Genomic DNA, 144,179 nt, shown 5'->3' with positions numbered 1-144,179 from the left:
TTTTTAAAAGTTGAAAAAGACACAAAGAAATTAAAAGAGATTCTGTTTTCATAAATTGAAAGCATCAACATGGTTAAAATGGTCATATTACTCAAAGCAAAAAAAAAAAAAAAGACAACAGATTTAATGCAATATCCATCAAAATCCCAATGGGATTTAAAAATAATAATAAAACAAAAAGCATCAGGATTTTATGGAATCACAAAAGACCTCAAAAAGTCAAGGCAATCCTGAGGGGTATGGGGACAACTAAAGGTATCATATGACCTGACTTCAAATTATACTACCAAGCAACAATAATCAAAACAGTGTGTTATTGGCAGAAATATGAAACCAATGAAACTGAGCTAAGAACTCAGAAATAAAGCCACACATATATATAGGCAAATAATTTTTAACAAAGGAGTGAAAAAATATACAACAAAGGCAAGAAAGCCCCTTCAATAAATGGTGCTGGGAAAATTGGAAAGTCACATGCAAAAAAAAAATGAAATTAGACTTCTGTCTATCGTCATACACTAGAATTACCTCAAATTTAATCAAAGATCTAAATATAAGACCTGAAACAGTAAACTGCATAGAAGAAAACATAGATACTAAACTCAAGAACTTTGGTTTTAGAGAGTATTTTGTAAATTTGACCTCAAAGGCAAGCAATATAAAAGCAAAAATTAGTGAATGGGACTATATCAAACTAAAAAGCTTCTCCACAGCAAACGAAGTCATCGACAAGACAAAGGAGCGCTAACCGAATGAGAGAAAATGTTTGCAAAACAATGCATTTGATAAAAAATAATATCCAAAATATATTTGAAATGCCATACAACTTAAAAGCAACAACAAAGAAACCATCCAATTAAAAAATGGGTAGAGGACCTGAATAAGACACTTCTCCCAGGAAGACACACAAATAGCCAACAGACATATACAAAGATGTTCAACTTCACTAGTTATTAGGGAAATGCAAATCAAATCCATGATGAGATACCACCTCACACCTGTTAGAATGGCTAACATTAAAAGGACAAGTAATAAAAAGGGTTGGAGGGGTTGTGGGAAAAAGGAACCCTCATACATTGCTGGTGTCTGCAATTGGTACAGCAACTATGGAAAACAGTATGGAGGTTCCTCAAAAAGCTAAGAATTAAATTATCATATGATCCAGCAATTGCTCTTCTGGGTATTTACCAAAAAAAAAAAAAAACCTGAAAACATTTATCCACAAAGATATATGCACCCTTATGTTTATAGCATTATTTGTGGTGACCAGGACATGGAAGCAACCAAAGTATCCTATGATAAATAATTGGATAAAAAAGGGGTGGTACGTGTATACAATGAAATATTATTCAGCCATAAGGAAAGATGGGATTCACTGCTAAGTCACATAGTAGGAGAGATAGAAAAGGACAAAGAGCAGTGACTAAAAAATTAATCTACAACAGTAATTATGATTCAGACATTCACTGGTAGTGTAGAGTAGATAAAAAAGAGTTATATATTACTAAAAGGGATGTACAAGTATGTTCTTAACAGCACTTTTTATTATATCCCAAAAAAGGAAATAACATAAATATTTACCAATAGTAGAACAAGCAAATAAACTGAAGTGTAATCATATATTTTAATTTTATAGCAAAATTAAATTTTTCACAACAATTAACATCATGAGTAAATCTCTGAACCATAATTTGCGCGAAAAAGCCAAACAAAACAATATATACTTTACAATTCCATTTTTTAATTTTAAAAACTGACAAAGTCAATTTACAATGACATGGTTGGACCTAGAAGTTACTATGCTGAGTGAAATAAGTCAGACAGAGAAAGATAACCACATAATTTCACTTGTATGCAGAAATTAAAGATCTAAAGAAACAAAAAAAACTAAAGAAAAACAGACTCACAAATATGTAGAACAAACTGGTGATTGCCAGAGGGGAAGGGAATAGAGGGGTTGGATGTGCCCCTTGTTGAGCAGCTCCAAGACCCACATTAGTGGCAGCTGGCCTCAGTTTCTCGTGTGGCCTCTTGAGGCAACTATAAGCACAATATCTATAGTTTGGTTCCTGAATCTTAACAGGTGGCCCTGGAAGGACACAGGCAGGGGTTGTGCCCTTGCCCTGCAGCTGAACTTCTCTAGTAATTGTGCCACAGGACACCTATTACACAAAGCCATACTAATAAGATTGGGAGACTTAGGAGCTTTGATTAGTACATAGAAACAGAAACAGAAAGGCAGCCAAAAAGGAGACAAAAAAAATGTTTCATATCAAAGAACAGAACAGAGTTCCAGTCAAGCAAATCTACTAGATACAGAGTACAAAACACTGTTATAAAGAGATAAAACACATACACACACACACACACACACACACACACACACACACACACACACAAATGGAAATGAAAATTATAAAAGGGAACCAGTTAGAAATAAAGGATACATTATTTGAGATGAAGAGGGAATAAACAGTGGATGAAGAAGAGGATCAAATCACCGATATAGAGGATGAGAAAGTTGCAGATGTCCAATCAGGTGGTAAGAAAAAAGAAGGCAACAATATGATAATAATTTAAGAAGTCTAATGGACAAAATTAAATGTAACAACATCCATGTCAAAAGGGTACCTAAAAAAGAAAGGGAGAACAAAAAGTTGAAAATCTATTTGAAGAAATAATAATGTAAAACTTTCCTAACCTGGTGAAGGAAATAAACATACAACCCCAGGAAGCTCAGAGAGTTCCCAAAAAGAGGAACCCAAAGAAGCCCACACCCAGACACATCATAATTAAAATGCCAATGGTTAAATACAGAGAGAGAATCTTAAAAGCAGCAAGAGAAAAACAATTACCTTCAAGGGAGCACCCGTAAGACTGGCAGCTGATTTCTCAAAGGAAACTTTGCAGGACAGAAGGATTCAGCACAAAATATTCAAAGTGATGAAACCCCAGGATCTATAACCAAGATTAGTTTATCCAGCAAAGCTGTCATTTAGAGTCAAAGGACAGATAAAGAGCTTATCAGACAAAAACAAACAAACAAAAACATAATTTATCAACACCAAACCAGTAATATAAAAAATGTTAAAGGAACTTCTTTAAGAGGAAGAAAAAACATATTTCAAAACCATGAATAAAGAATTGTAATGACTGCATATTTATCAACAAGTACTTCAAATGAAAAATAATTAAGTGCTCCAACCATAAGACAGGGTGGCCAAATGGATAAGAAAACAAGACCTACATATGCTGCTTACAAGAGATTCACTTCAGATTAAAAGACACACAGAGACCAAAAGAAAGGAGATAAAATAAGATAGTGCCTTGTTGGACCAGAGGGTATTAAGCTGAATGAAGATAGATAGTAGCATAAGGAAAATAGTCAACAATGTTGTAATAAATATGTAAGTGGGAAGAGGGGTACTAGATTTAGTGGGGCACTTACTTTGTGAGTTACATAGATATCTAATCACTATGCTGTATAATTGAAACTAATATATCATTGTATGCCAACTATAATTTTTAACATTTTTCATTAAATTGTATAATGTAAATATGAGCAACTAATTGACTATTATATTTCAAAAGGCTGTAAAAAAATGTTTTCCTGATGTCATTAAGTCAGTCTTTTAGGTATTTTAATAATATTTTATTTTTTTGCAAAAAAAAAAAGAAATCACATTCTTCACATATTTTATATCTGTGAACAACATGACTCTTAATTTTTTATATTGTAGCTTAAATTAGCTAGTATAAACTTTGTTGCTTAACTTTGAGGCTATTTTTTTTTCCTGGAACTTGATTTATTTTTTATTAAATTTATTGGGGTGACTAACTTAATATATATATTTAGCTTTATGGTATACATTTCTATGTAACAATTCTTCCCACATATATTCCTTTAATGTAAAATTACTTTATCATTGCTCTAATTTTTTACTTAATACGTCTAATATTTACTTAATACATTTACACTTACCTTAATAGTACGTGATTTAAGTAACTTCAAATCCATTCTGGAATGCAAAGGTCTTATAATTTAAGATTCTTTGGGTTGCAAATAAAATTCAACTCAAACTGGCATTAGCAAAAAATAAATCTATTGGCTCATCAAGCTGAAAAGACCAGTGGTGCAGTAGTTTCAGGCATAAGTAGTCGCAGAGTTCAGTCATTCTCAGCCATCTGAATTCACTGCTTCTTTCAGTCTTGGTTCCATTTTTAGCCTAACTCGGCAGTTTTTGACACAGAAAAAGAGAGATGTGAAAACAAAGGTTGGGAGACAGATTTTTGTTGCTCTTGATTGTCCAGACATAGATCACAAGCGCATCATGAACCAAATGCTGTAGCTAGAAAGCATCCAATTTCCTGACTGACAGTATATATCACCTGTTCCCCCCATGAAACATTAAGATGAAGCAATTGAATTACAGTGAGAGCAAAATAAACAAAAATAAAATTGAGGCATTATTAGCATAAGTAATGTCAGTGACCATTTGTCTATCTTTGAAGAAATGTCTATTCAGGTTTTTTACCCATTTTTAAATCAAGTTGGGTTTTGTTTTGTTTTTTACAATTAATTTGTATGAGCTCCTAATGTATTTTGGATATTAGCCCATCATGAAAACATTACTTTCCAAAGAAATCTACTTTTTTTATAGACTGTCTTTTCATTTTTTTTATTGTTTCTTGTTTTGTGGAAGCTTATTAGTTTGATATAATCCCACTTCATGATTTTTGTTTTTCTTATTTGAGTTTTCTGTGTCATATCCAAAGAATCATCACCAAAACCACTGTCAGGAAGATTTTCCCTATGTTATCTTTGAAGAGTTTTATAGTTTCATGTATTATGTATAAGTTTTTAATTCATTTTAAGACAATGTTTATGTATGGTGTAACATAAAGATACGATTTTATTTTTTTGTGGATATCCAGTTTCTACCAACACCATTTATTAAGGAGACTCTTATTTCCCTATTTTGAAGATGTACAAATATCCAACATGTAAATGAAAAAGTGCTCAACTTCACAGATTATCATAGAAATGCAAATTAAAATCAAAATTAGATATTACCATAACCTGTTAGAATGACTGTTATCAAAAAGACAAAAGATAAGTGTTGGCAAGGACCTAAAGAAGAGGGACTTGTGGTACACAGCTGGTGGTAATATGAATTGGTAGAACCATTATGGAAAACAGCATGGAGTGTCCTCAAAAAGTTAAAACTAGAGCTACCATATGATCTAGCAAACCCACTTCTGGGTTTCCAATGATACCTGCACTCCAATGTTCATTGAAGCATTATTCACAATAATCAAGGTAGTAAAACAATTGAAAGGTCTATGTCAAAGGATATTAGATAAAGAAAATGTGGTATGTACATACAACGAAATATTTTTCAGCCTTTACAAAAGGAAATTCTACCACTTGCAACAATATGGATGAAACTGGAAAACATTCTATTAAGTGTAATAAGCCATACAAAGAAAGACAAATACTGTCTGATCTCCTTATGTGCGGAACCTAAAATAGTCAAACTCATAGAAGCAGAGAGCAGAATAGTAGTTGCCAGGGTCTGTTGGGAGATGGAAATGGGAAGATGTTAGTCAAAGAATACAAAATTTTAGTCATGCAGGGTAAGTTCTAAAGATCTGCTCTCCAGAATAGTATCTACAATTAACAATACTGAATTGCATACTTAAAATTTGTTAAGAGAATAGATCTTGTGTGTTCTTACCACATAATAATAATAATAATAATAGTAATAATAATAATGATAATAATGATAGTGGTAAGAGGAAAATTTAGGAGGTGGCAAATATATCTATGGCCTTAGTTGTGGTGATGATCTCACAGGTGTATACTTATCTTCAAATTCATCAAGTTGTACACATTAAATATGTAGTTTTTTACATGTAAACCATGCATTAATAAAGTAGTTTTTAAAAAGTAGTAGAAGTGAATGATGAACATGAATAACAAAAAAGTTCAGTATTTAGATTCAAATATATTAAATTTAACTCTACTTCTTCATGGGCATTATTTTTTGTTCTCAATTATTTCTTTTTTGGTAATTTTAATTAAATTTATTATGATGAAATTGGTTAATGAAATTAGGTAGGTTTTGAGTGTACAACTTTATAATACATAATCTGTATATTGCATTGTATGTTCACCACTCAAAATCAAATTTACTTCTGTCACATTATATTTGACCCTTTACCCTTATTTTTCCACCTCCTCCATCCCTCTGGTAACTGCTACACTGCTATTCCTGTCCATGAGTCTCTATCTGTTTGTCTTGTTCATTTGTTGCTTTAGGATTTATATCCTACATATAAGTGAAATCATATGGTTCTCATTTTTTTTCTGACTGACTTATTGTGTGAAACATAATTATCTCAAGATCTGTCCATGTTTTCATAAATGGCAGTATTTCATCTGTTGTATATATGCGCCACCTCTTCTTTATCTAATCATCTATCAAAGGACAGTGGTTTTTTTCATGTCTTGGCCACCGTAAATGATGCTGGAATGAACATCAAGTTGCATGTACTTTACAAATAAATGTTTTCGATTTTGGGGGGTAGATATTCAGAAGACAGCTTGCTGGGTCATCTAGTTATGTTATTCTTAATTTTTTGAGGAACCTCCATACTGTTTTCCATAGTGACTGCACCAATTTACATTCCCACCAGCAGTGTATGAGGGTTCCTTTTTCCCTACAATGTCTTCAACATTTGTTATTACTTGTCTTTTGATGATAGCCATTCTAACAGATGTTTGTGGTATCTCACTGGGGTTTTGATTTGCATTTCCCTAATAGCTAGTGAAGTTGAGCATCTTTTCATATGTCTATTGGCCATTCGTATGTCTTCTTGGGTCAATTATTTCTTGTTCGCTCTTTTGTTCTTAATATTATTATTTCTTTATCTATCACATACTTGTTGAGCTCTCACTATGCACCAAGTCCTTGTTAAGGGTCTTCAACATTCATTGACGTATGGCTGGAAAGATGTTGAAATCTCATTCATTTCTAGCTTTGTTACAAGGAAAGTGGAAAACAGAAATTTTGAAGATTAGAAAATAAGTAATGATATTTTTGTTCAAACTAAAATGTTTTTGTGTCATTGTGACCACTTATCCATGCAACATTCAGTAGATATTTATTTAGTGTCTCCTATATACAAAAATATACTATATTATTTTCTGGATGACGGGATAGAGATGTGGAAAAATAAACTCAGGGGTTAAGATAGTAAAATGAGTCTCCTTTCAGCTTATTCTGATCAGGCCCTTCGCATTGCTCAAAAAAACAAACAAACACATTGTTCAAAAAAACAAACAAACACATTTCTCAAAAAGCACATTGTTCAATCTGCCCTCTGAGCCTTGCAGAAAACTACTTCCCTAATTATAAGGACAAAAGAATATTTTTAAATAAACAAAAAAATTTATAATGTACTTATCTTTCTGAATTATCTGCACATATTTTCCTTTTTCCCCTCGGTACCATGTTAAATTGAGAAATCAATTTAAAATTAGTCAAATTTTCTAAAATTGATGCATCTGAGAGTGGCTTAGATCCTTGTGCTCCTCAAGTCCTAATGCCTGGGCCTAATTTTGGGCAATTTGGTATTTGGTGGCATACCTCAATTTTCCACAGGTGGCTCAATTGTTAATTAAGCCCAGTGCAATATCTCCATGGCAATGACTCTGGCATCAGGAGACCCATAGAAGAACCTCCTGCTGCCAATAAATACAATGAAAATACCAATTGCACTATTAGATGTAACCTGTGATTTTTAGTCAATTGGAACAAAATGGCAGGAGAGAACTCGTTACATTTGTTGAAGATATAAGTCCCCAGACCATCATCACATCTCTATCCCTGAATAGAAATCAGTAACCCCTGTCTCATTTTGACTTCCCCCCTTATTCCATTTCAACTTGGATTCTGTCTCCTGTAGCTTCTGTGCCTCTGGTGCCTCTTAGGAAGACAAAGAGGCAAATGGAAGCCCACCTATGAATAACAGACATTCATCTTGGACTCAGCACTTACAACATTGAGAAACTAGACAATGAACATGGAATAAGAGTAAACATCAATTCCCCAGTGGAACTTGTGTTTTCGCATCTCAGGTAAGAGACAGAAGAGTGATGATCCAATGCTGGTGCAGTGCCAGTGAAAAAAAAAACAGAGACAGCCACAATTAAGAATAGGGGTTCCAAATAATGTTAATTATGATTATTTAAGATTTAAGTAAATTTTTGTAAAACTAGGCATATAAATTTTATACACAGTCTAAATTAACTGACATATTTCTCTTCTTAAATTTATATAGTCTGTCTTGGTTCTGATTTAATTCAAAGGGGCACTCAACAATATTTTAATCACAAACTCTTTTGTTTTATTTTAGTAAAAACATTGAGCATGAAATGTACCCTTTTAGTAAACATTTAAATACACAGTACTGATTGCTAACTCTAGGTACAATGTTGTATAGTAGATCTTTAAAACATATTCGTCTAGAATAACTGAAACTCTATACCTATTGAGCAGCTGCTCCCCATTTCCCCTTTCCCCTAGACCTTGGCAACTACCATTCTACTTTCTGTTTCTATGATTTTGACTTTTTAAATATTTTATATAAATGGGACTTGTCCTTCTGTAACTGCCTTAGTTCACTTAGCATAATGTTTTCCAGGTTCATTGGTGTCATTGCAAAAGGCAGAATTTCTTTTTTTTTCTTTAAAACCACATAAATATATTTTACTATATGCAGAAACCTAAAAAATCTTAAACCATTTTTTTTAGAAATGATTGCATTAGGTGGAAGCCATACAAAGTTACAATACCTAAAACAGTTTTGAGAATTTGTGAGTGCTGGCAAGTAATCATAGTTGACAGATATAAAGACACAGAAACCCTATTCTTTGGGGACACAAAATCAGAGACATAAATGCCAGCACAAGCTCATAGAGAACAGGTAGACTCAGGAAAGGTACACATGAGTAACTGTTTTATACAAAGAGAAAGTTTTTATCTATATTATAAACTTTTTCAGAAAGCAACGTAGTACTGTGGGGATTATATTCATCTGAAAGACAGATGACCTCTCTTCTGTTGTTAACATATCCAATCGGTTGTTTTCTAGTCTTGAAATCTTCATAGTATTCTTTGAAGCTCAATTTCTTCATCTGTCAAATAAACTACTGGGCTAGTTCTTTAAGATCCCCTACAGATACAATATTTATGACTTTGGCTTTCTAGAGACCTTCTTGGGTAAGAGACAAAGACTAATGCAACATACTTTTCCCAGTTCTGAAGGGAAATGACCTTTATTCTATTAAATCCTTTATGAAACTAGCGGAGTACACCAGGCAGAATCAAAGCAATATTTTCAAAACTGCCTGCCTCTTTTTGATTATAAATTACAATTAGAGAACTAATATTTATATAACACTTAACCATAGAAAAAAATATTTCCTCGTTTTGGAGAAACCTTGAAAGTTAGGTTAGCCGATATCATAATGAACCCCATTACAAAGATGGAGAAATTGACTCAAACATGTCAAAGTACTGGAGCTAATATATCAAGTTGGAACTTGAGTTATAACAAAATTGTAACAGAATCCTTTTTTTAAAAATAGCTTCATGTGGGAGAAGGGTGACAGAATACTTCTTTCCCTTTCTAACTAACACACTCATGCAGACACACACCATACTGCGCACACCACTTCCACACCAATTAGACAATATATGGCCTAGTGCAAATTCGACCAGCTGTGTGAACTACACAGGAGTCCTTAAACTCTTTGATTCTCAAATGTCTCATTTTTATAATGGAGATATTAAAAGTAATAAGTCATTAGAAGAAACAAATTTTATATACATATGTATAATTATATATATAATATATTATGTCACCTTATCTAGAATATAGGGAATATGTAATAAACATCAAGTCGTATTTCTAAAAAATGTCTCTAAATATTTTTTATAAACCAATACCAAAATCATGTCTTATTTTTCTTACTGGAAATGTTAAAATCAATACCAATAGACTGAATTAGTGTCCTCAACATGAAGTGTATGATTAAAAAAAGAGAAAAAAAATTAGTGTCTCTTGTTTCACAGACTTGTGTAAATATTTGTTTCCTTCATAAATAGCATGTCTTTGTGTCTTTATATCGGAAAACAGCAGGTAATTTTCTAAAGAGCCAATCAACATTAGGGAAAGACGAATCATCATGATTATAATGTTTACATAAGTAATGCCACTAAAATTTAGTCCACATTTTTATAAAAATGCTAACAGATGATATTCAACAACTATGCTCTTCAGAGCTTTCCATAAAATTAGTTTTTCCTCAGGATCTTCAGGACATTTAACTTGTAATGTTTATGATAACCCATCTTATAATATACCAGTTCGATTCTCTCTTCTCTAAGAAAAGAACAATAATTCTATTCATATTTACACCTACACTTCTTAGGGCATAGTTGAAATAATAAAATCATAAAATATAAGAATTATGAAATAATCTATTTCAATATTTAAGAGCATAATAATTAGTTAAGGTTGACACCTAAATATGTAGATAAAACATGTTCTATAAAATATACATCATCGATAATTATAAAACATCCATGAGAAACTTATGTGATGTAATGAGATATGACTAAGATTAACTATAATTTTATCTTCTAATCTTATCATATAACCCCCCACCAAAAAAATAGAAAACCTTCTATAATTTCTTTCTACCAGGTTAGATAATTTGCATGGATGATTCTTACTACAGAGCAACTAGATACAAAAAACTTGTATGGTACTTCAAGATCAGTAACCCTTGCCTCACTTCCTGTGCAAAATATAACTCTACGGAAAACCAAGGTAATTTTAGTCAGGTTTGGAAAGCCTCAGGTGAAAGATAATCCTTCTTAAAATTTCCTTCCCTAGGAAAGCACAGAAAAGGCAATTTCAATAACTTTCTATGAATTAAATATTCATTACATCTCTGATGAAAAAATTTCTGATCCCAATCCCAAAAGAATAAATAATAAAGTAATAAATGTATTTATTGAGCATCCTTCTGTAATCCTAGGTATTCTTGATCTTGAGCAATCATGCCGAGGATGAAATAATACTGAGGATTCCCTAACTCTGTGAGTCTGAGGAAAGCTGTGATGACATGAATGAGATAGATACCAATATGTCGAGTTAACTTTTATATTTATATGACCATTATATTGAGAAACTATTAGGTACTTAATTTGGTTCTAGATGCTGAGGAGAATTCAAGTGAAAATACATATCCCCTCAAGGATACACAATCCAGTGGAAAAGAGATATAAGAAAAAAATAATACAATATTTCAAAATTAAGTAAATGACATCAATTTGGCAACCAATGTCTTATGTGAATCCTGAATAAGAAACAACACCTTTTCTGAGATACTGAGGAAGCTTCAAAAAAAAGTGGATTAGGCTGAGATTTCAGAATAATGATAAAATGTTTATAAATGAAAAGTATATAACAAACTAATATGAGCAAAGAATGATACAACATATTTGCATAAATGCATCCCATTTAAGTCTATAGATGATGACAAATACATAATTTGATTCCCAAAATAACACTTTGAAAACAATAAATAGTTTGAAGTTTACACTACAGCCATGAGTAAAAATTTTGAGGAGGAGAGCAATATAATACAATTTATATTTCAGAAAATTAGTCTACCATTAGGGAAAGTATAGATTGAAGAGATGAGAGAGTGATGATGGGAAAGATAACCATAATATGATTTTAGTAGGTGGTTTAAAAATGTGATAAAAACAGACAAGAGTCTTAAAGAAAGACTGTGATTCTCTCTAGAGGAGAAAGGACTCTGACCGAAATAGGCATTTGTAGGATGTATGATTGTATTCCATCTTGAAGAATTTTCTTTTCCAGATTTGGGTAAAGAATAAAGATACAGTCAGCATAATGAAAGTATAAAAATGTAGAAGGAATGTATAAGGAGAGTATAAGAATCCCAGGAAGTAAGGCAAACAGAATTGCAAAATGTAGGTCTAGGTTATAAAAAGATTAAAACTAAGGGGATGAGTTTATGCATAAAAAAGAATAATGAAAACTATATATAAAGTTACATATGAATGTAGCATATTCAAATGGTTTAGTTTGCAGCTACAGGAAAGTAGAAGAGTGAGAAGTCAAGAAAGCCAAATGGACAAGAGTTAAAGGATAAACTGAGACCGAGAGGCTGAGCATTGTAATACCAACCTCATCCTGGAAATGAATATGAAGGGATAGTAGAATATAAGAAATATCAAGAACACTTTACCTATGGTGTTAGAATTACTGTAGAAACCCAAAGTTATATATACACTTTTGCCTGATTTTAGATACTTCTTTATGTCTTAAAAAAAAATGAAGGGAGGAGGAATGAGTTTAGAACTCAAAATCAGAAAACATGATCTATAATGATCGATTTCCTGTGATTCTAATAATTTTCAGGGATTTGTCTTGGCACCATTTCTTCTTCCCTCTCAGGTTGTTTCCTGATGATGTACCGTCCATGGAGTGGGTCAATGAGACCTTGGTGAGAGAGTTTGTCTTCCTCAGCTTCTCATCTCTTGCTGGTCTGCAGCGGCTACTCTTTGTTGTCTTCCTGCTCCTTTACCTCTTCACTCTGGGCACAAATGCTGTTATCATTTCTACCATTGTGCTAGATAGAGCCCTTCACACTCCCATGTACTTCTTGCTTGCCATCCTCTCCTGCTCTGAGATTTGTTATACTTTTGTCATTGTACCCAAGATGCTACTTGACCTGCTGGCCCAGAAGAAAACTATCTCCTTCTTGGGCTGTGCCATCCAGATGTTTACCTTCCTCTTTCTTGGTTGTTCTCACTCCTTCCTGCTGGCAGCTATGGGTTATGATCGTTATGTGGCCATCTGTAACCCACTACGCTACACAGTGCTCATGGGACATGGAACGTGTGTGGGACTTGTGGCTGCTGCCTGTGCCTGTGGCTTTACTGTTGCACAGATTATCACACCTCTGGTATTTCATCTGCCCTTCCACTCATCCAACCAGCTCCATCACTTCTTCTGTGACATCTCACCTGTCCTCCAAGTGGCATCTCACCATGCCCACTTTAATCAGATTGTCATCTTCATGCTCTGTGCATTAGTCCTGGTTATACCCCTGTTATTGATTTTGATATCCTATATTCACATCATCTTTTCCATTCTTCAATTTCCTTCCACACTGAGTAGAAACAAAGCTTTCTCTACCTGTGCTTCTCACCTCATTGTTGTCACTGTCCATTACGGTTGTGCCTCCTTTATCTACTTAAGGCCTAAGTCCAACTACTCCTCAAGCCAGGATTCTCTTATATCAATATCTTACACTATCCTAACTCCACTATTCAATCCAATGATTTACAGCTTGAGAAATAAAGAATTCAAATCAGCTCTTCATAGAGTTATTAGAAGAAAGCTTTCCTGCCACAGCATTAATCTAAATCCTGCTTTTTCCAAGAAGTAAAGCACAAGCTCTATATTTCTCATTTTCTGGATGTTTATTAAATCTGTCATTTAATATATTGAGATCATAATTTTTAAATGAGATACCTGTAAAGTTCCTGTTACAATGTTTTGTGAATAATATATATCGAATTAATGTTCAAGTAAAAAAATATATAAAAAATTTTTCTATCCCTGTATTTCTAATGTATCAATAGAGCTGCTTTTTTCTTCATTTTTGTGCACTAGCACAAATCTAAATTTAGTCAGAATTCTTTCAAGGTTTTCACAAGGGCACAGGTTAAAAAGAAGACCTAAAAGTCACACGGTGGCCAAGAAAGGTATGCTAAGCTTAAACCCATTTTATTAAATATTCAACAAATGTAAAACATTGTGTAAAAAGCAAGGACTTTCTATTCCCCATGCAGGTCAAGAGTCTGCATGTGCATTTTAGGCCGGAACTTGAGTTAGATGTTCAGTTATTTTTCTTCCCCAAAGGAGTGAGAGTAAACAGGGAGCTTCATGAAGAGGGCTGACAACTTGCTTTATTTTTTTCCCAAGGGCCAATTCTCAGTAAAGATCTTCTGACTGAATCATTTTGTTTCTAAGTTTTTTGCTTTTCTTCCACCAGACTCAACATCAATGACCTATACGTTCCAGGGCTTGAAGGAAGAGGGAAGAAACTAGGATGTTGCAGGCCCTGTTTTATAGTGGGATGCTGTGCTTATCTTCTCAGACTGAGGGTGAGGTTTGAAGATCACAGAGACTAAAGCAATATTAATTTTTTGGTGCACCAATTCTCTTCTCCTTGGGCCCATTGCTCGGCCCAGGCTTCCAGCCTATTAAGTTGTCTCAGGAAAACAAAACAAAAAAAAATGATGAAATATGAATCAATTTAATGTGCTAATTGTTCAAGCTGTTTAAAAATATTGCTTTCCTGTACTTTAGAAAAACCCTAGGAAGTACATATTTTGATCTATATTTCATAATTGAAAAACTGAAAGTTAGAAAATTAAAATGTCTTGCCTACTAGTGAGTATAATTGATACTAAGCCCACATCAGCTTCTTCCCTTATTAATGCTTCTACAATGCTTTCACATGACTCCTTGTGAAGACTATGACTTTTAATTAATAGGAGGCAGAATGCATAAATATTCATCTTTAATAGTAGAAGACTAAACCATGTGACATCTGTGGAAAAGATATACTCAGGTGTAAGAGAAATAGCCTTCATATTATACCATGTAGTTAATCCTTCTCCTAACATAAAATGGTGTTGAGAGAGAGGGGAAAAGATAACCTACCACCTTTTGATTTGTTCTTTTCCAAGACTTGTTCTTTGGAGTCAGATACCAGAACATTGACAAGTGGATAGGATGGTGTGTGTTCAAAGGTCATGTATATTAGAATGACTCCCTTTTCTGTCATTTTATCCTTGCTATTGTTTATAGGACCATATAATTAATTTGACCTTGGGCCTACCATCAGGGGTTAGACTAAACATCTTCTTCCCCTTCTTCTTTTTTTCGCACCCACACCCATACACCCATGGTAAATTTTAGCTCCACTCTTTAGTCATATGAAACTTTTAGGGAAGTGGTGACATCTTTAGATTTTGGGTTGGCTTTAGTGAGAAAGCAAAACCTGTTCGTATTTCAAACTAGATTATGTACTCCAGATGAGCTTACAGAGGAATCTTCACTACTGTTTCAGGCACAAATTCAGCCAATGATAATACATTGGTATTTTTATTTCCCATACAGCTTTGTCTCCTATATATATAATTCTGCAGCCTCACATTAGGGAAAGCAAACAGAGGGCTGTCAGTACTGAGATTTACTTCACAGGATTAGGAGAAAAAAAATACAATATTGAGAAATCTGCTACTTTCTCCTCAAAAGGAAACAAGTAATGTGGGGCAAGCATATCCATAAAAAGGCCTCGAAAAGCCTCAGAGTCCCTAGCATGGATGACAGAAGATATTTCTCTCCCAAAGACAGTCAATAAAGACTAGAAAAGTTGACTACTTCAAATGTGAAGACAGAAATTCAAGAGACAAGAAACATGAAAAATCAAGAAACAGGACACCACCAAAATAACACAATAATTTTCCAGTAATCAATCCAAAAGGAATGGTGGTCTGCTATTTCCTCAATTAGAAAAAAAATCAAGTTAGTTAATACAAATAAAACAAACAAACAAAGCAATAGAGACAGCAGAAATGTGGTTACCACAGGGAAGAATGTTGGGACATGGAAGAAAGACAAAGGTATGATTAAAGTAGGAAACTCAAATTTACATGGTGAGCACACAATGGTGTACACAGATTTTGTATTATAAAGGTGTACAAATAAAATTTAAATAACTTTATTAACCAATGCTACCCCAATAAATTTAATCTTTAAAGACAAACTTAAAGAAAAAGAAAACACATATTCTTGGAAACATGGCAGAGTGAGAGATGTCCTCAGATCTCTCCCCTTGAAAAACCAGTAAGCTGAATATCTAAAACTCAACAAAAAACACCTAAACTGCACACCAGCATATCTGTGCATGTAATCTGCGCATAAGAGCTACCACAGGGCAGAACCCCGGGTGTCGGGCGGTGGACTGAGAGAAATAAAGAAGCCTCCTCTCGCAGTGGCAGAGCTTCTAGCAGGAGGGGGAGGAGAGAAGAGGCAACTTCCTTGCTCAGCCTGCCCGGAAGTGCCCAAACTTCTAGCAGCCGGAAACAGAGCCCAGTTATGAGGGTAGAAAGCAGAGATGCAGGATGGGACCACAAAAAACAACAGTTGACTTTTACCAGTCCCAGTTGCAAAACCAAGGTTGAACCACAGCCCCCAACTCCCAACCAAGAGGGCCTGTTGCCCCACATCCTCTGATATTAAACACCACAGAGCCACAGGGGATTCAGAGCAAACACTACTGAAACTGTTGTTAACACTGACAAGGACTAAAACTGAGAGTAGCAAATGTGATTAAATACCTACAAAACAATAAAAAAGACATTTAGGCTTTTAGAAATCAGGGATCCAAGAGGCTTAGATACCACCTACTGGAAACCAAAAGAAAAACACCTTTTTTGCAGTAGGCTAAAGAGAAAAATTTGTATAATCAATCTTATTTCTGAAAAAAAAAAACAGAATGAACTTCCATTGTGGAGAAATAGTCCATTAAAAACCATGAACAACCAAGGTGACAAGGCATCGCAAAATGAAAGAGAAAATCTTCAGAAAATAAGTGTACAGACGTAGAAATTCGTAATTTAAATGATAAAGAATTCAGGATGATACTTTAGAAAAAAATCAATAAAATCCAAAACAACTCAAATCAACAATTTCAGAAATTGAAAAAACAACTAGATAAGCAAAGCAAGGAGATTGAAACCCTCAAAGGGAACCAAATAGACCTTCTGAAGATGAAGAACACACTTCAAGAATTAAAAAATGAAATAGCAAGTTTGAGAAAGGAAGTACCAAATGGAGGCAAGGATCAGTGATATCAAAGACAGAAATCTAGAAATTAATCCAAAGGATAAAGAGAGAAACTAAAGAATGAAAAATAATGAAAGAGACATACAAGAACTAGCTGATACCATCAGGAGAGGAAATATAAGAATAATGGGCATTACTGAAGGTGAGGAAAAGGAGCAGGGACTAGAAAGCATTTTTAGACAAATAGTGGATGAGAATTTCTCAAATCTAAGGAAATATGGTTAATCACTTATGTCTAGTATAAAGGTCCAAAGACAAAATAATGAAATTACATCTACAATAATTTGTTAATGAATAAACAATATAAAACATATAATTTGTGACATCAAAAACATAAAACGTGCATGAGGAGTAAAACTTTGTATGTCACCAGTTATCAGTGTAAAAAATAATGTTTTAATTATAAGATGCCTTATATAAGCCTCATGGTGACCACAGAAAAAATATCTATAGTAAATACACAAAAGACAAAGAGAAGGGAATCAAAACATATAACTATAGAAAATCTGTTTACAAAGGAAGACAGCAAGAGAGGGAAAAAGGAGGAAAGAACTACAAAAATCAGAAAACAATTAACAAAAAGGAAATAGTAAGTTCTTACCTAATGATAATTATTTTAAATGTAAATGAATTGAGATATCCAAAGAAAAGGCATAAAATAGCTGAATGGATAAGAAAATAAATGACCACTATATATTGCCTACAAGAAAGTCACTTCAGCTTTGAGAACATAGTTTCAAAGTGAAGGAACGGAAAAAGATATTCTATGAAAATAGAAACAGAAATGGGAATAAAAGACAAAAATATGCATTTATATAATGATAAAGGGGTCAATTCATCAAGAAGATATAACAATTCTAAATATACATGCACCCGACATTGGAACACCTAAATATATTAAGCAAATTCTATCAGATATGAAAGGAGAATTAGACAAAAATGCAATAGTAGTAAGGAATTTCAATGTCCCACTTTCATCAATGGATACATTATCCAGACAGAAAATCAGTAATAAAAACTTGAACTTGAACTATACTTTAAAACAACTTAAATTAACAAACATAAACAGAATAATTGACTCAACAGAAGCAAAATATACATTTTTCTCAAGCATACATGGTACATTCTCTAGGATAGATCATATTTTATGTCATAAAATGAGTTTTAAAATTCTAAGAAGATTGAAATTATACTAAGTATCTTTTCCAACCATTATAATATAAAAACAGAGATTAAAAACCATGAGGAAAACTAGAAAATTCACGATTATGTGGAACTTAAGCAACACACTCCTGAACAATCCAAACTATGGTCTTGCCAAATTCTTAGAACTGAAAGAAAGATTTGATTATTAACAAGGTAACTGATGAAATAGATGGGAAAACTTCTAAGAATAGTCCTTGAATGCAAACATAATAATATTCCACATAAAATTTTATGTGGAATATTTCCCATAATAATATACACATAAAAACTTTATTAGGATCTTAAAATAATGTTAATAATCCAGGAGATAAGGCAACCTACTTGGAGATTACAGTCATACTCCTTCTCTGCCAGCCCACTATGTACCAAATGGGATGATAAACAAAGCAACTATGTTGACAGTGGTGTAATCTACTTATGCACTCATCAAGATTTGCTTTGCCTCAAAAAGTTTATCTGGCTCTCACTCACTGATGAATACCAACAATACTTACTAACAGTGAATTTTGATTTTATTCTTTTTGTCACAACTGTGCCTTATATTTGCTGGAATGACCTTTCAAAAACTCAGGATAATACCAGTTTTGAGAAAATATCTTGAAACAAAGGACTTATAACATCTTATAGAAGAAACATAAGATCTGAAACATTAATTAGAATATGGTGAGTTTGTAGAAACCTTGGGAGTGAGATAGAAACCGATTCTCGAAATTCTCCAATTTCACTTAAAATATTTTCTTCCCAGTCTTTTCTCTACTGGCCTATAGAATCGGGAGCCCAAGTTTCTTTAATAATGGACTCATTAAATCAATGAAAACAATTGGTAATTTCAGGCTTCCCAAGATATTAAACAAATAAGGAAATATAGGAATTATAGTGTTGCTTGGAGTGACTTACCTAACAACCTTAGGAGAATAAGTTGCAGTTATATTATGGAGATAAAAAGAAGGGAGGAAATGTTGAGAATCATTTTCATCTTTTATTGTACTATTTATTTTGGCAATAAAAGAAGACACCTACAATCCCATGAAGGCATTTTCTCCAAGGACTCTGACTTCTCAGGAACAGAGATTTAATCAAATGGCAATAAAATTCTAGGATAAATGAAGTAAGGAAACATGACAAGGTAAATGTGTAGATCAACCATAAATAGATAGCAATTATATCACTATAACAAAATGGGAGAAGTGAGGATCATAGCCCCAGTGTAGTTTCACTTAAAAAAAAAATTTAGTTTATTTTGTGTGCCATGTCCTTGTATTAAAAAGTGTAATGGTGGTTCTTAAATTGAACACTTAGTTCGACAACTGTGTAATATTGCAATACTAGGTAGAAGTATGATAAAACTAAAGGAGGAATGAATATGACTGAGCGGTTGTTGCCACAACTTATTTGTTATTTGGGACAGTCTCTTAAGAGTAGTAAATATAATTTTTTTTACTTCATGTTGTTTGATTCAATAGTCAATATCTATCCCTATTATACTATTATACTTAACCTGCATACAGCTAGATTACCAGCCTCCTAACTGGCCCCTCTTTATTATCACAGATAATAACTCTCTGAATTCAAGTCTGCTACCACTTTCATCCTCCATCTCTCCAATACAGTACATGGTTTCCTGGACTTCCTAGAACATTCCAGGCATGCTCCAGTTTTTGAAGCTTTGCAATCAGTACTGTTTCTGTCTATCATACTCTTTTCTTAGATATGTGTGCAACTATTAACTTTCTCACCTTTTTCATGTATTTGCTCAAATCTCTCCTTAATGAGGCCTCCCTGAATATCCCATATAAAATCAGCACCCCCTATATCTCTACTTTCTTTTCTTGCTCCACTTTTCTTGCATAACAGATATTACTTTCTAGAATATTATATGATTTATTAATTATCCTGTTTTTGTTCAGTTTTCTTTCCCAGCAATAGAATATAAACGCCATTAAGGCAGATTTTTTTGTTTTTGTGCACTGATGTATCCTCTAACTAGAAACGTGCCTAACATTCAGAAGAGCTTGGTATATAGTACTTCTTAAATTAAGGACGAATATTTTTGGAATTAAATAAAAGAAGAGATAGCTCTGTGTGCAAAAACACATGTGTACATACTTAAAAACCTAGCAGTGGATTTCTAATATACAATTATTATTTTGATTTGTTCACCATCCCTCCTTCAGAGAACTATCATTCTCTTACTCCACATAAGCCAATTAGTGAAATAAATTATAGGGAGTTATCCTCCTGACCACAGGTTTGGGGTTGTAACTTCGAAGAGATAAGCATTTTTTCTCACCTAAGATTTAAAATCTTGAGTAGAGACAGAAGGGGCTGACAACTGTACAATGACAATTTCCTTAAAAAAATGATTAAGATCCTTCGGCTGACATTTTTGACGTGCTCTATTTACACAGCTTGCTTATTGAGCTGGGTTTTCTTGTATATAAACTGCCCACAAGCCTCCTCAAAACTATTACTTTTGCTTAATTAAATTAATCATTTTTGGTGTTAAGAATGGTTAGGAGTCTGAAATTTTACACTATTTGCAAGCTAAGAAGTTAGTCCACTACAATTTTATGGATGTTGGCGAAAGACTCCTAGGTCAAAGACACAAAAACAGTTTATTACTTAGAGTAATTGTGATAGGCAGAGTACCAAAGCTTATGCTGAGCCTCAATTCTGACAAGAAAATATGAAGAAGCCAGGTGACACCTGGACATACAGTAGTGTGTGTTATAGGAGAACAACCCAGAGCAAGTGACCAGGACAGGCTTAATGTTTCAGCTTGACTAAATTTCAGGGAGGCTTCTTCCTGACTCTAGATCCCTGACATCCCTTTTCTTAGAGCATTTACTTTAGAAAATTTGTATTGTAAATTATTTCTCTGTACCTTTGATATGCAAATTTTTTAAAAGTTCTTTCATTAGTTTTATAACCCAGGAATATCTTTCTTAAGGACCTGGGAACCATCGTTTGAAATGTAATCATCAAGGAAGATATTATTCTTATATTTCAGTTTCTGTTGGAGGGTAGGAGCCTAACTTTGGTAGGTTTGAAGGGTGCCCCTCCTGCCATAAAGTTATGAGAAGTTTATTTTTTCCTTTTGATAAAGTCAATTAGCAAACACAGATGGCCTAAAGTCCTCCTGTACTTTTCCACTAGTTCACACCATCCTTTAAGAATCATTTCTCTTCATAACTGCAGTATTTCTAAGTTCAGACTGAGTAGTGGTCTCTCTCTATTACAATACCCTTGAATGAAGTCTTCCTTGCCTGTTTAACATTGTTTGGCCCATTTTTGCTTTGACATAAAGAAACTGAATTTTTATATGGGCAATAAGCCCACTTATCTCCAGAGAACAAGAATATCTTTCTCTTCTGAGGCTGTTTATTAAGGAAAATATATTCTGGAACAAAAGCAACACGTGTTTCTGCTCCCAACATGAGCAGGAAAGTGAGACACATATAGAATTGTCTCTCACCAGTTAGTTCTATACCTTGAATCTAAGAAAATCTAACGTACTTTTTGGCATGTTTTTCTAATGTTATGGAAATAAATCCCTTTTATTGTCTATAGAAACACAGATTTGTCTAAGGAAAAACCTTTACATAAAGTACTTTTCCCTTGAAGACAAAAAATTTTAGGCTTTTCTCCAAAGCAATTGCACTTAAGAGGATAATTTTAGATTCAAAAAGACCAATTCTTTGGATTCAAAGTCAACGAAATGACCAAAAAATGTTTCTCACATATAACGCCTTCTAACAAGAATAATTTGGCACCTACTGTAGACAAAAGTGACTTCATAGAACTTGAGATTAGATAGGAGATTATGAAACCCCAGTGCATTCCAAGACCAAGAACCCATTTGAGAAGGCAGGCTTGTACCAGGTGACTGACTCTCCAACATAGGCCTAGCTACAAACCCAGAAGCAGCTCTATATCCCTGAGACCTCAGTTACAGTCACATGTAGCATTGGGTCTGTCACCAGCACCATATACCAAGGGACCCAGAGTCATTACACTTACCTGTGTATTGTGTAAAAGACAAACAGATTCTGTTCTGGCTGTGGATTCTAAAGTGGCCCATTAACCTGCTCCAACCACTCTCAGACCTGTTCATAGAGCTCCTGGAGGAAAGTCCACCAAACTTCGTCAGACTGTAGATTCTGAAAGGGCCCAATAACTGCACTCCAGTAAATCCCAGTCACAGTCCAAGAACATCCTCATTGGCACAGTGAACCTGCAGAAGACACTCCCATTTGAAAGAGCCATATGTGCAGTTCCAGCTTCCTCACAACCTCAACTTCCAGCAGTCCTAAGCATTCAGAGTCCCAGTAGAAGACATCCTGTCTGCAGGCTGAAGATTGTGAAAGAACCCTATAATTGACTCCTGATCCCTTCCATCTACATTCCAGGAACAGGCCTACTGGCACAAGAAACAGACAGGAGAAATTTCTGTCTGCACATCCAGAGATCCTGAGAGAGCCCTATTATATATGGCTGCAATCCCCTGATAGCCACAGTCCACCAGAAAACATGCCTTCCCAGGGACCAGAAGGAAATACTCCTATCTGCATTCCAAAAGATCCTAAAAGAGCCCTAAATTCAGCTCCAGTACCTCCCAGCCACAGTCCATGAGCAGTGCTGCTAGCCCGAGGAACCTGTGTGAGAAACTCCTGTATGTACTCTCAGAGATATTGAAAAGGAGCAGCCCTATACTCAGTTCCAGCTCTTTCCCAGGCTTTCTATGAGCAGTTTTGTCTGCACAGGGATCAGGTGGGATTGTAAACTGGTATAGCCTTTATTAAAAACAGTGCCGATATGCTCAAAAAATTAACAAAAGAACTACCGTATAATCTAGCAATTCCACTTCTGTGTATCTGAAGGAAATAAAATCACTGTCTCAAAGGCATAGCTGTACCCCCATGTTCATTGCAGCATTATTCACTATAGTCAGTACACGAAAACAACCTATGTGTTCATCAACTGAAGAATGGATAAAGAAAATTTGATACACACACACACACACACACACACACACACACACACACACATTGGAGTATCATTCAGCCATTAAAAAAATCTGCCATTTGTGACAACATGGATGTACCTTGAGGGCCTTATGCTAAGTAAAAGAAGTCAGGTAGAGAATGATAAGTACTGTATGACCTCACTTATATGTAGGATCTTAAGAAAAGCCAAATTCATAGAAACAAACAGTAAAATGGTGGTTGTCAGGGGCTGGGTGGTAGGATAAATGGGGAGATACTGATCAAAGGGTACAAACTTCCAGTTATAAACTAAGTAAGTTCTTTAGAGCTCATATTCATCATGGTGACTATAGTTAACAATATTGTATTGTATATTTCAAAGTTGCTAAGAGAGCGGATCTTAAATGTTTTATAACAAAAAAAAATTATAATTATGTGAGGTGATAGATGTGTTAACTAACCTTATTGTAGTAACCTTTTTGCAATATATATATGTGAATCAAATTATCACATTGTGCACCTTAAACTTACATATGTTATATATCAATTATACCTCTATAAAGCTGAGGAAAGAAAAAGTCACCACTCTTCCCAAACATCAAGTGAATGAAATAATTTATATACTGGAATTATTTTTTACATTCAAATTAATGATTAAAATTTTATTTATTTTATTAAATTTATTAGGGTGACATTGGTTAATAAAATTATATAGGTTTCATATGTACAATTCTATGATACATCATATGCATATTGCATTGTGTGTTCACCACCCAAAGTCAAATCTCCTTCCATACCATATATTTAACCACTTTACTCTTATCTATCTCATCTCCTCTCCCTTTTCCTTCTGGTAACCAATAAACTGTTGTCTATGTCTGAGTTTTCTCTTTCTCTTTTTATTCTATGATATTGAAACATAATAGACAATTCCTTATATTTACATTGTACAATTCAATGAGTTTTTTTCCATTATAATTTGCATACAATAATATACTAGTTTCATTTGAATAGCAGAGTGATCAGTGATCCACATAACTGGCAAAGTGTTCACCCAACTAAATCTAGTACCCTCCTTCCCCCTTACATATTACAACATTAACCATCTTCTCCATGCTACACGCTACATCTCCATGTCAATTCTGCAACTATTCCTTTGTACTTCTTAATCCCTGTGCCTTTTTTTTTGTCCCCCTAATCACCCTCCCATCTAATACCCCTCTAAGTATTTTTGTATCTCTGAGTTCATTTCTGCTTTTCTTGTTGTTGTTGATTTTGTTCTTTGGATTCCACATGTACATGAAATCATGCAATATTTGTCTTTCTCTATCCAACACATTTCATTCAGGACAATACCTTCTAAGTTCATGAAGGCAGTCTTTTTCCATCCTCTTCCTTTTAGTCTGTGTATATCTTTTGATATGAAGTGAGTGTCTTGTATTTGAGATACTTGTTGATAGGAATGTAATTATTACCATTCTTTATTCATGTTTTTGATACATTTTTTTTAAAGAAGTCCCTCTGAAATTTTCTGTAATACTGGCTTGGTGTTGATAAATTCCTTTAGCTTATTTGTGTCTGGGAAGCTTTTTTATCTTTCCTTCAACTCTTAATGATAGCTTTGCTGGATGAAGTATTCTTGGTTGTAGATTCTGGGTTTTTATTATGTCAAATATTTTGTGCCACCTCTTCTGTCCTGCATAGTTTCTTTTGAGAAATCAGCTGCCAGTCTTAGGGATGCTCCCTTGCAGATAACTAACTGCTTTTCTCTTGCTGCTTTTAAGATTCTCTCTTTATATTTAATCTTTGGCATTTTAATTTGGTGTGTCTTGGTGTGGGCCTCTTTGGGTTCCTGGTTTTTTGGACTCTCTGAGCTTCCCGAGTATTATGTTTATTTCCTTCATCAGGTTAGAGAAGTTATCCATCATTATTTCTTCAAATAGCTCTTCAACCTATTGGGTTTTTTTTCCAGTACCACTATAACATGGATATGTTTACATTGAATAGTGTCCCATAGGTTCCTCGAATTATTATTATATCTTGGCTTCTTTTTTTCTTGCCGTTCTGATTGGATGTCCTTGGCTTTTCCATCCTCTATATAGGTCATTTGATCCTCTTTATTCACTCTGTTTATTTCATTTAATATACATCTCATCTCAGATAACGTGCCCATTTGTTATTGGTTCCCTTTTAAAATTTCCATTTTCATTTTTATGGTTTTTTTTTATCTCTTTGTTAAGTTCTCACTGAATTCATCTACACTTTCCCTAAGTTCATTGAACACCTTTATAACCAGTGTTTGGAACTCTGTATCCGTAGAAGGCTTGAATCCATTATTTCTGCATTTCTGTTCTATTCTATCATATAGTTTCTGCTTCTTTGTCTTTCCATTTTGGCTGCCTTTCTGTGTCTGTTTCTATGTATTATGCACATGTCTTAAGTATCCCAGTATTATTAGTGTGGTTTTGTGTGGTTGGTGTCCAGTGGCACAGTCCTGAGAAGGGTTCAGCTGCAGGCCAAGTTTGGCCCCAGCCTGTGCCCCTCCAGGGTCACCTGGTAAGATTCAGCTTACAGTTGCCTCAAAAATCCACAACAGAATCCAAGGCCATCTGCCACCAGTGTGAGTCTAGGCGCTGCTTAGTCTTAGTGAGGGGCACCTCACTAAGCAAGAACACACCTGGATGTGCCTTGAGTGGAACCACAAGTTGTGGGAGGCAGAGTTTCAGGTAACCCTCTGGGAAGAGCGACCTCTGTTATATAGTTTGATGACATCTCTGCTATGGTAGCACTGAGTCTGCACACTGGGAGGCAGGAGGGCTCAACGGGGAACAATAGATACCACCACACTTCTATACAGAGCAAGTCTTGCCTCAACCTTCACTCCAACAACTCAGTGTCCTCCTGTAAGACCCTGGTGCCCTCTGAGCAGCTGAACCAGCTCGTATGCTCAGATTGAGCAGGTCCATCATGGAGAAAGTCTGCTCATGAACATGGCCCCTTTAAGAGGCGTCTACAGCTTCTGGTTGCTGCCACTATGGCCTCTGTCTCCATTAGCAACTCGGGAACAGGCAGCGTTGCATCCTTGCCTCATCCTGCCTTCTGCCATTGCAAGGTGATTTCTTAGTTTTTTCCCAAGTTGTATGGTTTCTTCATCTAGATCTCAGGTGATTTTCCTTACTATTTGCTCCTTGTTTCCATTACAACTTTGATTTGGTTATCAGAGGGATGAACATAATTTCTATCATCTACACCATTTTCTTTGCCCATCCTGTGTCTATGAGTTTTTGTTTGTCTTGTTTGTTGCTTTCAGTTTTATATACCACATATAAGCGAAATCATTTAGTTCTCAACATTTTCTGTTTGACTTATTTTTCTTTCTCTATCAAGCTTATTGGGGTGACACTGGTTAACAAGATTATGTAAGTTCCAAGTATACTGTTTTATAATATATCATCTGTATATTGTATTGTATGCTGTGTGCTCAGCACCCATAGCTTATTCTGCTTTCGTCACCATATAATTGACCCCCTTTTTATATCTAAACACTTTATTGGGAAGATCAAATAAGACAATTTGGTAAAGTTAATGTATAAACTGAAAAATGTATATTTATATTACTAGTAAAGTTTTTTATTCAATTTATAGGGAAGAGGTTGGTTAATAAAATTATATATGTTTCAAGTATACAATTCAATAATACACCATAGTATAATTTTGATTTGAATTTCCCTAATAGCTAGTGAAATTGAGCTTCTTTTCATATGTCTGGAGGCCATTTGTATGTCTTCTTGGGAGAAGTGTCTGTTCAGGTCCTCTGTCTATTTTTAAATTGGATTGTTTGTTTTTTCATTGTTGAGTTATATGAGTTCTTTCTGTATTTTGGTTAGCTCCTTATTGAAGGAATTATTTGTGAATATTTTTTCCCATTTAATTGGTTGCCTCTTTATCTTATTGATGGTTTCTTTTGCTGTGCAGAAGCTTTTTTAGTTTAATATATTTATTTTTAGTTTAATATATTCATTTATTTTTGCATTTACTCTCCTTGCCTTTAAAGTCAAACTATTAAATCCTCTGTAAATACAAGATTCATGAGTTTAATACCAAAATTTTCTTTTATACAATTTATTGTTTCAGGTCTTTTATTCAGATACTTGATTTATGTTGAGTAAATTTTGGTGTATAGTGACAGACAGCAGTCTAGTTTTATTTCTGTATGTGGCATTCCAAATTTTCTAGCACCATTTATTGAAGAGACTGTCTTTTCTTCACTGTGTGTTTTTGGCTCCTTTGTCAAAAATTATTTCTGGGCTATCAACTCTATTCCATTGGTCCGAATGTCTGTTTTTCTGCCAATACCATGCTGTTTTGATTATTGTCACTTTGTAGTGTAATTTAATGTCAGGCAAAGTCAAACCTTGGGCCTTGTTCTTTTTTTCTCAAGATTGCTTTGGATATTTGAAGTTTTTTGTGTTTCCATACATATTTGATGATTTTTTTTGTTGTTCTACTTCTTTAAAAAATGCATTGAGCTTTTGATTGGAATTGCATTAAATATGTATATTGCTTTGGGTAAAAAGATCATTTTTAACTATGTTGATTCTTCCGATGCATGAACACAGAATATCTTTCCATTTTTTGTCTTCTTCAATAACTTTTAATGATGTCTTGTAGTTTTCAGTATATAAGTCCTTCACGTGTGTTGTTAGGCTTATTAATAATATTTTATTCTTCTTATTGCAAATGAAAGAGGAATTGCTTTTTTATTTCTTTTTCTAAAAAAATTAATGTTAGTTTGCAGGAACACTATGAATTTTTCAATATTGATTTTGTGTCCTGAAATTTTACTCTACCGGTTTATCGTTTGTAATAGTTTTTTTTAAATATAATTCGTTTTCAATTATAGGTGACACACAGTATTATATTAACTTCAGGTGCATAGTGAATACACATATATATAACTTATGAAACAATAACTGAAAAAAATCCAGTACTCATCAGACACCATACATATTTATTACAATACTACTGACTATATTCCCTATACTATACTCTACATCCCCATGACTATTTTGTAACTCCCAATTTGTAATTCTTAGTCTTCTCCCCTTTCACCCATGCTCCACCCTGCAGTCTGAAAATGATCAAAACACTCTCTTGTTTATGTTGTTTGTTTATCATATTTTCTAGATTCCAGATATACCATTTGCCTTTCTCTTTCTGACCTACTCCACTCAGCACGATACCCTCTAGGTCCATCCCTGTTGTTACAGATGACAAGATTTTATTCTTTTTTATGGCTGAGTAATATTCCATTACACACACACACACACACACACACACACACACACACACCCCTCACCTCTTCTTTATCCATTCCTCCATTGATGGACATCCAAGATGCCTCCATATCTTGGCTACTATAAATAATGCTACAAAGAATATATGAATTCACATGTTCTTTCAAAGTAGTGTTTTGAGGTTCTTGAGATACACACCCAGAAGTGGAATAACTGGGTCTTTATTTTGTCTCCTGTTATAGCATTTGTTTTAAAGTCTATTTTGTTTAGTATAATTATTACGACCTCAGATTTTTGTTTGTTTCTTTTTTTCCATTTTCATGAAAAATCTTTTTTATCTCCTTAGTTTCAATCTGTCTGTGTCTTTCAATCTGAAGTGAGTCTATTGTAGACAGCTAAAAGTCTTCTTTTTTTAATATTTATTTATTTATTTATTATTTATTTATTTTTATGGTGACATTGATTAACAATATCCACTATCTTTCAGCTGTACACTTTAACAGTAAAGACTATATATATTTACACTGTTTACCTCCCATAGTTATATTTCTTTCTGTCACCACACATTTGACCCCATTTTCCCCATCTATCTTCTCCCTCCCACCTCCCCCTTACCCACTGATGACCACTAGTCTGTTGTCCATGTCCACGTGTCTCTGTTTATTTGTCTTGTTCATTTGTTGCTTTTAGGTTTATATCCCACATATAAAGGATATCATGTGATTTTCAACTTTTTCTGTCTGGCTTTTTTCACTTAGCATGATTATCTCGAGGTCCATCCAGATTGTCACAAAAGGCAGTATTTCATCTCTTCTTATAGACAAGTAATATTCCATTGTATATATGCACCACAGCTTCTTTATCCATTCATCTATAGTAGGACACTTTGGTTGGTTCCATGTTCTAGCCACTGCGAATAATGCTGCTGCGAATATCGGTGTGCAAATATCTTTCCAGGTATGGTTTCTCAAGTCTTTGGGATAAATACCCAGCAGAGGGATTGCTGGATCATATATGGTAGATCAATTCTTAGTTTTTTTGAGGAGACTCCATACTGTTTTCCATGGTGGCTGTACAAATTTATAGTCCCATCAGCAGTATATGAGGGTTCCTCTTTCTCCAAAACCTTTCCCATATTTCTATTACTTGTCCTGTTGATTATAGCTATATTAACAGGTGTGAGATGGTATCTCATCATGGTTTTAATTTGCATTTCCTTAATAGCTAGTGATGTTGACCATCTTTTCAAATATTTGTTGGCTATTTGTATGTCCTCTAGAGAGAAGTGTCCAGATCCTCTGCCCATTTTTTGATGGGATCATTTATTTTTCATTGTTATTGTTATTGAGTTGTATGGGTTCTTTGTGTATTTTGAATATTAGGCTCTTATCGGAAGTATTCCTTGCAAATATATTTTCCCATTCAGATGGTGTCTCTTTACCTTGTTAACGATTTCCTTTGCTGAGCATAAGCTTTTTAGTTTAGTGTAGTCCCATTCGTTTATTATAGCTTTTACTTCCTTTATTTTTGAGGTCAAATTCATAAAATCATTTTTAAGTCCAAGGCCATAGAGTATAGTTCCTATGTTTTCTTCTATACACTTTATTGTTTCAGCTCTTATATTTAGATACTTCATCTATTTTGAGTTAATTTTGGTGTGTAGTGATAGACAACTGTACTTTCATATTTTTGCAGGTGGCTTTCCAGTTTTCTCAACACCATTTATTAAAGAGGCTTTCCTTTCTTCACTGCTAGTTTTTGGCTTTTATGTTGAAAATTATTTGCCATATGAATATGGGTTTACTTTTTGATTCTCAATTATGTTCCACTGGTCCATGTGCCTGTTTTGCTGCCAATACCATGCCATTTTGATTACTGTTCTTTTGGTGTATCATTTGAAGTGAGGCAGAGTGATGCCTCCAGCCTCTTTTTTTTCTCTCAGGATGGCTTTGGCAATTTGGGGTCTTTTGTGCTTCTATACAAGTCTGATGATTTTTTGTTCTATTTCTTTAAAAAATGCCGATGAGACTTTGATGGGGATTGCATTAAATCTATATATGCTTTAGATACTATGGTCATTTTCATTATGTTGATTCTTCCAATCCAAGAACACAGAAAATCTTTCCATTTCTTTTTATCTTCAATTTCTTTTGATGGGGTCTTATAGTTTTCATTATATAGGTTCTTCACATATTTCATTAAATTTATTACTAGGTATTTTATTCTTTTTGTTACAATTGCAAAAGGAATTATTTTTTTCACCTTTTTTTTTGATGCTTCATTATTGGAGTATAGTAAAGCTATAAATTTTTGAATGTTGATTCTGTATCCAGAGGCTTTACTGTATTTGCTTATTTTTTCTAGTAGTGCTCTTCAGGATTTTCTATATAGAGAATTATGTCATCCACAAATAGTGACAGTTTGACTTCTTCATTTCCTATTTGGATGCCTTTTATATCTTTCTCTTGCCTTATTGCACTTGCTAGAATCTCCAATGTTATATTGAGTAACAGTGGTCTTGTTTCTGATCTTGGTTTTTAGTTTTTCACCATTAAGTATAATGTTGATTGAGGGTTTGTCATATATGGTCTTTATTATGTCAAGGTACTTTGCTTCTATACTGATTTTGTTAAAGTTTTGAGCATAAATAGGTGCTATATCTTGTCGAAGGCTTTGTCTGCATCTATTGATATGATCACATGATTTTTATTTTTTAATTTGTTTATGTGGTGTATCACATTAGTAATTTCTATATGTTGAACTATTCCTGTTCCTCTGGGATGAAGCCCACTTGATCATGGTGTGTAATCTTTTTAATATGTTGCCATATTCGGTTTTCTAATATCTGATTTAAGATTTTTGTATTTGTGTTTATGAGAGATATCAGTCTGTAATTTTCTTTTCTGTGTATGTATTATCTTTACCATGTTGGTATCAGAGTAATATTGGCCTCATAAAATAAGTTGGGAAGTATTGCCTCCTCTTTGATTTTTTGGAAAAGTTTGAAAAGAATAGGTATTAAATCTTCTTTGAATGGTTAGTAGAATTCACTGGTGAAGCCTTCTGGTTCTAGACTTTTACTTTTTGGTAGGTTTTTGATGATCGTTTAAATTTCTATACTGCTGATAAGTCTATTTAGATTTTCCTATTCTTCTTGATTTAGTCTAGATAGGTTGTATTTTTCTAAATACTGGTCCATTTCTTTTATGTTATTAAATTTGTTGTTATATACTTTTTTCATAGTATTCTTGTATGATCTTTTGTATTCTGTAGTGTCTGCAATAATTTTCCCCATTCCATCCCTAATTGTGTTATTTGATTCCTTTCTCTCTTTTTTCTTTAGTGAGTCTAGCCAGGGGTTTTCCAATTTTATTAACTTTCTCAAAGAACCAGATCTTTGTTGGATTTATTTTTTCTATTGTGTGTATGTGTTTAATTTCATTTATTTTTTATCTAATTTTGATTACCTTTCCTTCTGCTAACTTTAGTCTTCACTTGTTATTATTTTTCTAGTTTTTTTTTAAGTTGAAGTGTTAGGTTATTTATTTGTGCTTGTTCCTGTTTTCTGAGATAGCCATGTAGTGATATGAACTTTCTTCTTCTGACCGCTTTTGCCATGTTTTAAAAGTACTGATATGTTGCACTATCATTATCATTCGTTTCTATGTATCTCTTGATCTCTCTTTTGATTTCTTCTTTGACACAGTTATTCTTCAGTAGCATGTTGTTTAATCTCCATGTATTTGTAGTTCTTCCTGATTTTTTTTTCTGCAGTTCATTCCTAGTTTCAAAGCATTATAATCAGAGAATATGGTTAGTATGATTTCAACCTTCTTATATTTCTTGAGGCTATTTCTCTCCTCCCAGTATTGGTCAGCCCTTGAGAATGTACCATGTATTCTAGAGAAGAATGTATAAGCAGCTGTTTGGGGATGAAATGCTCTTTTCATGTCTATTATGTCCAGTTGGTCTAAGGTGTTATTTAAGAATATTATTTCCTTATGGATTTTCAGTTTGGATGTTCTGACCATATGACAGTGGGGTATTAAGGTCCCCTACTACAGTAGTGTTTTGGTATGTTTCTCTCTTTCATTTTTTTAATAATTGGTTTACATATTTCAGGGTTGCCTGATTGGGAACATAGATATTAATAAGTGTTATGTCTTCTTGGTGCATGATTCCCTTTGTCATTATGAAATGTCCTTCAGTATCTTCCTATAGTGCACGACTTGTAGTAGAGAATTCCCTTAATTTTTGTATGTCTAGAAAGATCTTTATTTCTTCTTCATATCTAAAGGAGAGCTTAGCTGGATAATTATTCTAGACTTGTAGTTCCTGTCACTTAATAGTTTGAATATTTGATTCTACTCCTTTCTGGCTTGTAAGGTTAATGCTGAGAAGCCTGATGAAAATCTAATGGATTTTCCTTTATAGATTGCCATCTTCTTTTCCCTGGCTGCCCTGCAAATTTTGTGTTGGTCCTTGACTTTTGATAAATTTAATATAATGTGTCTTAGTGAAGGCCTTTTTGGTTTGAGATAATTGGGTGTTCTGTTGACTTCCTGAATTCCAAGCCTCAGCTCATTCCTTAGATTTAGGAAGTTCTTGTTAACTATTAGTCTGAAAATGCTTTCTAATCCCTGCTTCTTTTCCTTCCCTTCAAGAATTTCCATTATTCTTATATTTCCTTTCTTGGTAGTATCAGCTAGTTCTTGTATTATTTTCATTATTTTCCATTCTTCATTATTTTTCATTCTTCAGTTTCTCTCTTCTTCCTTCCGATTTTTTTCTAGATTTCTGTCTTGGATATCACTGATCCTTTCCTCCATTTGGTCAATTCTATTTCCCAGGCTTGTTATTTCATTTTTCATCTCTTGCAGTGTGTTTTTTATCTCTGGTTCTTTTTGGTTCTTTTTGAGGGTTTCGATATCCCTGTGAAAGAACTCAGCCTGCTTATCTATTTGTTTTTTCAATTCCTGAAATTGACTCATTATTATGACTCATTTCAGATCTCACTGAATTTTTTTAAGAATACCCTCCTGAATTCTTTGTCATTTAAGTCATATATTTCTATGTCTATAAGTTTATTTCCTGGACATTTTTCTCTTTCTTTCTGAGATGCTTTGTCCCCTTTGCTGTTCATAATGTTTAATGGACTATTTCTCTGCCTGGGCATTAATGGAAATGTATTCTGCTTTTTTTTCCAGAAAGATTTATTATATAAAAGCTTCTCTTTAGCCTTTTGCAAAGAAGGTACTTTTCTTTTGGTTTCAAGTAGGTGTCATCTAAACCTCTCGGATTCCTGCTTTATACAAAACCTTAATAATGTCTTTTTTCCTTATAGATGTTTATTCATGCTTGCTACCCTCAGTTTCAGTCCCTGTCAGTGTTAGCGACAGTTTCAGCAGCATTTTCTTAGATTCTTTTGGTTCTCCACATTGTTCTGTCTCGGAGGATATGGAGGAAGGGGCCCCCTGAGTTGGGGATTTGGGCTGTGGCTCAGCCTCAATTTTGCAGCCTTGGCTGGTAAAAATTAACTATTGTTTCTGTCCTGTCCTCTCTTCTCTGCTTTCTACCTCAATGACTGGGCCCGACCACCAACCACATGGAGCTCACGGCTCTCTCAGGTAGGGCTGTTTAGGAAACCTACTGCACCTCCTTCCCTCCCTCTCCTCCTACAAGGAGCTCCAGCTATGAAAGTCAGCTTTTTTATTTCTCCCAGTCTATCATTCAGCACCCAGGATTCTGACATGTGGTAGCTCTTATGTGCATATCATGTGCTCAGATGTGTTGGTGTGCAGCCTGAATGTTTTTGTTGTTGTTGTTTTCGTTGTTGTTGTTGTTGTTGTTGTTGAGTTTTAGATGTTCAGCTCATTGTTGTTTCAAAGGGTGAGATCTGGGGATGTCTCTCACTCTGCCATGTTTCTCCAAAGTCTCCCAGAATCTTAAATCCTGGGCTACAGATAACCTCTCAGCTGTAGGGACATATCTGCAAATGATAGATGATAGAATGCATGTGGATTTCCTAGAATCAAGCATCTTGTTTGCTTATCCATTCTCCAACCCCATCTTTTGATTGGAGCATTTAATCCATTGACATTAAAAGTAATTTTTGCTAAGAAACTCTGCCTTTCCCAACTTGTAGCCCTACCCTAGCCACATCTAGTAGTGTCCTTAGCATGCCCTGTGTCCTTTGCCAAGTAACTTCAAGCCCTGCACCAGTGGCATCTGGCTTCAGTTTCTGGCATGCCCTCTTGAAGCAACTATAAGCAAAACATCCGTGGATTTCTCACAAAATCTTACCAAGTGGCCCTGGAGGGGCACAGACTGGAGCTAAACTTAGCCTGCAGTTGGACCCCTCTCTGGACTGTGCCACAGGATACCTATTACACAAAGCCACTCTAATAAAACAGGGAGACTTAGGAGCTTGGCTTATTAAATAGATACAGATACAGAAAGACAGCCAAAATGGAGGATCAAAAGAAGTATGTCCTATGAAAGAACAGAACAAAGCCCCAGGAAAAAATAGAGTCAAGCAATCTTTCAGATACAGAGTGCAAAACACTGGTTATAAGGATACTCAATGAACTTTGGGAAAGAGTAGATAAACTTACTGAGAACTTTAACAAAGAGGTTTAAAAAAATTAAAATGGAAATGAAAATTATAAAAAGGAGCCAGTCAGAAATGAAGAATACATTATCTGAGATGAAGAGTATATTAGAGGGAATCAACAGAGTGGATGAAGCTAATCATTGATATAGATGATGAGGATGCAGAGGACATACAATCAAAATAGCAACAAGAAAAAAAATCCAAAAACATGAAGATAATTTAAGGAGCCTATGGGACAAAATTGAATGTAACATTTGCATTAGAAGGGTACCAGAAGGAGAAGAGAGAGAAAAATAATTTGAAAACCTATTTGAAGAAATAATGTTGGAAAACTTCCCTAACTTGGTGAAAGAAATAGACATAAAACCCCAGGAATCTCAGAGCCCCAAAAATGATGAACACAAAGACACCCACATAAAGACACACAATTCAAATACCAAAAGTTAATATAAAGAGATAATCTTAAAAGCAGCAAGAAGAAAGTAGTTAGTTACCTACAAGGGAGCACCCCTAAGATTGGTAGCTGATTTCTCAAAAGAAACATTACAGAACAGAAGGACTCAGCACAAAATATTCAAAATGATGAAACCCCAGGATCTACAACCAAATTTATCCAGCATAGCTATCATTTAGACTCAAAGCACAGACAAATAGCTTCCCAGATGAGAAAAAAAGCTAAAGGAGTTCATCACTAAAAGATCATGATTATAGAAAATGTTGGAGAAACTTCTTTAAGAAGAAAAAAAATCATGTATCAAAACATGAATAAAGAATGGCAATAACTATGTATGTATTAAAAAGTACCTCAAATTTAAAAAATTAAGCACTCTAACCAGAAAATAGGGTGGCTGAATGAAGAAGAAAATAAAACCCTTATTTATAATTCCTACAAAAGACTCACTTAGATTAAGAGACACACACAGACTAAAATAAAGGGATTAAAAAAAAGATTTTTCATGATGAACCTAAAGGGTATTATGCTGAATGAAGTAAGTCAGATAAAGAAAGACAAATGCTGCATGATTTTACATACATGTGGTATCTAAAGAACAAAACGAACAACAACAAAAACAAACAAACTCATAGATACAGAGAATATTTTGTGAGCTACTAGTTGGGAGGGTGTTGGAGGGTCAGTAAAAAAAGGGCAAAGGGATAAGCAGTACAAATAGATAGTTACAAAATAGTTATGGTTTATTCTATATAAGGTATAGAATAAAGAAAATAGTCGATAATATTGTAATAAACATGTAAGAGGAAAGAAGAGTGCTAGATTTGGTGGCGTGACCACTACCTGAGTTATATAGAACTCTAATCACTACACTGCACAACTGAAACACGTTATCGTATGTCAACTATGTCAACTATAATTGAAAAAAAAAAAACCCATTGAATTGTACACTATAAAGATGAGCAACTGTCTATTAAGTTTCAATAAAGCTGTAAAAAAATAAAGTAATTGTTGCCAGATATTTAGTTATTGCCATTTTATTATTCATATATATATATACATATATATATGTATATATATATATTTTTTTTTTCTTTTTTCTTCTTCTTAAATGAGTCCCTCCAACATTTCCTGCAATACTGGTTTGGTGATGATGAACTTTCTTAGCTTTTTCTTATCTGGGAAGTTCTTTATTTGTTCTTTAATTCTAATGATAGCCTTGCTGGATAGAGTAATGTTGGTTGTAAGTCCTTGCTTTTCATCACTTTGAATATTTCCTTCCAATCCTGTCCAGCCTGCAAAGTTTCTGTTGAGAAACCAACTGACGGTCTTACAGGAGCTCCCCTATAGGTAACTAACTGCTTTTCTCTTTTTTCTTTTTACTCTTTTAAGAGTCTCTCTTTGTCTTTAACCTTTGGCATTTTAATTGTGACATGTCTTGGTGCAAATCTCTTTATATTTATTTTGTTTGGGATTCTCTGCGCTTTCCGGGCTATTATGTCTACTTCCTTCACCAAGTTAGGGAAGTTTTCAGTCATTATTTCTTGAAATATGTTTTCTATTCCTACACTTGATGATGGCCTAGAGACCTCTTAAACTACTTGTTTTGGGGTGGGGGAGGATTATTTTGTTGTTGTTGTTGCTCTTTTGATTGGGGGTTTTCTATTATCTTATCTTCTAAATCACTGATTCAATCCTCTGCTTCATCTAATCTACTGTCAATTTCTCCTAAGGTATTTTTCATTTCAGTTATTGTATTCTTTGTTTCTGACTGGTTCTTTTCCATGTTTCATATCTCCACTTTTATATTTTCTCTTAAAGTTCTCACTGAATTCATCTACTCTTCTCCTAAGATCATTGAGCATTCTTATAACAAGTGTTTTGAACTTTGCACCTGGTACATTGCTTGTCTGTTTGTTTAGTCTATTTCTGGAGCTCTGTTGTGTTCTTTCATTTGAGACATGATTCTTTGTCTTCTCATTGTGGCTGCATACTTATGTTTGTTTCTATGTATTAGGTAGGACTGCTATGTCTCCTGGTCTTAGCAGAGTGGACTCACTGTGGCTTCTAGTGGTACGGTCTTCTCTGATCACCTGAAATGGCAATTTGACTTCTTCATTCTCAATTTACATACTTTTATTTCTTTATCTCACCAGATTTGCTCTAGCCTAGACTTCCAATATTATATTGAATAAGAATGGAGAGAGTGGGCATCTTGTCCTATTCCTGATTTTAAAGGAAAAATTCAGTTTTTTCACTATTAAGTATGATATTAACTGAGGGTTTGTTGTATATAGCCTTTATTATGTTGAGGTACTTATCTTCTATACCCATTTTATTAAGTGTTTTAATCATAAAAGGATGCTGTATCTTATCAAATGCTTTTTCTTCATCTATTAGTATGATCATGGAATTTTTTATCTTTTAGTTTGTTTATGTGGTGTATCACATTAATTGATTCACAAGGATGTTGAAACATCCTTGTGCCCTTGGAATGAACACCACTTGATCATGATGTATAATCTTTTTAATAAATAATTGTATTTAATATGCTAGTATTTTGTTTAAGATTTTTGCATCTGTATTCATTAGAGATATTGGTCTGTAGTTTTCTGTTTCTTGTGTTATCTTTACCAGATTTTGGTATTAGGGTAATGTTGACCTTATAAGATGAGCTAGAAATTATTTTCTCTTCTTCAATTTTTTGAAAGAGTTTGAGAAGAACAAGTGTGAAATTGTCTTTTATGTTTGCTAGAATTCATTGGTGAAGCCGGCTGGTCCTAAACTTTTACTTTTCGATTTCCTACTGTTTATTAGTCTATTTAGATTTTCCAGTTCTCCATGATTCAGTCTAGGAAATATATAAAAGCCTTAGAGACTTCATGAAAAAACTATTAAAACAATAAACAAATACAGTAAAGTTTCTGAATATATCATCAATGTAAAAAAAAAAACTCTTTTGTTCCTATACACTAACACTAAAATTTTAGAAAAAAATGAAAAAAAATATTTTTGCAATTGCAATTAAAAAAGTAAAATACCTAGGAATAAATTTAATGAAATATGTGAAGAATCTATACCTTGAAAACTAAGAGACATTATTAAAATAAATTAAAGGTACAAAAAGATGAAAAGATATTCCATCTTCATGGATTGGAACAATAAACAACGTTAAATGGTCATATTCCCCAAGGAATTATACAGATTTGATGCAATCGCTATCAAAATCCTACTGACATTTTTCAAAGATGTAGAGAAAAAAAAATCATCACAATTGTATAGAAACACAAAAGTCCCCTAAACCAAAGTAAACTTGAAGTAAAAAAAAAAAAAAAGCAAGGACGAAGGTATCACACTGCCTGACTTCAAATTATACTACTAAGTGACAAGAACCAAAACAACATGGCATTAGTGGAAAAACAGACACAAGGACTAATGGAACACAATTGAAAGCCCAGAAATAAACCCACATATACATAGGAAAATATTTTTGACAAAGGAGCCAAACACATACAACAGAGAAAAGAAAGCCTCTTCAATAAATGAAGCTGGGAAAATTGGAATGTGACATACAAAACAAAATGAAACGACTGCTATCTGTCACCATACACCAAAATGAATTCAAATGAATCAAAGACCTAGATATAAGACCTGAAACAGTAAAATTCATAGAAGGAAACAGGTACTTAACTCATTGACCTTGGTTTTAGAGAGGATTTAATGTATTTGACTTCAAAGTCAAGGGAAGTGAAAGCAAAAATAAGATTATGGGACTTTATCAAACTAAAAAGCTTCTACACAGCAAAAGAAACCATCAACAAAACAAATAGATAACCAACTTAATGGGAAAATATATTTGCAAAATATTCCCAAAGTAAGCAGAAGAAAGGAAATAATCAAAATTAAAGCAGAATTAAATGAAATGGAGAATGAAAAGACAATAAAAAAATTAATGCAACAAAGACCTGGTTCTTTAAAAAGATCAATAAAGTTGACATATCCCTGGCTAGATGAACTAAAAAAGAGAGAGAAAAGACGCAAACAAAATCAGAAATGAAAGAGAAGTTATAACAGATACTTCAGAAATACTGTGTCATACAAGAATATTATGAAAGATTATATGCCACCAAATTCAATAACCTAGAATAAATGGAACAGTTCTTAGAAATATACAACCTTCCTGGACTGAATCACAAAGACCTGAAAAATCTAAATAAACTGATCAACAGTAAGGAAATTGAAACAATGATCAAAAACCTCCCCAAAAAGTAAAATTCCAGATCCAGATGGCTTTGCTAGTGAATTCTACCATATCTCCTAACTGTCCTTCTCACTCTTCCAAAAAATAGAAGAAGGACGGTCGGAGGAGGAGGAGGAGGAGGAGGAGGAGGAGGAGAAGGAGAAGGAGAAAGAAAAGAAAAAGAAAAAAAGAAAAAGAAAAAGAAAAAGAAGAAATACTTTCTTATTCATTTTATGAGGTCAACATTACCCTGATATCAAAACCTAGTAAGGATAACACACACAAAAAAGCAAAAATACAGACCAATATTTCTGATAAATACAGATGCAAAAATCTTAAACAATTACCAGCAAATCAAATACAATACATTAAAAAGATTCTACATTACAATCAAGTTGGATTTATCCCAGGGGTAAAGGAATGGTTTAACATACATAAATTGATCAATATAATACACCAATTAAATAAAGGATGAAAATCATATGAGCATATCAATAGGTGCAGAAAAAAACATTTGACAAGATACACCTATTTATGATTAAAACACACATTAATTTTAAATTTGGATAAATAAAAATCATGATTTTAGTATAAGTTGTGCCACAAATACTGTATGGGACATGCTTAAACTAAAAATTATTTGTTGTTTTTCTGGAATTCAAAAATTAGGCATCCTATATTCATATTTACTAAAACTTACAACTCTAGACCACTGTTCTTCTATTCAAGCAAGAAATGGTAGAAAACTCTAATTCCCGTAGCCCATGAACTGGGAAGCTGGATTTCATGTAATTAGTTGTCATCTAAATTCAGATAGTCAAGCAATCAAATAGCCTATGAGTTCTAGCACTAATGAGGACAATGTCATTTATTTTCATTATGGTGTGAGTTATAGGTCTCAATTATAGAATCAATTAAGCACTCTATGATTACCCCTACGATATTAAATTCTAACATGATTGTATCCATATATTCTGATACAGAGTTGAGTAAAGCACGAATAAATAATTTCTGATTTTTTTTTGCAGATTTGGATCTTTGAATCTTCCCCTTTTCAGTCATTTTTCTCTCAATTTGTCCCAATGTATGCTACTATCTTGCTATAGCAATTCCTCTTATTGTTTAAGCTTATAATGCCCCATTCTTAGTAAGGGATGCACTCCTCTGCTTCTTTTTGTCTGATAGTCACTTTACTCCTAATTATGTTTTTTTTGTTGTTGTTTGTTGTTTTTGTCATTTTGTATTTGGTGAGCTGCCCCCTTTCAGTATTTACTGTAGTGCAGGCCTCGTAGTGAGTGGAGAGTTCCCTCACTTTTCATATGTGTGAAAAGATCTTAATTTCTCCTTTATATCTAAAGGAGAGCTTAGCTGGATACATTATTCTAGGCTGGTATTTCCTTTCACTTAATAGTTTAAACATTTGGTTGCACTCTTTTCTGGCTTGTAAGGTTTGTGCTGAGAAGTCCAAAGATAATCTAATGGGTTTTCCTTTATAAGCTACTGTTTTCTTCTCCCTGGCTGCCCTGATAATTCTGTCTTTGTCATTAATTTTTGATAATTTTAATACGATGTGTCTTGATGAAGGTCTTTTTGGGTTGAGGTCTTTGGGTGTTCTGTTGACTTCTTGAATTCCAAGCTCTACCTCATTCCTTAGATTTGGGAAATTCTTGTCCACTATTTGTCTGAAAATGCTTTCTAGTCCCTGCTCCTTTCTGTCACTTTTGTTAATACCCTTTATTCTTATGTTTTCTCTCCTGATGACATCAGCTAGTTCTTATATGTCTCTTTCATTTCTCTGATTTCTCCATCCTTCTGGTTTATTTTCTAAACTTTTGTCTTCAATATCATTGATCCTTTCCTCCATCTGGTTGACTCTATTCCCCAAGCTTGCTATTTCATTTTTCATCTTTTGTAGTGTTTTTTGTTTGTTTGTTTGTTTTGTTTTTGTTTTCTTTGTTTTTGTTTTGTTTTTTTGTTGTTGTTTTTTGTTTGTTTGTTTGTTTTTATCTCTGGAAGATCTGTTCTTGTTGAGGATTTCTTTCCTTGCTCTGCTCATCTACGTATCTTTTCAATTCCTGAAAAATTATTGATATGACTCATTTTGGAACTCACTGGGTTTTTTTCAGAAGTACCATCCTAAATTCTCTGTCATTTAAGTCGCACATTTCTATGTCTGTAAGCTTATTTTCTGGAGATTTTTCTCTTTCTTTCTGAGATGTCTTGTCACCTTTGTTGTTCATAATGTTTAATGAACTATTTCTCCACCTGGGTATTAAGGGAAATGTGTTCTGCTGTTTTTCCAGAAAGAAGATTTATTATATAAAGGTCTCTCTTTAGCCTGCTGCAAAGAAGGCACTTTTCTTTCGGTTTCCAGTAGGTGGCGTCTAAGGCTCTTGGATCCCTGCTTTATATAAAGCCTTAATATTGCCTTTTCATTTTTTTGTAGATATTTAATCACGCTTGCTACCCTCAGTCTCAGTCCCTGTCATTGTTAGCAACAGTGGCTCAGATTCCTCTGGTGTTCTGCAATGTTCTGTCTCAGGATATGGGAGGAGCAGCCCTCTCGGTTGGGGTTTGGGGGCTCTGATTCAGCCTCGGTTTTGTAACCACAGCTGGTAAAAATTAATGGTCATTTCTCTGCCGTCCCGCTTCTCTGCTTTCTCCCCTGATGACTGGGCCCTGCTGCCAGTCACATGGAGCTCCTCTTTTATCTTATCCTTGTAATCCCTCTGTATCTTGTGGCAAAATATTCAGCACCAAGCCACAAGCAATTGATTTATCTGAGCTTAAACCAATATCTTTTCACTAAAGGTAAATGCATGGCTTCTTCACCACCACATAAGTACCACATGTTCATAGATCTTATATATCTACTCTCCGAAAAGTGAGGGATTTTTTTGTTTTTGTTTTTGGTGTGGGGGGGGGCTTTTTTTGTTTGTTTGTTTGTTTTGGTGATAAAAGTATTCCAGGTGGCCTTAATTTTAAAAATATAAGTAATTAAAAATTCAGAAAGTTAAATTTTCTAAATCAAAACAAAACAAAGTGAAGAACAAATAAAGAGACTTGCTATTCAGTCCATATTCACCTTGAAAAAGAAAGTAGAAAATCCCCCTCCAAAACTGCAAGTTAAGTAATCTTCAACAATGACATCAAAGTAGACACATCCCATATCTAGGCTCATATTCTGGCATAGGTCATTTTATACAATAGTTTCAGGCAAAATTAGATACACAAGAAAATTAAGAGATGTCACTATTATATTTTTAGCTTCTAGTTGATAGACAACTTCCCATGAACTAAACATTTATTTGGAAGAAATTTCCATGTAATTGAGTGGTTAATCCAGCCATTAAAATTCTATTCCTTGGATGACAGGATCTATTTGTGGAGATGATGGTCATTTCTGAACTGTGAATACAACTTCTTTTTTGAAAAAAACTTTTTCTCATGTTTTCGACAAATGTAGACATTTACAATAACATTAATTACTGTAACCAGTTCTCTTTTGACACTTTGCATTTCCTTAAGTTCTAACTAAAATATTGCAAACAGCTTTATCTTTTTTCCATTTACTCCTGACACATTTATTCTTATCAGCCTATTTATTAAATTTTGTCACTTTTCTAGTAAAACTGTTTTTACTTTCCCTAAAAATAAGGGCCATCATCTTTATCATAAGTAATGCTTAAATTGAAGTACTTGGAAAATTACTTTTAACACATCCTAAAATTCATTTTCTTCTTTTTATGTCTTTAAAGCAAAATCGTCTTTAACTATTATTGTTCTTATTAATACTTTAAGGTCTGCTATCTTAGAGTTCCTCAAGACAAAATTATCTTCAGTAGTGCTGTTCCCATAGAGATTGTCTTGATACACAGTTTACAGTGGCTCCAACTACAGGATCAGAGCCTCCTCTTAATTTCCTCAAAGTGACCGCTAAGACTATGTCATAGCTGTTGACATGATTTCAGTCCAGTTTCAAGAAAGAGTGATGGTAAAGTTCAGAAATAGTAATTCTTCTGTCTTAACACAGACTGTTTTTTTTTCAGTAATGCATTGTTAACTTCTAATTTAGTTTAGGTTGTGTACCCAAGATTTATCTTCCCTTGTTGCTTTAGTTTACTCCTATCCCAATTTACACAGTAAATACCGCACATGTCTCTTTACTGACCCCTTAGATCCATCCTCTATATTGCAGATCTAGTTATCTTTCTAAAATAAAAACATTGTAACTCATCCCCATGAAAAACTGCTCTGTGTGTCAAAAACATAAAACAAAATATCCTCAAAACAAGAAAAGAGTGAACTGTGCCATCAGCATATTTGTTTACAGCTTGAAGGGAAAATTCCCTGATAATGTTTAAAATCAGAATTTCTGTTATTTTAGGTCTTCATTTGACAAAGTTTTAAGCTTTTATGTTAGTTATTGTGGAGTGAAACATGTTAGTTCAATTTTAGACAAAGTCTAAAATTGCTTCATTTATTTATTTTTGTCTTCTGACCTAATGTTTGCATACCTTGCATCTCAGATCATCCTCCTACAGACTTTCTGAGTTAAAAAAAGTACTTGTCCATGATGCTTTTATAAAAATGAAATAAAAGTATAATTACTCATACTTCATGAATATTCTGTTCTGTTTACCAACTACCTCTCTTCCAATTCTATATCATCCCCAAAACATGTGCTGTTCTTTAATTTTTCATCAACTTGCTGATTTATATTAATCAATTTTGACACATGCTTAACATATATTTTTCTAATAATATTTTACACATGGCCTTTATTTCCTGTGAGGTCACATCCAAATAATGCAACATGACATACAAAGGCCTCTATGTTCTACTCTTATATGAGGCCATGTCCCCATCCTCACATTCTATGTCTGTGCTTCTCAATCTATCCGAGGTGAAAGACTAATTTTCCTCCAAAATTTATTACATACCAATAATTTTGAAAAATACAATGAAATGAATTATTTCAAGAAACAAAATAAAAAGGAACCACACGAGACCTTTTTTTTTTGTTGTTAAACTATTAGATTTAAATACATAAAATTGCTGTTTAACTGTTTTAAAAGTTTTTAAATATTTACTTTCAATTTTTATACATCTCATCACAGACAAATGTAACAAATGTTTCCTAAGTTTTGTCCTGTTCTTTGGCCCACACGTTGAATGGATAGCTCTATGCTTTAGGTATCTTCAAATGCTGAGAATCCCCACAACATTCAAAACTGAAATATTATCTATCTCTGTTCCTTACTTTCTCAATTTGGATTTCCACCATGAGTGAGCCTGATGTACTTACCATCTTTCAACTCTTATTTTAAATGGAATATCTGAAGCCTTTTTTGTAATCCAACAGGAAGAACAGGCCACTTCTTCTTTATGTCTTCAACCTAACCCACAAGACAAAGTACTTGTGTCTAACTAGCAATCACAGCATTGTATTCCAATTATTTGTTCATCTGACTCTCTCCACTATTGTATAGTAGTCCTCAGACTTCTTGTTATTACCCTCAAATAAGTGTCTGTAGTATAAATACATCTCAATTCTAGACCTAAACCATGATCTGTTAGATCTTTACATTCTGAATCTTAAATCGAACATTCAGAATCAAATTGTTTGTCCTTCAAATCTGTCCCTTTTATAGTCTTATCTATCTTAGTTAATTATAATTATGAATGGAATTTCAGCATCTCCAGACAAAAAACTGGACTCAATTCTGATTTCTTGTTTTTCTAACACAACAGATTAAAATTTATTATCGAGTTCTATTAGTCTTATTTCTAAAACACACACAGTTTCAAGTCTCATTTACCACTTCCACCTCAAGTGCTATGGTTTACTACTATATTCATCTTCTCGAATTATTACAATAAGCTTGAAATTAGTCCTACTACTTCCACCTATGATCTCATCACCAAGTCTAGTGTCATAGAAGCATAATAAACAGTGGGGGAAAGAATTGACTTGGGACCAGAGAAGCTGGCTTGAACCAGATTAGAAATTCAAGAATTATTATGACCAAAAAAAAAAAAAAAGGTTGTAGGGAAAACTCCATTCAAATAAAAAACATTGGAAATGTATTTGTACTATATACCTGTGTTGGAAACTGAAAGGTCCCTATCTGAACCTCTTCATTTTCTTAGAGGTCACTTCCTGTGACCCGCTACCATTTTATCATTTATTGTTCCAAATGATTCATTAAAATTCCATCTTCCTCTCTAGTCTCTAATGGCCTGTCTTTAGATAGGCTGTCTGAACATGTCATACAAAACATGTTGGGCTCCCAATGGTGAAAGGGCTGGCCCAAAACCTTGCTAATGGGTAAGAGTATAGCCTTGACAAATAATCGTGGAACCCTGTCTGTTAACTTGAAAATAAAAACTTCCACTAAGAAGTCTACATAATCTGTTCAGTTATTACATCCAAAGGAAAGTGTTAACTAGACATCAGTACAAATTCTGATCTTAATAGCTTCCGGATCTCCAACAGACATTAATAAACCAAAATAATAAAGAAAAATAAACACATAGCTTAACCCTCACATTTTCTTTATAATTGTTCAAAATATTAATTTCTGCACTGAATATGCACATTTACAAAGATGAACATGTATACAATCTCAGAGAAGCTGGAATGCCATTCCAACTTCATCCTCATTTTGACAGTAGACATCTCATATGTCATTATTTTCTTTAAATATCTCTAAAGATGCACAAATACCCATCACTGTGAAGTCTGAAGAACTATCCTACCTGCTTCACCTTTGGTGAGAGACAAAGGGAGAGAGAAAGCAGTTTAATAAGAACACAGAGAAATGATGCAGAGATGTCAAAGAGGGAATGAATTAAGACATCATTAATTTGACAAAAATTATTTTAGTCAACATTTATTGAAAAATATTTTATCAAGCAAAACCAGTTGCATAATTTTTGGGCCATTCACTATCATGAAAATGCTAGTACAAAATTAATTTATTATTCAAAAATTATTAAGAATTTTAAGATGGTTACAACAGCACAGGTCTCATGCCCATGCAGCTGGCCTTGAATCCAAGTTAAATTTTTGATCATGGAGAAAAATATAAATACCTGAATACTACTTTCAAATAATTGAGATTTAAAAATAGGAAAAAGAAGAAGAGCAAAAACTTTAATAATTGCCATTGTTATGCCCCGACTCATATCTCCACGAACCACCAAGAAGCCGACACCGATGCAAGAGCAAGAGGGAGTTTATTTCAGACTGGAGTCCAGACAGTACTCCGCACACCAATGCAGCAGTGAATAGGAGGTGGCCCCGAAGATGAGGCTTCAGGGGTATTTGAAAGAAAAAAACTGCAAGCACGGGGAGCAATGCCCTGGCGTTATAGGATTGGTACAACGAGCTTGACCTTTAGCGGGATTGGCTGGGTGATGGCGCCAAGGAACAAGGCGGGGAATTTGGCGAGTCATTTTCCGTAGTTGGTCTGATTGGCTGTGTCTAGGGTGGGGTGATTGTCTCCCTATCTGCAGTTATTCCGGGAACTGGCCTGTGCCTAAGATGGGGTCTTATACCTAAGATGGAGTCACCTAGGTTGTTCACCATTTAGAGTAGAAAGAGATAACTATATTTAGGAAGATCTGAAGAGAACATAAGAGATTTCAATTTAGCGATCCAGGGGAGAAATAAGAGTCTGAATCAGAATATAAAAGATCAGTAGTGGAGAATATGTGGCCAAAGCAGAAGAGAGATTGCTGGGAGATGGGGTTTGAGGACAGATTTCCAAAGGAGTTAGAATCTCTTTACAGAACAAGCTATTTTAACAAAATCATGCTTTGCTTATTGGTATGCACTCTGTTTAAGAAGAATCAGACAAGAATTTTATGTATAAGATAAAACAAATGTCATCAGAATTGGTTTAGGCTTGTTTTCCATTTCTTCAAGAATATGCTTTTGAGCCATGATTTCTTTACCAACCAGAGGTGATTTTCTGAATTCCTGGGGTCTTGGGTGTTGACTTCTGTGGAAAAGACAAGGCTGAAAAGAGCAGATACTCTGATTTGAGCTATGAGAAAAGAAGAGGATCTTGATCTTAAAGAAGGGCAATGAGAGAGAAAGAGGAGAGAAAAAAGAAGATAGAGAAAATAAAAATGAGTTAATAAGAAGTTGAAGAAACAGAACAAGAAAAGTCTCACCTCTCTTTTTTAAACCATAAGCCAACCACAACCAACATTACCAGGGTAACTATTACAGTCAAGCAGATAAATATCAGGAGGATGGAGTATCCATCTGTTTGGGGATAAATAAGGGTGTCAACCTATAAAGTACTCCCTATTCTACATTAGTTAATGCTTCTTCTTTCACAGAAGTGAAGCCTTTTAAGAGATTGTTGCTGTATTTTCTAGAGCCCTCATTTCAATTCCTCCTGAATCTATGTCCCTGATCTTCCTCTCCCTCTCTCTTTCACCAAATCATTAAGTTCTTTCTTTTCTCTTTAGTACCTCTCAACTTCTGTTTTCTTGAAATTTAATTGCTGCCATTCTTCACCTTTCTTTATTTGGATTCTTCCACTTTTATCTTCTTGTGCATAGCATTCCTATCCATTTCTCCAACTTTTCATTCATTAGCCCAAGGACTATGGGAAGACTATCCTTTCATAGCTGACCCCCAGTTTTTTCTCGCCCAAGTGGATGATTATATCATGCCTCCTAGACTACTATGTTTCATTTGACAAGCCAAGCCAGCCACCTCTCCAACTGCCACATCCAGGGTTACTTGGAGATACCATGTCCCATCATCATTGGGGATAATGTCACCTTGCTGAGTGCCCAGCAGGTGTCCAGAAAATTGCCTTTTGAGTATTTGAGGAAATCCTATCCTCACACATTGATATTAGGTGATTGAAATCTTTACATAAGAAGAAATTAAATGAAAAGAAAATAGAAGAAATGATAAAGAAAACAATATGATCATAGAACCAACAAAGCCAAAAGTTAGTTTTTGAAAAATGTATAAAATTGATAAACATTCTCAAGATAAGAGAAAGGAAGAATGAGAGAGAACAAATTTCCAAGATCTGGTATAAAGGGTACATAACCCTACAGATATAAACATGATAATAAGAAAATATTATGCACAAGAAAACAATAAATTGGACATTTGAACATTTTGGACAAATCTTTGAAAAACAGAACTTACCAAAGACAAGATAAAAAGAAATAGATCTTTTTAATATAAGTGTATTTGTTTTTTAAATTTACCAAAATTAAATCCCTTTCCACAATCACAAAAATATATTTCTTGACACATAAGGCTTCACAGGTGAATTTTACCAAATTTTGAAAAAAAGTAAAATCCTCCCTGAGAAGAGAAACAGAAAATATTTCTTGATTCACAGGACAAGGCAAAAAATCCTCAATATCAATACTTAACAATGAAATTATAAAAATAAATAATAAAATTATAAACAAAATATTATTAAACTGAATCCACATATATACACTGTGAATATGGCTGATAAGTTACAGAAATACAACTTCATCTTACCATTTGCTAACCAATAAGTGTGATTAACAAAATTAAGAAAAAAGATATAAAATATTTTATCTCAAGAAATGCAAAATAGGTATTTAAGAAAATTCAGCAGCTATCCATAATAAGAATAATAATAATAATAAATTTTCATGAATTTGAAAGAAAATGTCCTAAATCTAATTTTTTAAAAAATAAACATAGTCTATGGCTATGCTACCCTGAACAAGCCTGATCCCATCAGATCTCGGAAGCTAAGCAGAGTTGGGCCTGGATAGTACTTGGATGGGAGACCACCGAGGAAGACCAGGTGCTGTAGGTATAAAAATATAAATATAAAAAAATAATGGACTGCAAGTTGACAAGGTCTTTGCAATATGTGAGGTCAACCAAGGGTTGCCTCGACTAAATTTTTTTTATTTTTAATTAAAAAAAATAAAGTAAACGCAAACCATTTAATAGCAATTATCACAACTAATGTTAATTCCTAAATAACTCTTATCTGATATAAGTAAAAGATGAGAAAGCCAGCTGTCAATTCTATTAACCAGTTTACTGCAGTTCATAGTTAGTGCAATTGGGCAATAAAATGCAATAAAAAATTGATAAGAAACAGCTGGATTTTTCATATTTAAAGATGTCATGAGAGTATGCACAGAAAAATCCAACAGGATTTATAGAAAAAAATGTTAAACTTAATAAGTTAATTTAACATGGATACTGGGACTAAGGTCAAAATATTTTTATCTTATTTTTTGTTTAAATTAGTTTCAAGTATACAATACCTTGGTTAGATATCAATATAGTTCATAAAACGATCCCTTCAATTGCTCATATTTATTTTCTTTTTAACTCCTCTTTTTACAGAAGTCTTTTTAACATTTCTTATAGTACTGACTTGGTGGTGATGAATTCCTTAAGCTTTTCCGTGTCTGAAAAGCTCATTATCTCAACTTCCATTTTAATTGAAAGCCTTGCTGGATAGAGTATTCATGATTATAGATTCCTGTTTTGTATAACTTTAACCATTTCTTGCCAGGCCCTTCTGACTTACAAAGTTTCCATTGAAAAATCAGCAGACGTTCTTATGGGGGTACCCTTGTGAGTAACTAACTGCCTTTCTCTTGCTGCTTTTAAGATTCTCTCTTTGTCTTTGACCTTTGGCATTTTAATTATGCTGTGTCTTGGTGCTGAGCTGTTTGAATTCCTCTTGTTTGGGACTCTGTGCTTCCTGAACTTGTATGTCTAATTCCTTTGCCAGGTTGGGGAAGTTTTCTGTAATTATTTCTTCAAATAGATTCTCAATCCTTTGCTCTCTCTTCTCCTTCGGGTATCCCTATGATCTGGATAGTTTTATGTGTCATGTTGTCCCAGAGGTCTCTCACACTATCCTCTTTTTTTTTTTTTTAATTCTTTTTTCTTTTTGTTTGATTGGGTATATTCTACTACCTTGTCTTCCAGTTCGCTGATTCAGTTTTCTGCTTTATACAATTTATTGTTGAATCCTAGTCTATTCTTCATTTTAATTATTATATTCTTCATTTCTATCTTGTTCTTCTTTATGGTTTGTATGTCCATTTTTATGCTTATTATTTCTCTGTTGAGGTTCTCGTTGTGTTCATGCATTCTCCCCATAAGTTAGTTGAGCATTCTTATAACCATTATTTTAAATCTGTCTCTGGTAGATTGCTTACCTCAATTTTATTTAGCTTATTTTCTGAGGTTTTCTCCTGTTATTTCATTTGTGGCATGTTTCTTTGCCTTCTCATTTTATTATTAGTTTTCTGTGTTCATTTTTATGTGTCAGGAATATTTGCTTCATCTTTCAGCCTTGACCAGATGACCTAATGTAAAAGGTATCCTGTGTGGCCCAGTGGCACACCATCCCTGATCCCTTATGCTGGGGACTCTGGACGTGATCATTGCATGGGTTTTGTGTGATCTTCTGTTGTCATCAAGCCTTTATTGTTGTTAGCAGATTAGTAGGTGGGACTAACACTCAGGCAGACTAATTGTGGGAACTGACTGTACCCACAGGATAAGAGATGTTGTGTGCAGGCTGACCCCACTGAGTGGGATTGGCCCTAGCAGGCTTGTATACTTGCAACCACCCTTTGTATCTATCACTAATGGGACTAGTCAGGAGTTGCTCTGTTGTGGTCTGGTGCCAGCCTCCAGATGCGTAGGTTTTGTGGCCCCTTGGGAGGGGCTCCCCAGTAGGCCAAGATCAGCTGTTGCTTTTGATTGCTCTGGGATACCCAACGAGAACTACAAAGCGATCTGCAGTTGGTTGTTGTCTATGCTGGATCTATAGGTAAGTGGAAGAGACAATACTGTAGGCAGCAGTCGGTTATCCCCCATTGCTGACCTATTGCAGTTTAGTAGAGGGAACAGTGCTCCTCAAGGCCTGACACTGACTGTCAGTTGCCTATAAGTCTCTGAAACTGGATGAGCCTCTGGGTAATATGCGTGTTGGGTGACACAGGGACCCCGGAAATCTCCTGGATCTATTAAGTAAATTTCCCCCTGCCTCTGCAGTGTCAGTTGATGTACCAATGTTGTCTTTGTTGCTCCCTGTACAAGTTTCCACTGTAGCAAAGTCAGCTGCTGCCCTTTCTGGGCCTAAATGCACTACCCCAGGGCACAGTCAGCTTCCTATCAATGTGCAGCAGGCACTTTGTGTACTGGGTGGGGCAGTAGCTCAGGAAGTCAAGTGCTGTCAGACCAATACAGACCCTTGCAATCTCCTCAAGAGATATTGCATCTTGTATAGGCAGCAGTGATCTGCCTGACCCTATCATGGAAATGTGGCTCACAGTGCTGGCCACCTGCTTGGAATGGAAATGTAGCTCACAGGGCAGGCTACCCACTGAGAATGCTTGGCCCTGAATAGAAGCAGGGCTTGGCAACCATCCAGCAACAAATGCCCTGGGAAATCTGCAGGTTGGATGGGGCGGGCTGATACCCTAAGACCAGGGTTTCCTAATGGCTCTGTGGGAGGTGTCTGCACAGTTAGGTGGCTCAGTCTGAAAAATGCCCTGTAGGTGAGCTGGACTAAGGCACAATAGTGGCTGCCCTTCTAGCCCTCATTCTGGCTCCGGGTAATGCAGGCTTTCTCAGAATTAATCCCACACAAGCCTCTGACCCACCGCTGGTGTCCTGGGTGAATGTACACAGGTCAGAAAGCCTGTGTGTGGGTCCTTCAAAGGTGTGTCTAGGGATTCAATCTCCTTCCATCCCGCTCAGACAGCCAGAATCCACCCTGATTTCTAAAGTCAGGGTTATAGGAATCTCCTCTTCCCTGGGCTGGATCCCTGGGCTGGGGAGCTCCCATATGAGACCAGGATCCTCTCTCCTTCAGGAGAGCCTCTGCATCCTTGCTCTCTCTCCAAGTGATCCTCTACCGCCCGCAGGTGCTGGTCCAGCCCGATTCACAACTTTGTCCCTCTTACTGGCTTTAATGTGGCTCCTTTATACTATCAGATGTAGGTGTTACCATCAGCTGGACTTCAGGTAATTTTCCATATTGATTATTTTACATTTTGGTTGTAATTTCAATGTGGACCTGTGAGGAGACAAACCCTACTTTGACCTAATCTGCCATCTTCCATCAACTCCTGTTATATCATACTTTTATATATTAGCAAAATTCACATAGATATGCACACATTTTCACAACAACAGAAAAAAAAGTTGAAATGCCTTTGTATTTTGAGGTCAAAGATATATTTCTGTAAGTCATTTATTGGTAAATAAAGGTTTTCCAAAGTGAGAACACTTAGAGGAAAATCATAAGTTTATAATATCATCTTTCAGATTCTGTCAAGATGGAGTATAAGGTAAAGGCTGTGCTCACCTCCTCTCACAACCACATCAAAATTACAACAAAATAACAGAACAGCCATCACTGGGTGTCGCCTCAGGTCTGGCTAAATAGAAAAGTCCTACAATTGGGGACATATGTAAGGTTACCTCAAGACTAATAGGAGGGGTAGAGACTCAAAACAGCTTGATCCCACAATCACGTGTGATGGTCAAGAATCAGAAGGTGTATCTTGGCTTCAGAGCCCCCTCCACACCTAGATGAGTGAGTAGTTCCAGCTCCATGCTGGGCTTTCTAGCCCAGTGCTCTAGTGCTGGCAATAGAGGTCCCTACAACCTCTGTAGATTCTGGCTGAGTGAGATGGAGAGCTGAGGGAATCACAGAAGCTCCTCTGAAAGAGCCCTCACCCTAACTTACTCAGCGATGGACTCATTTGCTCTGAGCTCCAACGCTGGGACAGCTGCTTGAAGATTACCAGGGACATACAGAGAGGAACTGAGTTGTCTGGCTTCAAGACTATGTCTAGAGGAGTGCCTTCCTCCTGGACAAGAGTGCTGGCAGTATCCATTGTTCCTTCATTGAGCCCTGACCCCCTCCCAGCATGCAAATGCAAGGGACCATCATATCTGAGTTTCTAGCAACCCAGATAACACAGGTCACTCCACCCAGGATATTCCCTGAGACTGCCTCTCCCAACTTGTGGGCCCACCCAAGCTGCCTCCAGTAGTGTATTTCACACAAATTGCCTGCCTTGGCTCATGCTGAGGAATTTTCTAAAATCTATCAAGGGCTCGCACATCCCAAAGAAACCACATCTGGCTTCAGCATGCCCCATACCTCTTGCTGAGTAGCCCAAAGTCTGGCATTAGAGGGAGCCAGCTTCAGTTACTGGCTTGGCCTCTTGAGGCACCTATAAACTCAGCATGGCTGACAGCCATATGCAGATTGCTTTGTGACTCTTACCAGGTGGCCCTAGAGGTGCATAGGCTGCAGCTCAACCTGGCCTATAGTTGGAATCCTCCCAGGAGGCCCTTGGGCTGGCATACTCAATGGTCGGCTTTGACCAACACCAGAGCCAGAGCACCACCCAGGGCAGCATCAGAGGTGAACATACCCAAAGGGCAGACAGGACAGGCACCAAAACCTTGCTAAAGTGAATCCTTCACCATAGGGTCAGCCCTTCACTAGTTAATCCTCACAACGAATCAGCCCAAGGGGCAATCCTTCCCATTGACATGCAAACAACAAATAAGGCTCGACTATAACAGGAGAGCACACACAACCCACACAAGGGAAACACTTTGAGCGCCTCACTCAAATGACCAGAGAAGACTGTGCTGCTGGACCCCACAGAACACTCTACTAAGACTAGGAGATTTAGGAGCACTAATACATAGAAGCAAATACAGGGAGGCAGCCCAAATGAGAAGACTAAGAAATATGTCCCAAATGAAAGGATTAAACAAAGTTCCAGAAAAAGAGCTAAACAAAATGGAGACAAGCAATCTATGAGATGCAGAGTTCAAAACATTTGTGATAAGGGTGCTCAATGAACTTAAAGGAAGAGTAGATGAACTCCATGAGATCTTTAACAAAGAGAAAGAGAACATAAAAATGGAGATGACAAACATAAAAGGGAACTAGCCAGAAATGAAGAATACAATATCTGAGATGAAGAGTATATTAGAGAGAATCAACAGATTGGATGAAGTGGAAGATCGAATCAGCAATTTACAGGATGGGGTAGCAAAGGACATTCAATCAGAACAGTAACAAGATAAGAGAATGCAAAAGAATAAAAACAAAAATAGTTTAAGGGACCTCTGAGACAACATCGATCATACCAACATTTGCATCATAGGGGTACTGGAAGAAGAAAGAAAGCAAGAAATTTAAAACTATTTAAAGAAAGAATAATGAAAAATTCTCTAACCTGGTGAATGAAATAGACATACAAGCCCAGAAAGTGCAGAGTCCCAAAGAAGATGAACCAAAAGAGGTTCACTCCAAGGCATATCATAATTAAAATGCCAAGGTTAAATACAGAGAGGGAATTTTAAGCAATTAGTTATCTACAAGGGAGCTCCCATAAGATTGTCAGCTGATTACTCAACAGAACTTTGCAGGCCAGAAACGCTTGGCACAAAATATTCAAAACAATGAAAACCCATGACCTTCAACCAAGATATCATTTAGAATTGAAGGACAGATAAAGAATGGTAATAACTACATATCTATCAATAAGTACTTCAAAAGAAAAAGTATTAAATGCTCCAATCAAAAGACAGTGTGGCCAAATGTTTAAGAAAACAAGATCTTTCTGTACATATTGCCTACAAGGTATGTACTTCAGATGAAAAGACACCCACAAACTGAAAGTATAGGGATGGAAAAGATATTTCATGATGGTCCTAGAGGGTATTGTGCTGAGTGGAGTAAGTCAAATAGAGAAAGGTAAATGCCATATGATTTCATGTACATGTGTAATCTAAAGAACAAAATAAACAGATAAAACAGAAACAAACACATAGCTACAGAGAACATTTTGAGGATTACCAGATGGAAGGATTTGGGAGGAGTCAGTGAAAAGAGGGTAAAGGATTAAGAAGCTCAAATTGGTGGTTACAAAATAGTCATGGGTATGTAAGGTATAGCATAAGTAAAATAGCCAATAATATTGAAATAATTATGTACAGAGTCAGATGGGTACTGGATTTATTGGGGTGATCACTTCATGAGTTTTATAGATGTCTAATTACTATGTCATACACCTAAAGCTAATATAATATTGCATGCTGACTATAATTTAAATTGTTTTAAAATAGTATTTAAAAAGAAGAAAGAAACCACTTTTGCAGGGTGATGATTTGGGGAGGAAGGGGAATAACAAGAGCAAAGAAAACAGAAGAAGCTTTTAAGAAGCTGTTGCAAGACATCAGACACAGTAATATCAGAATTTTTGAGCAACTTAAAATTCCAAGAGTAAAAATGATATTCGAGTTCATTTAATTAAAATATCCAAAGGTAGGTCAGTCTCTAGGTTGAATTTGATTTGATCTTTGGCTATCATTTAATCATTTTGTTTCTCTTGTCAGCTTTATTCATGAGCCAGCATTACTTATGGAACAAAATTCTACAGCCATTTTGAACTTCGAAGGTAGCACATCATCCAGACAAAAAAAAGAGCCCCTCCATTTTTCAACCACCAGATATAAACTTTAGACTTAGTTGGATTGGACCAAATTAGGTCACTTATACACAATTAACTGAGTATTTTAGCAAAGGCTGGAGTTGGAGTTACAATTCTGTTCCTTATCTTAGACCTTGGTTTTCATCTGGGGTCAAATTTTAGCCCTAGGGGGCATTTGGTAGTATCTGAAGATATATTTGGTTGTTAAATCTGGAAAGGTACTGCTGATACCTAGTGAGTAGAGACAAAAAATGCTGCTAAAAATTCTACAGTGCACAAGACAGCCCTCCATGACAATGAATTATTTGGCCCAAAAGGTCAATAATGCAAAGACTGAGAAATCTTTAGATAATGGGTTCTCAAACTTAAAAGAATATATTAGAATAACCTAAAAGCTTGTTAAAATACAGATTTCTGGTCCTCATTCTTGGGTTTTCTAATTCAATAGGTCTAGAGAGGGGACTAAGAAAAAGAAATTTTATTTTTCTAACAACCCCACCCATACTATTGCTGCTGGTGCTTCATAGTCCACACTCTGAGAAACAGACTTATCAGGGCGCTAGACTATAGCTGAGTGTGTAGTCAAGCATATAACAACATGCCAACTCTATAAGATGAGGTGGAGTTTAGTGCATCCTGGAGAACTAACCCACTATGCTAATGCTCTCTATTATTTTCAGCAATTTCCTAGCCTTCCCACATCCTAACGTCCATATTGTCCTAAAATTTCCAGGTAGAGGAATTGCTTCCAGTACCCCTAGCTTCTCCAAAAGGTCTGCTTGCTCTGACCTCCCTTCTAAAGTCCTATAAAAAAAATGTATTCAAATTCTTTCCATCTCCCTTCTGCTGCTATTTTAATCAAATAAGATTATTTTTTTTAAATGTTGTTTCTAGAACACTATGGAATAAGCAAAAATGAATAAATAAAAGTAAATGTAAAACAAAGATATATCTGAATTGATATGCTACAGATCTAAATGTCCCAAGGGCATGAAATGCCCTCTTGATTTTTTGCTTGAATATTTAACAACCCTCCTGCACCATTATGCCTCATCCATCCTTCCTCTCTCACTCATTCTCACATAAAAATGAGGAGCAGGATCCCGTCCTGATGACTCTTTGTAGGTTAACTATAGTTCTAATATGGGCACAAGTAGTTTTCTTAAGAGGGGTTCAGGACATAATCAAGGAAAGCAAGATTTTTTTTTTGCTAAATGAAAAATATTTTAATAAAATGGAAATCTAGAATATTAACTATAGAGGGAAAAAAGAGGAAGGCAATGATTTTGAGAAAAGACCATTAACATAACAGTTATACCAACTCAGATCATTTTTACTGAACAGATTCATATTCGAGTTACAGATCTTGCCAGGGATCCACCTAGAGTAAGTCTTCTCTCAAAGGATTTTCAAATAGAAGAGAAATAAAAACATTAATAACTGCAATGTTGAGGGTACAGAATAAAGGGGATCTCTGTGTGATACCAGACAAGGGAGGATTACTTCCACTCTAACACTAGGGGAAGCTTCCCAGAGAAAGAAGCATCACAGATGGGCCATGAGGGTTGTTATCCAGGCAGAGAAGAGAGTTATATTTAAAAAATAGTCAACATCCCTGCAAATGCAATTATTTTAGCATAATTACAGTAACCTTACTTTGACAAATAATATTTCAGCAGAAGCAGAAAATGGTGTTTTAAAATAGGAAGCCAAAGTTCTGTCACCATTGAGTTGTATACAGATAATCCTTGACCTATGATGGGGTTACATAACAATGTATTCATTGTAAATTGAAAATATTGTATGTCAAAAATGCATTTAATTCAGCAATCCTGCTGAATATTATAGTTTAGCCTAGCATACCTTAAATATGCTCAGAACACTTACATTCGCTTACTGTTAAGCAAAATCATCTAACACAATGAACATATCATAGAGTATCAGTTGCCAACTCCCATGATCAAGTGGGAGCTGTGGTTCACTGCCATTGTCCAGCATCATGAGAGAGTATCATACCATATATCACTAGCCCAGAAAAAGATCAAAATTTAAAGTATGGTTTCTACTAAATTCTGCATCACTTTCATGCCATTATAAAGTTGTAAAATTATACTTTTACTTATTCTGAGATACATTCTTTCTCACATCTCACATCTATAAAATCTGGGTGGATTCTACTATTGATAAGATCTAATAATGAATTCACAGTTCTTAATTACTTTTATGCTGGTGTATAAATTATGATTTATTCCACACCCTATGAGAACTCTGAGTTGATCAAATATGATGATTATTTGATTAAATATGATGAGATTTACTCCTAGGTTGAAAACTTGAGATTCTGGTCTTCTGGGTATTTATTCCAAATGGTAAATGAGAAATGATGAAAACCCATGGGATCTTCTGATATGATCTGTTAAGAACACAAGCAAATTTAGCTCTTTGTAAGAGATATTTGTACACCCATCTCAAAGCAGTATTATTTACAATAGGCAAAAAGTGGAATCAATCCACATTCATTGACAGGTGAATGAATAAGTAAAATATGTTATATAAAAACAATGGAGTATTATTCAGCCTTCTTTAAAAAGGAAAGAAATTCTGTCACATGTTACATGAATCATGAGGACATTATGTTAAATTAAATAATCCAGTCACACAAAGACAAATATTGATAATTCTACTTACATGAGGTACCCAGAACAGTCAAATTTATATAAGCAGAAAGTAGAATGGTGGTTGTTAAGGTCTGGGTGAGCAAGAAATGAGGAGATGTTGTTTAAAGGGTATAGAGTTTTAGTCTTTTCGGATGTAAAAAGTGCTAGAAATTAGATGCACAAAAAAAAAATGTGAGTGTACTTAATACTACTAAACTATACATTTTTAAATGGATAAGATAATAAATTTTATGCTGTGTATATTTTACCACAATTAAAGAATAGACTTACATTAAAAAGATAGAAATTGGGGAGAAAGGGGAAAGGGTCTTTTAGAAAGAGGCTAAAGAGATGTAAATAGATAAAATAATGTAAAAGAGTGAGAAGTAGACAGAATTTTTTTAAAAAACTCACTAATGCCTCAAAAACCATAACACAAGGCATGTGAAAAGTTTCAAGGAAGGCACTATTATTGCTGAACATATCACACCAATGGAAGTGGGGTGTCCTGGAAATTGGGGGAGAACATAAGAATATCACTTCAAAATTCATTCTCTGAGCTTTTTTGCCCATTTGGGTGTCAACACTGTTATTCACCTGCTGCTGATATATGAGCATCTCTAATTTTATATTTCCTGATACCATATGTTCATATCCATCCTCTGTCTCTCCCTCACCCAATCTATAGGTCTTTTATTCTTACCTTTTATATACCTTAGGCATCTTCAGTCTCTCTCTCTCTCTCTCTCTCTCTCTCTCTCTCTCTCTCTCTCATCTCTCTCTCAGTCTTTCTGTATCTCTCATCTCCCTCTCTCTTTCCATTAAGTCTCATTATTTTTCTAGTACCTCCCTCTATGCCTGAGGATCATCTTCTTCCATTTACAGCTGGGCCCCAGTTCTTTTCCACCCCAGTAAAGGATAATGTCTTGGTCTCCTAGACTGCTATGCTTTACTTTGCAATTCAGACCAGCTGTCCCCACAGCCACAACATCTAGGATTACTCAGAGATACTATGTCTCATCACCTTTGGGAAGGATGTCACTTTGCTGAGTTCCTGGCTGCTCACAATCACCTCTCATCCATATTACCCAGTCGGGTTTTGGGTAAAATCCTGAGACATGACACACCAGAAACAGAAAGCCAGGCCTAGGACTGGGTCCACTTTAAAGCCAGGCTTTGGGCTTTACTGTAGCAGGGATGAGAAGGGACAGTCAGATTATGGCTTTAATCTAGAGCATAGGGGCTCAAAAACCCATAAATTTGGACAGTGACCCCTTCCACTCTTTTGGAAAACAAATCATTTATTGATCAAACCTCTCTCTTCTTATTTACCTTCTACTCTTGAATTTAAAGAAGGTGATGGAAAGTGAAATTAAAAAGTCTTGAAGAGAGAACAAGACTAACCTTGCCTCTGTAGTTCTGCCTTCCCTACATTGAGAATACCTAAGAGATATCGAGGGCAGGTTTCTAAGAGGAGCTTCTCTATGGTATCACAGATACCTTGGTACTGAGTGTGCTCTGCCCTGCTGCCGCTCCCTGGGACAGGCACACGTGACTCATTCTTCAAGCTCAGGAAATTCAGTCCTCCTAAAGCTCCCCTCAAGAAGCATACTGTGGCCTCCCCAGAATGCAGCTCACAGCCTGCGTTGCCTTGGATCTCAAAGGGGTGTGGATAGAAGGAAACCAGAGAAAAGGTTATTAAATATAAACAAGAAAGAGAAGGACCTAGGATGTTGGGGGAGAAAAGTCTGAGATGTGAAATGATGAGCCATCAACCAACTCAGTACCATTGTATGCCGCATAATGACATTTCAATCAGCAATAAACCACATGTACAATGAAGCTGAAAAATTCCTATTGCCTAGTGACACTGTAGCCATCATAACATCATAGTACAACACATTGCTTGCATATTTGTGGTGACGCCAGTGTAAACAAATCTACTGTGCTACTAATTGTATAAAAGTAAGAACATATAATATGTATGGTACATAATACATGATAATGATAATAAATGACTGTTACCAGTTTATTTATTTACTATATTTTTAAAATTATTTTAGAGTACACTCTTCCTACTTATGAAAAAAAAAACCATTTGCTGTAAAACAATGTGCTGTGTTACACTGGCAGTGACCTCATACATCTCATGTGTCTCTTGATTGCATTAGTTTCTCTTGTGCTTGATTTTATCCCACGTTATTTTATATAGTTACATGCTGTACAGGTTTGTAGCCTAGGAGCAATAGGCAATGCTATAAAATCTAGGTGCATAGTAGGCTATACAGTCTAGGTTTGTGTAAGTGCACACTATGATGTTTGCACAATGATGAAATCACCTAACAATACATTTCTCAGAACATATCCCTGCCATTGAGTGGTTCATGACTGTATTTCAGAGACTTTTCAGAAAAAAGAGCATAGGGGAGAAGTTTGCATGTCACAAATGGTAGAGAATGGCTGTCATAATGAGGAACAATGAGTAAGAAGGGAGAAGAGGCGCAAAGTGTGAGAATAAAGCACAAAATTCTAGGGTGAACAGGAAAATTAAACTGAGAAGAGGGATCAAGCAGGAGATGCTTGAGGAGATGGATTCGAGGAGGAGGAAGTCACACTTTAGTTCACTTAAGCACAGTATAAGAAAAGAGGGTTTCTTGTTTGAGGTTTGAGAGAGAAAAATTATACACAAACAAACCAGGATATGGTTACAAAGGGATATCTTTATCTATCAGACAAGACTATAGGAAGCAGGAAAAATCTGGAATGAAGTCTGAGTGGGAGACTACTTTAAAGAAGTGTGTACATGCAGTTGGGTAAAGTGAGAGGAGCAGTGAAAGATCATGGGGGATAGTAGCCTAAATCAGGAGGAAGAAAAAATTCAATGAGAAGCTCCCCAGATCCAAGGACTGCATTCACATTTATCTGGAATTCACTAACATAGTCCTGTATTACCTGAATGAATCCAATTAAATAGTCTCGAAATAGCTTCTCCAGCTCAGTCACCTCCTCATAACTGAAGTTACCCTTGGACCAGAGCTTCAGGAAAATAGCAGTGCCTGAGCCATACATGAGTCTTCAAATCATGCAGCCAGCTTGAGCCTTGATTTTGTGTCCAGGTGCTGTTGACAAAGGATAATAGGTGGATGACGTGGAAAGAGGTTGACCCCAGGAAAGCTGTGGGTAGTAGAAGGATAAAAAAGTGAGAAGAAAAGGAGAACCAGGAGGGGATATTTTTTTAAAAAAATGAAAACAGAAAAGATCCAGAGCAAAAGAACCCGAAGTCTGAAGAACAAAATAAATTCTGAGACAATTGCCTGTGCAGGGCTTCAGGCTCCATCCCCAGCCTGCAGAACGAGAGGAGGGCTGGATACAGGAGGACCCAGACCCATAGGGGTAAGTGCAGCATGCTTTTATTCAGACCCCCTACACCCATGCTGGGGGCTGCCAGAGTACTCTTACCATCCTCATTGTCACCACCCGAGAAGGGAACTGCTAGAAACTGTAGCGACAGAGGCAGCATTTCACTGGGAGATAGAACTTCTGACTCCTAAGAGCTCACAAATGATCTCTAATTTCAGTAAACCTTTTTCTCAATACTCTATAGAGACTCCTCTCTCTTCCAAATAACAAATCTTCTCCTCATCCACATTACACATCAGAGAAAAGCTGTACCTCCCCCAGCCTTGGGCTTCCCACTCTGCGTCTCATTTGCACTCTAGCCCTTGATTTCTAGACATTTTTTAAATCTCCCTGGCTTCCAGTTGTTCTTCCTGATCTCAGCTTTATTCATACTTATAAACTTGAAAAAACTCCCATCTGATCCTGAAAGGTTATTTCACCTCTCCAATCATTTATTGCAGCATCTGTTAAATATTAAACAATTGTTCTGCTTCTAGCTTGCTTTATTCTAGAAAGATTCTTTTGGTTGACCCACTCAACTTGACCTTCCTCCTCATAGTCTTCTCTTCTCTAGCACTCTATCATTACCTCTTCCCCACATTCCCAGTGGCTCGTCTTCCCTCATCCCCATGTCTGGTCTCCCTAATCCCACATTCTTGATTACGTGTGTGTACGTATGTGTGTATGTGTTGACGATCATTTACAAAAAAAAAAAAAAAAGAGCATTTAAAATATTGTCTAGAGAGCGTACTGATTTTTTTGCAATTAAACTCAATTTATATTTCCTAACATGCCAGAGTTACCACAAGATGGTGGATTTCTCAATTCAGATAGGAAAGGTAAGAGGTAGAGGAAAGGGAAGATTGTGGTTAGTCATTTCACTCACCACATTTTGTTTATTATAAAGCAATAACACATTTGTACACATAATAAGATACATATTTTGATAAATTTTTACAAGTATAACCAACATGTAAGGCAAGCTATAGAATTTTTTATCACCCTTTACAGTAGTCACTCCCATCCCCCAACGCGTGCATGCGCGCGCACACACACACGCGCGCGCACACACACACACGCACACACACACAGAGGCAATCACTGATTTCTGTCATCATAGTTTAGTTTTGCTTGTAAAATACAAAATAAAACATCAACAACAAAATTAGCCTGGACTACAGTGATACAAACCCAAATGCCAGAATCAAATGTGATAAATATTTCAGTTTATAATCCAAACAAAATTGTCTTATGACATAGCAAGTTTTGAGAAGGAAAATTACATTTGCTACTAGTATATGATATTCTTTTCGGTAAGTCTTAACCACTGAAGGTTTGAGTAACAAATCTTCACGAGACAAGCAAAACTTTGAAAGTTATGTGTAGCTTCAGCATATGTCAAAATTAACTTTTTGTAAAAAGTTTATAAGCAATAGAACCTCTTTCTCCTTATGTAATATCTCACAGCCTCAATCTACATTTGGGCCTTTCCTATCACCAAATAAACCATTATAAAGTGAGCAGTGATCTCATTTTCTCACTAAAAGTTTAGAGCTACTTATCTTATGATGTCATATATTTTCTTTCAGTATGCTTTTGGCAGGGTTCAGTATTTAGCATCCACTGAGTAAAATATTTGGACTCTAATCATTGTTGGCTTTAAGTATAATTCTTGGATTTTCTCTAATCAGGAAAAAAAAATGACAAATTTGTACATGTCTACATATCATCTATTAGAAATGTGGTAGTAAATCGTTCCAAGTATAAAGAGTTTTCACTGATTCTATTTATATATATAAGAAATGGAAAAATAAGTAATGTTAACATTCTCTATTCTCAGAAATAAATTGTTCACATTATTAAGAGTAGCTTTCATCTAAGATTATCACTGCCTCATTGTAAAGTCCAGAATTACTATCTTCATTCCAAAGCATATAAATCTAAATAATATTCTCATAATTCAAGACATGATATAATCTATTCACTTTTAGTATAACAGTCACAGACAATGGCAGAGACTTAATATTACCTGCCTTTAATGTTAACATCCATTTTTTCTTTGTAAACCTTGAGTTTTGAATAGAACTCCCAAGATTCAGTTTATTTGTTATACTGTAGATTCACCAACATGAACACATTTTAAGAACTTAGTTTTGTGCAAACATAATAAGTAGGTTAATTCTCCCACATGCCAAATATACCGCTGACAGTGACGTGGCAGTGATAGAGAGGTAAAGCAGTTAACCTTGAAAATGATGTCAAATGGATCAATGTGAGTGCCCAGCATCTTAGTGTGCATTCAAAGATAGATGTGCTCTGAGAATCAAAAAGCACTAGAGAGTCTGAGAACTGCAACCCCATTTCAGGGAGTCAGACAATTAAAAATACACTGGTACTCACTATACCTTTGTCAACACTATTATTATCTAAAGCTTGGCTGCAAACCTGACTATAGGCACTAAATACACTCACTAGGACATGAAGATGATGGGCTAAAAGAGGAGCATTTAAAACTTAATTTTTACACAAGCCATTCCACACTAATACCATAAAGACTACTCTTTCAAATGTCTTCTATCCCCTAAACACAAGCTTGACTGGAAACAAATGTTTCAAAAATTCATATTACTCCAATCAAGAGGCTCAGAAGACAAGGTCCTGACTTTCCTGGTAAAAAGTAGAGTGAGCGAGTAGGAATTAAAACGTAAAAATTTACCTCTGATTCCCCCAAGTTCTCAACAATAAGAAATACAACAAATACCTTAACATTCCACCCCAAAGGTAAAGAAGACAAACACCTTAGATCCAAAAGTGAGATTTCTGGAGCCCTGAGGTCAACAGAGGACCTTCCACTAAAGTATAAGGTAGCAGCTGCTCAGTTGAGGACTGCTACTCTATGCAATCCCATGCAGTCTGAGCAATGGTCGTAGTACCTAAAGAGATAAATTAAGCAGAGGAAACTGAAGCAAGTGAGTTGCCTATGGTATTACTTTTTTGTTAATTTTGTGATTTTAACTAAGTAATAAAATTTAACAATAGATTCACAATGACACATTTTGACCTACTTATACATTTTATGCACTTATTCATTTTATCAACAGTATTTATTGAGTATTTATTGAGTGCCTACTGTTACTACCTGTAGTGGCTCTGTACTACCTCTTCACCTTCGAAATTCTCATCACTTATCCCACCTTATCCCAAAATTGGAAATTAGTGCACAGACTATTTTTTTTAGCTCAGGAACCTTAATTAGTTTAATTTTGTCCAGGATCCATTGATACTTCAGAGTTGGAAAGAACCTCAAAGTTGATCTGTAAGGGACATATTTCCAGTGAAAATTTATGTTCCTCTTCAATTATTTAGAGACATTTACCTTTAAGATAGTCTGATGGGCAAAACAACTACATTTTTGTCTTATTGATTCTTTAATCCAAACTGTTTGGAGGTTTGAGGTTTGTTTGTTGGTTTGTTTTTAAATTGCAATACTCTTATAGGTTTGTTTGTTTGTTTATTGCTATTGTCTAACTTAAGAGTGCATATAGAATGGTCCATATGGGCCTCATAAACGAAAAGTAGATAAATGTCCAAGTACCTCTGGATTCAAAATTATAGTGTCAAATTCTACTTTATTGTTTTCTTGCATCTATTGTTGATGAGGAAACTTCGATCACGCTATTTGGTATTCCTTTGTAGGCAACTTTTTCTCTTCAAAGATTTTCTACCTTTTCCTCCATTCTCTTCTAATGAAACATCTTATCCTTAGACTCTGGAATTTCATATTATGGTGTGAATATCTCACAGTTACTTACTTATTTTTTATTGAGGTGAAATATAGCATAAAATTAGTCATTTTAAAGTTTACAATTTAGTGGCATTTAGTACCTTATAATGTTGTGCAACTACGAGGTCTAATACTTTCCAAAACATTTTTAGGACCCCAAAAGTATATTCCACACCCATTAAGCAGTCACCCCTCCCATTTCTCCTCCACCCCACATCCCTCTTAACTGATACTCTTTCTGTCTCCATGGATTTACCTATTCTGGATTTTTCATATAAATGAGATCATAAGATATGTGTCCGTTGTGTCTGATTTATTTCACATAATGATTTGAGGTACATTCAAATTGTCTCACGTATCACTCATTCTTTTAGTGGTTGAATAATATTTCATTATATGTATATAGCACATTTTGTTTACTCATTTATTACTTGGGGGACATTTGGGTTGTATTCCTATGATTATTTACTATTGTGGATAGTGCAACTATGATTATTTGTTTAAACATTTGTTTTTAATTGTTATGTGAATATTCTTAGAAGTGGAATTGCTAGGTCAAATGGTTAACTCAATGTTTAAGTATTTAAGGAACTACCAAACTTTTCTGTAGAAGCATTGCCATTTGATAGTCCCACTAGCAACACGTGAGTGTTGGAATTTTATATAGAATAGATAGATGATGATGGTGACAATGATGATGATGATGATGATGATAACGATGATAGATAGATAGATAGACTGATAGATGATAAATACTATGTCAGGAGTAAAAACTAATAAAAGTTTTAAATGTGTGTTTGTTAACTAACAAAATAAAACAAACTGAATGTGTATTAAAAATAATATCCTTAATAATCCCCCCAAAATATAGTGAGGATAGTGACTTTGTAGCTATTTAAACATTTTTAAATAGTTTTGAAATTCTCTTTAACATCTGACTTACTAGAAGATAGCTGTATTTTATATCTGGTTTTGAATACAACCTGATGCAATAGTATGTGCGATATTATATAGCCTCTGGAAAACAATGAACACTAAAATAACATCTTAGTATTGTTTTTTTTTAAGATAAATATCACGATGAACCATATTTATGCTTCTGATTCAAGTTTCGAACTACAGAGTTTTACTCATCTATCTCATATCAATTTCTCTCATGCAATAATTTTTGTTCCAAATATGTCAACACTTAATCCCACTAGACACTATATCCCACCAAACTATATATGCATGATAGTCTCAGAGTAACACTACCATCAACAATATAATTACCGAAAAACAATTAAAAATGTATTTTCTGATACTAGAGTATATTCCCCGGAGATAAGCAAATTGTTATGCTTCAAAGTCAATTGAAACAGTCCCTGACTTATGATATGTCACCAACTTGTTAAGTAGTTATTTTCATTTTGCATTTGCTATCAATTTTTAGGAACCGAAACTCTTGTTTTCTTGATTTATAATGTTACAAAAAGTCTGCATGGTGCAGATAATCCAGAATGGCAGAGTAAGGAGCTCCAAAAAATCCTTTCCCCAAACATTAAAAATAATATTGGACAAAATTTTCAAAATAAACCACTTCAGAATTCTGGAAAGTGACCAAAGATACACAGCAGATTGAGAAGTGCTTATTCAAGAACTACCTGAATCTCAGCAAAAACAATGGTGGCAAGTTAACCTGGGACTGCTCTTATCCCTCTTCTGACTTGGCAGTAACCTGGAGTGCTCTTATCCCTCCTTTGACTTGGTGGCAGTCTTGCTGTTACAGAAGGTGTACACAATCTGGAAACACATAGAGAGGTCTGATGCCCGGGGAAATTGTAGAAAACAATAGCAATTGATGACAAAAATCAATGGTCAATATTATAGCTGCCTGACGCCGTAAATACTAATTGAAGTGAAGAAGAGACTGGCCAAAAATTAACAAAGATATTTGGGAAATGAGATGGCCATAGTGGACTTTGATAAGCTTTCGCTTGTTTCCAGAAGTTTGAAAGATTCACACATACTAAGGAGACATCAAAGAGGGCAACAATATGTTCTTAAACCTGGCCAAACATGAGACTTGTGCAGTGTAAAAGCAGACACCAGGGCACATTTGCAAACTGCTTGAATGATAAATGTGTGCTCTAATTCACACATATTCCTTCAGCAAAAAATGGAAACCTTACCAGTCTAAGGTGTATAGGCACAACCTCTGACTAATCATTGGCTATCACTATGCTATGTTGACTTAGGAGTGACCCCAGGAAGCCAGAGAAGAGACAGAATGAAGAAACAAAGAAAGCAGTGGGAGTGGAGAGGTGAGAAGAGGGAGGGAAGGAGAAAGTGGAAGAGAATAGGAGAGAAAAAGAGAGGGAGAAAGAAAGAAAGAGAGAGGGGGGAGGAAAGAAAAGAGGAAGGAAATAAAAAAGTTCTATATAGTTTTTTAAAAAGAAGCAGAACCAATAGTGGTTACAAACTGCAAGGCAGCCAGTATCTACAGAGCTTGTCCAAGCAGATAACTAAACAAACAAACAAACAAAACCACAAAAAGCCAAACAATAATAATGGCTTTATTTGAAGAGCTTCAAACTAGAAACAAACCAAATAACCATCAAAGAGTGAATCAAAAAAAATTATAGGATATTTATACATGGAGTTCTATTGAGCAATAAAAAGAATAGACAACAAATATACACATAAGCAACATGAGTGACTTATAACTATATACTGGTGGGGGGAAATGCCAAATACAAAGAATACATAGAGTTTATTCCATTTTAATAAAATTATAGAAAAAATAAATGTAAGCTTAACGAGCACAAAGCATTCAGTAGTTGTTAGGATGCCCAGGTGGCAGTGAGTTTAATTATAAATAAGTATGAGTATGAAGGGTATCAGGGTAATAGAAATGTTCTACATCTTAAGTGTAATCATATTTACATGGATATATACATTTGTCAAAAAGAATGAGACTGTATACTTAAAATAGATGGACTGCATTATATGTAAATTATACATCCATAAAGTTGATTCAAAATTTAAAAAACATGTGACCAGTGAAAAGGACATGGGAAGACTGAAGAAATAAACATTGCAACTCAGGTAGGTAGTACAATCTTGGTTTGTTTTCTCCCCCACCAGTTTACAAGTTGTATGTGCCTGTCTCATACTTAGTACTTAACAAATATTACTTGAATTAGTAAGTAGAACTTAAAAGGAACCAAAGTCTAGGGAAGGATATCATAGACAGCACCACCCTTTGGGAGATGTGTCTTCTGTTTACATGCCTTGCCTTGATTCCACACTAATTCTGAGGACCAGCTCTCTTTCTTCTTTTTCTTCATCATTCAGTGAAACTCCACTCCCCTTCGCAATGGCCTCTACACTCTATCTCCCTTTGTGTTTGAAACAAGTAGAAAAGAGTTAGCTCACTGTGTTTAGAAAATAAAGGTGGCAAGGGGCAAAGCTGCATTTTTCTTTAATGGTGGAGGGAGAACATAAGGAAGGAAAAAGAGTGGGAAATTTACAGGCCAAGTGAAACACATTTAATCATGAAGGGAAGCATTAATATTTCAAATACGACGACAATGTCAGGAATGAATATAATAAAAAAGAGTATCAATACGACAGTTAATCCAACTTGCATATGTTTTTATTTGTTTTGATTTGATTGTCACTAAACAAATATTACATACAGAAAGGCACCATTGCCATGATCATGTCCTAAAAGAGTTAAATATTGTAAGAGGAAGAAAGACCTAAGTAACTGTAATGCAGGGTAAAAAGTGATGTGTGCATTTAGGAGAGTATGGTTGAACTGCTATCTGGGTACACCTGAGGGATTGCTTCCTATTTATAAAACAGGAAAGAAGCATCAGGAATGTGCTTTGAAGTTTGAGAACTACTGAACAATAAAAATTACAAGGAAGGTGCTCCACACAGAGTTACAAAAATTAAATTAGCTTGCATTAACAAATGATTATAAAGCAGAAACAGGGAAAAATACGATTTAAGTGGAAAATAGAAAGGATGGCATCGCTCTGTTGTCCTAGGCTCCTGTCTCTTAAGTTCTCATTACAAAGGGAAAGATGCAGTAAAGAATCTCACGGAATGTCTTCATGTGAGCCGAGAAAGAAGAAAAATGGGGAGAAACTCTAGATAAATCGAAAGCAGTATTTGGGGATAAGAGGGAGTGGTCAAGAGACAAAAGCTAACACAGGTAAACATGAGAATATGAAATTGGGAAACAATGAAGAAATAAAAAAACTCACTAGGGTTTCTTAAAACCAAAATACAAAGACTATCAAAAAGATTTAGGGGTGCTATCACTGCCAAGAGGACCAAATTAATGGAAAGCTAATGTCCTGTGAATATTGGAGAGACACATGGATATCATTTTAAACCAAGTGCCAATTCTACTTTTTTGATTTTCCTATCTTATATGTGCATTGGGTATGAGTTCCATTGGTCATTCTATTTAGTTACTTTATTCCCATCTCTGCTCAAGGATGGCTTCTTCATTTCCCCCTAAATCTCTTACATCTGAATGCCCTTCGTGTTTTATTTCTACTATCCTGGAATAACCTGTATTCGATTCTTCTTGATATCGCTCTACCTAGTTATGGCATCATGAAGCTTTCCTCTGCACTACCTCTAAGCTCAAGAACTACCTTCTCACACTTACAAATTCAATCATACTTACCCCAGCAGAGAATGATGTCCTGGTCTCCTAGATTGCCATGCCTCACTTGGCAAGACAAGCCTGCTGCCTCCTCAGCCTCCACAGTCAGGATCACCTGAAGTACTATGTCCCATCAATGTTGGGTGAGACATCACCTCGCTGAGTGCCTGAATGCTCCTGTTCACCCCACACCCACATCACCCAAATAGGCTTTGAGTAGAATCTGGAGACATGACACACTAGCAACAGCTGACTAGAACCAAGCGTGAGGCTACTGGACAGCCAGGACTCTGGCCTCCCTGCAGAGGGCATAAAAAATATTCAGATAAGGACTCAAACAACTAAGGGCAGAATTATCTACATTAATATACACATATTAGCTTCGTCTAGGAACATTTTGCCCAGCAACCCGCTCCTTCTTGAACTCTGCTTTTTTCTAACTATGAAGGAAGTGATGGAAAGGGGCAAGACTTGTACAGAAAAATCTTAGAGGAGGGGCTGAACTAATCTTTTCTCTGGATATCCACCTTTCCTGCATAGGGGAGACCCGAGACAAATTGGGAGCAGGTGTTTCCTATGAGGCCATGCACTGTTTCCTTGATGTTTTCATACTGATTGATTAGATAGCAGACATTATGGGCTCTACTCTAACCCTCTGGAAATGGTACCCATGACATGTTTTGGAAACTCAGGAAATTTGATCCCTGATAAGCCACCTGAAAGAAACCTTTTGCAGGGTCTCTGGAATGCAGCTCACAGCTCGCTGTCACCTGTAATTCAAAGGGATCTGGGAAAAGGGGAAAGAAGAAAAACCAATTAATGAAAAACATGAGAGAAACTATATAAGAAACCGGTCTTATAAATAAGTGGAATGAGAAGAAAGTATTATATGGGTGTGAGTTGAGCCAAAGATGCATTTGATCAGGAGAAAAGAAAGAAAGAAAGAAAGAAAGAAAGAAAGAAAGAAAGAAAGAAAGAAAGAGAAGAAGAAAATGGTGAGATGGAGAAGGGAACCTAAGAGATAAATCTGAAGAAGTTTGGGGAAATGATAGGGGAGGTGCATGATATAAGATGGTGGGGGCAGGTAGACGAACCCATGCCATGTGAGGGAAACTGAATGGAGAAAGAGATCAGATTTTAAGGGAGTCTAGCACAGAGTGGTAAAACTGTGTGCCTCTGGATTTTAGGCCATAGAATGGGGACCACGGGGAAAGATATTTTAAAAGCACAGGAAAAGGGGGCCAGAAGAAGACAGAGTCCATGAGATCCTGTGGAGTCAACATCTGGAATAACCCCCAAGATATTTATGCATGAAGATTTTTATGGTGGGATAAGAATAATGGGAAATGATCCAGAAAGGTATGAGAATGTTTCCCACAAATAAAACCATTCGAAGATCCCCAAATTCAGTGTGTTGACCTTGTATTCAAATTGTAATTGACTGGTGTAGTCTTGAATCTCTGAATTCAGACTTAATCCAATGAAATAGTCATGAAATAACAGCTCCTCATTGGCTGATGTTACCCTTGGACCAGATGAACAGGAAGATTATTGTGTCATGTTCACTCTTCCAGCCATGAGTTTGTAGCTTGTTTAGCCAAATTGAGCCCTGATTTTGTGTCTAGGATTGGTTGGCAAAGGATAAGATCTGGATGAGACAGGAAGAGATGTGTTCCTGGACCACTATGAGTGGTAGAAGATCAGGTAGTTTTTTTTTTTAAAGAGGTAAACAGGAAGGAGAGAAAATAGAAAATTAACCAGTTACTAGAGAGGGAGAGAAACATAATGATTAGTTTAACAAGGATATTTTTCTGGCACAGAACCCCATTCTCCACCACCATCCTTCAAAGGGGAAACTGGACCTGGAGACAGGACTCCTCAGATTGTAAGCACTCTAGCATCCTTAAAATCCAGATTCATCTTGGGACAGTTCACCACCCTGAGAGATGTTCTTAGTGTCTGCATTGTCACCACCTGACAGAACACTTAACATTGCAGTTTGCAAAAACGGCATGCCATTGCAGATGTTTCTTTTTTCCTGTCTCTTCTCAGCAAACATATCCCTCAGCAACTCTGAATTCTGATTTCCTGCTTCCACCAACAGACAATGTTTCCACCAACCACTGACTGCAATCAAAAAAATCTGCTGCTTCCCCCAACATGGGGCCTTCTACTTGATCTTTCACTTCCTCTCCAGCTCTGACTAAAGTTATTCTCTCTTGTCTGATTTCAGCTGTTGTCTATCACTAGCCTTCACCCTATCTGTTTCTCCTCCTCAACTACCATAGACAAAATTGTGTGTGATATTGAAAGGTCACTTCACCTCTCTGGAAATTGCATCTTACCTCTAAAATGAAAAAAGAGAAATGATGTGGCTTCCTTGGACGCTGCTTGTTTTAACAGATCACAATTCTTCAAGTTTCTTCACTCAACTGCACCTCCAGGATCCAGTCTGCCCCCTCTTCTGGGCACTCCATTCTATTCCTCCCCCTTTTGAATACCCTCAAAGTATTCTCTTTGCCATTCACCCCTTATTCCTTCATCTTTCTCATTTCTTGACTCTCTCTGGCTTATTTATAAATTGGAGAATTTGCTTTTTCAGGTCTCCTATGGTTTCCCCATGCAATTGTATAAACTATAGACAGCTCTTAATTATCCTTAGAGATAAAATTGCAGGCATCCCAGAGTTCATAAAACCACACACACACACACACACACACACAAAAAAAAAAAAATAAAGAAAGAAAGAATAAGCCTTCCTAGTGAATTGAAATTATATATTTGTTCACCAAAAAATGCCTCCACATATGGTTGGTACCAAGTATCTTAGTAAATATATTAACATACAGAGACTTACAATGTATTCACTTCTATCAAGGAGCTTCGAACTATAGAAGTAGATGTAAACCAAGAATTAAAATGCATTGTGATCATTGCCATTTCTGTGTCTAGAATCCCAGATACAAGCCTGTTCAGAACAAGATTTCCCAGAAAGGCATTATGACTGCTTAACCCTTGAGGTGTCCATAATTCGAAGTCTCAGAAGTGCATCATGCTTCTCAATCAGAGCTAATCTTCGGTGCAGAATAGAAATGTATTGGATTATAGAAGTCAGAAAATTCAACTTTTCAAGAGAAACAGGGGAGAGGTTAAACAACCATGTTTAAGTTAAATTTTGTGATCAGATAAAAATACATTGTCAAAAGGGATAATGTTTGTTAATATTTTAGTTTAAGTAGTCGATTTGAGAAGTAGTTGATGATTTGTCAGTGGTTCTGACTGGTTAATGTGTGTAAATACATAAACACAAAATCTTTCTAATACCTATGCCTTATGATTATTATTATAGTATCTCTTTAAAAACTTTAATAATTACTGGATGCAGGAAGCAGTTATTTAAAATCCTCTTTGTAACATTATTTCTTTTTCACATTTGTCAACATTAATAATGAGGCTGAAAGTTACACTCAATGAGCTCTTTCTATTATGGCCACGTGTTTAGCAATTTCTATGAGCTACAAACACATTGAAGAACAACACACCGTTTAAGCCCCACCCAAATCACCCACAAGCACCAGATCTCATCTTTGCCTGAATCTCCTTGTCAATGGCCAAATCTTAGTTTGTGGTTGTGGAAGGTATGGCTAATGAAGTGTTACATATTTATCACATTTCTCACTCTGCAGCCTATAAGAAAAACACAATCCCCTATTTTCTTGCAATTGAGTATGGGGCAATGGAGTATGCTCTGCTGGAGATGAAAGCCACCCAGGCCTAACCATGTAAAATATCGCATCCGATCATCTTGCCTGCAGTGCCAACTTGGAGGTCACCTATTCCAGAAGGCAGAGCTTCAAGACAGACAAGGACTGACTGATCTACATGGAGTTTGCCTACATGAGAAATAAACTTTGCTGTGTTTAACCTCTAATATGCTCAAGTTCATTTATAACTGCAATATTAACCTATCTATGCTGAATAATATTATAGAACCCCAGGAACTACTGTTTCACCTCGCTCCTGAATTCAGAAACAAATGAAATAAAGATATGGAGTATAAGATATATGGATCAAATTGTCAACTTCATAATCTAGAAAAAGATTCTAGAGAATTTACATTAAGTGTGTAATGCCAATAAAGTTGCTGCTATCGAACTCCAAATGAAGTAGTCTTACTCACTGTTAAAAACTGATTATTTGTGTTCCCCCAAAATTCATGTGTTGAAGCCCTATTCCACACTGTGGTTGGATTTGGAGATGGGGCCTCTAAGAAAGTAATTAAGCTTAAATGAGATCCTAAGTGTGAGGCTCTATAAAAAGAGACATCAGAGAGTGAGCTTTCTCTTCTATGTCTCTGTCTCTTTCTGCCTTTCTGTCTCTATCTCTCTGTCTCTCTCTCAGTCTCTCTCTCCTTGCCTCTCTCTCTCTACCTCTCTCTGGCTTCATCACTCTCTCCCTGCCCCCTGACTCTCTCTCTCCACTCCACATGTTCTCTCTCACTCCACATGCTCTCTCTCTTTCTCTCCACATGCATTGAGGAAAAATCATGTGAGGACATATCAAGAAGACAACTATCCACAAGCAATGAAGAAAGCCTTCACTAGAAAACAAATTATGTACGCATGTTCTCTCCTGTACTCACCACTGAGCTGTTTCACTCTATGTTCATGGAAAAGAATATGGTGTAACAGGTAGATGGGATAAAAGGGTTCAAATATGTGGTGACAGAAAGAAATCTAACTATGGGAGGTGGACGCACAATGCAATATATATATGCCTCATTGTTAAATTGTATACCCGAAATTTACTGAATTTCGTTAACCAATGTCACCATTATAAATGAATGAATGAATGAATGAATGAAGAAAGAAACAAAAAGAAAGATTTATTTAGGGGAATTTCTCCTTCAGTGAAACTAGCTTCATCCCATGCTCTGGCAATATCCATGCAACCATCTAAGCAGAAACCTAAAAAACTTATTCTTTGGAAACTTAACTCTCCTTTACTCCCCACAGTTGCTATGTCACCTTATTATTTCTCTCTGTAATTTGTAAAACCTCTCTCCTCCTTTTTACCCCTGCTGACATTTTGTTGTGGATGAAAAAGGGGGTTCTCTGGAAAGTAATCTCACAGGATGATTGGATCATAAATTTCTAACTGGGCAGGTCATGGTGGGTAGTCACATCCCGGGCATATGAATTTTTAGTAAAAGGTTTATCTTTGCTTTAAGCAAGCCCTGTCCATTGTTTCTGTGTGTCTAGGTTCACACACCTTTGAAAGTAAGTGTAACCACCCTCAAGAGAACACATAATCTTGTTAACTATCCTATAATTCAAACCCCACCTTGCTTTCTCTCATCTCCTTGTAATCTTCCTTAATTTCAAATGCATGAGAGAAGCTGCAAAACTGTTATTCTCTGGAGCATTTGAGATCTTGCTGTGCAGCATGTGTAGTGAGTTTGGTTTAAGTAAACTTTTATAAAATTCTCTATAGGTTTTGACATTTCATATGTCAATATTATGTGTGACCTGGATTACTGCCACAATCCCTTAGCTGCACATTGCAATCCAAATACTCTCCATATCTATTCAGCACCCTGCTTCAGAACTGCTACATAAAATTTAAACTTCGTCATGTCTAGCTAATGCTTAAAACATTTTAATTACTTTTATGAAAAATAATCCAAACTCCTAAGTATGTCATTTTTACACACAAAGGCTCATATAACTCAATCCCTAACAAAAAAGGAGGTGGGGTAACATGGGTTCTGTGTGAAAAAAGGGAAACTGACAGACTATTTGTACCAAAGTATACTTATGAACACAGATCCAAGAATCTGAAATTTATATGAAGTGTAATAAGGGAAGAAGGTTATTATATAAGCCCTGTAAATACATACTAGCTAAAAAAGAATAATCTGAGATGGATGAAGAATCCTGTTATTAGAATCCAGCCTGACTAGAGTGTCCTGGCCATCCTAGGGGAGCCCAGTGCTCTTCTTCTGTCACCGGTCTTCCCTGGCTCCTGCTTTTTGTCCCATCGGTGATCGGGGCACTGGCATTCTCACGTTTACTTTTGCTTGGGTCTTACCTGGCACTCCCCCAAGTTCACCTCAGCGGGTGATTTTTGTCTCCCTAGAGAAAACTCTTCAGAACTCTGATGGCATGTCCCCACCCCACATACTCACATGCTCTATGACCCTCCTTTCCACCAACAGAAGCCTTGCCCTCTGCCCACTTCCCTATTTGAGAAACCCCACTGCCTCCCACAACCACATGCCTTTTACAATGTTTTTCATTTCCCCATCAGCCCTTCTTCGAGTTTATCTCTCCACTTTCTGGCTTCCAACACCAGTCCCTCTTTCTATTCTGTGCCCTCCTACATATCATATTTACAACAGTGGAAAGAGCCCCATCCTGAGAGCAAAGATGAACTCCTAGATGGACCATTTACTAGAATGCATAGATCATCACTCCGGGTCTCAGTTGCTCCCATTGTAAAAATGACTGGATTAAAAGAACTTGACATTCTCTAATTCCACTTTAACTTTACCATTCTTTGACTTGGTCTGTGCTCACTATTATTTTGATTTATTATGAATAAAAAGGGGGTTCTACAGAAAGTAACCTCATAGGGTGACCTCATCATAAATTTCCAACCGGACATTGGCTATGGGAAGTGGTTACCGACTTGGCATTCTCGTGAAGTGACTATCAAACCTTGGTAACAGTGTAAGATGTTCCTTTTCAAAAATGTCAGCTTATAAGTTCCTTCACCTAAATCCACCTTAAACGCACTATGACACATAAAAAATGTTAAAACCAAAAATGGGGAGCCAGGGAGCAGGGAAGAACCAAGCTGCCTTCTTGGGTTTCCCATAGCCCCAAGTATTTGTTTAAATTACAACCATTTTTTACCCATACAATATACCTTAGAAGCTCTCATCACTTAGTTTTACAAGGTTCCCCATGCAATTTCAAATCTTTTTGAGGCAGGATAGCTAGCATAGCAATGTCTCCTCTCCCTCCAAGATAGGCTCCAGATTTTTTTTTCCTTTCTTTAGACCTCTCCAACAATGGGAGATATGCCAAAACTGGTCTCTTCCTGCTTAGATGACATTTTGGCTAAGGCATGACCTTTGACTAATTATAATATTATTGTCTTATCCACAGTACAAATATGCAGCTCTCACATGCACATGTTGCCATGACCATTCCGAAAATACTATACACGAAATAAAAAGTGAGGAACCAAGCTCTTTACCTACTGGGAGGTGACAACAATTTAATGTCAGTAACACTTTTTTGTGCTCTGCCCCAAAAAGAAGAAAAACTTGAAGTACTTTCTCTCTCTCTCTCTCTCTCTCTCTCTCTCTCTCTCTCTCTCTCTCTCTCTCTCTCTCTCTCTCTCTCTCTCTCTCTCTCTCTCTCTCTCTCTCTCTCTCTTCCTATTTCTCTTGTCTACACTCTCTTCTTCAGTGTGTGCTTTATCTTTGATAAACTTTAGGCTTTCTTGCTTGCTGTCTACCTTGCCTTTGAATTCTTTCTTAAGATACAAGACAAGAACCTCGTCACTGGGGGTCTGAGCTCTCTGGCTGCATCTCGAGGTGTTCCAGAGACTCTTCTACAACACCACAAAATTATTTCTACATACATTGAGATTTCAATACTTAAAACCTCACTGTCTAATGAAAACTAAGAAGTAATCAATTAGCATACTTTAGCTTGAACATTATAACTTCTTGAAACATATTTAATAGACATAAATATCAATTATTAACATGGACTCGCTGCAAAATTAAGACATGTCTGTTTTGCTTAACCAAAATACTTAAGCTAGCTTTTATTTTTTAATTTTTTTAAATTGATTTATTAATTTTAATTAGTTTCAAGTCTACAGTACTCTTGTTAGACATCTATATAGTTCATAAAATGATCCCCTTAATTGCCCCCTCCTTCTGCTGGCCCTCCACCTAGCCATCATATAAATACTAACTGCATTCCCTATGCCATGCTCCCCAACTCCATGATGAGCTATCAACTACTAGTTTGTACTTTATTAAGAGATTTTTAATGGTGAATAATGTTTGCATTAATGGATAAAACTCACTGCACCTGATGCTGGTTTCTGTTTGCAAATACGGTATTTGAGTCTATACATTTACATCATTTCTAAACAAATATACAAAATGAAATTAGCTGATAGTTACCATTTTAATATTTGTTTAGTTTTGTTTTCTGCCAAATTCTTCCTGGCTTTGGCCACAAAAATTTTGCCTTGTAAAATTAGTTGTAATTCTTTTCCATTTTTTTCTCTACCTGAAACAATGTATATGACATATGATTATCTACTGCACCCTGTAATCTGGACGAGAACCTTGTGTGAATAGTAAGAAGTCTGATGACTTATTCATCTTCCTTAACAATTACTTATTCAGATTTTCCCCCTCTTCTAGGATTTTTTAAATAAAAGTTTATCTATAACAAGAGTGTTGATATAAATTATGTATAGCATTTAAAATATTTTTAAATCTATATATCTTTATCTGTAATGTCTATTTTTCTAATATTTATTACTCTTATAATAAGTTCTGAGAGCTTTTTATACATTTATCAATTTCCTCAAGAAGCCATCTTTTAGTATTGTCAATCACCTTTATCAATGTTTGTTTTGCTTTTTATTCTAATTTTTAGTGCTTTAAATTAACTTTCTACTTTCTAAATTTTTATTGATTTTGTTATTTTCTCTAGCTTTCTCGGTTAAAATCTTTTCAGCTCATGCTTTTAGTCTATCTTGTTTACAAATAAATGCTTTTAAAGTTGTAATGCCCATGTATATGTTACTTCAGAATCATTTATGAGCTGGAAAAAGAAAATTTGTGCTCACCTATATAAAAATGATGCATGGTAATAAGATTGCAAAAACTAATCCTTAATTCGTTGTTTAAAAATCTCAGAATATTTGAAATTTAACAAAAGCAGAAAGCAGAAATGTGTGAGTGCAGATACCCGGTTTGTTCATAGTCCGTGTCTGCATCCCCTTTTATATATTGAGATACCAAATGCACAAATCACCACAGAAAATTGAACAAAGTGCATATAAACCATTTCTCAAACTTGTGGACCACAACGATTTTCACATTCACCAGTGAAAGTCTCTAGCCTCAAATTAAAGTCACATGAAAAATGAATTTCTAAGTGAGAATGTATTTTCACAATACATGATATAGATTGACTTTTCCTTTAATCTTTCTAAAATTCTTCCTTATCACTTGCTCATGCCTATGATGAAACATATTGTGTGTAGATGTGGCTAAGTTTATTATAAGAAGAAATTTTCTTCTCCTTGGTTTTCACTGGAATTGGAATCCTAAAATAATATCACAAGTTCTCTTTTACTTTCTTTCTAGAACTGAGAAATTGCCTGTAAACTTGCAGCTCATTGTGTACTTGGTCAGTTAAAAGTCCTCTGGAGGGCAAATAAGAAAAAAAATTGTAGAAAGAGCACTAGAAACCATTGAAATAATTAATAAAGAATTTGTAGTTAAATTATTATAAAAAGTAAACAAATATTTATAAATGTGATGATCCAATGATGTGTTAAAACTTCTGTCATTTATGAAGCTGACTATAGCCACCTAGTCACATTACCTGGATTTCCTTCAAAAAAATATTTTATATGACATTAAGAAGAACAAAATTACATTTAATTAATAAATTTTAAAATCGTCAAATACTAATTTACACACTTTTACTATTCAACACAATTTTAAAATATCTCATCTTCCACTTGATCAAATTCCTTTGATATCAAGTAACCAGGAAATGGAAACAGGTAGGGTGGGGCATAATACCCAGCACCTTACATGTTTTCACAAATGAAGCGACTTTGTCATCATTCACTTATCCACTTTCCTGGTCTACCTAATAATTCTGACAATCTGCTCAACGCCTTCCAATTGAGAAATCACAGAAAGTTTATATATCAACTTGTATTTTCTTCTAAATACAATTACATGCCTGCCTCAGATTTTTATTTATTTATTTTTTTTAAGGAGAATCTCAGTGATTGAAATTACTATTCTCTAAACTTGAGCCCAAACTTTTGTGGCTGAAACAAAGTGTTTAAGAAACCAACAAGAATGTGTCTTAAATGACAAAAGCTCTACATTTATTCTATGTTGAGGATGATAAAGTCCATCAATGGGGAAAAGAAGAAATGATCTTCAAAGATAACATATAGAATAACATGGTAACCAGAAAAGCTGGGAAAGAAGGGCTTGAAAGGCTTCTGAAGTTTGACTCTGGGTGATGAAATATAGCCATCAAAACAGAAACAAGCTTGGGAAAAGGCATTATTTATTGTAGTTCAAATACCTAGAGACACAGCTGCTTCTTATATATTTTAGAACATATTTCAGTAAATATGTTTATGATACAAATAGTAAAAGCTGAACATGCAATGAATGGACGAATGAATGAATGAATGAAACTTATTGGGTCAGGAGGAACACCATGAAAAATATCTTCCATTTTGATAATTTGACTGCCATTGAAGTAACTTTTTATGGTTTATTAAATGCTAGTGCTAGATCGTCTTTTAAACTCCATGAAAACTCTGAGAGTATGTATTTTTCTCTTCATTTACCTGAAGAAAACAATGAAGACCAGGGAGCCTTTCCAAAGTTACTAACTTACCCAGCAGCAGAACCAGCACTTAAGAGTCCTGATCGGTGATTTGTTAGAAACATATGGAAAGTGTCCAGAGGAAGGATTTATCAGATGTCATAGTTAAAAAGGAAGACAGTGAGAATATTTAACAGAATGAAGACACTATGGAAAAACCAAAGGGTAAGAAACACTTTTAAAGTATAGAGGAAAAGGAGGAACATGAAGAGGAATGTTGCAAGTAAGAGTAGAAATTAGCCAAGAGTCCCCTGAGATCCATGTACTTTAGAGAGGATGTTTCCGTCACGAACAAAAGAAAATCTCACATTTTGGCTGAAGCAATAAAGGGTCTGAGATAACTAAGAAGTCAGGGTTACTCAGGCTTTAATTAGAGTTTAATGTGGACTCATCTGTGGATATGTTGTTTCTGTCTTTTTAAAAATATTTTGCTGTTGCAATTCTTGGTTTTCTTGGGGTAAAATTGACAAATGAAATTTTATGACTTTAAAGTCTACAATTTGATGTTTAGATTTATTTATCAGTTGTGAAATGATTATGACAATCAAGCTAATTAACCTCACAGTTACTTTTTCCTTTTTGTTGTTGTTGTAAGAACACTTGGGATCTACCTACTTAATAAATTTCAGGTATACAATTTCTCTACCTTCTTGCAAGTAGAACTTCATCCTCGGTTTACTTGCCGGTGTTTGAAAAATAGCTTTAATTGTTTCAAGCTTTATTCCCCACACTGTAACATCCAGGACAATTAAAAAAAAAAAAAAAGAGCATCTCTTTCTCCCATCATCAAATACAAGAATCGGACTTCATATAAATTGTGCCGCCTTAGTGCAGATGGCTAGCCCTGAACCATCATCAGTCTGAGCAAGAATAAGTGGAATCTGTATGATGATTTGGCTTAAATTATAGGTTACCTGTCTGTCCTTCACTGTGTAACACTGTCAAAGATGCTTTCTCATGATTGCTTTAGGCTGATCAGAGTCCAAAACTACAGATGAGAGTGTAGTCAGCCAACCAAAAACCACATGGCTGCTTACAAGGGTGACAAGGTAAATTGGAACCTAGAAGAATAACCAGCCATTCTAATCCAGGCAGGAAGATTGCCACGGTCCCACTGTCTGCTCTTCCAAATTCCATTTTCACCTTTTCCTCCTTTCCATCTCAATTTTATTTTGCAAACATTTCTACATATGCAGCTGCTGCTACCTGTACTAGATTCATCTGGATGTTCTCCTTGCCCTGAGCCCCCTCTCTCAGCTAACTTCCTAAACGAACTTGAGCCAAGTCCCTTTCCCCTAGTTCAACCCAAATAAGTTGCTATACTACGAAATTAAGATAGTAAATTGTGAAATCATTTTAGAAGAGTACAATTTTCAAGCTCAGAGGACAGCGATGATCTTTCTCTCCCCATTACTTTATACTCAGTGTGTCCCTGCTGCATAACGAGTGCTTAAGAACTATTTGCGGAATTAATTAGTGAATTCTAAAGTAATTGAATTCTTGTCATGGATATCTCAATTCATACCGCCATTGGCGCTTATTCATCAGAAAGTGTCAATCTTCACTCCTCACAAATTCTTTATTTGTGAATTTGCCTCCCTGATAAAATTGAATTGTAACCTCAAAATCAATACTTATTATGCTTTCACTGTCATTCATGACCTGTGCACACTGGCACAAAATTTGAGCCAGCCCCTCACAGGAAGCCCATCAAATTCCTGCTGATTTGAACAAGTTGATACTCTGCCTTCTTGTTTCACTTCTCATACTGTGAACAAGTGTCCCTTTTAAGATCTATTTAGTGCCACATCTTTCATACTTTTGTGCTCTTTCTTGGTGATTTTGATGTTTAAATAGCGCTGTGTGCAGAGGAGCTGTCTAGTGTTTCTACAAACAAGAAGACTGTGATATGCCTTAAGAGAAAATGCATGTGTAGATAAACTTTGCTCAGGCATGAGTTATAGTGCTGTGGGCCATGAGTGTAGTGCTAATAAATCACCAGTACAGTAAATCCAGAAAAAAAAGGAATTTTCTGACCTGTATGTAAAACTTCTCAGAAAATGCTAAAGTAGCATCTCTGATGCTATGATGAAGCCTAAAATGGAAAAGGGACCTACATTTTTGAATTCATGATATGAAGACCATTTTTATTTGTTTATTAAAGCATAGTGGAGGGCAAAGCTGTGTTGCTAAAAGTAAACAAATAAAAATAAAAATTAAAGTCACATTACCCAGTCAAGAAATATTAAATATTTCTTAGCTGGTATTTATTACACACAAAAAAGATGCTACATATAATAAGTTATTTTAAATTACATATACCATAAATTAGGTGTTTTAGGTGTATTCATAAGTCACAAGAATGTTTTGACCAGAGGCTCACAGAAACCTAACACCGTATTTCCTCTAGGAACAATGGCTCCACATTCACTAACTCAGTTTTTACAGTGTCTTCAACACAACAGCCATGAATAGTGAGAATGTGCTGTATGTACTCCCCTTGCCTTAATGTCACTTCAGTCCTGACTACCAACACTCTTGTTCTTTTTTCTTACACATCTTTTTTTGTTTTTGTGGCACACTTGCGCTATTACCTCTCAGGCATCACTTATATCGGTTTCTCAAATTTCAATGCACCTACAAATCTCCTCTGATTGTACTAAAATGCAATTACGAATTACTATGACTGAGGTGAGGTCCAAAATTCTAGGTTTTTTAACAGCCTCCAAGGTGGCAACTCTGCTGTTTGTGCCTGAAACACACTAAATAGCAAGGGCTACATCCTGACTTCCGCTTTTAGTTGAAGATACTTGGAGCAATAGTTTTATCCCAATAGGTGGCCACAGTTAAATCATAACAATGATTGAAGGCTTAATTGTGTTTTCCCTCGGAGACTGAGAGAAATCACTAAGAAAGTAGCACAGTGTAAAGACTTTTCACAAAAAGAGGGTGAAAAGTCTCAACTACCACAAATATGTCAAAAAGGTAAAGAATAAGAAAAAAAACTATATATTGGGCATAAATTCAACACACGCTTTTAGAGAGAAAATCACACATGTATTTAATACACTCTGTCAATGATACAATATCAAAAAAAAAACATTTACTTGGCTCTCAAGGAGCTTAAAAATTACAAGGGTAAAGGGACCCCTACATAGCTGCAACAAAAGATAGAAAGTGAGAAGTAGATTTAACAAGTACACTGAAAGTGTGATTGGGGTTCAGACACTGCTTCCACTTGTGATTAGGGAAGGCCCCCAGAAGGAAGTGACATCTGAAATGGGCTGGAGATTCATTAATTTTTAAATATGTAGAGGTTGCTAGAACCTCATTCTATCCAAAGTTAAAATATGAGTTTTAAAGTCTCAGATCCCAGGTCAAAAAAAAATTCCTGCAAAATTACATTTAGCTTGTATTAACAAGTTATCACTAAGCATAAACACACACACGAAAAAAAGTTATACAAGGAAAGTTGAAAGTACATCATCACCGTGCTGCATCCTGAGTCCCTCAGTGGCTGGAACCTCATTTCAAGGGAATAAGAGTGACAGGAGGTCCGTCACAGTATGTCCTAACAAGAACAGAGATGGAAGTTATTCTGCATGAGATGGAGGTGAGATTTGAAGAGTAAAACAAACAATCTAATTAAAAAATGGACAGAGGAACTCAACAGACTCTTCTCTCAAGAAGACATACAAATGGCCAACGGAAATATGAAAAGATGTTCAGCTTCACTAATTCTTAGGGAGATGCAAATCAAAACCACAATGAGATACCACCTCACACCTGTTAGAATGTCTATCGTCAACAAGACAAGTAATAACAAGTCTTAGTTGTTGTTGGGAAAAGGAACCCTCGTATACTGCTGGGGGGAATGTAACTTGGTACAGCCACAATGGAAAACAATATGAGGGTTCCTCAAAAAAATTAAGAATAAGATTACCAAATGACCCAGCAACTCTGCTTCTGGGTATCTATTTTAAAAATTTGAAAATGTTTAATTTGAAGATACAGGCACTCTTCTGTTCAAGGCAGCATCGTTCATAGTGGCCAAGACAAGAAAACAACTGAAGGGACCTTCAATAGATGATTAGATAAAGAAGATGTGGTACCTATATAAATGGAATACTTATATTTATTTATAAGAAGAAATATTGCCATTTGCAACAACATCGATGGATCTTGAGATTATCACACTAAGCGAAATAAGTCAGATAGAAAATGTTGACAAATGTGATTTTACTCATAAGTGGAATATAAAATAGAAAGCGACAAGTGAACAAGACAAACAGAGACTCTTAAACGTCGACAACGGTTTAATGGTTACCTGAGAGAAAGGGGAAGGACATAGATAAGAGTAAACGGGGTCAAATATATAGTGACAAAGGAAATTTAATTTTGTTAGGTGATCACGCAATGCAATATACATATGATATATTATAGGATTGTACACTTGACACTTATACAATTTTATTAACTAATGTCACCACCATTAATTTAATTTAGAAAAAGAGGGAAGGGGACTGGGAAGAGGAAAACTGAGGACAGAAAGAAAAAAATGGGAAGACAAGTGGAGAATGTGTAAAAGAGCAGGAAAGATGGACACAACGAACTCACCAGTGCTTCCTAAGCCAAAATGCAAGACCTATCAGGAGCACCAGGGGCACCATCACTGCCAAGATAATCAAGCCCACGGAGTTGTGATGTTCTGTGGGTTTGAGTACACACAAGGGTGTCATTTCAAAACCAACCCCTGTTTAGTACATTTCCCTGGTATTACTTTTTTCATTTGAGTGTCTACTTCACCAAGCACCTTTCTTCCTTTTTCTTCCCTCCTCTTTCTTCAGGGATTATTCACTAACCCTCAAAATCCTCCCACATATGCAGGACTCTAATTTTTAACTTTTTTATTTCTTGAAGTAATTGTGTTCACTCTTTTTGGGTCTGGAGTCCATAAATCCCCAATTTTTCATTTGGCTCTCCTGCTCTGTTTGAGGACCACACCTACTCGCATTCCCAGCCGTACCCCACTTCCTCCTTACCCAAGTAGAGGATGATGTCCTTGCCTCCTAGACTGCTGTGTCTCACCCAGCAAGACAGGCCAGATGTCTCGACGGTTTCCACAACCAAGAAAATCCTGATAGACCATGTCCCATCAGCATTGGGCAAGACATCACTTTGCTGAGTGCCTTTTTGTACCTGCTCACCTTGCATCCACATAGCCCAAATCGGCTTTGGGTAGAAGCCAGAGACATGACAAGTTAGCGTCCGATGGTCAGCACCAGGATTGGGGCCAATGGATAGCCAGGCCTTTGGCCTTACTGCAGAGGACAGGAAAGATATTCAGATGAGAACTCTAACACAAAATTGGAGGTTCGCAGCTTCATATCAGTTTAGATAGAGACGTCTTTCCTACTCTGGGAATCCATCACCCATTATCCCTCTTCTTCTTTGCTCCTTCTTATCCTCAATTTGAAGGGAATGGTGGGAAGGTATAATATTAGAATAGAAAATTCTTAGAGGGAGGGTATGGGACTGACCTTGTCTCTGGAGATCTGCCTTCCCTGCATCAAGTAGACCCAAGAGAAAACGTGGACAAGTGTCACTGATGTGCCTGTGTGTTATTTCATTGACAACCTGGTACTTATTAAATAGTCCGCACACCTGCTGAGCTCCAGTTCCACCCTTTGGAGATGGCAACCATGAATAGTTCTGGAAGTGCATGAAATCTGATCCTTGATAAGCAAACCACACAAAGCCTTCCTTGGCTTTCCCAGAGTGCAGCTCACAGCCTGCTGCCATCTGTACCACAAAGGGATCTGGAGAAGAAGGGTTATGAATTAGAAAAAAGAGTGAGTATAAAAATGATTAAATGAGTGGAAGCAAAAGAAGGAAGTTGAAGGAAGAAGTTTGGGTGTTTGAGGTAATGGAACAAAGTTTGATTAAATCAGAAGTTCAAAAGAAGGGGAAGTGGTAAGTAGTTAGAGGTGGAGAAGAAAACAAATTACCTGAGAAAGGCAGAAAATTTTTTGAAAACTGTAACATAAATGGTGAGGGCCAGAAATTAAGGAAGGACTTGGCATGAGTTGCGATCATAATAATCTAAGGTGGGTGGAATGCAATAAGTTATAATAAATAATGTATAGACAGAGATTACTGAAGAGACTGAATGGGGGAAAAATTGGACTAAAAACTCATTAAGACATACACAACACACTCATATCCGACCTCCCCATTTTGGGAATTGAACTCACATTCAAACTTCCACTGGCTGGCAAAGTAGTGAAATTTATGATACAATTCAATGTAGAGTCTGCGGAACAACCCTTCCTTTTCTGTCACCTCCTTCTTGCTGAAGTTGCCCTTTGACCAAGGCCTCAGAAAAATAATTTTGCCTGAGTTGCTTTCCCAGCCATGAGTCTGCAAGTCTCCCAACCAACCTGAGCTCCAACTTTGTGTCCAGGAATGGTTGTAAAGAGATAAGATGTGGATGGTTTGGAAGGAGATCTGTTCCTGTAAGACTGTTGCAAAAAAACAAACAAACAAACAAACAAACAAACAAACAAATAAATTGAGAAAAAAGTCTTTGGTATGGAGAGAGAATGGAGAAAGAAAGTTGCCAGAGAGGGAAACTCAGAATCTGGAGGAAAGGAAAGCCATAGTTACCTCAGCAGACATTTGCCTGCCCAAGGCCCTATACTTTGTATATATAACCTTCGGAAGTACCAAGTCCTGGAATCAGAGGTGCTCAGAGTGGAACTGTGCTGACATTCGCAGTCTCCAGATATATGGAAAGACACACACACACACACACACACACACACACACACACACACACACTCCCTCTTGCACCCAACTGCGCAGTGGCCAGAGTTCTTACCATCTTCATTGTTACCGCCTGGCAGGAGAACTGCTAGCAATGAAAGTTGCAGAAACAGCATTTCATTTACAGGTGTTATTTCTTCTCTCGGATTTTGATTTCTGTTTTAAACAAACCTACTCCACAACACCTCTATTCTGACTTCCTTCTTCTACCAGTAGACAAACCTCCCCTTTAGCCTCATAGTCACTAACTGCAATAACAACAAAAAAAAATGTAAATATATATGCTCCTTCCCTAAACCTTGGACTGCCAACTCAGCCTCTCATTTCCTCCCCGGTTCTGACTCTCCTCTCTGGCTTTCAGCTTCCCCCCTTGTCACCAGCCTCCATTCTGTTCATCTTTCCCTAATGCAAACTCTATGAAATAAATACTTTGTGACATCGAATAGTCACTTTTCCTCTGGGGACATGTCGTTCTCATTAGTACTATAAAAGAATAAAACTAAATATCTTTCCAAATCTTACCAAATGTTCTACGTCCCTGCTTTTTTTCTGTCACTCTGTCCTTCTCTTGTCCTTTAGAATATTCTCTAAATATGTTTCCCCTGTCTCACTACCCACTAGCTCATTCACATATCTGACTTCTCATTGGTTAATTTATTTACTCTTTCAAAATCTCCTTTGATTCCCATTGGTCACAGTATAAACTACCATAAATTCTTCATTATTCTCAGGAAAGAGGCAGCAGCTGTTACAGAGACCATGGGAGCCTTGAAACACATTTAAAATGCCCCATCTGACTTGCGCTGATATATATTCATTCACCCAAGAGTCACTTAGCACTTCAGGACATTCATGAATTTGCAATGGTCAACAATGCAGTCAAGTTTTCAAGGAGCTTTTAATCTACTAGGAGGAACACATAAACCAAGAACTATAAATCTTGGTGCGCTCTATGTTATTATAATGTGTAGAATCTAGACCAACACATGACTCTTGAAACGATATTTTGTAAAGCATAGATTCTTAACTAATGTTGTCACTCAGAATCTTGAGTTCAGTGTTCAGCTTGTGATGTTAGGGCTATATGCCCCTGTTGTACTTAATCCCCACAATCTAAGTGTGCCTGGCAAGTGGTCATTACTCAATTAGTATTTTTGTATGTTGAATAATTTGGTTTAGGTATCTAATTATTTTTTTAATTATGCAGATCTTTAACATAACTATTTTGTATCTCTACTTGGTTAACTGAGAATTTTATATGGTATTACCTAGGATAAAAATCACATGATAATAAGCATGAAGTGTAGAGGAGGTTATGCTGTAAATCCTCCATTAGTTATCATTTTTTTAAGTAATAATTTGTGGGAAGTGAAGTCAATAGAGTATTCTGGAATTATTTACCCAAGATTTCCTTTTTTATTGGCCCTGCTTGGAAGTTCATGCTTATCTTATTAGCTGGTCTTTGCTGGACATGCAGACCTTCCACTTTCATGCTCTTTATAACCTTTTATAGGCTCTTAAATATTTTGGGATTTTTGTATCATCTAGATAAATGTGCTTGGGCTGTTTATTTTTTGGTATACAAGTAACAGAAATTATTTAAGGTTAGTTTAAGAAAGAAAATAGTTTTGAGGAAAGTTAAGGTTGTGTTAACCTAAAATTAAAAAGGAAAAGTGTGTGGCAGTAAGTGTGGATTTAGGATCAAAACAATTCAATTTGAACGATAGTTTCAGGCAGAAATCGGTATAGTGTCCTGATTACAGGGTGAGGGTAAGGGGATTTTATAAGAAAGGAAGAGATAATTATATGAATAGAAGAAAGATATTTTTATTGGTGCTAACAAGCTGACAAGATGAATTACTCTTTAGCTGTTGTGGGGATTCAGAAAAGCCCTCCAAAAATGTATCACTTTAGCATTTGAATTATTTTGAGCTGAAGACAGTCTAGACCCTGTAGGCTCACAAGAAACTTTTAACTCTTCTTTAAATAATTTAAATTAAGAGTCTTGCCCATAATGAGTTATCACTAGAAGTTTTTTTTTAATCTATCTATATGACAGGATAAACTATTATTATTGAACATCTTATAATCAACATGCAATGACCCTTTGAAGCTTCAAGGTACTTTATCTCATCCTTAGCTCAGAATACCATATATACTTCATTTTAACTGTGAAAAAAAATATGGCTGTTATAAATCTGACAATCAGTGACAGAAGATAATATTACAAGGTGACTTGATCACCTGGTGGGTAGTCGTGCCACAAGTCTATAAAGGTTTATCTTTGCCTTCAGCAAGCTCTGTCCATTGTATTTGTGCATCTAGATTAATACATCTTTGAAATGTCAGAAGTAATCCTCTTTTTCAGACCCCTCCAAAGAGAAAAGTATAACCACCCTCAAGGCAATACATAATCTTGTTAACTATCCTGTTACACTTTCATATAATCTTCCTTAAGTTCCCTCCTTAATTCCAAATTTAGGAAAAGAACTCCAAAACTGTCATTCTCTGGAGCACTTGAGATTTTTCTTCAAAGCATGTGTCAGGGCCCAGCAGATCTGTCTGCTACACCAAGTGTGTCAGTGGTATTGCTGATCGAGAAGGGAAGGTTTAATGGTGAGACACTCAGTTGGAAGAATGCACAAGAGGCAGATATGAGAATGAAATGGCAGGCACCAACTTCATTGCACTGAGTGCACTTCTGTTGGGAAATGCAGTTCTATTGCAGCGAGTGCACGGTATTGTGTGCACTTCTTCTTCTCCCCTTTCTTTTGCTCCCCTTCTGCTTTCCAGGGGACCTCATGGCTCCTCACATGGCAGAGTACAATAGTGGCCTTCAGCCACACCTGCATGATACAAGATGCTGAATTATGTTTACATATTTTCTAAATCTGGAGTCCTATTCCTAGCAGTGGGCCTGGATCACACTCAGACCTTGGACCAGCCAGACCTTGAGCCAGTTAAACCTTGGATCAGCCAGGCCTTGGATCACAGCAGACTTTGGGCCAGGCAGGACTGGAATTCACACTCCACCCTTACAGGGTCATGGTGCCGCATCTGGCCTGGAGGGCGCTATCTTGGGCCCATTTTCCACTTTCCATTCTTGGAGTGGCATAGCTTCGTGGATGACCCCCAAGGTTACTCAAACCTTGGAATAGCCAGGCCTAAAGGCATCCATGCCTGGTGCCTGCAGCATGAGGGACTGAGAGACAGCTTATCACAAGAATTACAAAGTCCAGAGTTGAAAAAGCAAGTATAAACAAACCTTATAGCACTTTTGCTAATTTACTACCTGAGCCCAAACTTTGTTTAGATTCCTCACTAGCAAATATCAAATCTACTTGGGTTCCTTTCTAGTGAGCACTTTCTTTGTCCTGTCGATTTCTCACAAAGTTATTGTTTTTTTATCTAATAAGTGTAAAAAGGTGCCTTGATCAATAACTTCTTTGAGCCCGATTTTATGACCCAAGTATAATATTGTGATTCTCCCCTGCATACATATTAAATTGTTTTTTTCTCCTGTTAACTAGTCCTGTGTCGATTTTATAATTTTATAATTAGTTCACCAGAATAACTAAAGAAGGATAGAGTGAGGGAATTCTTTTCCGCTTCACAGCAGTAACAAATTACTAAAAGCTATGTGAGTATACAAAACAACTGAGAATCTTTGATATGAAAAATTCACTTATATTTATAGAATTTTTCCAAAGACTCCTGAAAGATTGGAGTCAAAGATAGAGACCAGAAAATCTTTCTTCTGGTGCAAGCTTGAGGTATGGGCAACATTTGCATGAGACAGGCAGGCAGTCCCAACCAGGTCTTTCTCCCACATCTCCTACACTGAAAATTCTTAACCTGCTGGGGGAAGGGCAAAAAGGTCTATTGCTTTCAGAGCACAAGTGAAGATGCACTGCAGCTAGGGGTATGGGAAAAATGGGAAAGGGACAGGAAAACACCAAGTCCTAGACTATTATAGTTCCCATACTGCTGAGAAAAAGGCAGAACCGCTTACAAGGCTTGATCCCCAAAATCAAAAAACAAAGCACCTGCCAAAGAATGAGCCATATCCGGAGCAAAGATAAGGCCTCTGCTTCCTCTCCCAAGCAGGTTAACAAGCATTGAGTAACAAGAACAGTCTACTACTGTAAGAGGGGCAAGAGCATGAAGATAAATCTTCTTGAGGCACATTATAAAGGAAATGCCAAAACCTGAGAGAGAAGCAGACTTTAACAAAAACACTCAGGCAAATAGCCCCACCCTACAAACAGAGTAATGCTAGAAAAATTTGCAGACTTTTGAAACACAAACAACAAAACACAAACCTAATTAAATTCTGATTAGATTGACACAACCTCCACATTCAATGCTTAGCCAAAGAAAATGCATAGCCATTTCCAGGCAATTTACCTCATTGTCTATTTTCTACAAAAGACATCTGTATTTTTTCTGACTATGTTAAAATATAATAGATAATTAGTTGCTCATATTTGCATTGTACAATTCAATGAGTTCTTTTTCAGTTACAGTTGGCATTCCATAATATACCAGTTTCAGTTGTACAGCATAATGATCATAGATCCACATAACTGGCAAAGCAATCACTCCAGTAAATCTAGTACCCCTCTTCCACCTTACATATTTATTATAATATTATTAACCATCTTTCCCATGCTACACTCAACACACGTCTCTATGTCTATCTTGCAACTATCCATTTGTACCTCTTAATTCCTTTTTCTTTGACTCACCATCTCCCTAAAACCCCCTCCCACCTACTAGCCCTAAAAATATTCTCTGTATCTATGAGTTTTATTTATGCTTTTGTTGTTGTTGATGATGATTTTATTCTTTAGATTCCACATGTACATATAATCGTGCGATGTTTGTTTTTCTCTATCTGATGCATTTCATTCAACGCAATATCCTCTAGGTCCATCAAGGCAATAGCTTTTTCCATCCCCTTCCTTTTAGTCTTTTAGTCTGTGTATGACTTTTAATCGGAAGTGAGTCTCTCATAGACAGTATATGTAGGGGTCAGCTACTCTACCTTTTGATTGGAACTTAATTCTTTCCCATTGGTACTTGTTGATAGGAATGTAATTATTACCATTCTTTATTGTTTATGATACATGTTTTTTCTTCTTTAAGAAATTCTTCAACATTTCTTGTAATACTGGCTGGGTGTTGATAAATTCCTTTGGCTTATTTTTGTCTGGGAAGCTCTTTATCTGTCCTTCGACTCTAAATGATAGTTTTGCTGGATAAAGTATTCCTGTGTGTAAATCCTGGGTTTTCATCACCTCAAATATTTCATGCCAGCCTTCCTGTCCTGCATAGTTTTTTTTGAGACGTCAGCTGCCAGTCTAATGGATGCTCCCTTGTAGGTAACTAACTGCTTTTGTCTTGCTGCTTTTAAGATTGTCTCTTTATGTTTACCTTTGTCATTTTAATTATGATGTGTCTTGGTGTAGGACTCTGGGTTTATCTTGTTTGGAACTCTCTGAGCTTCCTGGGGTTGTATGTCTATTTCCTTCACCAGGTGAGGGAATTTTTCCAACATTATTTCTCTTCAATGTCTTGTTTTCCTTCAGGTACATATATGACACAAATATTTTTTAATTTAATAGTGTCCCCTAGGCTCCTTAAATTATTATTATAGTCTTGGCTTCTTTTTTCTTGCTGTTCTGATTGAGTGTCCTTGCCTACTCCTTCCTCTATATCGGTGGTTTGATCCTCTTTTTTATCCTCTCTGTTTATTCTCTCTAATATCCTCTTCATCTCAGATAATGTGTTCTTCATTTCTGACTGGTTCCCTTTTATAATTTCCATTTCCATTTTTAGAGTTTTTGTCTCTTCATTATCATTCTTACTGAATTCATCCACACTTCCCCTGAGTTCATTGAGTGTCTTTATAATCAGTGTTTTGAACTCTGCATCTGTTCAATTGCTTGACTCCATTATTTCTGGATCTCTGTTTTGTTCTCTCATATAGTTTATGCATCTTTACCTTCCCATTTGGGCTGCCTTTCTGTGTCTATTTCTATATAGTAAGGAAAGCTGCTAAGTCTCCTGGTCTTATTAGTGTGGCTTTGTGTAGTAGATGTCTAGTGGCATAGTCCTGAGAAGTGTTCAGCTACAGGCCAAGTTTAGCCCCAGCCTGTGCCCCTTTAGGGTCATATGTTAAGATTCAGTTAGCAACCCAGAGATGTTGTGCTTATAGTTGCCTCAAGAAACCATGCCAGAAACTGAGGTCAGCTGCCATTAGTGTGAGTCTTGGCGCTGCTCAGCAAGGAGTACCTGACTCTCCAAAAATACAACTGGATGTGGTTTCAGTGAGCCTGCGAGTTGGGGAGGTGGAGTTTCAGGTAATCCTTTGGGCAGAGCAACCTCTGTTATCCAGTCTGATAAAGTCTCAAATATAGCAGTCCTGATTCAGCACATTGGGTGTGGGGAGGGCTCACTAAAGGAATGATGGATACTGCCTGCACTCTTCCAGAGAAAAAGTCTCACCTCTGGCCCTCAATCTGACAACTCAGTGTCTCCCTATAAGTTTCTAGTGCCCCTGGGAAACCGATCCAACACTGGTTCTCAGAGCAAGTAGGACCATCACCACAAAAGTCCGCTTGCAGACACAGCATCTGCAGCTGCCACCTGCAGCAGCTGTAGACTATGTCACACTCAGCCACTGGGACCCAGCAGCCTCACATCTTCGCTAATTCCTACTTTTTACTGTTGCAGGTTGAATAATTATTTCTCTCAATAGTTATAATGCTTTTGTTTGTCTTGAGCTGAGGCAACTTTTTTGCTGTTAGCTTTGATTTCTGTCACAACTTTGATTTGGTCACAAGAGGGACGAACAAAGCCTTTATCATCTATGCCACTTTTTCCCCCCAGATGAAGACATCTGCATTTTGACCCAAAATAGTTAACTGTATATACAAATCAAGGGGAATGGAACCTCAGGCACACAAGAAAGTCTCTACTTTCCCTCTGAGTTTCTGTGCTCAAAGGAGAGCAACATTAGCAGATTAAAACAAACAATAATAATAAAAAACTATAACAACAACAAAATATTCAAGACAGGTGAAAGGAGAAGGGAAGTAGAGAGAGAGAGAGAGAGAAAGAAATGAGAAAGTTCAATATTTCTTTTTTATTATTATTATGGTGACATTGATTAACAAAATCCAATAAAGTTCAAGTGTACAATTAAACAGTAAGTCATATATATTTTGTATTGTATGTTCACCACCCATACTTAGACTTCTTTCTGTCACCAAATATTGGACCCCTTTTATCTTATCTACTTCACCCATTCCCCATCCCTTCTGGTAACCACTAGTCTATTGTCCACGTCCTTGAGTTTCTGTTTGTTTGTCATGTTTGTTGTTTTTAGGTTTATATCCCACATATAAATGATATCATGTGGTTTTCAGCTTTTTTGTCTGGCTTATTTAGCTTAGTATGGTTATGTTGAGGTCCATCCATGTTGTCGCAAATGGCAGTATTTCATCTCTTTTATAGCTGAGTAATATTTCATTGTATATATGTATCACAGCTATTTATCGATTTATCTAATGAAGGGTATTTCAGTAGCTTCCATGTCCTGATCATAGTGAATAATACTTCTATGAACATTGGCGTGCAAAATATCTTTTTGGATAAATATTTTCATTTCTTTGGGGTAAATACTCAGTAGAAGGATAGCTGGATCATATGGTGAATCAATTCTTACATTTCTTAGAGAGTTTGCTAGTATCTTATTTAGGATTTTTGCATTTGTGTTCATGAAAGATATTGATCTGCAGTTTTCTCTTTTTGTGTTATCCTTACCAGGTTTTGGTATCAGGGTAATATTGGCCTCAAAATGAGTTAGAAAGTGTTGCCTCCTATTCCATTTTTTGGAAGAGTTTGAGGAGAATAGGTATTAAATCTCCTTTAAATGCTTTGTAGAATTCATTGGCGAAGGCTTCTGTTCCTAGACTTTTACTTTTTGTAGGTTTTTGATTATTCTTTCAATTTCCATACTGTTGATTGGTCTATTTAGAACTTTTATGTCTTCTTGAATCAGTCTAGGACAATCATACTTTCTTAAGCGCTTGTCCATTTCATCTAGATTATTAAATGTGGTGTTACATAATTTTTTCTAGTATTTTTGTAGGATCCTTTGGAATTCTGTGATGTTTGTTGTAAATTTTTAAAATTTTATCCTAGATTTTGTTCATTTGTTTTTTCTCCTTTTTCTTTTGGGGATCTAGCCAGGGGTTTGTCAATTTTATTAACTTTCTCAAAGAACCAGCTCTTTGTTGCATATTTTTTTTTAGTATTTTTTTCAAATTCATTTAATTTGGCTCCAATTTTGATTTCATTCCTTCTGTTGTTATTTCTTCCTTTTCTAGTTTTTAAAGATGAAGCATTAGGTTGTTCATTTGGGCTCATTCTTGTTTTTTGAAATCAGACTGTAATGATATGAACTTTCCTCTTATGACAGCTTTTGCCATGTCCCAAAAGCTTTGATATGTTACTATCATTATCATTCATTTCTATGTATCTCTGATCTCTCTTTTTATTTCTTCTCTGACCCAGTTGTTCTTTAATAGTATGTTACTTAATCTCCATATATTTATGGTATTTCCCATTCACTTTTTACAGTTCATCTCTAGCTTCAAAGCATTATGATCAGAAAATATGGTTGTATGATTTTAGCTCTCTTATTTTTTTGAGACTATCTCTGTATTCCAGTATGTGATCAATATTTGAGACTGTTCCATGTGTCCTAGAAAAGACTGTATACATAGTTGTTTTGGGATGAAAGACTCTGTAAATGTCAATTATGTCCAGTTGGTCTAATGTGTCACTTAAGGATGTGTCCATATGAGACATGAGGTATTTAGGTCCCATACTATGATAGTGTTTTGGTCTGTTTCTCCCTTTAGCTCTTATAGTAATTCCTATTTTTTTGGGGGGGGGCTTTATTATTGGGAGCATAGATATTAATAAGTGTTATGTTTTCTTGCTGTATGATTCCCTTTATCATTATGAAGTGTCCCTTTGTATCTTTCCTCACATTTTTTACTTCGAAGCCTATTTCATCTGATATTAGTACCACTACTCCTGCTTTTCTCTAAATGCCATTTGCTTGAAATGACATTTTTGACCTTTTCACTTTGAGTCTATAAACTGAGGTATGTCTCCGGAGGCAGCATATGGTTGGGTTTTGTTTTTAGATCCAATCTGGAGCTCTATGCCTTTTTATTGGTGAATTCATTTTATTTACATTTAGGATGATTATTGAAATATGAAGTCTTCTTATAGCCATTTTATCTTTTGCTTTCTAGCAGTTTGGTGTTTCCATTGTTTCGGAGTCATTTTGTTTCTGTTTTTTATTTTCATTGGGTTTTGTGGATTTTCCCTCTAGTCCTTCTTGTTTTATGTTATATACTTCAGTTCTGAATCATTGGTGTGTGGTTAACATCACAAAATGTAAAGGATAGTTATATATAGTCATATATATTATATATATGTGTGTGTGTGTGTGTATATATGTGTATATATATATACATATATATATATTAGTCCATTTTCTTCTGCATGTGCCTGTCTATCTTTTTCTGTTATTGTTGTCTGAATGTTCATCACTAACTTGCAATAGCATATCTTTTCTTACTGTTTAAACTTATAATACCTTGTTCTTAATAAGGGTTGCACTCCTCTGCTTCTATCTGCCTGCTACTCATCTCACTCATAGTTATGTATTTCTTTGACATTTTGTTTTAGGTGAGCTGGCCCCTTTCAGTATTTCCTGTACTCAAGGGATTTTCCTCGATATTTGTATGTCTGGAAAGATCTTTATTTCTCCTTCATATCTAAAGGAGAGCTTTGCTAAATACGTTATTCTTGGCTGGTAGTTCTTTTCATTTAATAGTTTGAATATTTGATTTCACTCCTTCTGCCCTGTAAGCTTTCTGCCAAAAAGTCTATGAAACTCTAATAGATTTCCCTTTATAGGTTACTGTTTTCTCTTCCCTGACTGTCCTGAGAATTCTTTCTTTGTCATTGATTGATGACAATGTTAATATAATGTGTCTTGGAGAAAGCCTTTGTGGGTTGAGATAATTGGGTGGTCTGTTGACTTCTTGAATTTCAAGCTCAACAAATTCTTTAGATTTTGGAAATTCTTATCAACTATTTGAAAATGCTTTTTAATCCCTGCTCCTTTTCCTCCACTTCAGGAATATCCTTTATTTTTGTTTCCCTTCCTGATGTTATGAGCTAGTTCTTATATTTCTTTTTCATTACTTTTCATACTTCAGTCTCTCTCTTCTTCCTTCTGATTTATCTCTAGATTTCTATCTTCAATATCACTGATCCTTTCTTTCATTTAGTTGACTCTATTTCCCAAGCTTGATATTTTATTCTTTGTTTCTTTTAGTGTGATCTTACTCTCTGGAAGTTCTACTTTTCTTTTGTAGGGTTCTAATATTTTTGCTAAAACTCTCATTCTGCTGCTCTGTTTTTTTTTTTTAATTTCCTGTGGTAGCTCTTATTCACAGATCACTCTCTCAGATATGTTTGTGGGCAGGTTTCATGATATTTATTGAGTTTTAAATGTTCAGCTCATTGTCATTTCAAGGGGAGAGATCTGGGGACATCTCTGTCTGCCATGCTTCTGCCATCACTTTGAAAAATTACAATATTTCAGTACCTCTAAAAAGGATTTTCATTCTTTTTAAATATGAGGCTCCACATGTTATATTGGACCCCAAAATTTATGTAGCCACCAGTGCTTATCCCTTGAGGGTAGAGTGGGGAAAGTGAGAAGGAGGCAGTTCAGGTTTGGCTAGGAAGGAGAAGAAAGAGAGATAACTATATAAGGAATGGAGTTCTGGAACCAAAGTGTTGAGATTTGCTCAGAAACACCCTGGCGCATAAAAGATTTAAGAGGAGAGGGATGAATTAAACAGGAAAAGTGAGAGAAGAAGGAAGGGGAGGATTGGAAAAAGAAAAGGAACAGAGCCACAAGTTTCTTCCTCTCTGCTCCTCTAAACCGAGTTAATCCCAATAAATGCAGTAAGCAGCTGGTACTTGAGTCATGGCCCCACTGTGGATCTTCTGCTTTCCCAGCCAGATCCATTCCTGAGCAAACACTCAGCTATGGTGGATAAAGGGACAGATCTGCAGGAGGAGAAGAAGGAAGGGTTTCTCAAGATCTGGCTGAGGATTGCTGAGAGCTGGGAAAGGTGAGAAAGAGCAGAATGGAAGGCTTTGATTGTCCCTACCACTGGGCTTCAAGTTTTTCTCTCACTCTCCTGGTTTGCAACATCTTTTCATGCACTTGATGAATGCTTTTCACCTTTTTTTGCAACTCTCTTGCACTAAAAGAATATTAGGACTAAAAGTCAAAATGAATTCCTAGAGAGGATACCTGTTGTATGTCATGAATTAGAAAATCATATCAGTATTTTGGCCTCAGTTACCTTATCTATAAAAATAATTGAGTTGAAAAAAATAAATGTTTTCCAATACTATTACTTTTGGCTCTAACATTCTATGTATCTTACTGAGCTCCCATTCCTTCCCACTCATGTGTTCTTCTCCTTCCCCCACTCTTCTTCTCCCTTCTTCTTTCTCACTCCTTCAAGTCTTAGCAGTCATTCTCTATTTAGCCTCCATCTCAGCTCCCAGGACTCTTCTCCACTTTTTAATACTCCCTACCCATTCAATCTAATCTTAGTCTTTCCACCCAACTCACTTTCAAACCTAAAGCATTGTTTTATTTTATGACCTTTAAATTCCTGTGTATAGCATATAAAACAGTTATGGATACTATTTCTGTCAATATGATACACTACATAATTTGAAAAAACATAATACAAACACCCAGAAATACAAGATAATATATGTACACATATATATTTATTAATTATTTTTGAATGCAGAACTACATTTACAATGAAATAAAGGAACAACAAAAAGGAAATGAAAACTCACAGTCAAACAGGATCTGACATTAAGTATTCAAGGTATTGTATGGATTCCTGGGGTTTGGCAATTGTGGTTACTTGGATCAGGAGGTAAGGCTCTTGGACCAAATGAACAAAATGAAAGTTGGAACTGAGTCTTCTGCTACACTCTCATCTCAGTGAATGACAAGGTGGGCAAACTAAAAAAAAAAATCCACCTAATTGTATAGAGGAAGAAGCTCATCTATCTCTATATTCGGTGAATGTTGGCTTATTTGTTTGTTTCTTCCTCATTCTAAGAATTACTAATCACTAATCCAAGATTGGAGTTCAAAAATACTCTACATGTATGATTCTGAAATAACAGCACTAAGGAGCTGTTGAATATGAAAAAAGAAGTTAAGAGATATGAAAATGAAAATAAAATCTAATACCTACCCCAATAGAAATTTCATTAGAAGAAAAATCACATAACAAAAAGAGGTAATATATGAAGGAATAATGGCTGAGAATCTTTCAGAATTAATAAAAGACATAAATTTTTAGATTCAGAAAAGACAAAAATTTTGAAGTAAATTATTAAGTTTCAAAAATTATCTTTATTTTGTATAGTAAAGAAAGCAACTCAAAAATATAGTAACATAGAATATAAATCAATTTAAAGCAAAATTCCTTTTTCTTATGTTTTAGTCATTTCTTAAGTAAAAATTCAATCAATGTATAGTAAATATCAAGGGCTGTGCTAAACACAGATTAGACTGAGTAGAAAGATAGAAGCTGAAACTATAGAGAAAGAAACATGTAAATGTACCATAAATGTAGACTGTGATAACTCTCTAATGAAGGAAACTACTGGGATCCAGTAAGCCTCAATTAAATGTTTCATCTATATTTGCACTGCTGACATGGCCTTGCTCAATCAGCCCCAGGATATTGGCTACAATAATAAGATAGGACCTAAAAAATGAGACTGTACATCTATGAGAATATTTCAAGTGGTTTTTAATTCAGAAATTTATAAAGATAACCAAAAGTTCGATTGAAACATAATGAGCACCACATATCACACCTCGTGTGTAAGATATCATCTTCTAAACCCTCAATAAGAAACTAATAAAAATTCTTGGACAGTCAGGGAATATTTCCTGGCCATACTTCTTTTTGTTTTCACTTGTTCTATCCTGATACTAAAGATAAAAATTCTCACACCTGTTATGCCTCTTTTTGTACTGATTTCATTTAATATTTCCCTTTTTTCCCATATTACTTTGTCAAGGCTCTTATTATCAGATAGAAAGTAAGACAGTCCTTGTTATGTGTTTATTCAATATTCCTCCGTAAGAGCATCCTCTAGAAAAACTATTATAAGATGATTTTTATTTTTCCTAATATGTCCTGAAAATTCAGCCTAAATATTTAATTATTATGTTGCAATGCCTGTTATACATTTGTTTACCTTCCTACTTTGCTTAGTGACTAATTTTCTAGAAGAAAACTTTGCCAACACCACATGTGTTAGTTTGCTAGAGTTGCCATAACTACACACAGACTGGGTGACTCAAACAACAAAAATTTATTTCTCACAATTTTTGAGGCTAAAACCAAGGTTTCATGTCTGGTTTCTCCTGAAGCCACTCTCTTTAGCTTTGTAGATGGCCGACTTCTCACTGCACGCTCATATCATCTTTCCTTTATGCACATCCATCCCTGGTGTCTATGTGTCCAAATTTCCTTGTATAAGGATACCTTCACGTTGAATCAGGGCTCATCCTAAGAGCCTTGTTTTAATTTAATTACCTCTTTAAAAAACTTATCTCAAATTACAGTCCAGTTCTGAGATACCAGAAATTAGGGCTTCAACATAAGAACACCAGGGAGACCAGATTCTTCCCATACACTGGATAGTTTCACTTTTCAAAATCTTATTCACTTTACTTCTTTACTTTTCAAGATCTTCTTGACTTTCATGCATTTTTAAACAGAGGTGCCTTACAAATATCTAGACTTCAGAAACAGTTACTATGGCTTTTGACAGTAACCTTCAATTTCCAAAATGTCTGTACTTCTATATTATTTTCTTATTAATAATTATTGACCTAATATTTATATTTGAATTTATACCTTTGTTTTCTAAAATGTATAGATAATTCTGGTTTTTTTATTAAGCCCAATGAAAAACATTATATTTTTTCTCTTCTTTTACAAGATGTACTTAAAGAAGGAAACAGTAGGAAGAGTTACTCCAGTGGTTATCAAGATTTATTTTAAATTGAATGAAAACCCATATCCAAAAAGATATTTGCACATCAATGTTCATAGCAGCATTATTCACAGTGGCCAGGACATGGAAGCAACCGAAGCGTCCTACGATAGATGACTGGCTAAAGAAGCTGTGGTACATATATACAATGGAATATTACTCAGCCATAAGAAGAGATGAAATAGTGCCATTTGCGACAACATGGGTGGAACTCGAGATAGTTATGCTAAGTGAAATAAGCCAGAGAGAAAAAATTGAAAATTACATGATATCACTTCTATGTGAGATATAAACCTAAAAGCAACAAATGAGCAGGATGAAAAAACAGAGATGCATGGACATGGACTACAGACTAGTGGTTACCAGAGTACTATAAGTGGTGGTTACTAATGGGGTAGGGGAGGAGGGAGGAGTAGATGGAGTAAAGGTAATCAAATATAAGGGGGGAAAGGGAGGGTCAAGTGGGTAAAGGGGATCAAATATATGGTAGCTGAAGGAAACTGGACTTTGGGTGGTAAACACACAATAGAATATACAGATGTCAAATGATAATGTACACTTGAAAATTATCATTTATGTTACTCCAATAAACTTAAAAAATAAAATAAAATGAAATGAAAAGAGAACAAGTAAAAATTTTACATCTAGCATAACTAGCTTTTTTATATCTTTAATCCAAGTTTCTTTACCAAACCCTGTAGGGTAGAGCACCTTCACTGTATGTCAACTGATATCTTCTACATGCATTAAATTGGACATTACTCAATTGCTGCCACATATAACTTCACGAGAAGATTCCATCTGGTGGAAAGTACTGTCACCTTCAGTTAGACATGATCAGATTAATTCAATAAACAATTCTTGTGGGAATCAAAAAAATAAAAATAAATCTAATGTAATTAAGATTACTTTATTACATTGCATTGGCACAAAGACAGACTTATAGAAGAATGAAAAAGAATGAAATGTTCTGAAACAGATCCATATACATATAGACACTTAAATTACAATGCAATTGATACTACATATTAGTGGTCTGAGTCAATTAACATTTTAAAAAGTAAATTTTTACCTCTATTTCACAGCACATACAAAAATGAATTTAGGTATATTGTGGGTTTAAATGTAAAAGGTAAAATAGTTAAGCTTCTCAAAGTTAAAGTGGTTTTCAAAGTGCGACCCCAAACCACAAGAATCAGTATCATCTGGAAGTTGTAAGAAATGCAAATCTTGGACCTCTTTCCTGACATAAAGAACTAGAAACTCTGGAGTTATGTCCTAAAAATATGTTTAAAAAACTTTCCAGATGATTCTGATGTTCATTCAAATTTGAGTATCACAGATTAAGGAGAATATTTTATGACATTGGAGGAGTAAAGAATTTACAGGAGTACATAACAATTAGTCATAAAGAAAAATATTATTTAATTATATTCAAATAAAAAATTCTTTCCATAACAATGCAAATTTAAGAGTGAAAAGTAAACCAGAGACTGATATAAGATGTTTACAATGCATATATCAAAAGACTAGTATACAAAAATCATAAAGAAATCCAATCCAAAAAAGAAAAAAAGACTGTCACCCTTCCCTTACCACACACAAACGAATAGCTAAAAGCTTAAGATGGTACTTCACAAAAGAGCATATCTAAATGGCTAATAGGCATACGAATATATGCTAAGTACCATTAGTCAACAGGGCAATACAACAATTGGATACTCCACACCCACATCAGATGGCTAAAATAAAAAGGGTTAATAATATTGACTGCAAGTGAGGATGTGGAGAAGATGGAAGGTAGATTGACATAATCATTTTGAAAACGTGTTTGCCAGTATCTATTAAATGTAAAAAAATGTGCAATCCGTGACCCAGTAATTATATTTCTGAATGTTTATGTTATCAAAAGACATACACAAAAATGTTGAAAGCACTATTATTCAAAATAGCTAAATTCTGAAAAACATTCACTCATACTAATATGGGTAAATTGTAGTATATTCACACAATGGAATACTACACTAAAATGAAAAATAATCAACTACTGCTTCATGCCATAATATGGATAAATCACACAGAAATAATGTTGAATGGAAAAACTCAGACATGAAATAGAACTTACTGCACGATTCTAGTGACATGAAGTTCAAAAACAGAATCAAAATTAATCTATGGTTTTATATGCCCCATATGAGTGAAATTATTTGATTCTCAACTTTTTCCATTTGACTTATTTCACTTAACATGACAATGTCAAGATCCATTCATGTTGTCATAAATGGCAGTATTTCATCTCATATTATGGCTGAATAATATGTACCACCTCTTTTTATCCAATCATCTATCGAAGGGCACTTCAGTTGTTTCCATGTATTGGCCACTATAAATAATGCTGCAGTAAACATCAAGGTACATATAGCTTTACAGATAAATGTTTACAAATTTGGAGAATAGGTACCCAGAAGAAGGATTGCTGAGTTCTATGTTAATTCTATTCTTATTTTTTTAGGAAACACTATACTGTTTTCCACAGTGCTATAACCAATTTACATTCCCACCACAACTTCTCCAACACTTTTTTATTACCCACAACCTCTCTGATACTTTTTTATTACTTGTCTTTAATGTTAGCCTTTCCAACAGGAGTGAGATGATATTCATTGTGGTTTTAGTGAAGTTGAGCATTTTTTCATATTCTGTTGGCCATTTATATGCCTTCTTGGGAAAAGTGTCTGTTCAGGTCTTTTGTCCATTTTTTAATTGAATTATTTCTTTTCTATTGTTGTTGAATTGTATGAATTCTTTATATATTTTGGGTATTACCCATATCGAAGGCATTGTTTGCAAATATCTTTTCCCATTTAGATGGTTGCCTGTTTGTTTTGTTGATGGCTTCTTTTGCTGTTCAGAACCTTTTTACTTTGATATAGTGCCATTCATTTATTTTTGCTTTTACTTCCCTTGCCTTTGAGGTCAAATTTATAAACTCCTCTCTAAAACCAAGATCCAATCATGCTAAGTGAAATAAGCAAGACAGAAGTTGAAAATCACATAATACCACTTATATGTGGGATATAAACTTACAAGCAACAAATGAACAGGACAAACAGAGATTCATGGACATGGACAATAGACTAGTTACCAGATGGTAGAGGGGAGGAGTGAGGAGGGAGGTAAATGGGGTAAAGGGGGTCAAATATGTGGTGACAGAAAAAAATTTAACTATGGATGGTGAACACACAGTGTAAATATATATATGTCTTACTGTTAAAGTGTACAGCTGAAACTTTCTGTATCTCTTTAACCAGTCGCCATAAAAATAAATAAACAAATTTTTAAAAATGGCAATAGTTTCCTGGTTGAGATATCTTACCTAAAATATGAATAAAATTATATGTAACATGCAATGTTATTTTAAATATGCTCTATCACTTACTAGTCACTGTGATCTTAGGAGTCTTTCGTATCTTTTCTGAATCTCAATATCCTCAGAGTAGGAGATGATACTGCTTGCTTAGAAGGATGACAAATAACATATGAAAAGTGATGTGGAAGGAGTGTTCAGTAAAAGGTGCCTGTTAGTGCATTACTGTTGGCTTTTGTACCAACGATATAGGAAAAAGCTGTTCCTGCATCTTATGCAGTCGTATGGTGGAATTTATTTCCCCACTGTGAAACTCTGTATATCTAGCTATTTTAATTTTTCACACAATAAATTTTTTCATTAAAAATATAATAAACAAATAAAATAAAAAATGAAATAAAACTAAGGTCCATGAGATTATCACATATGCTTACTTCTACATAATTTATTGTTTCGGATTTGAAAATACTCTTTATCAGGGTAGTGGATTATGCTAGGTTCTTTCCAAAAAGAAGACTCTAAGATAGGAAAGGAGAGTCAGAGTAAACTATATTGACATGAAGTGTTTTATAGGTAAGACTATTTTGGGACATGATACCATGCATTCAGATTCGGACACTGGGAAGAGTAAAACAGAAAAGGGAGAGAATGGTGTGTTATCAATACAATGGTGCGTTATCAGAATTAAAATCAATATGGAAAACTAGGATCTGATCCCATTAGAACCTTCTGTTGAATTAGGCAAATTGTGTCTCAGTATTGCCCACCTGAGAAATACAAAGGGAGCCCATGTCGATGATCCACACCCCCCTAAAGTTAAGGACTGCCACATGGGGTGTTAATTCCCCACACTTGTAGCTGATAAGCAGCTTCTCACAGGTGTCTCTGTGAGAACCACATCATGAGAAAAGCCTTAGTACAAAAATGCAAAACACATGCAGTACAGTTGAAGTTAGGTTCTGTCAATAGTTGCCTTGCCATGGCTGGGGGAAATGTGGGCTGAGAAGATGTGAGGCAGGACATAAGAGGTGACTTATACTAGCATGTTTCTATGAGCACACAAATAAAAAATATAATATATACACAAAGCCAACCAATTATTTTTTTCATAGGAAAACTTCGATATGCCACATTTTTCAGTAACTGTTTAACTCCCAGCGACACCTGGTGGTAAAATACAGACATTCACAAGGGACAAGTTACAGCTTATTAATTGTATCCAAAGATAAATTCCTGTGACATTCTATGTTGTTCAGTTTCACTTCATTCTGAACTAAAAACCCAGTGCCTGATGTGGACAGTCAGCTGCAGTAACAACTGTTCATCTGTTGGGACCCTTATCTTAAGCCATTACTTTAAGAAAATCAGGCAAATTCAGTTTGGTACCTTGCAAGTAAACTATGTTGATGTGGGGAGCTTTGTAGTAAGACTTTGTAGTAATAGAGAGTTTTATCTGACTCTGGAATAGTTCCCCCATATTTTTTCTCATAGTTATAGTCAGCCTCAATGAGATCTCTAATTGCATTTGTAATCTAAAAATCTAATTTCTTCAGCTTTTGGTAATTGCTTAAATCTCGAAATTAAATATCCAAGCATATTCCATTAAGTCAATTTAATTTATTAATCAATTCTAAAACCACAATTAAATAATTTATATTTTCCAACTTATTTTATATTTTATTAAAAGTATATTCAGAGGGATCAATTGTTTTTCATATGAAAAAATTTATACGTTGTAAAAACCAATTGGCAAATCATATGTTGAATTTTACCTGTAAAAATTTTGCTTTTGAGAGTTTTCTTTTGTAGCCATTATTTTTACCAAAATGTAGTTTTCCTTGATTGACTTCTACAGTAGTTTTATATGCTAAAAAATTTTATTTTGTTTTGGTATTACTGCTATTTATATTTATTTTAAAATTTAAATAAAGTAAAAATAGTTTAGTTCATTGATGTAATTCTAATGAGATATTCTACAATTTTCCTTTGTCCTGGATTAGTTTATTATGCTGCTAATTTTTTTCTCCACAAATTTCACAAACTATACTAACTATGAATGCTCTGGTTGAGAAAAGAGCATAGAACAAGAGTAACTGTTCTCTGTTATATAGACTATCATCTCCCCCACAATAAAGACACTTGGGCTTCTTGTTGTACAATCTTAATGGCTTTAATTTCTTCTTTGCCATATTAATTCTTAAAATTGGGACATTCATTACAATGATGAATAGAAATTGTGAGCAGATATTCTTGACTTTCTCCCAATCTTGAAGAAAAGCATAGAATATCGCCACTTAGCAGGATATTAGCTATAAGTTTTGTTGATGCCCTTTATAAAATTGAGAAGGTATTCTTTCCTTTCTAGTGTCCTTGGAGTTTTTGACTAAAAGAGGTGTTGAATGTTTCAAACATTTTATTTTTATCAATAGAGATAAAAATATGATTATTCTCTTGTACTCTATTACCATGGTGAATTATAATGTTTGATTTTTAAATTTTAAGTATATCTTCCTTATCTAGGATAAACACCACATGGTCATCATGTAATATAACTTTTTTATATACTGCCAGATTCCATTAAATTTTGTTAATAATTTTTTGTTTACATTTACAAGAAATATTATTGTATAGTTCTCTTGTAATTTCTTTGTAAGATTTTAGTGAAAGGTATATGCTGGTCTCATATAGTATTGGGAATGTCTTCTCTGCTTTCTCAAAGAGTTTATATAAGAGTGATATATTTTCTTTAAATGTTTGAATTAAACGAGGCTTCTGAACCAGAAGTTTTCTTTGTAGGACATTTTAATAAATTATTTTAATATTTGTTTTTTATTTTTGCTCACTGTATTTTTGTATTTAATATTTATATATAATATTTGTAATATTACTGACAAATTTTATTAATACCAAAGTAGTCAGATGTTCTTTATCATTTTATCTTAGTTAAAACTTTTTTTGAAGGAACATTTTGCTTTTAAACTATATTTTCAAATATATTGATATAAAGCTTTTCATACTGGGTCTAGCTTATATTTTTCATGATAGGATCTGTGGTGATATCTTTTATTCTTAATACTGATCATTTTTTTCTTTCTTAGTGTAAAAATATAAATTTGCTTAAAATGAAAGATACATTCTTGCTAAGTATCTATTAGTTTATTTATCTTTTCAAAAACAAACATTTGGCTCTATCAATTTTCTCTATATTTATTGTGCATTTTATTGACTTATTCTTTATTAATGTTTTGTATTTATGTTAGGTTTATTTACTTTTTTGTTCTTGCCTCTTAAGGTGGAAGCTCAGATCACTGATTTTAAACATTCCTTGTCATTGTTTGATATAAACATTTAAAATGTAAGGTTCCTCTTTGCTTTTCACCATTTTTGAAGTATCTCACGTAGTTTGATATGTTGCGTTTTCATTATCATTTGGTTCGAAATATTTTCTAATCTCTTTTTAAATCCTTCATTAACTCATAAATTAACTTATTTAGATTGCACTGCTTAATTTTCAAATATTTTGATATTCTTTAGATGTCTTTATTGATTCCAAATTTAATTTCGTTGTGATCAGAGAATATATCAGCGATTTTAATCCTCTGATATTTATTGAGAACTCTCTATGGGCTAGAATATGGTCTACAATTATAAATGTTTCATGTGTACTGGAAAATATATATATATATTCAGATTTTTTAAGGTGTAATCTTCTTTTTTATTGTATTTTTGGAGTGACATTGGTTAATAAAATTATATATTTCAAGTGTAAAATACATTGTGTGTGTGTATATATATATATATATATTGCATAGTTTGTTCACCATCCAGAGTCAAATCTCCTTTCATCACCATATATTTGACCTCCTTTACTTTTATCTACTATCCTTCCCCCTTTCCCTCTGTTAACCACTAAACAGTTAACCATGACAATGAGTTTTTGTTTGTCTTGTTCACTCATTGCTTTTTGTTGATTATAGTGTTTTTTGAATCTTCTATATCCTTATTGATTTTTTTCACATATTCTATCAATTGCTAAAAAAAATGTGTTAAAAACTTCAACCAAGATTGTGATTTGTTTATTTTTTTGCTTTGTTTCTTCAATCTTTTCATCATGAATTTTGAAATTTTCTTATTAAGTGTATTAATAGGATTTTTATGCCTTTTCAATAAACTGATTATTTTATCATTATGAAATATTCCTCTTATTGACTATTCCCAGATCTCTTTAGTTCCTCTTACATATCTGAGTTTATAGCTTGTATTATTTCTCTTTATATTGAAAGACTAAATATAGCATTTCTTTGTAAGTCTACTGGCAACAAATCCTCTCAGTTCTCATGTATCTGAAAATATTTTTATTTTCCTTTTATTATTGAAGGATACTGGTGCTGAACACATTTAGCATTCTATGATATTTTATGTTGACAGTTTTGGTTTATTCTCAGCACTCAGAAATATTATTCCATTATCCTCTAGCTTATGCTTCTAATGAGAAGGCAAATATCCTTGCCCCCTTTCTTCTGTGTATTTGGTCATTATTCCTAAAAATGTTTTTCTGCCTCGTTTCAATTATTATAGCACAAGTTATAGATATTCTGTTCAATTATATTTGTCCTTCAATTTTTTTCTCAATGTTTTCTTTTAGAAAATATTGCCTTTTCTTCAAAATCACTTTCTTCTGCAGTGTTTATTATGCGATTAATAGCAGGCGATATATTTTAGCTTTTCTTTTTCCATTTTTAATTAATTAATTTATTTTTTATTATGGTGACATTGGTAAATGAAATCTAGTAAGTGTACAATTCAATAGTAAGGCATATATATGTTGCATTGTGTGTTCACTGCCCAAAGTTATATTTCTTTTTGTCACAAGATATTTGACCCCTTTACACCATCTACCTTTTGATGTATTTCTAGATATCTGTCTTTGATATCACTAATCCTTTCCACCATTTGGTCAACTCTATTTTCCAAGCTTGCTATTTCATTCTTCATCTCTTTTAGTGTGTTCTTCATCTCCAGAAGTTCTATTTGGTTCTTTTGGAGGGTTTCAATATCTTTACTAAAAAACTCATTCTGCTGATCTAGTTGTTCTTTTTTTTCAATTCCTCCAAAGGTTGATGTAAATTATTTTGGATCTCCTTGAGTTTTTTCAGAACCATCCCGAATCCTCTGTCATTTAAATCTCATATTTCTACGTCTTTAAGCTTATTTTATGGAGATTTTTCTTTCTTTCTGAGCTCCCTTGTCACCTTGGTTGTTCATGGTGTTTAATGGACTATTTCTCCACATGGGCATTAATGGAAATGTGTTCTGCTTATTTTCCAGGAGAGATTGTTATATAAAGGTCTCTCTTTAGTCTGTTGCTAAGAAGGCGTTTTTCTTTTGGTTTCCAGTAGGTGGCGTAAAGCCTCTTGGATCCCAGCTTTATATAAAGTAATAATGTCTTTTTTTCCTTATAAATATTCAATCACTCTTGCTACCCTTAGTCTCAGTCCCTGTCAGTATTAGCAACCATTTCAACAGCATTTGCTCAGATTTCCCTGGGGCTCTGTGGTATTCGGTCTTGGAGGTTCCAAGCGGAGGGGCCCTCTGGGTTCCGGGATGAGGGCTGTGATTCAGCCTCACCTTTCGTAACCTCAGCCGGTAATAATCAGCTTTGCTTCTCTGCTGTACCCACTTTTCTGCTTTCTGCCCTGATCCCTGGGTACTGCCACTGTGCGGAGTTCGTGCTTTCTCAGGTAGGGCTATTTAGGGAACACACTGTACCTTCTCCCCTCCACCTCCTCCTACAGGGAGCTTCAGCTGTGAGAGGCAGCTTCTTTGTTTCTCCCAGTCTACCACTTAACTCCCGCGATTCTGACCTATGGTAGCTCTTATATGCAGATCCCTAACTCAGACATGCATGTGTACAGGTTGGGTGTTTTTGTTGAGTTTTAGATGTTCAGTTTATTGTTGTTTCAAAGGGGAGAGATCTGGGGATTGGACATCTCTTACTCTGCCATGCTTCTGATGTCACTCCTCAGGTGTAATTTCAGATCATGTTTTTGTTTTTTAAAACACATTCTATGACTTATGTATTTTTAAATTTTTCATATATTCTCTCTCTCTCTATGTGTGTGTGTGTGTGTGTGTGTGTGTGTGTGTGTGTGTAAACGTTTGAAGCTGAAAATAGGTTTATTTATTAAAGGACTAATTACTAAATATGAGGGAACCTCAAGTGAAGTAAGTTGAACTAACAGCAACAGAGCTCTCACCACCTCTGGACCTTAATAGCCAAAGAAAGGTTGTTGTTACCAAAACATGGAATGAGAATGAGTCATGTAGAGTAAGCACTTTTGAGAGGAGCTGTGACCTCTACTTCAGAGACTGAGCCAGCTCACAGCACTGCCACAGCTTATTATAATACAAGTTTTAAATTTCTTTTCTGCTAGTTCCAATCTCTTGGTTATCTAGAGTTCTGTTTCTTTTGATTTGTGATTTTTTATGTGTCTCATTTTCCTAACATATTTCACAATGTTTAATGATGTAATTGACCTTGTATGTAGACAACAATGGAGTTTTAATCATACAACTATTTTGTTTTGTTTTTAATTTCAAAGCATGTGTAATGTCTTTCCAATGTGTAGCTGCTAAAGTGAAGAAGTAATTGTTCGGATTTCTCTGCGTATCAAGTTAATCTTGGCTCAGGCAGCAATGTTATAAATCCACTTTATCTCTAGTTAGCTGTCCTCCCAGAGCCACAGCATTCCTGCCTAACTCTAATTTATTAGATCTTATCAATGTTTAATCCTAGAGCCTGGTGAGAGTTGGACCTCAGTTTCATCTTTTGAATCAATGTTAGAAGAGCACATTGTTTCTAGTCACCATGTGAATATATGAGAAGAGAAATTGTTTTCTGCTTTTTAGCCACACTCTCACTGCCATTTTCTCAGCAAAACAGGAGGAAGCCAGAAATATTAAGTCAAATAAATTATTGCTGTATTTGAGTTTCTTTAGATCTCCAATAACTCAAGCTTGTCCCCACCATTTATCTCAGTCTTAGAAGGCATTTCGCTCCACCATTGCCTCCAGAAACTGCAACTGCTTGATAGTCATGTACAAAGGGCTCCTCTCTCTGAAAATCAGTCCATCTGGGCTTTTCTTGAGTCCGCCTTTCTTCAATAGTTTCATAGATAAGTACAAGTGTATATATCTAACTTTGGGAAACAAAGATTTTTGACATTTTCATATCCCATCAGTAATACTGCTTATTGTGTTTTATTTTTTGCCAAACTTCAAGAAAAAGTATAATCTCTTCATTTTTTCTATAACTGGCCTGATTCTCCTCATAATTATATCTTACTGGGGAAAAAGAAGAAAAATGTAATTATGCTTAAAACTCAGTGTGGGATCTAGGATTTCATTTTCTATCATAAGCCCTACAGTCCTACTGTACAAATAGAACACATAAAGGTCACATATTCTGGGGCTCTGATTCAAAAAAGTTGATATCTCTAACCCCACTTACTCAAAAGCAAGCAGACAAAATGTGTAGCAAAATAACAACGAGAGCTGAGCCTTGAGCTCCTGCAGAAGACTAATGAAGAGAGATGGGGGCACTAGGGACGTGGGCTTCAGAGACAGAAAGTTGAAGCCCAGAAAGCAAACTGTTAATTTTAGAAGAAAAGGATATGATCCAATAGGGAATCAAGAATGTCAGAGAGCCAACTTAGAGGTTCAGAAACAATAGGGCATGGTTGCTCTGAGACTGATTTTAGTAGAAACTTAGTCAAAGGCATGTTAATCCCTGAAATAGCTAGAAAGTAGGAAGCTAAGTCTTAAGTGCCTACTGTGAATCTAAACTTCTAAAGTAGTCAGAAAAAAGCAAATCCTCTGAATAAAAGTTCTCCCAAATTAGACCAACTAAATTCATACAAATTAAAAATAATTATGACCTCAAATAAAGATTACCTAGTTATTATGCCAGGAGAAATGAGAAGGAAGAAATAGATGTCATTATTGGCAAAAGCATATATAATAGCTATGTGAAAATTTTAAAGAAAGTAGGATGAAATTACAAGATAACAAAAAGAAACTGTCAGAGATATATATCTAGAAATTAAAAATAAATTGATATAATGAAATCCATGGGTGCATTAAATAGCATAATAGACACAGTTGAAAGTGATTTAGAAAAAAAAAATAGATTTCTGAGGCAATTTCTAGAATGTAATAAAAAATAAAAAATAAAGAAATGTAAAGGTATAAAAGAGGTGGTGAGAGATATAAAGAACAAAATAATAAATAAGAACAAAGATACATTAAGGGACTTATGGGTAATCGTCAAGGCAGACCTATGTATGCACTATAAGTGTACCAGAAAGAGAAAAGATAGAAAAAATTGCGGAAAGCTAATTCAAAAAATGACTGAAAACTCTTATAATTGGGAGACAGAAACAGATATCAAGGTACAGAGAGTCCAAAAAGGTATTCAAACAAGATATATCCAAATAGACCCACACTGAGACACATTATAATTAAATTGTCAAAAGTAAAGACAAAAAGAGAATCTTAAAAGCAGTGAAAGAGAAGCAATTTGTTATATACATAAAAACTGTAATAGGTTTTTGAGTAGAATTTTTAGCATAGACTATAAAACTATAAAATGTTTTCTGTAAACCTCATAGTAACTATAAAACCTATAGTAGATGCACAAAAGATAAAAGAATCAAAGCATACCATTACAGAAAATGATACATTTTTAAATCTCCATATACTTGGTTTAAAATGTACTTCTAGGGAGTTTGTTAGCCAAAAGGAGAAATTATACTGAAAGTGTATAAAAATTTGGTACTGAATAACAATAAAACGCTACACATCAAAACCTAGGAGATGTGCAGTTGTACTGCCCAAATTTTTAAAAATTTTTAAAAATAATTATTTTATTTTTTCACTATAGTTAACATATGATGTTATATTAGTTTCAGGTGTACCACATAGTGATTAGACATTTATATAAATTACACAGTGATCACCCTGACAAATCTAGTACCCATCTGACACCATATATACTTATTACAATATTATTGACTGTATTCCTTATGCTATATTTTATATCCCCATAACTCTTTTGTAACTACAAATTTGTACTTCTTAATCCCTTTTTCCCCCCAACTTCCTAACCCCTCCCATCCATCAATCATCAAAATGTTCTCTGTATATATGAGTTTGCTCATTTTGTTTGTTCATTTATTTTATTCTGTCAATTCCACATGTAAATTAAATCATATGGCATTTGTCTTTCTCTGTCTGACTTACAGTACAATATCCTCTAGGTCCATCCACATTGTTACAGATGGCACTATCTCATGCTTTTTTATGGCTAAGTAATATCCCATTGTGTATATGTACTACCTCTTCTTTGTCTATTCATCCACTAATGGACACCTAGATTGCCTCCATATCTTGGCTATTGTAAATAATGCTGCAATGAACATATGGATATATATGTCCCTTTAATGTATTGTTTTGGGTTTCTTCAGATAAATACCTAGGAGTAGAATTACTGGGTCCTTCTTTGTCTCTTGTTATAGCCTTTATTTTAAAGTTTATTTTTTTCTGGTATAAGTATTGCTACCCCAAGTGTTTTTCTTTTTTCCATTTCCATTTTCATAAAATATCTTTTTCCATTTTTTTGATGTTTAGCCTGTGTGTGTCTTTTGATCTGAAGTAAGTCTCTTGTAGGCAGCATATAATATATAAGGGTCTTGTTTTGTTCTCTATTCAGCTACCCTATGTCTTTTGATCACAGTATTTACTCCATTTATGGTAATTGTTGTTAAGTTTGTTGTTATTGCCATTTTATTGTTCACATTTTTTATTTTATTCTTCTTCTTCTTAAAGAAGTCCCTCTAACATTTCTTGAAATACCAGTTTGATGGTGATGAACTCCTTTAGCATTTTCTTGTCTAGGAAGCTCTTTATCTATGGCTTTGCTAGGTAGAATAATATTGGTTGTAGATTCTTGCTTTTCATCACTTTGAATATTTCTTGCCAATCCTTCTGGCCTGCAAAGTTTCTGTTGAGAACGAGCTGGCAGTCTTATATGACTTGGACCTGCTTGGCAAGAGGTACAGGGTATGACAAAGCAAAATGTTATTTGTCTTGAATTTATGAACCTTTGAGAGATTTTAAGAAAATCGACAGCATGAGCTAACGGAGGCCATTTTTATGAAAAAGCCACTGAAGTGACTTGGACAGGCCTACTAGTTGAATGAGGCAGGGATCTCAGAGTGTCACCAGGGAGTCACCAGGTCCAGGCAAATGGTGTTAGCCAGGTAAGGTGCCCTCATGAGTCTGCATCTTGAGTGAGGGTGCTCAACAAATGAACAATGGCTTCATTCAGTATTTATGAGAGAAGTGCCCTTGCCCTGAAGCCAAAAATCTCATTTCCTCCCTATATATCCCTGGCACCTTTCAAGCTGCTGCTCCAGCATTGGAGCTCAGAGCAAGGAAGTCTTTCAGTGAGTAAGTCCCCATATGGGCCCTTTAAGAGAAAATACAGAGATTCCAGCTGCCCTCCATCTCATTCAGCCATAATCTCCACTGGTTTTTGCAGTCATAAATTGTGGGGACTTCTCTTCCTGGCACTGGACCCCTGGGCTGGGGAGCTTGGAGTGAAGCTGGGACCCTGAACTCCTCAGAGGGTATCTCTGCAACTCAGATAGCAACCCTGATTTTTAACCACCACACTGGTGTGAAACCAGCCCATTCCATGTCTCCATCCCTCCTATCGGTCTCAGAGAAGTTCTTCTGTATATGCTTAGTTATTAGGCTTCTGTTCAGCAAAACTTCAGGTGATTCTCATTGATGGTTGCTCTGTAGTTTAGTTGTAATTTTGACGTGGTCTTGGAGGAGGCAAGGACACTGTCTACCTACTCTGCCATCATGACTAGAATCCCAGTACTACCTAATTTTTGGATGCTGATTAAACATAGGTCTACTAGATTAATATTTCTTTATTTTGTAGCTCAAATCTTTTATATCTATGCTGATTTTTTCAGATACTGTACTAACATTGTGAGAACTGCAGTGAAATATCCATTAAAGTTGCCTCCATTTTTGTGGAAATGGCATTTCAAGGGAAATTATCGACTTTAAAAAGCTTATATTGGAACAAAAAAAAGAACACTGAAATTAAGGAGCTAAATGTCTAATTTAAGATATCATTGAATGGTTGTGTGTGCTTTTGTAAGGTGAGGACCAGCACTGGCCTTCAGGTTCACAGACCCAGGATGGGAGGATGGGAAGGGCTTAGCTGAAAAGACCCAGCATGAGTGATATTCCTACACAAAAGTGGGTGACTAGATGTGCTAGAAGGACAAATAAATCCTTGTACTCTTAGTGAGAATGAGCAGACACACTGATTTGAACACCTGGCTCCAATGAAGCAGAACATGTAATATCTTTGCAGGGAAATAAAAGAACCGAAGTGCAGTAGCATTAAAGTATCTGCTTTAGAGGGTTAAGGAAAACACCCACTACTCCCCACCTCAAAACATAGATAAAATGACACATCTGTCCTCAAAAATGATCATAATGAACCAGATATACTGTCTCTGCTCCTATCTTTCTATTCTCAGGGTCATGGCACACTGTCCCTTTGAGGGTGGGATTTCTGTTGTTTTGGTTTCTTTCTTTTTTTGTTTATTTGTATGTTACACAGAGCCCTACATTTAGCTTATTTGAATAATAAGTTGCTCCTGAAGAAAACATCCCATCTCCCTTTGTCATCCCTAAGACTTCCCTGTTGCGGTAGCAACAGAGGTTGTGTAGATGGGAGGAGTGAGACATGCACCCACTTCTTAACCCTCTGTGAAAACATGTCTTTTCTAAGTGCCAACACGGTTCATTTCCAAGGCTGCTAAACAACAGGAGAGCCAATTAATCCCTAGCCTGGAAGTGGAATGTGAAAAATTCAGCCCACCTTGAGATGACATCTTTAGCCTTATTGGTGATGGGAGCTCATTTATGCTTCTAGTGCTATGCCTTCATGGATACAGATCTCAATTCCTAATCCCTACAAGTTGAGGAATGCATGGCTGTGCCCCTGGTACTTAATATCATTTAATTTTTATTAAACACACTCAGTACATTTGTTGAGAAAATGGTTTCTATATACTAAAGAATATTACCTGTTTAAAGTGCTCTTATATTCCCGTGACCATAAAAAGCAAATATGAGAATCTTCATTGTGAGTATCAGCAGTAACTTAGGTCTCTTGAGAGGAAAACTGATAGATGCTCTGCTGTGGACACACAACTTATTATCCAGCAATTAGAAACAACAGATTAGATGTACATATAGCAATACAGATAAATCTTAAAATAATGTTTAGGGAAAAGTGTGATATCTATGTATGATTTATAAATAATATATAAAATATAAAAACATATTAATACATACAAATAGATATATAAATGAGTATGTAACATGATTTATGAAAGTTTTAAAATGCATGCACACAAAACAATTTACAAAAACATCTATAAACAAAAAGTTACCCATTAACATTTTTAAATGGTTCTCTAAGTACTAAATTGGGAATGGAAGTGGATAAGAAGGACAAAGGAAATAAACAAATAAGTAAAATAAAAAAAAGTCCTTGCCTAGACCAAAGATGCTAATATATATTTCATGAGCTGAAGACTATAATTATTCAACCCTCTTTAACTGATGTCCATCAAATAAATAAATAAATCTACAATAAAAATAATAATAATGTATCACAGGAGTCATGAATGAGAATTGCCATGTATATGGGATTTAGAACTTCTTTTGTTTGTGGATACTATGAAGTATACAATAAAGAATACTTGGAACCATAAAGGTAAATGTGGGCTGGGAGCAGCTTCATATTCTCATACTTAACTTCAAAATATAAATAGAGAAAAATATTAAAAGTAGATTTAAGGGCATTCAAATTGACCACCTTAAATTTTTTAAAAATAGTTTTCTAATTATAACAATAGTAGTCATTCCTAAATAGATTTTTTCAATAACATTCCTCTATAAAGCATGATTTATCCTTTCAATATTCTTCTAAAAATTTATTAAATCCAATTAGACTGAGTTTTCTTTACAATTAAAATAGAATAAATATAAATTCTAATCTAATCATGAATATCAAAATAGATAAGAATGGCTCACAAGTCTATCTGCATCCCAACTCAAAGAGATGTAGTTCCTGACCCTGCCATCCAAACATTATAGCAGAGAGTAATTTTAAAATCTGAGGAATTTTTATCAAAAACAGATATGATGAGCAGTGTTCTTTATTCTCTTTATATTTAAGATAATCTGTGCACCGGAAGCTACAACTGCCAAATAGACCCTATGCCAAAGATAAGCAAACTACAACCTGTGGTCTAAGTCCACCAGCCACATCTTTTAAAATTATTTTCAATTTGAAAAATAATTATGTGGCCCCATGATCAGTGGTTTCCCCCAGCCACTCTTCTATTTGATGCTCCATGGACAGTCTAAGTTGCAGCAGGGCAGTGGTGTCCAGACCCATGTGGGAGAACCAAAGCTGGCATGCAGGGGATCTCCAGGTAACCTGGCCTCAGTACACACCGATTTCTGAGTCCACAGCCTTCCAGACTTTCTTGGGTTAAATGATGCTGCTCTTTTATGTTCTCCATTCTATGGCAAGATTCAGTCCCCTTCACTCACTTAGTGTTAAGCATTTAAAACTTTAAGTTTTAATATTACTATGGGTTACAGCCCTGAACAACAGAAACATGTAGCTGCATGTAGCTGCATGTAAGTCAGTAAAGAAAGAGAAAACAACATGAGTATTTTATGCAATATGATATTGAATACAGGCAATAACAACATTTTTGAGAAAAGTCTAGGCTAAGAACTACAGAAATGATTGCCAGGATGTTTTCATTTATACCAGGATTTCAGTTAATTAGGTATGGTAAAGTGATAGACATGGTGACAATTGCCTTTCAAAGAAGAGCTTATTACTTATAATTCTCCAAAAGAAGGGGCACACCATGGCATGCAGGACCCTATGGGACAGTTCTAAGGTCAGTCAGGAGGCAGAAAGATTGAAGTAAAGCAAAAACAGAGGCTGCATGGTGTTTTCCACAGGAAAGGCAAGGAAGGGCAAGGTACAGTTTAGGGTTTGGTGGTCTGACTAATTTTAGTGAGCTATGAGCTATATGAGTGGTCTCCAGTTGTTTGGTACCTTGTCCTAGAGGTAAGGGTAGGAAAAATATTGGCTCGGTGGTGAGAGATAGATAATAGAGGTGGCTGGAAATATGAGATTTGGATTGGTTGATTTATATATGAAAGACATGCTCACAGGGGATTCTTTTGCTATCTCTAGGAATTAACTAGCCATAGGAGGAACAGCCTCTCCCTGCCAGGTAAGAGTCTCAAGATATCACAGCATCATAAAATACAGAAAACAAAAACATAATTAATACACAGGATACATTTGAATCACAGTGGTAACAGGGAAGAAGGGGCTTATTGAGGTTAAACCAAATCACAGGCGGGCCAGCATATGAGAGTCAGAAAACTTCTACTTCCACTGCCTCTGAATACACAGAGTTCTGGAGCATGGAAACTGGAAGGCAGAGGCAGAAAAACCTCACATATTCACAACTCTATTTGGCAGTGAAGAAAATATACTAGGAAAATGTTCCTCGCTTCATTTCTGCCTTCCACAGGTCACATGACTGGACCTCTTCTCAAAGACCAGATTTACCCTGTGGCTTGACACAATTAAAAAAAAATCCATATGAAACAATTTTCAGACATTGGACATCAGGCAGCACAAGTCAGTGATCTCTGAGAAAGTGGAAATAAACAAGGTGAGTCCATTATCTTCCCCCACAATATACTGCTTAAAGTGAATTTCTAAACCGTAACCCAGAGAGGAGGATATATGTGGAGTATGGCAGTCTCTCTGAGTTGAGAGTATGGTCAGGGTTTCAGACAGGCCATGGTGATTATAGTAACAAGACAGAGGACCAGAGAAGAGACAACTACACAGAAAGCTCCAGGGATCTGCAGAAGATCCTCCTCTAGTCTGAAAGTAGAGTCCTTAGAAGTCCTTAGAAGGATGTTACTTAAAGCACTTAGTCAAAATTAACCTTACACCAAAGTCTGCTTTGATTTTGCGTAACGACACCCAAATTGAAGCCTCTAGAGGATCAGAAAGTTTTCCAAGTAATAAAGGAAGCCCCTATATTAAAACTATAGCTATTGTTTGGGGGTGATGATCAAGAGTAAAAATTTTGCAAAATTTTGGGAAAGCATGTGGGGGTATTATCAGATCCATATGTCATCTGTTGTCTTAATGTTGTTTCATATTATTTCATACAAATTTAAACTATTGTCATTGTCAGAACCTGGACAATTACCTTAAGATATCCCACAATAGCATATTGATTATTTTTAATTAAAGTTACTTAGAAATTGTGCAAGAAGAAAACCTGACATCTCTGCACCACTAAAATATTGGTTATAGCCATTGTGGAAAGCAGTATGGAGGCTCCTCAAAAAACTAAGAATAGAATTACCATATGACCCAGCAACCCCTCTTCTGGGTATTTACTCAAAACCTGAAAACATTTACCCTCAAAGATAAATGCCCTTCAATGTTCATAGCAGCTTTATTCACAGTGGCCAGGACATGAAAACAACCAAAGTGTCCCAAGGCAGATAATTGTATAAAGAAGATGCGATGCCTAAATGCAATGGACTATTACTGATCCATAAAATGAAAAAGTAACAGTATCAACTATCAACCTGATTGGCATTTTCAGACTAGACTGCCAACAACAGCAGAAAACACATTCTTCTCAAGTACCCATGGAACATTTACCAAGACAGACTACATACTGGACCTAAAACGAGTCTCAGCAGAATTTAAAAGGGCTTTGCTGTTGGCCCAGTCTGCCCTTTTGGTGGATCTTCTTTGGATGGAGCCCCAAGTGGTGGTCTGCTTTGTCTGAAGCCAAGAACGAGTTGTGCCAGCCTCAGGGTTTCCTGGGAGGGGCCCAGCTACAGGACAAGTTCAGCTGAAGCTTGTACCCTGTCTGGGGCCAGCTGGAAAAAATCACCAACTAATTTCAGATGGCTGCAATGCACACTGAGCTTGAAGGTGCCTTCAGAGACCAAGCTGCAAACTGAGGCTGGCTGCTGCTAGTGCCAGGCTTGGGGCTGCTCAGCAAGTGGTATGGGGAATGCTGAGCCAAATGATACTTGTTTGTGGTTTGTAAACGTTTGAGTGATTTTAGGAAAGTCCGCAGCATGAGCCATGACAGGCTATTTGTATGGAAAAGCCACTGGAAGTGTCTTAGGTGCAAGCTGGCTAGGGCTGGGTCTCAGGGAATCACCAAGGCAGAGCAACCATGTTAACAAAGTTGATGGAGACTCAGATATGGTGGCACATATTTCTGAACACCAGGGTGGGGGAGGGCTCAGTAAAGGACCATAGGATTCTGCTAGCACTTCTAGCTGAGAGAAAATGCCCCTCTAGCCCTTGTCTTAAAGCCAGACAACTTCTTTCCTCCCTACATGTTTCTGGTGCTTTTCAACCTGCTGCTCCAGTGCTGGAGCTCAGAGCAAGCAAGTCTGTTGGTGAGTAAGTCCAAGAGTGAGCCCTTTAAGAGCAATGCCTGGAACTCCAGCCACCTTCCTTTCACTCAGCCATAATCTCCACTGATTTTCACAACCAGAAGTTATGGGGACTTCTCTTCCCAGTACTGGAACCCTGGGCTAGGGAGCCTGGCATGGGGCCGACACTACGCTTCTTATGGGGGACTACACACCTGAGGTATCCCTCCTGATATTTAACCTCCAGATGTGTGTGTGAGACCAGTCCCTTTCATGTCTCTGCCCCCTCCTACCAGTCTCAAGATGGCTTCTTTTTTATGTCCTTAGTTGTAAGAGTTTTGTTCAGTTAGACTCCAGGTGATTCTCATTGATGGTTTTTCTGTGGTTTAGTTGTAATAGTGATGTTGTGAGTAGAGGCGAGCACAATGTTTACCTGCTCCACTATCTATATCAGCAATCTCCAGAATTATATTAGTTCTTGATCATTCAGACAAGTTTTCATTAAAGGTAAATCTTGAAGAAGGGTAAGATGCCATAATGCAAGGAGATAAATAGGAAAATAGGAAAAAGTAGAGCCTCTATGTAGTAATAAGTGGAAGATAGGTAGTCACTGGAGCATAATTATTGCAAATGCCTTCCTAAGGATTCTGGCCTTTATCAGTCAAGCAAAAGAGAGCCAAGGGAAGAGTCATGGAAGAAAATATTTGTATTTAGGAATATTAATACAGCAATGTTGTGTGGGATGGACTGGATAAAGAAAAGGTCCTGCCACAGCATAAGGAAGAGGTAAGAAAGACCTTATACGCTTAGGAACAATTAGTTGCAAAAGAGTTAAGGGTGCAGAAAATATAAGGCAGAAGAGTGTACATGGTGAGGAAGCAGCAACCTGATGCACCCATCAGGTGTGGGAGAAGTTTTACAGTGAAGGGGGAAAATCGTATTGTGATTTAAAAGAGAAACACAGTCCAGCAAAGATTTTGGGGTTGGTTTTTTGTTGGGTTTTTTTTTTTTGGTTGTTTGGTTTCTGATTTTCTTTCTTTCTTTTTTCTTTCTTTCTTCCTTTCTTTCTTTCATTCATTCTTTCTTTCCTTCTTTCTTTCTTTAACTTCATGGGCTATCCGGGAACACTAGGATGTCAAAGGTAAGACTGTGGATGGTGAGATAGTGGACATAAGCTCCAAAACTATGCCAGAAAAGCCAGATGAAAAGGTGGAAAGGTCAGGCTTGGAAAAGATAGAAATCTCTTCCAAAGGTGGAGATGAGCATAAATTCACCCTTTGAGCCATAAAAAAGAAAAGATGTAGAATTTATTATTTTATCATCCTAATTTTCACAAGAAAATAGCAAAGATGGTTATCTGCAGGGTGAAAAGCAGGGGGACAAAGTGTGGAAGAGGTCTCCCATTGGGATGGTTCAATAAGATCAGTAAAAGAAAACTACAAGTCTTGTCAAGACTCAGCCAGAGTTAAATAAGAGAAGATGAAGAGGGTAAAGCCATCCCATTGTCAGATCTCAGAGCAAGAACCATGCTGAAAGTGAGGGATGATATGAACACAAAAGACAAAGGAGGTACAAAGAGGCAAGGGAATCTGGGGAGTGGGAAGATATGCGTGACCTGGGAATAGGAGCCAGGCCCAGGGGGAAATCCACTGCAAAGCACAAATGGAAAATAATCAACAGAAAGTTTGAGCCACTCCCAGTTAACACTGGTTCTATCTTAACTATTAATAGCACCCCTCTTATTTATACCCTAAACACCCTAAACAGAGGCCCAGTGACTAAGAGGAGTAGATGCATTAAAGGTGAGGCAGGTAACAACTCCTGAGGATGGCTTGGGCAAAGAAAAACATCAAAACTAAGCTCTTGGAAGAAGAGCTACGCCACACATGAAAGTAGACAAACCTTATGCCATAGATTGATGAGCAAAAACAAATTCAAGTAAGGGCTTTGGAAAGTTCACAGATTGCTGTGTGTTGTGAGAAACGCCTGCAGTCCTGGCGGGATACTTAGTGCTAGGAGCAACAAGGTCAACAGAAGCAGATGTGGACTTGCACACAAGGACACATTGCAGAGAGGGCACACACGCCTGAACTATTCTGGGATTTCTTGCTCTAGGGACGAGGATTGGAAAAAGATACCTAAGAAGAAATAGCTGAAAACACAGTTGTGGCCTTGAGGCTGAGTCTGGGAATTGGCTGTAGTTTGAAATTACTAACATGATAGTAACTAATAATAAATTACAAAGCCAGCTTTATGAGAGAGTATAAAAAGCCATGGAGACAGGAGTGGGGGATGCTAGCATTGCCATTCCTTGCCATTCCTCCTCTCCCTTATCCATGTTAGTAAAAGCATTTCCAGACTCTGACTCTCTTCCCAACCGACTCCGTAACACCTGTTCACAGTCAAAAGTAGGCACTATGCATATCCTTCTGAGTCCAATCAGGAAATAAAATCCATGGATTCAGCTAAACAGAGAAGGATGAATTATTAAGCTATAATGGGAAAATAACTATAAGATATCAGAAAACTCACATGAAACTAGGGCTGAAGGAGAATGACCAAAAAAGAAGAAACTTGTAAGGGCAACTTCTCCCCGCAAGGCTAGAGTGCAGACCTCATTGCAGAAGGTATAGTTTAGCCCCTTGGGTAGAGGAGTTCTCTAGTTTGTCCAGGCAAAACCTAGTCTGCAGTCACTGAGCAAGCTGGATCAACCCTCCAAACTTCAGGCAGGAGCTGGAAGAGAGAGAGAGGCTCAGTGGAAACCTCCAGGCAGCAGTTGAGGGTCTGTAGAGAAGATGGAGCATTGGGAGGAGCAGGAAGCCTTCAGAGCACCAGTTCCCATACAAGAAGGCCATGGGAAGGTCATTGCCAGGATGAAACTTCAAGGTCAGCAAGTGTCCAAAAGCTCTGGGCATATAAGCTGGGGCAGCACTCCACAGCATGTCTTCTTACCCACTCTGCTGACCGACCAGGCAGTAGCTGGAAACTGCAGTAGAACCCCTTCTTCCTGCAGAGTCTCTCCAGGAACCTCTACTGGAAAAGCTTAACAGTGTGCTCACTTTATATGAGAAACAATGAGGAATTCCATCCATTATCACTAAAGATATAATGAAGGATGAATTTGAAGCTGAGTGGCAATAAAGTGACTATCAGCACAGCACTCTATAAGAAACACAATATTCATAAAGAGAATATTAATACATTCTAAATGAATTTTCTAAACTTTCTAAGATGATTTGAACTGAGTATTTGAAGAAATAAAATAGAATTTCCTGGAAAGATAGCCCTTTATTTTCCAAATAAATCAATGCTATAAATTTATGCTGAACCTTTTCCAAAAATATTTCAGAAGGAACTTTGACACACATGCCCTAAGAATGTAAAGGGCCAGAGGGGTCGGTTCACAAACTTGATACTGTTAAAGGAAGCTAAGCTGGACAGCATTGCCTGAGGGCAGTGTGGTACGAAAAACAGTACCAGGCCACACATTTTTGAAGTCATTGTAGATTGCCACACATTTGTACACATTTGCTCCCCACAATAAGTTTGTGAGAAAATTTGTCCATTTGGGCTGCTATAACAAAATACTGGGTGGCTTATAAACAATTGAAATTTATTTCTCACAGTTTGGAAGCTGGAAAGTCTAAGATCAGGAACCAAAAGATTCAATGTCTGGCTAAGGTCCACTTTCTGGTACCCAGATGGCACCTGCCACTGTGTTCTCGAGTGGTGTGGGAGAAGGGGCCTCTTTTATAAGTTCACAAATCCCATTCATGAAAGCTCAGATATCATGACCTAATCACTTCTCAAAGGTCCCACCTACTAATACCATCACCTTGAGTATCAGATTTTCAACAGTTAAATTTGGAGGTGATACAAACTTTCAATCTGTAGTGTAATCAAGACAGATTATTATCCCTATTTGGCACAAAAGGAACCTGAGTCAGAGGCTAGAACTCCAATATCTTGATCCAGTGCACGTGCTGGTTCGCTTCACTGCCTAAGTTCTGCTTCAAATTCCCTTCCGTCCAGGATGCCTTTCCTGGCTAACCTCGAGCCAATATTTTTACTTAGCATTCTGAGAAATTTGTTGTATAGCATTACACAGTGTCAAAGAACAGTGGTTCTCTAACCAAAACTGAATATCAAAACCACCTGAGAGCTTGTTTAAACACAGATGATTGGGCCCCTCTCCCAAGGTTTTTAGTGCCAAGAAACTATGCCCCTGACAGCTAAAAGATGATTTTAACTTGGCCTCCTTATGTCCTGCATTAGGAGGCATGCTGTCTCTCTAAGCTTCCTACTCTCTCTTCCCTAAGCTTAGAGAGGACAGCTGAGCCAGCATCCCTACAGCTCACACCTGCCCATGTGTGATTTTTTTCTGTGCATTGACTTGGGTAATAGCTATAAGTAGGAGACCCTGTTTTGGGGGATATCTTCATGACTATCTTCTTTCAGTCTGAATAAAATGACTGCCCATTTGAGAAAAATATTCCTACTAAGAGGAGTTTTTGTTTTCTACGTAATGCATACTCACTATTATTTCTGTTAATCAAGTTACACCAAATAAAAGCTTGAGACACCTCTTTCTTACAGCCTTTCTTTAAAAGAGAAAATGTGCCTCATTATAAATCCAAATTCACAATAGAAACCATAATCTAAAACTGTCAATATGGCATTCAAGACAAACTTTTCATAGGAGACATTAACTGGGAGGCCCCACGTTGTTGTCAGCTAGCAAAGGTATATTTTGGCTGTCCCACACTCCAAATTTGATGAGTTTGAGTCAAATTTTACTATCAGGTATGTTCACATAAAGGTTCAGACTTCTACTTTTCTTGAAAAATGTAAGTTACAACCAAGCCAGGGTCTTATTGCATATTTGACAACAAGCAACTAGACTGACCTGCTTCCTTTAGACAGGGCGATTGTTCTCCAGTTCATTGCAGATTCCAGCATTCAAACCACACATGGCCTTACACCCCAGCTCCTAAAAAATAATTTAAATCCTCTTAAATATTAAAGAGGTGTGAAGAGAGATGCTTTATGATTGTTCTCTGTTTTTTCAAGGGACCTCTCTTTAACCCTCAGTTCCTGAGCATTGAAGTCTTGGGAACCTGAGATTCCGAGTTCCAGTAGGTGGGTGAGGATAGTCACAGGATGTCTTGGTAGGAGCTGTGAGAAAACAGAAAAGGAGAGGCCACTAAGGAAAAGTTGGAGAGGGGACGGAAGGAAGAAGAAATGGGTGGAAAGGTCGAAGAAAAGAGGAGATGGAAAAGGAAGACGTACCTGCACTTCTCAAACCAGAAGGTTAAGCTTTAACCTATCAGAAGGAGGGATGCCAGTAACACCAATAATCAAGCCCATGGATACATGTCTCCCCTTTGCTGGGGGAAACACAGGTGATCTCTCAGCCCAGAATAACCCCTAATTCAGTTTGCCTTCTCTAAGCATGTGCAAGAGTGCTGGGTGCTTATTTCCTCTCTCTGTGGAGTTAATTCAAACATAGCCCCTTCACCACACAGGAGGCAAAGAGGACTGCTGGGTCAGCAGCCCCAAGGAAGACAATGAAAAAACCATTCCCCAGACTGTGCTTGCCCACAAGGACACTTCTAGTTGCTCCCATGGGCACTATCTGCCCCTTTTGATGTTTCCATGGACATTATCTCCCTGCTTCGCTTGAGGACATGGCTGATCTGGTCCTCCACAGCACTAGCTAGGCAGCACACCTCCACAGAGAAAAACCCTTATTTCCAGAATGAAGCAATTCCCCTCCCCTCTGCTCACATATAACACGATGCCTGCTCTCAGCCAGCTGCATTTTCCTGCAGCTCCAATCAACCAAGTGGTGAAGCCTCCTCGTATTGTGAGTAATAAATGGCTTGTATTTGCAGGCTCTTCTGGTGGTTTTAACGGAATATCCAAAGCCCAAGTGCAGGTTTCTGGCCTAGAGCTCCTGCGTTACATCTCATTTAAAGTGCCCACTTCTATTCGCTTGAAGTCTAGATGCCTCAGCTTTTCTTAGGGTCTGAGTACCTGTAATTCAGTTCACTTCAGCATATGATATAGCACAGCACAAAGGGAAGGGCAATATTTCTGCAGCCAGGCAGAGCTCAATCTAAATTCAGCTCTTCCTCTTTCTAACGATGAGAGTCTGGGCAGTCAACTTGACCTAGCTAAGCTTCAATTTCTCATCTATAAAGTGAGAATAATAGCACTTCCTTCAAAGGAGAGTTGCAATGATTAGATGACATGCCATGTGCAGAGTGCTCAACTCACAAACAGGAAGCAGTCAGTTTACCACTGCCTTCTAATGCCCCCAGTTCCCTCTCCTGAGGAATGAATCCTCCTGGGATGCTTCATTGGTCACCTACTTCTGGCTCTGTGTTTTTTAGTCTCGTCTTTCTTGCATATGGATCATTCTCAATGCTTTTTGAGTTTAGATCTTTATTTTCCTCTTTCCTGTATCTGAAATCCTCTCTTCTATCCTTCCTGGTTGGGCCCTCATCTCCTAAACTCCTCTATCCTGCTTTTGTCTACTCCCACCCCTTCTCCAGACCCTGCTTCTATACTTCAGGACCTTCCCTCCATTCCCAGCTGGGCCTCAGTTCTTTCTCACCCCAGCAGAAAATGATATCCTGGCCTCCTAGGCTACTGTGCTTCACTTGGCATTTCAGGCCAGCTGCCTCCCCAGGCAAACACATCCAAGGCTACTTGGAGATACCATGTCCCGTCAGCACCGGGCAGGACATCACCTTGCCAAGTGTCTAGCTGCTCCTGCTCACCCCGCATCCTCATCACCCGCACAAGCCAAGGCATGAGGGCATGGCACACCAGGAGCAGATAGCAAGGACCAGAAGTGGGGCCACTGGACAGACAGGCCTCCAGCTTCACTATATCCAACAAGGAAATGGAGCACGTAAAGTGATGACTATGAGGTTCAAGCCTCACAGCAGGCTCATGCATCCCACGTTTCCACCTCTGGAGATGAATTCTCTCATACCTTCAATCCATTTGTGTTAGCTTCTCCAGGAGAGCCTTCCCTGAACCAGTCTCCTGTAAATATTCCTTTCTATATACCTATAGCACTCTGCACTGCACTGTAACGTATCTATCATGTTTTAAGCATTGTTTTAACTGTTAATGTCTTCTCATCCTCCTCCTCAAGCAGAGATCCTGTTTGACCTAGTGTTTAATTAAATTCAGGGAACCCAAAGGGTGCTCAGTTATTGTCTGTAAAATGAATAAATGCCCTCATGCCTTACCCATCCTTCCCTACGCCTCTCTTCCTCAAATGCTCAAAAAGATGTGAACCCTGGAATAGATAAACCCAGATGGAGTCCCAGAGTGGAGAGTAAGGTCTGAGACAGGCAGGCTGATCGTGCTTCTCTAGTTTTGGCTGTCCTACCTCAAGGAGGCCTCTGACAAATTGGAGAGAGGTGTCATTGAGGAGCCACTGCATTGTTTCCCTGATCCCTTGGTCCTGGTTGAGCACTTTGCCAGCCATCTTTACCCAATGTAAGGAGCCTGGGGCTGGCCCCCAGGAAGTTCCTTAGAAAGTCAGGACATCTCTTCCTTGAAATGCTGCATGGAGGCTTTCTAATGTGCCCCCAGGGTGCTCCTCACAACTAGTAGACACCTGGAGTTGTGAGGCGCACTCTGGGGGCACATTAAAAAGGGATAAGAGTAGAGAAATGGGGAGAGATCAAAAAAGGATTTAACAGATTGAAGGCATCAGGAAGAAATTGGTGTGAGGGTTCTACTACCCAGAGTTCAGGGACATGAGAGTGGGTGACCCAGAGCAGGAGAAACAGAAGGAAGTATTTTGAGGAGTCAGAGGCTGGGACCTCTCTGGCAGAGGTGGAAATTGGAAGAAGGTAGAGAGAGCAGTTGGGGCCAGAGTCTCCCAGCTTGGCCTCTGCATTCACTGTCTCCCCTTGGGCAGCTGCCCAGGATCCATCCCTCGGCTCATTGTCCATGTGCAGCATTTTGATGAATTCCTGCATGTCCCTGGTGAAGCTGCTTAGATAAACCCAAAATATATGCTGCAGCTTCTCCACTGCTGCTCACTTAATTTGCCCTGGGACCCAGGCTTCAGGAAGTGGGTGGTGTCTGAGTCATTGCTGTAAGCGTGGGTCTGCAGCGCCCCCGGCCACGCGGAGCAGTCCCTGCGCGCATCCAGCTGCTGTCAGATCTGGAGGCAGCAGAGTGGAGAATTCCTTTGCCCGACTGGAGGAGAATGGAGAATGAGGGGCGTAGTGAGAGGCCAGGAGAGAGGGAAGCATAAGGGGGGAAGAAAGTAGAACTGATGGACGGGGGAGGTAGTGCCTTCTAACTCAGATGCTCCCCCACACTCGCTCTCCCAAGCTGGGGAGCCAAGTCTTGGACTCACAAGTTCTCTGGCCTGATAGCCGATGAGCTCTTGGCTTCCAGTTTCCAAGGTAGCATGGGTCTCCACTTGCCCCCATCACGCATGGACCGCTTTCCCAGCCCAGGTCAGTGTCGCAGTCTCCCAGGTGCGTACCGGGGTGCTCTCGCTTCACACTCCCTCAGAACTTCCCGGAATTTGGGGGAGCCCACACGAGAGCAAACATTTCGCAGGCTCCCAGCTCTGCCTCCTCCCTCTGATCCCTCACCCCACCCTTCCCCTGCCTCCCAGCCCAGGCCACTCAGCAGCAGCCCCTTTAACAGGGTTGCTGGTGGTTCCCCAACCCAGATTGGGTAGACTCAAACTCTGGTTTTCTATGGTTTTGTTCAGATCAGTCGAGGCATCTCTTTTTCATCTGCCAGATGATTGGCCTTCCTGTTAGCTGTTTGAGCTGCAAAAAAGCTGTGGTCCCGGCTCAGAGTCCTGACACCACTACTCACTTCAGTACTTTTCGTAACTAGCTTATCTAAATGTTTCATTGGAGTTTGGATAGTGCATGGGAAACTTTAAAATTACTATTTAAGTTTTAAAAGCAAACATAAAGTTGTATCATAGTGTCACTCCAACCCTGTTAAAAATACAAAGAAAAAAAAAAACAGAAGAAAAGTGACTCAGTAGTGGAAGTCTAGCAGAAAACTAGGGGTGATTTTATTTTGTTTTACACTGTTTATGTCTTCTAAAATCTCTACAAGTGTAAGTATTACATTTATAATAAAATGCAAACATTAAAACTAATTTTCTCAGTTGTACATTGAGAGGATTGGACTGGGTTGGCTCAGATACAGGGCTTTCACATCCCAAGATTCTTTTATCTCAGTGTACCACAGCCCTTCTCCCCCTCCGTCATTGTCCCTGCTCTCTCCTCGCCCCCAACGCTATCCTCTAGGGCCCACTTATCACCCCTCCTGCCTGGCCTATCTGCCCGCTTATTTCCTCCTCTGGCTCCCCACTCATTCACTCTCCAAGCAAGAGCCTCTGTGTTAAAGAACAGAGACAGTATTCCAGAGCACACATGGACAGCCAGCTCCCCATTGAGTATGCTGAAAATAAAATCAAGGAGACGTGGTGGTCAGAATCTCGGATCGTGGTGAGGAAAGGCACCCTGTTTGACAAGTCAGAACCTGGGCAGCAGCCTGGCATCTCCCTCTCCCTCACTCCTTTTATCCAATCTATCAGCGACTCTTCACAATTTTACTGTTCTGAAAACCTCTTGAATGTGTACCCTTGTCTACGTGTCTATTTACACCACTATCCTAACCTTTTGCCCAATCTCCTGAAATAGATTTCTCAGGGTAGAGACCACAATCATTGGCATGACCTATAAGATTATGCACAGTCTGACCTTGGTCTACCCTCTAACGTCATCTTTCACCCTACTCTCACTTCCTCTGTAACTTAGCTTTGCTGATATACTTTCAATTCCTCTAATATGCAAAACTTCTTTCTGCTGTAGCTCTTTGTACAAACAGTTCCCTCTGCTGGGAAAGTTCTTGGCCTCTCCTCCCCTCACCCTCTTCTAATGCCTAGCTATTTCCTACTCACATCTTAGCTCAAAGTCATTTCTCAGGGGAGTCTTCCAAGACCTCCCAGACTCTGTGTGAGCAAAGGCAAAACTATGTCAGCCCCCACCTCCACTTCCTGTATACTAGCAAGCATTGTGATCCTGTTCCCTCAGCACATATCAGAGCTTGAAATTATAGAAATGTTCATGTGTGTCTCTCTTTGTGTCTTCTTCTCAATCTACTGGAGAGCTGCCAGAATTCAAGGATCATGTCTTCTTACTCTGGTTCCTTCCATTTTGCCAACATTAATGCTTCCAACCTCCCAAACTTAACTGTAGTTGAGATGTAGTATAGAAACTGCCCCTCACTCTAGTCTGGATCTTGCAGATAACTCTCACCTATCCTATATTATTATGCTAGTGTTGCCTCAAAACAGTTTGAGATGACATAGAAAAATTATCGTTGCTACAAATAAGGGGTTAAGTGATTAAATTAAGACACAAAATTGCCCAAATAGTGGGTAAAGGACTAGATATGAAGGGAGCTGTGAGGACGGAAGTTAAAAGAAACGTGGTTATATGGATCACGGTACATCTAACTTTCTTCAAATTGTCACGCTCTCTTGAAAAACTTGAAGAGTTCTGTTTAGTTTATCTGCATGTTAAAATTTTCAAGTGCTAACATCCTTCCAGACTTGAAGACAAGAACTGTTTTTATTCAACAAAAAGCCAGGCAGTATATAATGTGCAGAAGTTGGGGTTATCCGAAGATACACAACAGTCAGTTGACTCAGATACTTTTTAGCTATTACAACTTTCACTGCTTTCTCCTGGGGAGAGACTCATTAAATCACCCAACAACCTTTCAGAGTAAGACTAACAGCCACATATTGGGAGTCAGGAAACCAGAGCACAGGGGGGTGATGATTTCCCCAAGGCTTCACAGTAATCCCAAGGTGAGAAGAAGTCGCCATGATACTTTCCACTTTGTCCAGGAGCTGACTGTGGTTCATGCCCCTGGGTTAATCATGTCTTTCACTACTAGACTATTTTTTGGTCTCCGAAGAGCTTTCCCACATGCCATTTTGTTTAATCCCCATAAACACTGTGAGAGATAGGGATCATTATCCTTAATTTGTAAACGAGGAAACCAAATCAAAAAGAGAACATGCAACTCTCTGAGGTAAAGCATGATAATGACTTGGGTTGACACTAGAATTCTGAACTTCTAACTCCTATTACAGCATACTTCCTTTTCTCAGAGCTGCTTTCTGAGGTCCTACTACCTATTTTGAGGACTGCTAATGTGATGTGCTTTGTTTTAACCTTGAGAGTCTATAATTCTAGGTCATTACAGCCAGAGAGAGTAGGAATTTCCTGAATGGGAGAGAGGTGGAACTAGAATCAAGGAATCACAGATGATTTGGCTTTTTAAAAAGCCACAGATATCATTGGTTACAGAATCCTTATATTACCTGAAGCCCACGTATCATGAGAGATTTGTCTCGGCATTGTATTCTGGATCTGGCAGATCTTGCATTGGTTCTGATCACCATCTGTTGATCTGCCTAAGTTCTCTTTTTACTCCTGTCATTACTTTTTGATTTTTTTTTACTTGTAGCATTACTGTTCAGTTGACTGGCTTTGTTTAAGTTTCTGAAATAAATCTTTCCCATTGATTTCCAGAGTAGTTTTGTTTGTTCTTATTGATTAATGTAAATCATACACACATATAACTCTATGAAATTAACTGACATTTATTTTTCTTGTTTATGTTCTGATCTTTTGCCCCTGGTCTTACTCAATACTATGTATATCCTCAGTGACGACCATACTGACTAGATCATTAGTAAGTGGTCAATAAACATTTGTTAAGCAAGAAAATTGCCAACCACACTTTCAACCTCTGCAATTATTCTAAGCACTTTACAGCCATTGACTTATTTAATCCCAATAGAGACCCCACATTATATCTTACTCGGTTTCTTCACTGCTGTCTTTACACCTAGAACAGCCCTTGGGACAGTTTAGGCATGCAAATATTTTCAAAAAAATGAAGATAAATAGTATTAATCCACATTTTACTTCTTGGAAAAAAATAAATACAGAAATTTTAGATAACTTTCACCAGCTTGTAAGTATTGACTCTAGATTATAATTCAAGTGTCTTCTTCACAAATATCATGTCCTTTGTACTGTACTATGCATCTTCCCTCATATTAATCCCAGAGAACACCTGAATATGCTGCTGGGTGGAACTCAAAATGAAGAGAGTAGGTTTGAGTGAGGGAGAGCCAGGAGCTTCAGCCCTGAAGACACTTCGGAAGCCTCCTCTACAGAGAGTCAAACCTAAGACATGTATAAGTAGTAGGTAGGAGTGTGAGTGTGTGTGTGTGTGTGTGCGCGCGCGCATACGCACGCATGAGAGAGAGAGAGAGCGCGCATGAGAATGGAAAGGGGAAATAAGAGTTAAACCTCATTATTCCATTATACAGTATTCAAGATAGCAACAGTGAAATTAACAAGCATTGATGGAGAAAAGAAAAGTTGGGAACTGCAGGCACCATGGACATACTCTTCATACATCCTACACTTAAACAAGAAAGAATCATGTGCCATATGCTATGGTCCTATAGTAGATGCAGAGAATCTAAAACTTAGATTCAAAGATTCCCACACCACATCTGCAAATCCACACTGGATGAATACCTACTGTACACAGTATATTGAAATAGGCACTATACATATCAAACAGCAATCCAGGTCTAGATCTAACCTAGCAATTCTACTCCTATGGACATACATACATACATACAAACACCCAAAAGACATGGTCATAGTAGCAGTTTGTAATGATCCCAAACTGTGTTTTTATCAACTCAGAAATAATTGTGCTTCTTTAAATAATGCCCTCGTACTTTTTTCTTTAGATTTGTGATACTCACATTTATCTTTTTGATGAATGCTTCTCCATTATCTTTTCTATTCTCATCTAAACTTTCACTTATATATGTGCCAGAGATTCTTATTCTCTCTTTTATCACTTTAGCTCATTTTTATACTTTCTTCCTTTTTATCTTAGTGAATTTTGGGCTAATTTCTTAATAGCTATTTCAACCTCACTAACTTACCTTCACTGTCTCTGTTTTGCTATTTAACTTGTCTACTGACTTAATATTAGAGACTAACTCCTCATGTTTTTTAATTTATTTGATTTTTTAAAAATCTTCCTGTACTTTTTACCATACTGTCCTATTTTCATTATGGTTTCTCCTCCTTATTCTAGCTCATTAAACATTTTGAGCATACTTATTTTATCTTTCACATTACTTTATTATCTTTAATTGTTTGGATTTGAATGTTCTTATTGTGTCTGCTCTTTTACCAATGTAAATTTACTTTTTATTGTGCCTTCATCTTCATGTTCATGTTATAATTTTTTCCTGCCACAGCCTCTTCTGACCTAGATTGTGGAAAAAGTCTATGCAAAACTCTTTTCCATTTGTTTCTGCCAAGACTCTAGAAAAGTCAATGGCACTGGACCAGTCCTTGTGTTAATTTCTCAGCATGTGGTTCACACTCTGTGAAAACAACAAAATATTAAGACCTCAGACCAGTGCCTATCACAGGCCTTGGGTTTTAATTTCTCCAGGACAATTTTTCTTTTTCATTTTACTCAAAGCCCTAGCAAGTTTTCTTATCACTTCCAGGGTGAGTGTGCAGGCTTTTCTTGCCACTTTGCCATAGACTTTACACCTGTTAGAGGACCCAGCTTAATTCAGGGAACTTCTTTTGCAAAGCTCCACATTCCATGAACCCAAAGCAAAGTCTCCTTCCCTTTAATGAGCAAATCAAAGCCAGCCCCCAGCACCAAAGTATAACCAAATTTTCCATGAGCCGCCATTTCGTGACCTCATTCTTACTATTACTGATGTAATACTTCTTGTTACAGGCATGGCTGTGTGTTTGAGCTTGACTGTACCATATGTCATCTTTAGGTTACATTGTATTCAGCCTTTACAAGACTTTGAAGTATGTGCTGGGATGAGTGGGCAAGCTCTAGTACCTTATTCTGTCTTATTGTCAGAAATTGTCCACTATGTTTTGTTTTGAGTACATTGATTGAAGAGGAGCAATAACAATTATATCCTTCCCAAAGAGGCCATTCAAAATGGAAAAGGATCTGAAATCATCAAAATGAAGAACAATTTAAGGGACCATGGATGTCTAGCCAGCATTTGAAGATCCGTCATGAAAAAATGGTAATTCTCATTTCTCAATGACTTTTACTGATGACATTAGGTCCCATGTGTGAAAGTTACCAGAAACAAAATTTAGCTCAACACAAAAATGAAAATTTTTTGTACTGGCTTTTAGAGTTATCCAATAAAGGATAGTCTCACTTTTTGTGAACTCTGACAATAAAGAGGGGCATATTAGACCTAGATGACCATCTGCCAAATGTGCTGTTGAAGAGATTATTGCATGGATTGGGGTCTTATAATTCTAAGATTCTTTGATTTTGTGATGAAATTCTTATCTTGTGGATTCACCTTTCATGGGCTGTGGCTTGAGTAGCTTAGAAATCTAAGCTTATGGTTTAGACATATCAGTGAGACATTAATTATCAGTGAAATGAAACAAAGTTCATAGAGTAATCAAAATATGGAGGAAAACACATCTCACAATATCCAGTTAATACCAACTAGATATTGTAATGGTCCTTTTTCCACTCCAGGACCCACAATTTACAAAGCAGATGCCTTTGAAGTTACCATTATGTAACAGACACATAGCTACACCTGCCAGTTTTTTTTAAACCATATGTTGACATACCTTTTGACTCCTTTACTTATCTTGTTTCCTTATCCCCACAACATTCTTTCATACTCTTTCTCCCTCCCTCCCTCTCAGTCATCTATCACCTTCTCTCTTTCTGGCTGTCCTACATCTAAATCCACATAGAGGCAAGTCATTCTACTTCTACTTTCCTCTCTCCTCCTCCTCCTTACTTCACTGTCCCATCTCTTCTTCCTGCCCCAGCTCTCGATTACAGCACTCATCCACATCTCAAATGTAAATGTGCCTGGAGTATAGGGGCTTAATGCTCAGTCAAAGGGTATAAAACTGGGTTTCTTCTACCGTGACTGCTCTGGCAGAGCTCTGGTACTGACCCCTTTAGTTAGTTTCTGTTTCACGACAGTGTAGGCTTTAGAGATGACATGTCAACCAAGAGCCAAACCAATGAGTGAAATGAGCTTGGGAAAGTGAACTTGTCTCTCCTTACTATAGTGCTTTTAACTGTTAATATTTCTTGAACAGTTTCTATGTGCCAGCACTACAGTAAGCACTTTACATTCATTTTTCTCTTTTGATTTTCACAAAGCCTGACAAGTTAGATACCATCATTAACAACATTTTACAGATGACAAAACCAAGGCTTAAAAATGCAAAGTAACTTGCCCAAGATTATACAGTTAGAGGGTAGCAGAGTCAGGATTTGAGCCCAAAGCCAGCTTCTTAACTACTCAAGAATTCTATCTCCACTAGAGGAGGTGAGGAAGAATCTTGGCTCCTCTGCCCCACCCAGTGCTGTGCGTAAGCAGGAATGGTTAAAAGTATTCACAATAGGGCCAGATGTCCCTGCATACAAAAATGCACTTTTCAGCCCAGAGTTTTATTTTTCATAGTGACACTAAGAAAAATTGAACAGGAAGGTGTGATTAGCTTCCCTTCTATCAGTTTTAAAAGTAGAGTCACAGAGGACTAAGGGAGCCTAAGGGGAAGAAATAAAACTTTCATTCCCCACTTTATGGCAAGCCATTTAACTTCAGAGTCTCATAAGTTCCTTATTTATGAGAATCTTACGTGAGGTTTATGAAGGAAATTAGATAATGTGTGTAAATCATCTGGCACATAGTAGATGCCTGGTATCTTTCAGTTGACTCTCAATCCAATGTATCTTAGTAACACACCTTCTTCCCCAAACTGCTCATTCCTAGACTCAGGGGCTTCCAACTCATCCATTAATTCTGATGCCATTTACTCAAGAAAAACCTTCACCTCCACCCCCATCACGCTATCTGAGTTAAGTGACAAGTTCTGTTTTTCCTGTAGACCCTTGTGTGTGGTTTATTATAGCTCTCACCACACTGCCACTACCTACCTGGTGATCCCCACAAGTAGTCTGTAAGTTCTTGGGGTAGTAGGACCTTTGGTTTACCTCAGCATTCCCAGTGCCAAGCAGAGAGTAAGACACGTCACAGGTGCTCAGTAAATCTGTTTGAATTAAAGTCCTATTTTTAAAATATGCCCATTATTAACTTAACATACTATTTTTGTTTTGTAATACTTTGTCTTCAGAGCAGTTTTAGGTTCAAAGCAAAACTGGTCAAGAAGATATAGTGATTGCCTATATATACCCAGCCACTCACACGTACATATAGTCTTCCTCATTGTCAATATTCCCTACATTTCTTACAATTGATTATCTACAATGACATATCATCACTCAAAGTCATAGTTTACCTTAGGATTGATGCTAGGTGTTGTACATTGTGTGTGTTTGGACAAACATATAGTGACATGCACTCATCATCATATTATCATATGAAACGTTTTCACTGCCCTAAAAATCCTCTGTGCTCCACTTATTCATCCCTCCCCACACCCCCAACCCCTAACAATCACTGATCTCTTACCATCTCCATAGTTTTGCCATTTCCAGAATAATGGAATTACATAATTGGAATCAAACAGTACATAACCTTTCCAATTGGCTTCTTTCACTAAACAATGTGCACTTAGGTTTTCTCCATGTCTTTCCATGGCTTGATAGTTCATTTCTTTTTAGGGCTATATCATAGTCCATTGCTTGGATGTACCACAGTTAATATATCCATTTGCCTACTGGAGAACATCTTAGTTGTTTCCAAGTCTGGGCCTTATACACAAAGCTGCAGGGTTTTGTGTGAACATAAGTTTTATAACATAATGGCAGCATTATATTAAGCTATCGGCTTGCATTTTTTCTCTTTGGATTCTTACAACAGTCCTATAAATCAAGTATCGCCCCTACACCTATATCAGTTTGCTCTATACTTATACTTTGTCACAAGAGAATACCATAGCATAGAAACTATGACTGTAAGACCTTTTGTAAAATTCAGAATTCTTTGTAACTTTCCCATATACACTTGTCATGATGAGGAATATGTTCATGGGAATAAAAAAATAGGTAGTTCACTGTACTTGTCTTTGGGAGTACAAAGGAGAAATTGTATTGATCTCATCTATTTGTGTAGCCAAGCTTCATGGGGAAAACATCAAGGAATATAGCCATCAGTGGCAACTCTTAAGCAAACTAGGTTGGGTAGCTGCACCTTGGAGCCATTAAAGAAAAGGACACATCAGCCTGTCACCCCATCTTGAAAAAAAACCCTGGGGATCTAGAAAGTCTGTGTCTATTCCTATATTGACTCTCCTCTATTTAAAGTTACCTTGCCTCATTTTGTTTCAGTTTTCTTCCTCAATTTACCTTTAAAATACTCTAGGCTTGGCTCATAGTCTTCTTGGTTTCATACTCTAATCACCTGAATTTCAACATTGCTCACTATTCATCTTATGACACTGAGAATCCATAATCTTTTTAGTCTGTGCTCATGAAGTCAATTCCCTTCATCTAGCTCACACAAATGACTATACTTAAATCTCCTCCCCTCACTTTGCGTTACAGTCTTCTACCCAGCTCTACTTTCCTCTCCCTGTCTCTGCTGCCCCTTACTCTGTTTCAGTATAGATCTGCCCAAGAAGAGAACCCTGTATGTTTTGCTTCCAAGACATGGTATTCCTAATGGTGCTTGGCACTGTTTAAACTGCAGTAGCATAAAATTAAATGTCTTCAGAAAATCAGCTGTAATGGAACCTGAGAGCTATTCCTTACCCTGGTACGTGGCTGGTCATTTTGAATATGGTGACCAGTAGGCCTCGAGTCCCACTTCAAAAAATTTTATGACTTAATGCAGTTATAATATTATTATGTATAATTAGCCTTGAGAGTTTTTTAAATGTAGAATTTTTTGTTCTTCAAATATTAGTAATAGTACTTCAAGTATCATTTTTGAGATGTCTAATATTTTCAATAGTTTGGATTATTTTCTTCCTAATTCTGTTACCTTTATATTTCTCTACTTAAAGGCTTATTTTTCACCTTGTAACCTATAAACTTTTAAAAGATTTTTTGTTGTTGTTTGAAACTCCTTAATTTACCTATTGAAAACTGGAAGAGTTTGTGTACACAGTCTATAAACTTGGAACACTGGACAAGATTATTGATGAAGAGCTGACAGGACTCCAATGCTTTCTGTGTCATGACTTCCCTAACACATCTTTAGCTACCTCCATCACCAAAGGAGAAAGATCATAATACTGAAAATCTGTGTTCTTCTGACCAAGAAAGCCCAAAATATATTCTTATCCACTCAAAAAAGTATTCATAACCCAAGCTATATTTTGTGTCTCTAAACATCTCCCTCACTGTGACATAACTATCCTCCAATATTTCTATGATTCAATGATTCAATCTTTCAGCAGCCTTTAATAGACAATTCTGTTTAAATCTTTAATAAAACAAAAATATTCATAAAATAAGTTCTCTGAACATGGAGAATGAGATTTTTTTTCAACTCAATGCACAATGAATACTGAGTAAACCTTAAGTTCTTTTTCTAAATGAACAAAACTCCTAAGCTAAGTACTTCCTCTCCTCACCCATGAAGGCTGGTTCCCCTCCATCTCACTCACAGAACTCTCCCTCACCATTTCTTTAAACTCTTCTCACCCATGAAGGCTGGTTCCCCTCCATCTCACTCACAGAACTCTCCCTCACCATTTCTTTAAACTCTTATTCACAGAATCCCAACGATAGTCAGACAAGTCTTTTATCATAGACAGGCCTTCCCTACTCTTGAATCTAAAACTTTTCCCTGGACACATCTCCTCACTCACCTCATTAGAAATTATGCTCTCTGAAGGCAGAGATTTTTTCTTTCCAGTTTTGGTCACTGATATATCTCCCAACACTGAGAACAGTGTCTGGCATTATTGATAAAATAATTGAATGCAATTACTACTTGGTATTTTAAAATAAGTATATCTCATTGACCAAAAAATATTCACAGAAAGTTTAGTGAAAATTCACTTAATATCAAATGTTAGTTTCATGTTGAATCATACTGCTGTTGCAAGAAGTCATGACTTGCCATTCAGATTGACCACCAATTGCAAAGTTTCATTTTCTCTTGATGTTCTGCGGCTTAATATTTTTTCTACCAAGTTGCTAGTGATTTGGTAGCAAACACGCAGATTCAGAAAAAAAATATCATATAAAAGAAACTAGTGGCTCATCTACCACAGAAAAAGTGGAGAATTATTACCTAATATAATTGTTTGGTAACTGCCTGATTTTTTGAAGCTTTCAAACGCCCAGGTAAACTTATGATTATAACAAAGGCATTCGACACTGCCATCCAAAGCAAAGACCCTGCAGAATGGCTGTCTTGTGTAAAAATGTATACAAATTAACTTTTTAAAAACGTTTTCCAAAACTACATATGAATATAAAAACCTAGATTTGCATTATACATGTAAATTGTAAAAATGAGATGCATATTCCATTTCTCTCTTCCAGACCATGCCCTATGTACCTCCTCATCTAACTGTTCATGTGTATAATTTATTAGAAATTGAAATCTTAAGTCTAGCATCCTCCTCAGTTCTAAAAATCATTCTAGGAAATTATCGAGTCTGAAAGGGAGACTGTGAGAACTCTTGTCTTCATTGCCAAGAAGGACAGAAAAGTGAAGTAACCTGGGGCCCTGATACTTGCACTGGTGTCTGAAGTGAAGGCAGTCTTGTGAAATTGAGCCCATAAGCCTGTGGAGTCTGACACTAACTTAAGATAGTTAGCAGCAGAATTGAATTGTAGGATGCCTCATTGGTATGGAGAGCTGGAGACATGGCATTTAAAAAGCCACCCTATACTTGGTCGGTGTGATTAAAAAAACCACACATATGCAGTGCATTATATTAATGTATCCATGAAACACAGTTACACGTTAAGTACATACAGAAATTTGGAAGGTTTAGGCTTAGTTTTCAGACGTAACCAATAGCTCTCCAAAAATATCAATGTCCTAATCACAAGAATTTGTAATTAAATTATGTGGCAAACAGGAATTAAAATTATATCTATAAGTAAGGTTGCTAATCACCTGACCTTAAAATAATAAGATTATCCTGGATTATCCAATGAGTCAAATGTAATCACAAGGATGCTTAAAAATAAGAGGGAGACAGAAAAAAACAACAACAACAGAGAGATGGCAGCACAAGAAGGATTCAGCCCAATATTGAGGCTTTGAAGATGGAGGAAACAGTCATGAGCCAGGGCATGCAGACAGCCTCTGGAAGCCATAAAAAGAAATTCTCCTCTGGAGACTCAAAAAGAAATATAGTCATACTGACATCTTGATTTTAGCACAGTGAGACTCATTTCATATTTTTGACCTCCAAAACTATAAGTTGATAAATTCAGCTGTTTTAAGCCACTCAGTTTGTGCCAACCTTCAACACTGCCTCTAAATTGTCTATCTCTCTACCTTATATCCCTTTTAAAGTCATGAGACCAACTCATGCCTCATAGTTTGACAACACATTACAACAGATCTTCAATACCTTCACATTATTCACATCCTTAGTCCCAAACCACTTACAACACCCCTTTTCCCACTACAAAACTCTAACTATCTCTAGTCTGCAGTATCCAGTAAGATAGCCATTACCCACATGTGGCTATTGAGCACATGAAATATAGTCAAACTGAGATGTGTTCTAAGTATAAAAAGCATACCAGATTTTGAAAACTTAAACATATAAAATAATGTAAAATATCCCATTAATAACTTTTTAAATATTGACTGTGTGCTGAAATGTTCATATTTTGAATATACTGGGTTAAATACATTATTAAAACTAATTATATCTGGTTCTTTTACCTTTTAACACAAATATTAAAAAATGTTCAATTATATATGTGGCTTTCATTAACTTTTTACAAGACAATGCTGTTCTAGATGCATTCTAACTTACAAATTTGGAATTAATCATACCATGTATAACCTCATGCAACCCTCAGGCCTGATGCAATAACATATTGTTTCCTTCCTTGACTGTTTCTATGCATCCTGTGCCTAACTTTTAGACACTGTTGGTGCTCCCATAACCACGGAATGATAGGCACAGAAAACCTACCCATGGGCAACATTGCTGCTTCAAGGCAATTGTATTCAGCTCAGCTTACTGAAGCTTTCCTATTCTGTCTATAGTGCAGTCTCAAAATTTTGGCAATCTTGTTCTGTTTTGTCAGTTCCACTTGGCATTCTCTAAGAATCCATAGAGGGAAAAAAGCACTAATTAAAAAAAAAAAAAGATTTTCTCATTTGCCAACTATTACAAACACTTTGGTTCCTCCTCCATAGCCTTGGTAAACTTTTTGGCTTACAAATAAAAATTATTTTATTAAAAATAGGCACACATGTTATTTTTAAATTTTTTAGACATGTGTAGATACTATTCGAAATCTTAAAAATTATAACAATGTTTTCTCTAA

At 36.2% G+C, this 144,179-nt stretch overlaps 3 protein-coding genes and 2 pseudogenes across 3 annotated transcripts; 2 read left to right on the top strand and 3 right to left on the bottom strand.

Annotated features, from left to right (window-relative positions):
- Nucleotides 1-12,589: 12,589 nt before the first annotated feature.
- Nucleotides 12,590-13,561, top strand: LOC107499719 (olfactory receptor 10K2). The gene has a single exon (XM_016124192.2). The coding sequence runs from the start codon at nucleotides 12,590-12,592 to the stop codon at nucleotides 13,559-13,561; it is 972 nt and encodes a 323-aa protein (XP_015979678.1).
- Nucleotides 13,562-47,722: 34,161 nt separating this feature from the next.
- On the bottom strand, nucleotides 47,723-63,046 carry LOC107499720 (annotated as a pseudogene).
- Nucleotides 49,550-49,668, top strand: LOC118613203 (annotated as a pseudogene).
- A 16,353-nt stretch (nucleotides 63,047-79,399) lies between the features above and the next one.
- CD1A (CD1a molecule) lies at nucleotides 79,400-88,965 on the bottom strand. Its single transcript, XM_016124208.2, has 6 exons — nucleotides 88,431-88,965; nucleotides 87,805-88,071; nucleotides 87,091-87,369; nucleotides 86,593-86,871; nucleotides 86,168-86,258; nucleotides 79,400-85,121 (listed from the first exon to the last, which is right to left on the bottom strand). The coding sequence occupies exons 1-6, from the start codon at nucleotides 88,489-88,491 to the stop codon at nucleotides 85,076-85,078; spliced, it is 1,023 nt and encodes a 340-aa protein (XP_015979694.2). The 5' UTR covers nucleotides 88,492-88,965; the 3' UTR covers nucleotides 79,400-85,075.
- A 26,688-nt stretch (nucleotides 88,966-115,653) lies between these two features.
- Nucleotides 115,654-130,770, bottom strand: LOC107499722 (antigen-presenting glycoprotein CD1d-like; the record flags this gene model as incomplete). Its single annotated transcript, XM_036235171.1, is given in 5 exon segments — nucleotides 115,654-116,060; nucleotides 118,139-118,265; nucleotides 125,115-130,229; nucleotides 130,543-130,635; nucleotides 130,638-130,770. Coding segments are annotated over 3 exon segments (612 nt in total), but the record flags the coding sequence as incomplete, so codon positions are not given.
- Nucleotides 130,771-144,179: the final 13,409 nt, after the last annotated feature.

The sequence above is a fragment of the Rousettus aegyptiacus genome, unplaced genomic scaffold (genome assembly GCF_014176215.1).
Source record: "Rousettus aegyptiacus isolate mRouAeg1 unplaced genomic scaffold, mRouAeg1.p scaffold_m13_p_17, whole genome shotgun sequence".
NCBI classification, from domain to species: Eukaryota; Metazoa; Chordata; class Mammalia; order Chiroptera; family Pteropodidae; genus Rousettus; species Rousettus aegyptiacus.
This window is presented reverse-complemented; position numbering and strand designations above follow the sequence as displayed.

Bases quoted from the DNA above. Each gene is read 5' to 3' on its own strand.
- CD1A (XM_016124208.2), bottom strand. From the start codon at position 88,491: ATGCTGTTTCTGCAACTTTCATTGCTAGCAGTTCTCCTGCCAGGCGGT. The intron at 87,370-87,804 runs GTGAGTTCAATT...CTTCTTCTCCAG, and splicing joins CAGCCAGTGGAAGTTTGAAT to ATCCCTTTGTGGTACAGATG. The intron at 86,872-87,090 runs GTCAGTCCCATA...TGTCCTCTGCAG, and splicing joins GGCAGATCTCCAGAGACAAG to TAAGGCCAAAGGCCTGGCTA.
- LOC107499719 (XM_016124192.2), top strand. From the start codon at position 12,590: ATGGAGTGGGTCAATGAGACCTTGGTGAGAGAGTTTGTCTTCCTCAGC.